This window comes from Rhagoletis zephyria, unplaced genomic scaffold (assembly GCF_001687245.7).
Source record: "Rhagoletis zephyria isolate East Lansing unplaced genomic scaffold, Rhagoletis_zephyria_1.1 Rzeph_scaffold_00064, whole genome shotgun sequence".
In the NCBI taxonomy this organism is placed as follows: domain Eukaryota; kingdom Metazoa; phylum Arthropoda; class Insecta; order Diptera; family Tephritidae; genus Rhagoletis; species Rhagoletis zephyria.
The window spans coordinates 101,661-233,222 of record NW_016157148.1 but is presented as its reverse complement, the minus strand read 5'-3'; the positions used below and the strand labels follow the sequence as shown (position 1 = coordinate 233,222).

Genomic DNA, 131,562 nt, shown 5'->3' with positions numbered 1-131,562 from the left:
TACCAAACTCGGTGTGGTTATTGTGCTTGCCACATATAAGCAAAACGTTGAAAATTATTGAAATCGGACTAAAATAACGGCCGCTTCTCATATAACGGTAAATTTCAGAAATGCTTGAAACTTCAATATTTCGAAATTGAAGGACGCTAATTTACTCAAAATTGATACACCCCGGCTTACCATCTAGCGGAAGGTTTCGGAAAGGTGAAAAAACATATTTAATACTTGCGCCGGGTATTTAATGTTCGGCTCCGCCCGAACTTAGACTTTCTTACTTGTTACATTTATCTTAATCTATTTTTCTTCGAACCAACAATACTCACCCATTTTTAACTTGCCACCTACTATACTAATTCACTAAATAGATTGAAAATAGGCAGCGAATGAAGAGAAAAAAGTTCTTACAATTTTTTTCGTTGGCAAGTCTGATATCGAAATTGATCAGCGTTGTGCAATTAACCGTGCAATACAATGTCAATTCAGTCAGCATAGAGAAAAAAATATTGCCTAAAAATTAAACACCCTAATGCATACACATTATACATGCAACGATTTTTTGCTCATTTTCTAAATATTACCCGTAAGTAGAAAAACGCTGTAATTTTTTTTAGAAAAAGAAGAACGATCTTTATTTATTGCATACATTTCAGATATAACCTTTTCCTTTATACGTGCATTTTTACATAAACTCGTACATATGAACATGCGTACATATTCGTATAAATGTCAAGTATGTATATTGGAATTGCCAGTGACTTTAATACAAAGCGTAGGTAATTTTTAATTTTACAACTAATTAATGAAATCATTGTTGTTGGTCTCTCTTCTTGAAAAGTGGTTTTTAATTTACTGTTTTTTTGTTTGTAATATACACGTACATGTAATGATGTAATGCATTGTTTATCATGTAATCTATGTTTCTATGAAATAATTTTTTTTTCGACAAAATTGTTATGTGCGTGTTGACAAGTGTTAAATAATATAAGTAAATGAATGAGAAATATGTAACCAAGTGGGTTTTAATAGAAAAATTAAGGGTGTTGGTGTCGACTGGGGTGCCTTTAGATGCGTGATAAATATTGGGTATGTCTACGTCGAGTTTCAATACCAAGGAGTTAAGCCTGCCTCAATATCCAAACCTTAGTCGTGTCAGAGTTAAATGGCAGCTGCGATGGTTACGGTATTTGCGGAAACGTCCCTTTGTTTCAGACCGACGATGTCGATATCAGCAAAATCGTTCTTTTGCTATATATAGTGCCGCTGCGATTTAGATATGCAGCTCTTATAGTGCTTTTCAGCACCAAATTGAAAAAATCGCACAGGAGTGAATCGCCTTGTCTAAAACCAAGTTTGGACTCAAACGGCACGGAGAGGTCCTTCCCAGTTTGAACGGAGCTGAACGTTACGCTCAACGTCACTGCGTCGTACAGGCAACTTCTCTTCGTGCTATCAAAAGCAGCTTTAAAGTCGACAAAAAATGATCTGTGTCGATTTGTCTTCTCCAGGATTTAACGTGCTGTGAACCTCTGGTCAATGGTGGACTTATCAGGTCATAAGCCACACCAATAAGATCCAATCAGTTGGTTTTTGAAGGCCTTCAGTCTTTCACACAGTATCGTCGGCAGGACCTTGTACACAATATTAAGAAGGCGATAGTTGGCGCAAACGGCGGGATCTGCCTTCTTGTGGATTGGATAAAGTACACTGAGATTCCAGTCTTCAGTCTTGTATCCATCAGACCAAATTCTGCTTAAAAGCTGGTACATGCGCCCTACCAACTCTGCGCCACCGGCTTTGAACAGCCCAAGCGGTGTACTGCCGGCTCCGGGAGCCTTGTTGTTCTTAAGCCGCCTTATTGCTGTTCTCACCTCGTCTTGGTCAAGTAGAGGGGCGTGAGCTTCATCCATTTACATTAGTTCGGGTTCTCCTTCATCAAACGTGCCACCTGCGTCACCATTCAAACGCGTTGAGAAGTGATCCCTCCATATCTCAAGTGCATTCTGGACATCTGTTATCAGATTTCCATTCTTATCTTTTCCGGAGGAAGGTTATCGGAATATTTTTTTGTTATGTATATTACCGCATAACCTTGGACCACATTAAACGATTTCTATAATAGTTTTTAAAGGAAAGGTGTTACCTCACAGGTGGCCACATACGAATTCGGTTTAAATCCGATAATTGGATCATCATTAAATTTTTATATGAGAATTGAACTCGGTTTTGTTTTTGCTTAAAAATTACTTGTCTTCTGATATAATTTTCGTGCCGCATTCCTGTCTGCCAGCATCTCAAGTCTTCGCACTCACGCCTTCCTGCATCTCCTTTCTTTCTCTTGAAAGTCGTCTTTCTGCCCTCCTTATTTCACGATATCGCTCAGTTGTTGCGCGTGTCGCTAATGGCTGCAGGGTAGTTTTGTATGCTGCATATTTTTCTGCAGCAACTGCGCGGTACTCTTCGTCATACCAGTTATTTCTGCGCGATTGGTAATAGCCAACAACTTCTTCCGCAGCGGTACGAAGTGATTGAAAGATGCAGTCCAACTGCTCATTTATATCCAATTACTATTCGTCGGATTGAAGAAAAACCTCACGATCGACCAAGTACATATATTCCTAACTAGAGACTCTTCCGCGTATGCGGATTTCCCAGCTGCTGAAACTGTAAGTTGAGATCCTTCTTATGGAGATCGTCGCGATCCACCTTGTGTAGTTGGTCACGTTAGAAACTTCAGCTGTGAAATACCAAGCATGCCAATTGCTCGAAATTTTTATGAGCAAACAACGAATTACTTTTTCTATGCATTCCTTAAATTTACTTTCGCTTGATTTCTGATTAGTCCATAAAAAAACAAAATTATGTATTCTTGGGACAAGATTTCTAGTCAATAGCCGACGCAAATCCGGGTGTACGATGGGGACTCATTCGAAATCAAAAACATTTTCTAACTGAAAAAAATGGTAAGTATTGGGAAAAACAGAAAAATTAAAAATATGACAAGGTGTGTTAAAAGCAAAATCATTTTTTTCGCCTATATTAACCGCAGAAAAAAGTTTTTTTTTGGTAACCACAAAAAGTACTCATACTCCATATATTGCACAGTTGCTTATCAATTCTTACATACACTAAAATTTATATACTTCTGGCCTTATTCATAAAAATAAAATAGATTTAAAGAGCTCTATAAAGTGACAATTTTATACAAATTTTCGATTTATAAAGCAGTTAAAGTCTTTCTTTATTTTTTATGAATTTGGCTGCCCCTTTTATATTTGAATTCACTCGTATTTTTGGTATACCATTAATTTTATGCTTCGTTTAGTGTTCACTTATTAATTTGAGTGCTAAATTGGAAGAAGCAATCGTTCTAATACATATGTACATATGTATTTCTCTCAACTTTCTTCTTAGCTCTAACTCCATTTGCATTCATTAATACTTTGGTTTTCCGCGTTATGTTTACAGTACTTTAAATAATTTTTGATTTTCGTTTGCACCTACAAACATACATGTATTGTATGTACGTATACATATTTCATTCAACTGCATTACATTACTTAATTTTATTTCTTAAACGTTTACAATACTCTTCTGCTTTTTCTTGTCCTTCTCCTATATAACTCGGCTGCTTGTTTTACATACATTTATACTGATTACTCATTTATTGCCCAACCACTATTTGTGCCATTCCTTTGTAATTTTTACTTCATTTGCCTTTTTTTATTTCGTACAGATCTTCTAGCATACTTCTCCTAGTCCAAGTATCGTTTGAAAAAAAAAGAACTGAAACCTAGAATTTACTAAGTATTCAATTGTGTTTCTTTTTTAACCTTAAGTCAGCCTTTAATTCTTAACGGGGGAACAAATACACATGCAAATACATATTTACTATAATTTTCAAGCACTTTTCATACGTATATTTATATAATAATTACTAGACTTACAGCTTGTAGAAAACATTTATTATACAAAAATTATTCATACTTTTACAAATATATATTTATAAATGGAGTAATTGCGTTTATAGATAATTTGGAAGTTTAATGGTTTAGTACAGAAGCCAACTTCAAGCATTATGTGGGGCTGTTTCTCTTCTGTCTTATATATTTTTTTTTTAATTTTCTTACGTAGTAAATTTAAATTATAACTGCAGCAGATGAACCAAAGCTTGGTAAACAATCTGTTGCTTATATATTTAAAATTTGTGTTTAGTTAAAATGAATTTAAAAATAACTGTACCAAACTACACTCTGCTTCACTTGAATGGGCTCAAAGAACCGGGTTCATATATTTAATTTTAGCATTGGAAAATCATATTTTTATAAGCCCATTTTGATGAACGAAGAATTTTGTAGAAAAATTGAATTTGTTGATTATTTTGAATAGGCATAGGGGCAAAAGGATAAAGGAAAGAAGAGACACAACTATTTTAAGAGAGCGGAATAAAATCCAATCAATAATTATTATAGTAAGATACAAATTTTGCGAGGCATCTATAACTATTATTTTGAAATTATGAATTAGTGTTGGAAAAAATGTTAGATAATGGTATTTTTTGTTAAATAAAAATGTACTAAAAAGTATTGAATTTTCACCCCCGAATATGACTAATGTCCTTATTTTCCATAAAAATAATATGGCATAATTTGTGTTCTATAAATAGGTTGACTGCTGCGAAAAACTAAGAATTTGTTCCGTTCTTCTCGTTTCTACAGCTACTGAGGTGAGAATTTGTGCATTATGTTGCCGGCAAGAAAAACGTCCCAAAATATGCGAAATTATGTGAAGGCCTATCGTTTATTCCATGAATTTTTAAAAGTTGAAATTTGATCTAACGTTTTATCAAAATACGAATTTGCGCTGCTGTGGAGAATTTTATTAAGTTTGCTGTGCATACGGTTTGCGCCGAATAAAATTGGCCGACATACATTTTTCCATAACTCTGCATTACATTAAATGTTTGATACGTTCAGAAGCCGCAGCAATTGGACGAAACCGTTATTAAAAAAAAAAATCAGTGATTGCTGAGCGAAATTATGTGCTTCTGAACGGGTACATTACCTGTACAATTCAACTGTTGTCTTAACCCTTAAGTACTGTTGTTAGTCTCTCAGGCCCGAGACAATTTTTAGATTAAAATTAATATTTCGTTTATGGGTCGGTAAATTTCATACTACGAATAGCTTTTACCGAGTCAGCAATTAGTTAATTAGCATAGTGATCAAACGTGTGCGTACTTGCGCGTGGCCTGTGAGACCAAACCACCATTGACGTAACTATTTTTCGATTGTTTTTTAATGTCCTACCTATCAAATGATATCTGTCGGGGAATCTGGCAGGAATTTCTAGCAGTACTAATATTTTTAATAATTTAAGTATGCTACTTGCAACAAATTTTCTTGTAAATATTGGAGATATTTTCTTCTTGTTTTTATAGCGATATAAGAAATCAATGTTGAAAAGCCAAGAAAACAAACACTACTGAACAAACATTCCATTGTGAGGTTTGCCTAATTTCTTTTTAAACAAATGAATCACTTTTTTGCTTAGATTTTGTTTTTAACATGTAGTTTGCAGATATTGCTAATAAAATTTTAATTAAATTGACTTAAATTTAAAAATGTGCGAAGGTTTTAATTTGTTGCGAAGTCAAAGGATAATATTTTCATTAAAAATAGTTAATGCGATGATAAAGTCAACCGTTGAGTTAATCAGAAGTGGACAGCAACGCATTCTGAAGGTGCAATAGCAACAGTTACTGAGCACTTGCGCCTTCTGAAAGTGCCTATTATTGAACTTTTGAAAAAGTGGCATAAAAAAGGTTGCGGAAAATAAGAAGGATCACATGATCGCAACAAGCGATCACCAAAAAAAAGAAGCAGTGCTGTAATTGCTGTTTTTTTTTTAGAAATTCATATGTATGTAGCATAATGGAGCACGAGAAGTACGGTTTAGCGGACTTTTGTCAACTTCCAGGGCCAGAATTGCTATTAAAACTGGACTAAGCGCAGGCTTCGAGCATCGATTCACACGAAAATGGGAAATTTGTTTTTATACGTGTGAAATAAGAAAATTTCCTGAGCTAAGAAAAAAAGAAAAGATAAAAGCGGGAATTTTGGATGACCCACAACAAATATAAATATTAATAAAGGTATGAAATAAAATTTGTTTCTATTTATGTCATCTGTATAAAGTCTAAAGTTAAGAGGGAATTATAGATCACTTGATCAGTGTTGTTATTCTAAATGAGATTAAAATTAAACATCTCCGATGTCCACAATTACAGCTATAAGCTGGGCCTAAAAAAAAATCAGTGCCTGTTCAAGTGAAACGGAGTGTGTTTTTAATATATTATTAACCCTCCATCTCACCTCCTCTAATATCTTATCAGCAAAACAAATTCTTTTATTTACTATAAATCCATAATAATATTAAACTTAACTTTAAAGTAAGTGCAACTAAGTATACCCTCAGCCCGATTCTAGTGACTACAAAATGAATACGATGTGCCAGGCTACAATCACTTTAGAATCGAGCTGCCAATTTATTTGCTGGCAATATCCTAAGCTTTTATTAGCACGACTCTTAAGCACATAAGTATACCGTTAATTTAAATTTACAATACAATACAATATAAGTACACATGTTTTGCATATATGTATGTGAATATGTACATATGTATGTATGTAAGTGAAAGTGCATGAGTAATATAAATTCATGTTTGTTTATGTTTATTTGTATTACATAAATATCTATATACTAAATATATGTGTATGTATGCATTAAAAAACATATTCGTTGCTTTCGTGCAAATAATACCTTAAACAATATTCAACTACTCTTACAAGGATTATAAATAAATTCGAATGATGAGAAAAGGCTCGTTAAAAAACTGAAATAAAACTATTATGTAATAAAAAATATATTCAAACATGAATTCGCAGAGAAAGATTCGAAGAAAGAGTTTACCTTAGGTTTCTTTTTTAACAAATTGTAACAAAAATTTGCTCCATCTGTTGCTGAAATGTAAATAAAAGCTCCGTGCACATTTTTAGCGCGTAATTTCAAAAATGATAAAATGGAATTGTGTCACTTTCGAAGATCGTCTGCGATATTTTGTCTTATTACTTGGAAACTTTTGACTTTATATGAGTACACATTTGTAGTTGCCTCCCCGATCCTCCCACTTAAGAGAATAATCAGCCTCATTGCGTAAGTCGTAAATTAGGCTGAATTGTACGACTCGACAACATTAGCATTGTCTACTGTCGTGCTGAAATAAGTAAACGACGAAAATTGTCGAAAACTATGCAGTGCTGCCAAGTTCTTCCGTTTTAATACACTAGTCGAGTGGAAATTTTAGGCAATGACGCTAAATTTTCGATACGATTCGACTCTCGAAAAACGACTTGCATTCGGCACGACTCTCGCAATGAGGCTGAATATTGTGGTTTGACAGTTCCAAAGGTTTTAGTCAGAAGCACAAAGGAACAGACTATTTATTTTCCGCCACTATCGATTATTTTTTTGGCACTATCGATACTCTGACAGAAAGGTCATTCAACATTTATTCATTGTCTATTGTCGTGCTGAAATAAGCAAACGACGAAAATCGTCGAAAACTATGCAGTGCTGCCAGTTTTATTCCGTTTTAATGACATCAAATTTTCGATACGATTCGACTCTCGAAAAACGACTTGCATTCGACACGACTCTCGCAATGAGACTGAATATTGATGTTCTAACGATGGTTGTGCAGCTCTACCTCCTGCAGCATTCCCCTTGGGGATTTTTTTTTGTAAGTGTAACAACATTTTTAACTGTACTGAAAAACTTGTCTCCACAATTAAAAATGCTATAATTCCCACCAAACAATTTTGTTGACGGCAATAAGAAAACGTCTCGCCCTCGGCAACAAATTTATTGTCGCTCGCCATCGTATCGATTTATTATTACCAGTCGCTCTAAAACGTCCGCCGAAGGCAACTCGCCTGGGCGAGTCGTTTTCTTATTACCTGAATGAGTCGTTTTCATATCGCTTCATTATTGCTTCAGACGATATTTTTAAAAACTTTCTTTTTAATAATTCATTTATTTTTTTTTTATACAAAATTGGGACTTGAAAACGAAATTAATTATTTCTATCGCTATCGCGCCTCATATTTTTTCACTGCTACCTTTGTACCTGTTGGGAGTAATAATGAGAACATATGTATTCCTAAAATGACATGAAAGAAATTATGTTGCCGATTTCTCATGTTTTGCATATGTGAACTTTTCAATAAGACTCGGCACCATCGCATACAGTTCGTGAAATCCAAAGCTTTTTAGAAAAAAAGCTTCAGTTCTTCGCAACAATCGCCAAATTTTCCTTATGGTCCATTCTCGAGGCCAAAAAAATGTGAAACAGCCAACGCGTTGAAGATTGTTCTTCGCCGCTACATTCGTGCAGCCTGTGAAGCACTCCCGGACAGATTGGACGATACTTTGCGAGCTAAGGGTGGCTATATTGAAGAGCAATACACTTTTCAAGATGTTTGTAAAAAAATTTACATATCTATAGCATTTTTAATTGGCAACCGCCACGTATTTCATGGTCGAATGTAATGAATGGGTGAAATGAATTTTTTCGTTTGCGTCGCCCTGCCTAGATCTGGACCCTAAATATGTACTTAAAGCGCAATTTCGCCAATTTCGTCTGGAGTGCGGCGTTGTGCAGTCTCGATCACCGCTACTAAACATACATAACTGAGGCTGCAATGAATACAAAGGAGGGACTCATCCATGCACATGAACCAGCAGCCGGGTTCCAACATTTGCAATCGCTAAATTTGATCGCCAAAAATCTTCAAAAGAACAGCAGATGCGCGCCTAACAAAATTCAACATCCAGTTACATACGGCTCATACCGTCAGCTTTAGCTGATTACACATTGCTTACGTTCCTTTTTATGTTGTATTTAGCGCAGCGATTGTCCGAACTCCACGGCTACGTCCCTGATAAAGCATATCAGATTTTACTGTCTGTATCCCAAAAGCTGCCGGCAAGTGATTTGAAGTATTTTTTCTTGTCGGATTACATTAGATTGAATCGAATTTACAATTTCAAACGCTGCGTTTTGTCGCTTTTGTTTTCAAACAAAAACCAAAGTAAATTGAAATCAAATTAAAAAAAAAGAAAGAATAAAGACTTTAAAACAATTGAAAATTCTCAAATTAAACAAAAACAATAACGTGCAATTTATGCTATTTACATACTCATTATACTCATTTTCATCTAATTGCAAATTAGTTCGAATGAACTACCTCATGCACATATTTTTTAAATATGTAAAAATACTTTTTTTCTCTACAATTCAACATTACTCATATTAAAATTCTTTCGTTTTTTGTTTTTTTGCCTTTTTCGCTTTTTACTACATGCGTACTCTTATTTTCTGTCTAATAAAGATTAATAAACTTACACTTCGCAACAACACATATATATGTCTCACTTGCTGACGGCCAGCCAAGCAACTAGCCAGCCTACAGCTTGCTTTTTTCTCAATATTTTAAGCCAATCCACAATTTACTAAATGCCAACGTTTTTTTTTTGTTTTGTTTCTTTATAAGGGGTTTTTTGCCACACACTAAATACAATCCAACTCATCCAAGTCATATTTATATAGATGGACGCAAAGTGTTTTTTGTTGTAATATAAATTTGTATAGATTTATTTTAATCGGTCAATTTGCATTCACTTTTATAATAAAAAGTAATAATAATAATAAATGTAATAGTAATAACCTAAAATTACTTAAATTATATTTTGTAAATATAAGCATTATGTATATATGTATGTAATAATTACTTTTACTAAAATTAGAATTACAAAACATTTATGCGAAACATAGAAACAAACATTTTTTAGACAAAATAAGTATGTTTGTAAGTATATAGTATTGCTATATATTTTCTATCTTCTTTGTTCCATTTAACGGTTTTGATTTCAGCTGCTGCTGATTGAATTGTTTCCTTTCTTTTTTCAGTTTGGGATTAATTGTAATGCAAAAAATGTACATTTGCTAATAAAATACTAATTTCGTGAGTTTGTGTAAATTAGACAATAACATTTGCAATTTGTGTGTGTTTTTTTTTTTTTTTGGTATTTGTTTGCCAAAAGTGTATAAAAACAAAGACAATTGAATACAAAGGCGATGAAAATTAAGATTTGTTTACATACAAAACCAAAAATGATGCACGGTAAAGGGGAAGGCACGAGTATTTGTTCAGCTCATGCATTCGTTTTGACATTTTATATAATATATGTAATGCATGTACATATAAGCGCGCGCCTAAGCATGGTGTGGTGAATCGCATAACATATTGTTTATTAAAGTAGTGGTAGATAATTCGCAATACAAAATAAAGCATTGTAAATAAACTTGCTTAAATTTTTAAAAATATTGTATGCATTTACAAATGCGTTTTGTATGCATGCGTATGTATATGTTAATGATATATATATCTATGTTGATATATTAAACTGTGACTTTTATAATGTCTAGGCCCGTAAATGTGTGTGTGTGTGTGTGTGTGTGTATGTACGTTACATTGCATTTGATTTTTACCTATTAATTTGCATATGCATTTCATCTTTACATAACTATATAAATAATATATTAAATATTTTGATTACTATTTGTTGTGTTGTAAAAAATAATATGTTAAAAATACAAAAAAAAAACACGTGACAAAGTATTTAATAAAGTGATGGAGAAAAATCGCACAAAAAAATATTCTTTACTAAATATATCTAATGCTTACTACTTTTTATATGCGTTACTACCGAAAACAAATATGTATTACCAATATTCTAGCCCATTCTTTGCGAATTATGTAAATTTCTTATACACGATAAAAAAAAAAATTTAGGCGTAAAACTTCTTGACGAATTTCCATTTTAGCTTGCATTAATTTGATTTCTAATCAGTTTGCTTCAGTCAATTTTTAACCATTAGCTTTATACTTCAATTTTTTTCGTTCTAGTCATAATTAAATGAGTGTCATGAAAAAATTTAGTCTTAATTGTCCGATTTGGGAAGATGCTTTAAATTGCTATGCTTTGTTACTTTGCTGCTGTGTCGATTGTTACTTTTGCTTGTCGTTGCATGCCGCAGCTTTGGAATCGGCTTAATTGGCGTTACTGCCGATACTGCTGCTGTGGCGGCACTTGTTGCTGTTGTTGATAGCTGCAACGACTTAGTAGCACCGTCGGCTTCAGCTTTATTGGCTAACAATGCTGTCGCTTTTGTTGTTATCTTTGCTGTTGCATTTGTTGTTGTTGCTGCTGCTGCACCAATTGGCAACATACTGCTACTGCTGCGACTCATCTTAGTACTAATGCTGTTATGTAGTATATTATTTGTGTGGATGTTGTTGTTCCTGTGGCGTTGGCAATTGCTATGCTGTTGTTGTAGTTGTATATGTTGCTTTTTCATATTATCGCTAATGTGAGACGTGCTGCTGGAAGTGTAAAGCATTTATCAGTAGGCCTGCGCCTCCTTATAATCACTCTGATCTGATGTGTAGAAGTCTTCTAGTTTCCATTGCAGCGTCTCAAAGGTCGGTCGTCGCATTGGATCCTTGTGCCAGCACTCGAGCATAATTTCATATAGGCGTGGTTCACAATTGGGTGGTGCCGGCATACGATAGCCGTGTTCGACTTGCGTCAAGACTTCGGCATTAGTCATACCTGCAAGAGAGCGATACAGGAGTGTTAATAAATGTTTTGAATAGTTCCATAGTAAATTATATATGTACATATGTATTTGAGATATTGGATAATTGAACTTTGTACGAGCACAAAATACTTGACAGCCCAAAAGCTGTTCGGTCAAGCGCTTTCATCTTTTTTTTATAAAGCATATTGTGCCTCCTAAGCATATAAAATAAAATAAAAATTGAAATATCAGCTTACCAGGATATGGTATGCGTCCGTACGTCACTAACTCGGTGAGTAAAATGCCGAAACTCCACACATCAGACTTTATGGAGAACTTGCTGTAGTTGGCAGCTTCAGGTGCTGTCCACTTGATGGGGAAACGTGCGCCTACGCGTGCCTCATACTCATCTTCTTTTATAAGTCTAAAAGGAGAAAAATAATTAAATTTCTATGACCTTAATAAAAAGCATATTTTTTTAGGATCTTGTTAAGATATAATTAATGTAGACTTAACTTAAACTTACGCAACTTAAAAGCAATCTATTAAATGGGTAACACTTAAGATATAAATTGTTAATTTACAGAAATGCATTCTACATTATATTTCAATTCACTGAAGTCTATGAAAGTTATGTCCAAAACCTCTGACTTTTGAAATCTGCACAAAAAGAATTATTGGTTGCTATGTAGTGATCATAATTCGGTTGACATTTTTTACTGTTGCTTTCTGTTTGTAGTCATTCTACCGGCATGTTTGTTGATTGGTGTCCCAAGCATTGACCCAGGACCCAATTATGGCTGGAAATGAAATTTCGCTGGACATAAATGAGGCAATAAATGCAGATGCCAGCAGAATTCTCCCTTATTACCCTATCTCTCTAGAAGTAAAATTCAACCGAAATTTTTTCGTGTAATCTAGCTTACCAAGTCCATACATATGTACTTATACATTAGTCCTAAATGGGTCAAATAAAGTTCAATTTGTTCCAAACGATTTTGAGAAACTCATTGTGGGATTATATCAGGAGTATACAATTTTTTTATTGGGACCCTGTAAAAACAGCTAAATCGGGTTTTTCTATAACCCAGTCTGAGACTTTGAGCCTGATTGTAGAGTTCACTGCGATTTCGCCTATTGTGAAATCCTATGGGTATAGATTTTTTTCCCAATGACAAATACCAATCGCGTTCCTGGATCAGCCGAGCTAATTCTACCGCATAATTGCTGATAATAGGCTTGCACAGTGGTAGAACAAATTAAAACCGCATGACATTTGGACGAGTTTTAACATATTTTTTCATTTCATTTTCATTTTTTTTTTTATAAAAATATAGTTCATTCTTTAACAAAACCTCAAAAACTCAAGTTTCAAACTCTGCGCAATATTAAAAAAAAAAACAACTAACTTTCGTAAAAATTTCGAGCTTTTATAATTAAATTTCCTAAAATTCTGAGTATGAAATTTTGCACCCTTTTGAATTTTAGTAGAATTAAGTACAAGTTTTAAATGGCTTAAAATTACCGTTGACTATTTAGAACTGTTTTTTGTCCCATTTGCATCCATATAACGAATAAACACAATTTATTTTTATTCGATAGAAAACCGGAATATCTTCCAAAGAAAAAATTCTAAAAAATAAACGGCCATTTGAAACTTGTACTTTATTCTACTAGAACCACTATATCTGCATGTAGCTTTTTATCGAGCTTATAGGGAAAATATTGCAAGACTGCCGAGATTTTTAAATATTTATTGATAAAACTAGGCGTCATACTGCCGCAGAAGGCGAAGACAACTGCTACAAGACCCATTTAGTATATAGAGTTAATCGAAGACAGAGATTGGAAGAATTTCAATCCGCCATTAGCACGGGAATTGCTTATCTTTTTGTAAATGGAAAATTTTTGGGGTCAGAGAATAACCATCGGTCTGGGAGGCATAACAATTATGACACATTTCTTATTAAATGAAAATAAAACTTTTTTTTTTTAATAATATTATCCAGCATATAATGATAAATGGCCTTATTCATAAAGCGACTCATAAAAATAAATATACTTTATAGCTAAAACCTATTTTATTTAGTAAATGGTAAGCTGAGCAAAATCCAAAATTGTAACGCTCACTTACGCTGTTATTCGCATTTACTCAATTTTCACCATTACAGCTAATTCTATGTGAACAATACACAATTGCAAAATTGCTTCTCACTAGATACGGGGTAAATATTCTATTCTACAACACTTACCTCGCCAAACCAAAATCGGCAATCTTGACAACATTATTGTCGCCCACAAGCACATTACGCGCTGCCAAGTCTCTGTGAATGTAATTCTGTTGCTCCAAATAAGCCATGCCAGCAGCAATTTGAGCGGCCATATCGATGAGTATCGCCATTTTCAGACTGCGCCCCTTGCCTGCAAGTACTATAAATTATTTTCAACTGCACATTATAAACTTCATGTAACGCAATGACAAACTACAAGCTAGCATATATGCATAAATAAAATGACTTTAATATACATACATACAAATATAGTACATAGAAAATACATATATTCTTCTATTCTAAGAAATTGACTCTATTAATATAATTATGGCATTAAATTATGAAGAGGCGAGAAGAGCAAAATATATATAAACAAAAAAATTGCATAAATTAACACTAGCGCACCTTGCAGGTACTCCAACAGTGAACCGTGTTTCATCAATTCGGTGATGATGTAGATCGGTTCCTCTACTGTGCAAACAGCATAGAGCTGTATGAGTTTTGTGTGACGCAGCTTTTTCATAATTTGAGCTTCAGCCAAAAAGTCTTTTGGATCCATTGTGCCTGTAGAATGTAAAGAAAATATGATTAGTAAAAGTACTTAATATGCTCTTAGCATTTGTTGACCAACCTGATTTCAGCGTTTTAATCGCCACCGGTGTGGTATTATTCCACAAGCCCTCCCATACTTCACCGAATTGTCCAGAGCCCAATTTGCGCACGAATTTGAGAGAAGTTCTGTCGATCTCCCATTGATCGCGTGTTCGATGCGATAGACCTTCGGTGACGGGTTTCTCGATCTGAGTGTAAAAATATTAACCAAAAAAATTTATTAGAAATATTTATATAGAAAAATATGTATAGATAGGCTTAGATAAGTAAGAAGATACGTTACATTGGATTTAAAGAGTGTTTTGTAAAATGTTATTGGGTGTATTTTGTACAATAATGCTCGAGTGTTTATTGATAAGTAGATTTTATTCAGCACAATTTATGAGGCAAGTGAGTATGTATGTACATGTAGTTTTTTGTTTTTTTTTTTGCTTGTTTGTGGTATATTTAATTTTTCACGAATAGGTGGAAGTGGTGAGATTAAAGCAGTGATTTCTGAGAAGACGAACAACACTTTGAACAGCAAATTATTTATTAAGAAAAGTGCACGGTGGTTTCTTAATCAATTTCTAAATGCGGTAGCATTAAAATACAAGTTTGAAATTTCCAGTTAAATTTGTTTGATCTTGTATGGGTTAGCCTACCATAGTTAAAACTTTATCACAATTAAAAACGAACTAAAGAACTGAGATAATCTACGTATCTTTCAAATAAATTAAAAGGCCAATATTTTTGTTTTTGTCATCAGATTTTTCAGGCAAAAAATTAGTCACATCTCAAAAATAAAACGGGAGGCTAAGTTTAACATTTAACAAAATTTGTATTTTCAATGGCATATAATGTGCGGCTTATAATGTCAGAAATATTCGAAATGACTTTTTATTCGAATATGTGAAAATAAAATATTTATCCACTTAAAAATATTTCTATTCTGTACTTCGTTGTTGTTGTTGTTGTTGTAGCGGCNTGCCCTATGGACGGACAACTTCTGAGATACTTCGCCGACCTAAACGGGGTCAGATCGCCGAAACAACAGCCCTTGGTCGGGTGAAACCCGAGTCATTCCGGTACGTAGAACCGGCTGTCGTGGGAATGTCTGTACTTCGTATTTTCCTTGGCTTTACACTACCTTGTGCTTAAACGAATTTGTATTGGATTTGTCAATTACCACGTACGCATGTACATTAGGGTGAATCACCAAAAAAAAAAAAGGTTACCCTTTTCCACCGGAATTATAAAGGTAATTATAATTTAAGACTTCCGCCAAAATATTTTGGAAAATATTAAAATCTATGTGAGTGGCTAGACCCATCTGAAAACACCGCCCAAAAATCCCATTATTTTGATTACGTTGACACAATTTTTAAACATTTTTAGCTTAACTCTTCTACCATTTGTGGTAATTTTTAAGAAAAAAAAAATATTTTTAAACACCAACTATCTTTATATAAAATTTCGCTTTTTTTGGGGGTACTTTCAAATAGGTCCAGCACACGTAAATTTTAATACAAGTATTTTTCCGAAATATTTTGGTGAAAGTCTTAGAGCAGTTTTCTTATGTAGGTTTTAAAATTTACCTACCCTTTAAATACAAATCTTGTTCTGAAAAAAGTGTTTGAAGGGCAGATAAATTTTAAAACCTACATGAGAAAACGACACTCGAAATATAACACCGTGTGACAAAACAAAATATTTGGAAACACTCGAATCAATTAGGGAGTTCACAAGGTGTTGTATACTGTCGTACTGTTGTATGTCATAAACTTTAAACGGCTAAAACTATATTTAAGGAATTCGCAAGCTAACAAAAAAGTTTTACTATGAAATTTCACACAATTAAAAAATAGTTGGTGGTGATTTCAAGTCCTCTAAACATTTATTTAGCCGTTAAAAACTTTACAACATACAACAATACGACAAGTACGACACCTTGTGAACCACCCAAATATGCTCACAAAACTATGGGCCAAATATAGTAAAACTGCGTATTTCGTTTTTCTCTCTGAAGTCAGGCTTTGTTTAAAATTATCATTTGATCTCAAAAGTATTTAAAAAATCCAGTGCAATGTGGAATATTAATTGGGTACCAAATGAAACAGAAAATTCTGTAGAATTAAAAAAAAAATCATATAAGGACGAATAGATATTGAAAAGGGCCTTTTAATTAATTTTATCTTTTAAGCTAATATAGATAGACCGCCGAAAGTTCAGAATTTGGTCGAGTGTATATTAGTCCTCAAAATATAATTTTTTTCAAAAATAAATATTTCAAATTTTCAAGAATATTGCAAAATCCAATTTTCAAAAGACACTTTCAATACCTATACACAAAAAAATTATGTGCTTTAATTCTACAAAATTTCCTCTTTAATCTTATACTCATACTGTTTTTCTACATTGCACTGATTTTTTAAAGTCCTTTCAAAAATCCTCACGCCAGAGAGAAAAACTAACAACGCAGTTTTACCGCATTCGGTCCATGGTTCCGCGAATATATTGATTTTTTGTGTGTGAAATTGATGGTCGCACGGTGTGAACAGTGTAATTATAAATTTTTTTAGCCCGAAATCGTTCACTTTTCACTTTTCGCTTATGTGTCCTACGGGCATATGAAAAAAGTCGGGGGAAACGCACGATTAGGTTGAATAAATTTTATAATTCCCATGGAAAAACAGTTCCGATTTCTTTTTTTTTTTTTTTTTGTATGGAGAGCGATTCACACTAATGTATATGGCTCTTGGTTCAGAACTACTCGCATAATCCCCATTTTTTTCATAATTAGTTATCTGTTTCACCAATAGAAAGTATTATTCCACAAAAAAAAATCATTATTGTTTTATATGAAAATGATACGAAATGTATGTAACTCAATAAAATAATATCCTAAAAAAATTTAGTCTTTTTTTTCAAAAAGAAAAATTATACAATTCGCAGTAATGAGTGAATCGGTGGGTTGATACAACAACGAAATTGTAAGAGGACTTGTGAAAACAACAACACCAATGTATGGAAGATTCTATGAAATAAGACCACACGATTTTCCACGCTTCAGAGCGCTTTAAACCATCAAAGCGGTGAGAGCGAGAAAAAAGTATGAACATTTTTTTTTGTATTATTTCTTGACACATTAATTGATGTATAAACACAGGTATTTAGGTAATAACGAAATTATTGGTGACTGCTGATAGGTGGACGCTGTGTGTGTATGGTGGTTGTGGTTTAGTTAGAAACAACTCCTACCTCGAAAACACCCGCAAATTGGTTAGCCTATTTCATTTGTTTATTTTATATTTTTTCAAGTTAAAATGTGATTTGTTTGAAGTAGTTAGTCAGTATTTTTTCCAGTATTATTTAGTATGCGAAAAAAATAATTATTTAGGAAAGTATTGTAAAATAGAATCACAAAAAAAAGAATTAAAAATTTTAATAAATAAAATTGCATATTCAACAACAAATGAAGACAAGGGTATGAAAAAATGCAATGCATGTAGGTCGGTAGGAAAAACTGAGTCGAAACAGTGAGACGAAACAGAAACAAACGCATGTACTCGTAGTATGTAATGAACCTTAAGGTAACATAAGTATTAAAGAATACAAACCGCTATCATCTAAATGTAATGATGAGTTACATGAATGAATGTGAATGTGCATGAGAATATTGAATATTGAATAGGAATAATTGAAATATTAACCTGTACACATGGCTTGCATAGATTGACACACAAACCATCGGAATCCTTGGAATAATGTTCAACAAGTTCTTGGAGTGTTCTGCGAGAGAAAAAAAAATATTCGAATGAATAATAAACGTTGATTAAACGCGTTGATTGAATTTTCACAATCACTCACCTAAAAGTTGTGCGACGCGCAATAAAGAAGCCACCCTCATCCAATTGTCGTATACGGTAATGCTTTACTGTGTCACCATCACGTACTGTCAATAGAGAAATAAAAATTAATATTCATCGTAAAGTATGTACTTATATACATACATATTCGAAAATGCAATTAGGCGTACAAAAACATTAAAACATTTGCAAATTGCATGCACGCTGCCATCAGGGTTTTTCTAATTCCATTTTTTTTTTTTTTTTGTATCAATATAATTGATTTTTTTTTTTGCTTTTACTCACCCGATAGTGAATAGTCATTGTGACGACTCTCAGAGTCGCGTATCAAATATGCGCCATGTTCATTTTCTGGCAGTAATAGTTTCTTCTCAGCCTCGATTCGTTTTATCTTACGGAAGTACCAACTGTAAAGATAGTAAAACGAAATCAAATGTAATAAGTCATAATTTTCTATTGTTAATTTAAAGAAGAAGATGCCGTCGGCTTGCAGCAGACAAGGAAATGCAATAAACAGCCAATTGATCGTTGCAAATTTGCAAATAAAAATATGTATACAAAAAAAAAAAGTATAATGAAAAAATTAGCAGCAAGATAAGCTACCGTTTGTTGCCTTGTGATGCAATAGGCCACGCTGAGTGGGGAGAGCCAACTCGTTGTTACTGAACGTGAATGATGGTCAAGAGTGGGGTAATAAAATCTGCTAGCACTGTTGTGACGGCGTTAATGAAGCGCAGTAAAAGGCGTCTTGCAATAATGACGTAATTTCGTGTGAATTGTATGCGAAAAATGAATTTCATCATAACGCGTTATACATATGTAGTATATATAAAGGCTAAGAGACAAATGTATCAAATATATATGTATGTATATTATAAAAAAGTACAAAAAAAAAAATCTAGAGGAAAAACAAAGACTATTTCGATCCAGCACTGTTTGCTCGGAGTGGGAGGCAAAGTTTATGCATTGAAATCGAATGGAATGTGTGTGGTCGGAAAAACCAAACACATTTTTTCCAAGCACTCAGGCAATATTGCCCATTGTACTTAAAGCTCTGAGAGAGGATTTAGAGAATAGGTACATGGTAATTCATTGCTCCTCTTACTGCTTACTAGACCCTTTAATGAGCGTTAACTGTTTGTCGAGGGAAAGACAATGTAACTAGATATGCCATTCAAAATATGGCGAAGGCCGGACAGCGGCAGAGTAAAGGCCAAAACACAATAGCGCAGTGGCAGTGGCAGTGACAGTTTTTAAAATCAGCTGTTACTGCTAATATTGGCAGTCAATGCCGCAGCAAACACAATACGGCGTTGTCAGTGACTGCTTTTTTTGACATTCCCTTTTGTTTGTTTACATTTTTGTTGTTGCCTTTTAGGCTTCAGTGACATCAACAGATGTTGGCTGCGTTTCATTTATGTCAAATTCAGCATGCGAAGTTTGCTGCGATGAAGGCAGTGGCAGTGAATTTAGAATTTGGGCTAAACTGAGCAGTACTGCTAGCTGCCACTGCTGTATTGTGAGTCGCTTCATTGGACACCACACTTTCTAAAAAACAGCTGATTTCGAAAAACTGCCGCTGCCACTGCCACTGCGTTATTGTATTTTGGGCTTAAATCGACGGCTCAGTGGACTGTAGCCCTATCTCAGCAAACGGTTAAAAGCTCCCTAATTCAGAATTTGGTTGAAGAATGCCGTACCTCAGCAATCGGTTCAAAAATTACCTATCTCAGCCAACGATATAGGGCGATTTCGAAGCGGCAGCTAAGATAGCGCGTTTTTTTAACCAAATTCTGACCGGGAGCCGAGATAGGCCGATCTTCCACTCAGCCGACAAAATGTTCTCTACTATCCTCATTTTCCAAACAAGATGCACATAGTAGATTGTTAATTATGCCTATAATACACATACGTATATCGTCACCATGGATTGAGCTCCGTAATCAGTCCTTTCAAGGCTCGTAGATCACTCCTTCTCTGTAAGAGATGGAATTTTGCTACTATCCGGATTAACGGCGATTGATAAAAATTGTACGGCAGTATTGCGGACTAAGTGATCCGCGAGGATGTGGGTTCGAGTGTCATGGCAGAATTTTTTAATTTTTTAACTTCTTCAATTATTACTTTTATTTAGTTTTTAACGTAATTATAGTTGTTGAAGCCTTTCTTAATAAAATTAAACTCTAAAAAATTTAATCAAAAATANCCCTATTCACTACAGATGTCGCCCTATGCACTATGCTTTTTTATAGGAACTTTTCAAAGCAAAGCTTTATGGTGTCGGACACACAACATTGAAAGTTTCTGGATCCACAACATTGAAAGTTTCTGGACACACAACATTGCAAGTTGATAAAAGCGTTGTAACGTTGTAAAAAAAGAAAAGATTTTTAAAAATCGCTCGGAGTGGGGATGGAATCTGGGTGCTGCTGGGTTGTGGTTATGGTTCGCCCTGTTTGCTCAGAGTGCGTAGTATATGTTAAAAAAAAAAGAACTTCAAAACCCATTAAATTTTCAAAATATTTTATATGGGGAAAAAACATTTTTTCCTAAAAATGGTATATAATTCTTGAAAATCAATATTTTTCGATCGGAAAACTCTCTTTCTGTTCAGTAGACTTCCAGTTATAACACCCTATTGTTTATTTTACAATCCTTTAATACTAAAGATTTTTTATGGATCCCCTCATTGTATTTTTTGTATTTTGAAAGAATTTTCCGATCGAAAAATATTGATGTTTAAGAATTCTATACCATTTCGCGAAATATTGTTCCCCATATAAAATACATGGCAAGAACTGCCATCTTAAAAAAAAAAATATGGGTATTCTTTTTTCATTAAAAAAAAATCCTAACTTTTTAGGCTTTTTTCCCTAATGCACAACCACCGCCCAGGCTGATTTGGCATGTTTCATGTATTCTACTTTCGTTTCGTTTTGGTCAGTGTTGTCATCGAAAATGCTCCTAATCCGCATAAAGTTTTAGAACTAACCCGAGATAATTCCGAATTAAGCAGTGGATCTGGATAAACGCTGCCGCATGTCTATGCCTTTACGCATGCTCTCTCACACTAGATTTTTACGGCTAATACTCTTCTAAGAAGAAAAACTAAGCTACCTAAAATGAATTTAGAGTGTCTATAGAAATTTCATGATCAGAGTATAACTTAAGACCCGAGCACTACATCGACGGCGAAGCTCCATATCATTTTGTGCATGCCACGGTCAGATCTTTAATAGCAACGCCGAATTTCAGTAGTTCAAAGGATTTCGAAGTTTATGATATAGTATCCACATTTCTCCACAATTGGTCCAACTAGTAACAAAGAAAGAATTAAGGCTAAGGAGAAGAAGCTATAAAAAGGTTGATCCTCAGCACCAGCATATGAGTCAGAAAGCAGAGGGGGGAAGAGAATTTCGGGAAGGATGTTGAAGGTGAGAGACCATCGCTCGAATTAACCGCAAAGCCGTTGTCATGCATCGTAACTGGTATTTCGTAAAATGATTGCAATATTGCATTTGCCTTTTTTAAGCATAAGGGAGCTTCAATCATAAATGTGTAAAAATGAAAATGTTGAGAAATCATGGTTGGAAGTTTTTTTTTATGAGACTTAACATTTATGTAATTGGTATTCTATTTTGGTATAACATAAATAGATTAACCTTTAATCAAGTCAACCAAATAACTCAAAATCGTTAAATTTTCACATTCATGCAAAAATAAACATTGAGGGCAAGCATGTGACAGCGCTCGCTGATTTAAGTTTTACCTAGTCAGCAGTTATACGTTTTGTTTAGTTTAATTCTTAGAATCGCTGCCAAAATGAGCTGAATAAGCAAGCACTGCTATTGCAGAACATTAACACGGGGTAATTGTATTTTTTTGTTTGTTTCATTTATTCAAACGTTTTGTTACTTAGTGTAGCTGCAATAAAAGATTTGAGGGAGAGGATAGAGGATTACTTCTGATTAAGAATGGGGCATTTAAAAGCCTTAGTTTGCTGAACGCTTTGCAATATTTGACTAATGATATATAGTCATGTGAAAAATTATACGGACACAATATTTTGACCAATTTTAAATATTTTTCTTTTATTTTTTTATTTTATTTTTAGTATTCAATATTTTTGTATAAAAATGCAGCTTATTATAGAACAAAAACCATATACATACAGATGCGTGCAACTAATTAGCAACGAAATTCAAAAAGATTATTGCCTGCAAATTATGTTTATTTATTTATTTTTAATAATTTTCATTTAAAATATAATTCAATCTATATCAGAAACCACAATAACAAAAGTTGCAAAGCTTGCACAAGTTGCAAAAAAATTAATCAAACTTAAAAAAATTGTCATCAAAAATTCAAAATTTTTAATTAGACTATTTAGGGTATGCAGTTTGGTAGCCCATTCAATTTTAAAGTGCAGTTCAAGTTGCTAAACATTACCGTTGATTTTTTAGAATTTTTTTTTTGGAGGGTGTTGCGCATTTTCTTCCATATAACACATGATCAACATTTTTTTTTACATGGAAAAAAATCCGCAACACCCTCGACAAAAAAAAATCTAAAAAATCAACGGTAATTTTTAGCGACTTGAAACTTCCACTTTATTATACTAAAATTGAATGGGCTACAAAACTGCATACACCAACATTTTCTATATATTCTAATTAAAAATTTTGAAATTTTGATGACGATTTTTTTAAGTTTGATTAATTTTTTTGCAATTTGTGCAAGCTTTGCAACTTTTGTTATTGGTGTTATTATAGATTGAATTATATTTTAAATGAAAATTATTAAAAATAAATAAATAAACATTATATGCAAGCAATATCGTTTTGAATTTCGTTGCTAATTAGTTGCACGCATCTGTAAGTCTAAATCTCAAACTTTGTAGAACAATTCAAGAAAATTGTATGACAAAAAGAAACTTATTAAGAGTTAAAAAAAATCTAAATACACAGTTTCATAGCCCATTAAATTCTAGCTTGATAAAGAGCAAGTTTCAAGTGGCGAAGAATTGGACGTTGGTTTTTGATAATTTTTTTTTTTTTTTTTTTGCTGGCATTTTCTTCCATACAAAGTATACTCTACAATTACTTTTATATGGAAGAAAATGCCTACGACCTTCTGCAAAAAAAAATATTAACAATTATTAATCTACTAAAATTTAATGGCATATAAAACTGCATACATTTTTTCTAAAAAAAACTGCACAAAAAGTTTAAGATTTTTTGGTGTAGTTGTTTAAAGTTTGTTGAACTTTTATATTTTTTTACGAAGTTTGAAATGAAGCACCAAATACAAATAAAAAAAATAATAAAAAAATAACAATAAGTAACTTTTAGCAAAAAAAAACCGACATAAAAAAAAGTATATACATATATTTCATGATCCAATGATCGGATCTAAACCAGATTAGTATGTGACCACCTCTGAGATACTACCTTTCCGATGCAAAAAGAATTTTCGAAATCGGTTGACGTGGTCCAAAGTAATACGGTAACATACATAAAAAAAAAATATTCTGACGAACTGATAACCTCCTCCTTTTTTGGAAGTCGCATCGGAAAGGTAGTGTCTCAGGGGTGGTCCCACACTAATCTGGGTAAGATCCGATCAGTGGATCATGAGGTATATATATATATATTTTTTTTTATGAGAGTGGAAGTCGGGTTTTTTTTTTGCTACAAATTACTTGTTTTAATATTCGTAATGTTTTTCGATCCAGTTTTTTCTGTGGTTTTTTTTCTATACAAATACGGTCCAAGCTTTAACCAAAACCATACAAATCACAGTTTCAAACTTAATACAAAATTAAGAAAAATTCAAGCAATTTTCAACTTTTAAATATGAATCTGTAGAACATTTTACAACTTTAGTCCAATAAAGTGCAAGTTTAAACCGGCTAAAAAATCGCGTTGATTTTCAACAATATTTTTTTTTGGACTGTTTTTACGTTTTTTTTTTATATAACAAGTGCAATTTATAAAACCGATGTTGCGCATTTTCTTGCATAAGAAGATGGAAAGTATGGAAAAAAGTGCAGAGGCGTTCAAAAAAAAACAACGGGATGTTTTAGTCTTTTGAAACTCTCACTTCATTGGACTAAAATTGTATGGGCTACAAACTGCATACCCAAAAATGTTCTAAAGATTCTGATTTAAAACTTGAAATTTTGATGAAAATTTATTGATTTTTTTCTAATTTTTTACAAAGTTTGAAACTGTGATTTATATGGTTTTGGTTAAAGCTTGGACAATATTTTTATAAAAAAAGATCTAAAAAAAAAAACAATTTAACTCGAAAAACATTCTGAATATTAAAAAACAATCAACACGTGGTGCCTTGTTTGAGTCACTGTTTTTAGTAATCGTATATGCTTGCACCGTTTTCTTGCCCTATATTATGGAAATATAAAGAAACATTACAGAATATATAAAAAAAAAAAAACATACACAACAAAAGACTCCATTACTTGCGTTCTTAAAACTGCTTTGTCATAACGCTAACATTGACCTTAATATGAAAATCTTCACAAAGTTAAAATTTTATCAGTTACAAGCCATTGTATACGCGCATGAGCAATGAAGTTTACAGCAACGCGTGATGTAAAAGAGTGTGGTATTACTAATGAATACATACATTTGTATGTATAAAACCCGTGAGATGTCAAAAAGTAGGAATAAAGTTTCGAGTCACAGTTGCATGTCACCCAAACAACAACTATAATATAACAATAACAACCTAAGTTTAACCACTTAAAGTAAAGGTATAATAAACAGGGGTAGAGGGAGCGATAGGGGCAACTAGAAAACTTATAGAAACGGTGAAACAACAAAATCGGCTACACATGTTCAACTGTATGTAACCCAATGTAGGCTACAATAAACAGCACCGGTAGCTGCATAGTTACATACATACATATGTCAAAGATATGCATGTATGTATATATGTACATACATATGTATTAGTAGTCATAGTGGCAACTGTAATTGATTGTTGATAATTTTTATTAGACATTAATTGGCAGCGTAAATTGTTGAGTGCCACTACATACTCAGAAGAAAAAAAAACCCAAAGCCAGAACTCGCATTCATGCACGCTACTAGTACCCATAATTTTTAAAAGTGCTCTAAGTCACTTCATATCTCTTGAGCTTAAATTACCGGTTACTTGTAACCGAATACATCTGTAAATCGTTCTATCTGCTTGAACTAATGACAACACATTTTACCTTTGCTTGATGAAGTTGAACGAATAACCCACGCGTTCAGATACAGGTAAATTATCATTGAAGCATAAAAGGTGTGAAGTGACTTAGACCAGTTTCAAAATTATGGGCACACACATACAAACATATACTGAAGTGAAGTAACGATTTTTGTTGCAAAAAGGTTCGTGTCATTTTGTCATCTTTTCGCTAATGTTATTAACAATTATAAATAGTTATCACTAGCTGAATATCGATAGCTGTATGTGAACGTGTGCAAGACGGTGCCAGTTAGTCAGCGATGACTTTTATTGCCTCAGACATATGCAGGTAATAGCCATGTAAGCATGCATTTAAGTAGCGTTTTAAGTACTATTCTCCGCTACTTGCTAATTTGATTTGATACGACAGATGCTTATTTGCTTTTATAGTCGGCAGTTTTTTATGGTTAGCTGTAATTTTTTTTTGAGAATTCTAAAATTTCTATATACACTTGTAAATTTAAATGGCTTTACAAGCACAAATAAAAATGCAATCTTCCATTGCATACATTGCATTTACATATTAAAAGTAAAAGTTTCACTTTTTAAAAATGTTTACACACACACATACTTTTCCGTAGAGGTTTTATAACGAAAGTTGAGTCAGATTTATTTGTTTAATTTTTTTTTTCTTTTGATACATCATTTAAAAGGGAATACCTATGTACGTGCTTACATACATAATAATACATACATATGTACATACGTTTATACCTACATACATATTAGTGGCACAGAAGACTTTCACTTAAATGCATTTGCACATATACATACATATGTATGTACATACATGCAGTGGTGGAAGAGGTAATAGAAACTTTTTATTTTGACCAGTTTTGACTAAGTATATACCTTTTGTTTATTCTATGTTTAATATTTTTTTTTTATAAAAGTCTTACTGGAATCGTTCGTCTTTTGTGTCAGAAATTGTCAAAATGTAACTAGTATGTTGTAGATATTTCAATTCAAAATATATTCTGTATCCTTATTTAAAAAAAATGTATAAGTACATATGTAAATACTTTCCTATCACAGGAAATTAAATTTCCTTCCATCATTCGCCTGAACGTATATATGTATGTACATATGTTCATCCATATATTTAGAATAAGTCATTTCTTTTTCACTAAATTGGAGCACGAATACAAAAAACTATTTCCATTCATTTCATAAAGGACTCTATATTAATGAGAAGAGAGATAGAAAACAGATATGTACAGCAGCATAGAAGAATAGCAAACATACTACATGCAATTTTCCGAATTGTGTGAATATGTCTACAAAAAAACTCTGAATAAAATGCAACAGAAAGTAGATGCCCCATGCCCCATCATGGAAACTCGAAAGTGAATGGCGTGAAAAGTATGCATATCAGATATAAGACTCAAGTTAAAGCCTAAAAGCAGCAGGACGATAAGAATTACATGCACAAAAAATTGGCCCAATATTAGGGTGCGCCTTAAAATATCAACATCTAAATTTTGTGTGGGGCATTTTGTTCTGCCTACAAAATAAAGACATAAACGAAAAATTCGAAAGTTTAAAATAATTTTTAGGTCACTACCAGGGTTTGAAAAAGTTCAAATCTGGATACTTTACATATGTACATATTATTGAAAACGGTTTATGTATATAAATTCACATTCATCGCCAATGGATTCATCATGCAATCCTTAGCTCCAAAGACAGCAATTTCTTTAACTTTTTTAGGATAAGTGCAGCACATTTTTCAAATTTTTTCCAAGTTGGATAACTTTGATTTAAAAATTATTATCTTGAAAAAAATACACAGAAACTCATGTATAAGGCAGAGTTAGTATGCACTTCCTGAGCTAAATCACATTTTTTTTACAATTTTTTTTTTTTTGTTTTTACACTTGTTGAGATAATGGTATTTTTGTGTGTTTACAAATCTGAACAATACCAATCGGCCCTTCGTTGGAAAATTTACGAGTCAAACGACATACAACTTGTTTTGATCGAACGAAAACTTGCTGAGTTATAGCCGGTTAAAGTAAACACTTTTTTGTCGAATTTTCGCGATTTCAAAAAAAAAAATCAAAAATAAAATCAAATCTCATTAGCGTCCCCTAAAATGTATTTAAATTTTATTTTTTTTTTGCGTAGAGCAAAAACAAAATTTAGGTGTGTCTATTTAAGGATCACCCTACTAAATATGTATAAATGTGTATTTTTTGTGTATGTAACTATGTGCGGAACATATGTAAGCATGTTAGAGACGCCATAGAATTATGGCTGTAGGCTTGCTTGTACATATGTAACTTCACACTAGAAATGGAACGCATTGACGCTGGGTTGATGTACCGGGTCCAGCTGGAAACACGCGCATCAAAAAATATGTATGTACATATGTATAAGAATGAATATAGCGAAGTGGAAGTTTTGAAAAATAAGTATGTATGTTCTTCAACTATATTCTATTGAGAGTGGTTGGAGAAGGGTAATTGAACACTTCTTTTTTTTTTTGTATAAAACTAAAGGATAACGCCGGAAGGGTTGACGAGTTGAAAGTCCAGCCAGTAGAACGTTGGCGCCAGCTTTCACACACTTATGGCGTCTTTAACTCGTCTTCAGTGTTTAAGGCACAAACACATGCATACATATGTACATACTATGATTATACATATGTATGTATATTTATTATGGTGCTTCGCCAAAAAAAGTTGTGGTTTTTCCCTCGGAAATTTAATATATTTTTAGCAGGGACGGTAATCATTATGAGTAAAATAATTTAAATCAGCATTTAATCATTATTTTATTAATTTTATTCTTTTCGCTCACAAATAATAATTGTTATTTGATTTTTATTTTTTCGATGACAAATACATAATGATTATTTTAAGATTTTTTTTTTCTCAGAGATAATAATTATTAATGAATCTTATTTTTCCACTACAAAATAATGATTATTTATATAATTTAAAAGGCCCTATAGACGCAACTTACTGAAATTTTGACCTGAAACTTTTAGGAATTATTCCTTTTATTAGGGTGTGGCTACCTCTGTACAGGACACGTCGGAAATCACGCTGGTATAGCTTTTGAGTGAACGATCATTATTATTATTAAATGAAAAAAATAAAAACCATAAAATAATCATTATTTTTGATCGAAAAAATAAAAATAAAGTAATAATAATTATCTTTTTGGTTAAACTCGAAAAGTAAAAATCATTGTAAATTACAGTAGGATGTACGAACACAAATACGTGAGTATAGTTAAAATTGTTTTACGGCGATTACAACCTGTTGATTTTTTTTGGTTAAAATTAAAAAAATATGTAGTGATTATTTTCCATCCCTGATTTTAAGACATCCGGGGAAATACTTCGGAAAAGTATTAAGATTTATCTCAGCTGGACCGATTTGAAAATGAGTTAAAAAATCTAATTTTGATTCGGTTGATAATTTTTTTTCAACATACTTATGCAGACTTTTGGTTCCGGTGATAAAATTTCTCAAAATTTTTATTCAAACCGTTTGAGCTTAACCTCTTCTATAACCCGAGGTTATTTTTTTTTTTTTGAAAAAAGAATTTTCTTAACTGATTTTATATATAAAAACTTGATTTTTTGGAATATTTTCAAATCGGCTCAGGGATTCTGCAATCTTAATATTTTTCCAGAATATTTTGGTTCTAGAATATAATAGCTTTTATAATTGCAACGGAAGAACAGAACGGACTTTTTTTTTTTTTATGAAGAGTGATGCACCCTAATGTACATATACATTACACATATATGTGCACGAACGGTTGAAGGTGCTTGGAGGCTAGCAGCACAAAAAATGGTGAAAGGAAATAGGGATAAACAAAAAGTAAAATAGGAAATTCTTGAAAGAACTTAAAAAAACTTGAAGGAGCCAAACCAACTAGTATTTGAGGCGGACAGCGAATGCACTCCTACTCGCTCGAATTTTGCAAAGCAGGAGTTTGAGTTTATTAAGATTTTTAATTTTTTTTGCGCTTTGCTTAGATTTGCCACATTCTAGCTTCTTATAGAGTACCTACTCCTTTACTAAGCAGAAGAGCGTGAGAAGTTTGCTGCCTTGCTGTAGCAATGAAGATGTGCAAGGAAAGCAATCAAGCATATGAGTTAATATGTAAGCATGAATGCAGTCTTTTACAAACATACAAACATATGCATGTATAAAGTTCGAGCGCTTTAACGACAAGAAGACTACAAACTCATACATGGCTGCTGTCTGTCGAGTCCAGCTGGCATGCCTATGGAATGTGCAACACTACTGCCACTGCTGCCACTTGCAACAAGTACACAATATTTCATGTTTTATTGTATTTAGACATGCCACATATCGGCTAAAAAAGGAGGTGTAAGCGCTTATGAATGCACTTACATCGTTCTAAAAATATATGTATCTATGAATAAGCGTATATTTATTTGCTGGTCGAAAGACCAAAAGAAAAGTGCAAATTAAAATGACAGAATGTTGCTTGGACGCTGATGGACTAGCAACGGATTGGAATGAATGCACGCAGAAGAGTCTCAGGCGAAAAAAAAAGAAAACTAATATTTATTTAAAGCCTGGCAAGGTAATGAATGCTGCAACGCCTTAATGAAACACATCATGCAACCAAGTACTGTAACATTTTTGATTTTTTCTTTCCTTTTCACTCCGTAATAACAAATCAACACAGCTTTGGCCAAGAGCTAATTAATGAATGCTTAGTCGCCAATGCACACAAGAGCCTACGGCTCTGATGCTTCGGGCTGCCAGGCATTTTATAAACAGTTTTAAGTTTAACTCCTCTTGGGAAATGGCACGTCAGAACGAACAGACTGACTGACGGACTGACACTCCATTTGCGGCATTAAAGCTTTTAAATTGCAACAGTATTATTAAGCGGAAACCAAATGGAAGGAGTGAATCGAAACAATTATGAAAGAAAAGTAAAACGCTTTTGAAGCCTAAATACTCATTATAAAAATATTAAAAAAAAAAATTTATAAAAAATATTTTGAAAATTTTTGTTTGCATTTCAAAATATAAATTTAACAAAAACTTGGTCGTATAAAATTTTCAAACGCCATGGCTACAAGGGAGTTCTTAGTAGTATCTCGTGCAAATGAGTATGTAAAATTAGTGCGGGTGCCGAATCACCCCAAATTGCTTAAGGAAGCAACAAATCTAGGCCAGACAGCTAAAAATTCTCAACAGACGTACATACACTAGGCGACAAATGAAAGCGTACACCGTGTTCTAATATAATTATAATTTTCATTAAAAATTTTTCTGTATTAAATATTTATTACCAAAATTTCATCCTTTATATAAAATGCTAAAAAATTCAAAAAATTTCACCAAAATTTTCAAATTTTTATTCAGAATTCCCAGAAAATTTTTAAGTATGCAATTTTGTGCGGTTCTAAAAATTAGGAATAAAAAATTCAAAATTTTTATAAAAATTTTTTGAGTTTTAGCGATCTTTATATAAATTGTGAAACTTTCATTTATATGATTTATATCATAGATTGAACTATATTTTCATAAAAATAATCGTGAATACTGTATTAGAACAATGTGTACACTTTCATTTGTCGCGTAGTGTACATATGTAACTCTCGATTACTCGATGATAACTCCTACAAAAAAAGCAATAAAAATAAAAAAGGAAAAGGTCATAAATCAGAAATCTCAGGAACGATGGCGCCCATACTGCATATCACCAAATACCTTCACCAGAAGCTATAAAATTACCATACCAACTCGACAGGGCTGGATAAATATGTATACCGATGACTCCAAACTCGACGAACAGGTCGGAGGGGAAGTCTTCATCACAGAGCCGAACATCGTTTCGGCTTCCTGACCACTGCAGTGTATACCAGGCGAGGGGTGATGGCTATTCTGCAGGCCAATCAGCGCCTAGTAAGAAGACCCAAGCAGCCCTGAAAGCTCTAGAGTTATGCGTGGACAATACAAGATCTCTCACTGAATGCCGCAGATCTCTAAATGGCCCAGTCAGAGTCTGGACACCAGGACATTGAGGGTAACTGCAAAGCTGACGAATTGGCCAAGAATGGTACGTCTGGTCTTTTATCCTGGGAAGGACCATGTTAGGTACCTATGCCAATTTCTACCTTTAAACGTTCGTTGACCTCTACACAAAATTCAACATTAAAATAAAATCGATTAAGCGATTTGTAAGAAAAAAGCAAGTATTTAATATTTATCAAGGCTTGCTAGAAATGTTATGATTCCTGAGAGGGAAAGGCAAAGGATACCAAGTTTGGTGCATTGATTGATCCAATATTGGTGGCCGGCTAGTTTGTACTAAGATTTCGGAAAAAGTGTTCCAATGAGCACATAAAAACCATATTTCTAATGAAAATTTGTGCAATTGAAATCTTTGCTCAATGAAGCGGATATGGTCCTCAATCTTATTCAATTCTCTAGGCCTTCCAAAACGTAAACAGCACAGCTTTTTAGAAGGTGGGAGGATACTTAGGCAGCAAAAGTATCTTACTTCATAAATACATAACATAAGGCTGGAGAGATTGCTTAAGGTTTAGTACTATAGAACGTGATGGGTCGTATAATAAAGATGCATCTCTTACACGGTCCTAGAACAGCTCTTACAATTGCTTAGTGCTTTAGAATGATAGTTTGATCTTTAAAAAAACAATCAGCCCACAAATTTTCAAATTTATATTTTTGATATTCTTTTCGAGCGCTAGTTATTTCAGCAAGCTATATAACTATATATTCTTTTCTTTTTATAGATGCACTATGAGGCACGATTGCACAGCTTATTTACCATACTTGCCAACGACAGCATAGAGATGTCGGTCGGTTGATCAGGATGTGGCACACAAACAGCAAATCAAATCATATCAATCACACTCAGCACTTATGTATATCCGTTTACGAGCGAGGAGCACACACATACACCACCAACTAACATGCATGCACACATATGTATGTACATAAAAGTAATGTATTTTGTGTTTTAAGTGGCAATTTACTTGGTCAGACATTGTAGTTGGCTATCGTCGCCAGTTGATTGATTTGCGGTTAGATAGTGTTGCAGCAGCATGCTAAAAAATGCATATGCAACATACATATGTATGTATGTGTGCGATTGTATGTGCATCGGTGTTGCAGCAATTATTCACAATTACCGCCACTGCTTCAGCGGAGGTGCATTGACCAGTTTTATGTTCGCTGTATGGCTATTTTTAAACTCTAAAAATAGCAACCTGATAGCCAACGAATTGCAAAGAAACTAAGAAAGTAGTAATTTTGAGAAATTTGAAGCTAAAAAAAAAAATATGTAGTAGCAAAATTGCATTGAAGAAATGGCAAAATTGGCATATTGAGTTTAACAGGAGATGGATGGCTGGTTGGCGGCGCGAAAATTGGGATAATATGTTTTTGAAATGATATTGTGGCCAACAGGAAAGAAAAGTTTAGCATTGGGAAAGTTGAAAATTTATATTTTTGTACAGTTGAGGAAATAAAAAACGCTGAAGTTAGTTTTAAATAAAATTATAGTTTAAAAAACTAAAACCTCCCTATTATAATTGACATTCGTACCGACATCAGGTATGTAACTTGAGAATAGAAATCGCTGCATCTTTTAGGTGCATCAATATTACATAGTTACATCCCGAGCTAATAAAAGGAAGGTAATAAAAAGAACGCGTGTGCTTAATCTTAACGGTAAATTGGTACTAAACGACATATTAACCATATTCATAAAATATTCATCATTTATCGCAATCGATCTATTTAGCGACAATTTTAAACAATTGATTTTTTTTGATAGATGTATAGATAAAACCACGAATGGATTTTTGTGTGCAATTATCGATACATCCTTCGAGCCTGTTATCGATATACTTACAAAATACCATTGTTGAAATATTAATCTTCTTAGATATTTAAGATACAAAAATATATTTATCGATAAATACTTTGTAACTGTTAACGAAATTTTTCGATGATTTAAGATCGAAGTGGAGGTGTCTCTATTTACATGTACATGGGCATTTATAAAAGCTGCCATTCGAATTTATATTACTTTTTTAAAATTGCAATACACTCAGAAAAAAGTCAGCTAAATATATTTCTCTTAACACGAGCTGGAAACTATAACCAAATAATGTAAATATTTACAGCCAAATCATGTGTTGAAAGAAACATATCCAGCTGACGTAACTAAACTCTCTTCTCGATATAAATTTGGTCTGCTATTCACCAGAACGTTATCCTGGGAAGGAAGCTATAGTGGGAGTGCAATGTGTCGGAGATGGGGCCTTTCTCGAAAGATATTCTACTGGCTGTATGAATGCATTATCAAGAAAAATATGCTGTGTAGGGGGTAATTGTTTGGTAAAATTAACTAGAAAAGTCCACATTAGTTGCAAAGTTAGAGCGCGTTCAAAAGTATATTCTCTTTGCAGTAAACTGGGCGCTCCGAACTACACCTTTAATCCGGCGAATCGGCGCTCGACGAATTTTGGAAGCTTCGACTTCATAACTGAGAACTCTAAACAACACTTGCCGCATCTGACAGCGAAAGGATCCCACTCAACACACATCCATCCCAGGTATGAGTAACAGAGAGAGAGGGGCAGCCACTGGGGCAGAGGTCCAGTAAACGTTGCTTAGTAGAGTTTGATGAGAGGTTTTCTGTCCGACGGTTTTCTGCAGCGCGTTTCAAGCAGATAAAGGGGCTAACGGAATGGCTAGCGTACCAGTGTAATACCAATTTGAAAGAAAAATATTGAGGCTGCTAGCCGTTTGAAAGCTAAATATCGACGCTGATAGGCAACCAGCCATCGGGCTAGTCCAGAGTCGACCTCTCTCTCTCACTCTCTCTCTCTCTCTCTCTTTCGACTCACAATACTTCCAAACTAGGAAAATTCCGATACCAGGCCATATGGACATTTCCTAGGCAGGGCAGTTATGAGGTTATCTCCTCTGGAAGTTGAACCTACGGCTTATTTCTGTACAGAATTTTGTGTGCTGTCAGGATTACTCTCGTCTTCTGTAGATGTTAGCAGTGCGACGAGGCAGGCGATATAATCTCGGCTAAACACCTAGGATCGCATTTTATTAAAACTCCCGAAAAGCTAGGGTAAACATCAGCTGCCCAGGGTACATTATCTGTGTGCATTGTGTGAAATATTCAGAGAGCGCTCCGTAAAGTATCGTTTGCCAACTTCTGCGACAAAATACTATCAAAATAAGCAATGTTTCATACTAAAATGAAGTCAAACAATCTTTTTACTCTTTTTATAACAATTTCAAATTTTTGAGTTATTGAAGTTATTTAAGAATTGAAGTCGGTTATGTTTTTTGCTTAAAAATTATTATTTTTACTTTCTTTTTGAGTTTAAGAAATCTGATACAACAAAATAAAAAGCGTTAGTGAAATTTTTAAAGAAAATATTACTGAAAATTGAAAAAAGAAAATTTAAAATGGTTTACGATTACTTTATGTAAGAAAATTGCCAGTATGTCTACTAAAAAAAAAACAAAACAAAAAAAAAACAATTCCAGAATTTGTTTTGGCAATATTACCATACAAAGAATTCTAGCACAAGAGTTAAGAATGTGCAACTATCTGCTCAGTTAAGTCACAAGTGCACCAAAATCAAGTGAACACTAAGAGGTTTAACAAACAAACAAAAAAACAGAATTAAATTGCGCCAAGTTACATCCGCAGAATTTGCACATGTTTACAAACATACATACATACATACATACATACAAGCAATTGTATCACTGCACGCATTGGTTTGTAGTTATGTGCATAATTCTTACTAGCCTTCTGCATCCAGTCAAGCAATGCGATTTGGCGTCAGTCTGCCTGCCTGTCAGCCTATGTTAGGCGCTGCCAAATACTCAAATTGGCAGCAAAGTATTTTGTTGCAGCCATGGCTTAGCTGCTAACTGGCTATGTCTGTTGGTCCAATTTGGCCGCCTCAACAATCGACAAGTCGGCCAGCCAACCAGCCAACCAGCCAACTAACCAACCAACCAACGAACGAGCATCCCAACTAAACAACCAACATTTGCGGCCAATATTTAAACTATTTTTAGTTGCTGCCAAATGTGGTTTTTCTAAAAATATAACTCGTAACTTGTCGATTTGGCAGCGTTTTTTTTTTTCTTCAGCTAGCCTACGGCTTTAATTTTACTAGCGAGGCTGCAAGTCGCGCGCATGCGCCTTCTAAACCAACCAACCACTTGCCAATGCTAATACTGGCACAAACACTTTATTCATGACTGAGTTATGAGCTCGTTGATGCTGCGCGACTGCTGGCCAGCGCGATAGTAGCAGCAAGTATGCAGCAGCAGCAGCATTGCTGACACACGAGATGGCAATTTAATTGTAATTGGAATGTACTGCAGTGTATGTGTCGAATGGACTGCCAATAAATACAAGAGCACATAAATAAATGTTAATAGAAAATAGGCGCTTATATTCATTGAGCAATTGCAGTCCAGCGCCATGGGTTAAAAATAGGAGCAGCAGAAGATGGGTAACATTAAATGTGTGCATACTTTGTTGCAAGGTGGAGATCTGTAGTTTGCTGATTATAAGGCAAAAAGTGTAATTACTTACATCCTTCGACGTGTTTTTTTATTTTTATTTTTGAGCGAATAAATTTCCGTTTATTTATTTTTTCATTGTTATCGCTGGTACGGGGGGAACTTTTAAAACATCTCTGCTTTAAGCAGACGTCAAGTTTCGAACTTGAATTGTATACAAATTTTGTCTGGCAGCATAGATATTGAAAAATGATAAGAGCTCAAAAGGAAAGATATATAAGTAAAGAGTACCAGGTTGACCGAGCTTTGCCCGGAGTGTATATACTTTTTAAACTTTATTTTCTAGATTTGGATACCTTTAATAAAATATTTTGGAAATAAACAAAAAAACAAAATAGGATTTCCATATCTATTAAGTAAATTACTTACTTTAATATTTAGGTGGCAACCCTATTCCGAAATACGCTGGAATGAATGGTACATATCTTGAGCGTATTTGTATTACAAGGAAGCGTGGCAATCCTGATGGAAAATATTTTCTGACCAAAGTTCTCAACAATACCATATTGCGATGTTTTAGACAAATTGTGTAGAAACGAAAATAAGTGGCAACCTTACACTATTATCCTAAGACATAACATTTTGCGTATAAAGGAAGTATGGTTTAAGAACCAAGAGGCTACCAAGACAAGTACCCATGAATAGTAATTTTTTTTTTGTTCTAAACAATTAATTAAATAAATATGCGATTCAAAATAGGTGGCAACCCTATTAAAAATGTCTTTAAAATACCTTCCATTTGACACCCATCTTATGATGTTTTAATTAATTTGTAACTAATTTCGAATAGGTGGCAACCCTCTTACGAGTCTTCTCGGAGATAACCTTAAAATCTAAAACATTATCTGTGTACAAAATTTTATCAAAATCGCTAGAGCCGTTTCCGAGAACTCTATGTATATATATGTACAAGAATTGCTCTTTTAATGCAATAAGATTAAAATAATGAGCAAAATCACTTTCTTCTCTCCAAAAAAAAAAATAAAAAAAAATTTGCCTAGAAGATATTTTATTTTATGCCATACGTATATAGATTGAATAAAGATATCTTAAAAGTTTGGCTCTGCCCTGGCTCGGCAGGGTGTGCTTTCACACTAATCAACTCTTGACAGCAACACTATGGTGGATATCTGGACACTGTAGGTTTGAAGGAAACGAGTTTGGCGATGAATTGGCTAGGAAAGGCTCATCGTTTGTCCTTTTGGAATCGTAATAAAAACAAAAATAAATAGTTTCCTACCTATTCCGCATTATATTCTACATATTAGAATATGATTTTTTTACTATTTTCCGCATGCTTAAAATACAAGTTCGAAATAAAATTAGCAAACAAAGAAAACAAAAGACATACATATGTAAATAAATCGCAAATTATTGCAACAAAAAATTCTCTTCGTGATGCAATTAATTTAGCACCATCTTCCATTGCCCTCATAAATAAATTGGTAATGCATGTCAGCACTTTAGCGGCTACTAACAGAGCCACAATACTTCACTTTTCATTCATTGACAAGTGGCAAATAAAGTGAAGACATGTGCAATTCAAAGCTTGTTATAATTTAAATGAAATTGATTTTTTTTTTTTTGCACAGCGTCGGCTACTTAAATTGAATGTATTGACCACACGACACGCTGAGTTTAACGACACTACCTTGAAACTGAAAATTTGTAGTGAATTACTAAATAACACGCAGGTAGCACATGAATGCAGCGCAAAACATTAATTGACAATAATACAAAAATCGCATATACATATGTACTATATACTACGCCAGGCACAGAGCGCATAAAACAATGCATACGAAAATAGTCAAAAAAATATATATATATATGTATATATACAAAAAAGAAAAAATTGGCAATCAAAATAATATCTGAATTAAAGTGAGCACAAACAAAAAACAAAGAAAAATTTAAGACTAAAAAACTTCAAAAAATGTTTAAGCAAAGCGCAAAAAAACTTGCGCATGTTTGTGCAATTGAAATGCGCACTTAAAATGCAAAATAGCACAGGCATTTGCAGCAGGCAGCGTCAACAGCGAGCACGCAACAAGGCAGACACAGCCATACGCACAATTCATGTTCGCTGTTGCGTATACGCCGTGTACGCCGTCGCGACGCTTGATGTAGGGCAAACACAAAAAAAGTGTCGTCGTAGCGTGGAGTGCAACTGTAGCGAGCACTTGCATGCTTTTTAAAAGCTATTAAAATCAATAAAACTCAAAATAAAAAACTTTGTGTTTAAGAAAAAAATAAAAATAAAGTTGTTGAGAAAATAAAGTGTCAAAGTAAATTTGCGAATCGATTGCATTTTGCATCATTAAAGCAACGGCAATAAAATGTTTGCACTTGTTTTTTATTTTTCTTTTGCATTCATTTCCTTTTGATTTGCTACAAAATCAATCATTGCTTTTTGTTTGCTGCTGCTTGCGGACGCTGGCTTGATTGACCACTTGAGATATGCGTCGTCGTCGTCGTCGTCAAGTGTGAAACAGAGCGACATGCGTTTGCGCACTGATTTAAATTTTTTCGTGTTTGGCTACTCTTTTTTGTTGGCTGTGTGGTTTGGAAAAAAAGTGCATTGCACTTGTGCATGCCAAGTACGGGGGCGGACGGACGCTTGCTTACATTTGAGTGCGGCGTGTTAAAAGTGAATGATGATAAAATTTATATGTAATGTTTTTTTTTTTATATTCACACAAGAGGCGCGTTTCGCGCGTGTGGCGTTTGATTAGGGCAAAAAATATGGTATTTAAATGGCATGAAAATGCGAAAAATATTATATAATACTAATTGATGCGAAAAAAAAACAAATTTAAGGGAAAGAAAGCGAAAAGGCATAAAAAAATTAAATACGAAACAAGAAACAATAAAACTAATATTTTTTTAAAATCTTTAAGTCATTGAGCAGTTCAAGCAGTAACAAATGAAAGCAACATAAAAAATATTACCATATTGTCATGTCCGCAATATGTGAAATTTTGAATTCGGTTAATAACCACGACCCCACCTCATACTCGGGAAAAATGTTTTTTGTTTTTTTTTTTCAAAAAAGTAAACTATGCGATACTTCAATAATTACTAAACTGGTATATGTTCATATAGAGAAATCTTTATGCAAAATATGATTTCGTTTTTAGATTTTTACGAAACCGGTAACCGGTACAAACAAACCGATTTAATTCTTAACATAACCATAATAAAAAATGGCCGTGGCCGCTTTTCCAAATTTGGTAACCGTTCGTAAAAACCCGGGTTTTCGAAATTTAGTAACCGGTACAAAAAATCGATTTTTCGAAATCACCCCGAAGTAATTCTAATAAGAGTAAAGCTTCAACAATTTATCAGTGGTTTTAGGGTGATTGACTCAGTTTTTCCAGCCCGGTTGACGATTTTTGTTTTGAAATCTTGATCTTTCGAATATCGAATAAACCGGATTTTTTTTTATCGAACAAACCGTTTTTTATTTTTTGGGTAATTTTTTGACTTTTTCGTTGGCTACGGCACTTGAAGGAGGCGGCAGCACGCGTAAAACATTTTGCGGAAATTGTTCGCCGAGTGTAATAAGCCGCACTCTTGCAAGGGCCGATAACACGCAGATAAAGTAATCAACTGTCTAGCCCGTGTGCTTGCATGTGCGGCGGAATCTATTAAAAGTTATGCCGATCCTTTTTTGTTTGTTCGTTTAGCCGTTGCACTTGATAGTTTCACGTGGGTTTAAGCAATCCACATCGGTTTGGAAGTCCTATATGATCCTGCACAGCTCTACCTCTGCTTAGCTTTCGAGTGGTAAGTGGAGAGCACCTGAATGACTGTCTGGCTATCTGAAACACCTTTTTTTGTTGATTGTTGATGTTTTCGACCAGGTAGGAGTATGATGTACCATTTCATGCTGACGAAAATAACACTGAATATGGCATAAAATACATACATCATCTTAGAAAATGTTCAAGTTGATTTATTTAGCTCATCGTCTCCTTAATTGAAAACGTTGGAAAAAGCCTGTGTGGCCTGTTAGGCGAAACGATAGCTTCAAATTGAGTTGCTCGGGGAAACAGGGAAACTCCCTGCGCCTACCCCGCATTCCCGCTTTTTGCGCTTTGTGCCAGGTCTTTGGTAAGATATAGTCGGTAGGCTGGCACCGTGTTCGAAAGGCGAGTTCTCAATCATGCGAACCACCTTGCGTTGTACAGGCTCCGTCCTTACGTCCCTTCACGGACGGCCATGAGTGTTCTTTCAATAATAAGATACTATGGAAATTCTGCTTCATCTAAGTAGAATTGAGTATGAGATAGCCATTGGCAAGATGGATGCCACGTTTGCTTACAACTGATCGAAGGACTATTGGTGTTGCTGAACCGCCATCTACCGAGGGTACTACACTGCGGAGTCCAAGCGGAAATATAAGCAGTGGGTTTTGCAGGGAAATCGGCGCTGCAGATACAAAACAGGTGCAGGTGCTGCAAAACAAGTAATCAATCACCGGCAACAACTTAAAATGTTATGCAGGCAAAACCTGGAATCGGGCTTACTGGAGGTGGTGATCTTACTATTTTATAAACAAATAAAAAAATGAAAATCACATCTACAGTTTTGTATAAACTTGGCAGAAAAGAGCACAATCGGCAACGTTTATTATTTTGTATTAAAAATAATATACAGAAACTGCAAGCAGGCAAATAAATGTTTGTCCGTTGTGAATTAATTTTTTATTTTTACAGCTGAACTAAAAACTGTCTATGCAGACAACTACCGCATTGAAAATTCAAAATGTAGCCTTAATTAACATTAAAAAGAGAAAACAAAAACACGAACACAGAAAAAAACTAAATATCTAAATAAAAAAAAAAAAGCTGAAAATGCAATCAACAGCTGTGTTGAAGGAGAAAAATATTCATGCATCGACATACGTACATACATACAAATTATGTACCCTGTAGGGAAAGCTATTAGTTGTGAACTAAATAGAAAGCTGATAGCTTTTACGTTTTAACCCAACAACTTAGCTCAGGTTCAATCCTTTATGGATGTTAGCGACAAATTTTTTATAACATGGCGGTTTCCTACGAGTTGTCAATTGTCCGCCTCTGTACCAGTAGATATACTAGTTGCATTATACCACTTTTCGTAATAGAATATGTACATATAAGGCATTCTTTGCCAACGGAAGCACCCTTTTCGCCAATATTTTTTTAGGTAGAAAAAAAATCGGGCAAGGACTTAAAATTTTAATACAAATAAATACCTTCTAATGCCGAGTGGCGTTTTTCAAAATTCAAAACGGCGGATCCAATATGGCGGTTAAATAAAAAAAAATAAAAATATTTGATTCATTCTTAAATTGTTACTCGGGCGTGTTTGGGGTCGCTGATCACAAATCCGGTGTTATTTTTTTAAATTTCAAAATTTCTGAAACTTGTTATTCGGTGGTTTTTGTAGTCGCTAATTTGAAAACCTAACAACGGATTCGTGATAAGTATTTATTTTTATGAAAATTGAAGACTTTGCCCCATTTCAGATTTTTGCCTGTTTACCGATTTCATTTTCTGATACTTTGACGAACCGTTTTTCCGCTAAATTGTGCGGCAGAAACAGTACGGAAAATGGTTGTGAGTCAGAAGTTTTTTTGACTGTTTTTTTTTTTATTGAAATTTTCGTTCGGTAAGCTTTTCTTCTGCACTTCAAAGATGGTTTTTCACAGTTGGAACAAATAGTAGCACGCTCCTCTGCACGCTCAACCACTACCAACTACGCATACAAACATAAGGCTGGTCCAAAAATTCTTGTGAGAAAAAATATACCCGTTTTGCTATTTCGAAATCAAAAAATATTCAGATGTCGCTCAAAGTGTTCCATGTATTTTGTATGGGAATAAATAATGTTTCGTAGAAATGGTAAAGAATTCTTGAAAATCAATATTTTTCGATCGGAAAACTTCCCATAATAATACCTAATTGTTAATTTTATTATTTACTAATAGATACTAACGATTTTGTATAGCTACACCATTGCATTTGGGGTTTTGTGGCCTATAAAAGAAGGTAACATTAAAAACATCATCTTTTCGAACGTTTTCCGAATAAGATTAATTAAAATTGAAGTCGTTTTTTGTACGTTTCCGGGTACGAAAACCGACAATTTTCTGAACTTTTTTGGATACGAAAATGAACGACAATTGTAGTCGTTTTTTATGCGCTTCCGGATACAAAAAAAAAATGTACGAGACCATACTGCCGTCGAAATTTACGTCGCTGCTGGCTGCATTCTGGTGCCGCCGCTTTAGCACATACTAGTTAATGAACTGGTATTTTTACTGACCGCCATTGGGTAAATACAAATTCGAGCATAACCCACTATCAATCGAAATGTAAAACAAAAAAAAATAAAAAATTGCAATAGCAACAACAATAGCATTGGAAAAAAATTAAACCACCGCCAAATCAACGCAACAGAGAAAGTTTTATTGTTATTTGGCTATATTGGCGGGCTCACCTCTTGTTGGCGCATAAATATTGCTTTCCTACTATAAGCCATTAAATTGCTTTTAAATTCGTTTTAATTAAATAAAACGCTTTAGTCTGTGCTAAGCCTTTTTATAGTTTTTATTTGCGCTTTTGAATATATTTCGAATTCGTACGAATGCAAACGGTTAGTCGGAATTTATTTATATGTACATTTAAAAAAGATTCAATATGAGCGATATTTTATTGGCAAAAACTATTATCAATGCCAGATGTTTTAGTGCGTTTAGTTATTGCTGTAGTTTAACAAAATAACCGTTGTGACCCAGAAACGAGTTTCTTTATGGCTTGTCATCTTTTTAATGACTTTCAGATTGGGTCAAATTCATCGTGTGCTAGGCGCCGTAATGCCCCTGATTGTTCTACTCTTAATGCGCAAGAAACTGAAAGGCAAGCAGCTAATGTCTAAGTTTCTAATGTATTAGGTAGAAGCGATTAGCGTTAGACTTAATATATATGTATGTACGTGCGTGTGCATTTGCAAATAAACCCGCCTGTTGGCGAAAAACAGATGGGGGTATTCACAATGTGTGAAGCTTTTAGTGCAATGCATTCTTCTAATTCATTGAGAAGAATTCACGCCGCTTGTCTAACCTACTTAGTCACTGATTCCAAATTCCATGTTAGGTTATAAGATTGAGCAGGGCTGCCAACTATCCGTAGCTCTGACGTGCCATACATAGTAAGGATAAAAAAGTGCCAAGAGAAATATAAAAAAAGCCAAAAAAGGTGCCAATATTTTTAATCGAATGAAGATTATTTATTTCCTCTCCACTTAGCAATAAAATAAGAACCACATTCAGGGTTGCCACTTTGGTAAATTATTACCAAAATTGTTAGAAAATATGTGGGTTGCTGAAAAGGTATTCTTTTTTGATTTTGGAAGTTTTTTGTTAAAGCAATTTGTTTGAAAAAAAAATAAAACTTTTATTTTCCGCTTTATTTTTCGTAGCTATCTTTATATTATGAACAACTTTACAAAAAGGGTGTAAACTACTTTATGTATGTAGGTATATCGATAAAAGGCGAACATATTGAGCTCCATTCAAAACTCATTTTACTAGAATCCTGAGGAGACAATCAAAAGTCTACATATTTTAAATATTTCTTTAAGTAAATTAACTGGTATGTAATTACACACTGTGATTGTTCGCAAAAACATTTTACAAAATCCACACAAGTTTTTATAAATGACAATTTCATGCTAAGATTCCGAAAAATTTCAAAATTTATAGGAATTTTTTGGAAATTTTTGAAATGTTGTACATATGTAGCTTGAGTGCTTGTCTTTTATGAGTTTGGTTAAAGAGCAAACAATATTTTTATACAAAAAAATTGCAAAATATGTTTACCTTAAAAACATTCTGATTAAAAAAATCTCGAAGCATTTTTTGAGTCACTGTGTATTTGTCTATAATAACTCCAGTTGAAGTTTTTTTCAAATGATGAAGTTTCGTTATTGCCTTTATTTTCATCACTTTCGCTTTTGTTTGAAGGCAACCATAACATTAGTTAAATAAAAAGTTCCTTTTTAATTTGTTGTGAAATAACTAAAAAAAAAAAAATAGAACAAAACTATAGTTTTTATTAAAATAACTTAGAAGGGTTATTGGTAGATATTTTACAAATTTGGTAGATTTTTTTAAGTGGATGGTAAGTGCTTTTTTTTCGTCAGTGGCAACCCTGGCCACATTTCTAAAACAAAATTGCAATGCCAGAATAAGAAAAAATAGTTGATGAAAAAGTATTACAAGCGCATGATTTTACAAAAATGAATGAAATGTTACGAATTTTCAAAACGGCCATTTTGGCACTTCATGCTGAATCCAAAAATTTAGCGCCAATTGAAGTAAAATAGGGCCAAAAATAGCACATTTTAGGGCAAGGTGGCAGGCCAGGCCCCATTATCAGATTTCGTTTGTGCCAAAGATGCGCCAAAAATACATCTTTAGCGAAAAGGCGCATTTTATATTTATGTTTCATATGTATGTATGTTTATGGAGCGACGCCAACCGACTTTTGGGCTGACAGCGTCATTGTTCATACTTTAACGAAAAACAAACTTTTACTGATCCAAGGCGAGAAAAGTGTGGTTCCATCACGACGACGCCCATGATGCTTGAACCATTTGAGGGATGATTATTTCTCACAGAGGCGATTTGTATTCGAGGCTTCCAAGGCCTCGTGCGAATTGAAAAGAAGAGTGAAAGAAAGGCGTGAGTGCGAAGACCTTGAGCTTACAAGACCGTTAATAGACGTCCAGAGTAGACATCGGTTCTGCAATAACACTTCTGAACGCGTCAGCTGAGCTGTTGAAATTTAACGGCAATGAGCCGTTAGAGCAAATATAGTAACTGTTAAGCGCAATTAAGTCCGATGAATACATGTCCACAACCAAGGAGATCCCGTTTAAGATTGCGTATAAGATCCTATCGACGATGCTGTGTGAAAACCTGAAGCCAGGAAAACCCGAAGATAAGCAAATCGCAGCACACCGCATTCTTGTCGATGTTGGACCAGGTTTTCACAGGCAAATATGTCTAAATTAAAATGGCTGGGTAGAGTGCGATAGAGCAAAACGATAAGTCTCTGCTAAATTGGGAAGGAGAAACAAAACAGGGTAAAGACAGGTCTAACTTCAAATCAACAGATGCCAATAAAATCACCATAACCTAGGCCATCACCCAAATTCACTTATGTACATATCTTCACTGTCACCCCATGTTTCTCAGCTTGTTTTGAGCGTGATGATTTTGTAGAGAATCGCGTATGATCGCCGAAAATGTTTCAGGGAAGGCTGTTAAGCTCTCAGTAGAACACTATTACAAACTAAGCCATGGGGCTCTCTCAATATTCTAAAGTCTATGGCTTTCATTACTCAAACTTGGGCTTATCTGTGCAGTGGCAAATTTTCAGAAAGTACAATAGACATCGAATTGCTCATGGCGTAAGGCAATTAGTCAGTTTGAATCGATAACTGTACATTTTGCAAACACTGAATGACAAAAAGTAAAATGTTTGATCAAATATTCATTTATTTTTCCTTTATTTATTTATTGGTAAGGAAAACTTGTATCATTTATTAGTAAAAAGTTCTTTTTAAATAAGAGCGACTATAATGAAAGCATAAGCAAATATGAAAAAGAATTGCCGAACGCGTTTCCTTGTTGGCGATACATACATACATATGTGGTCGAAAAAACAGCAATTGTGTACATGCTTTGGATTTGCTTGTCTCTTCCTGATGTACATAAATCTTGCAAAAGTGTTCGTATAATAGCAACGGAAACTAATGGCAAAATGTGGTCAACAGATTTATACTTTCAACTACACTTAGTCAGGCGGTAGCCATGTTAAGTTAGTCAACGTACTATTTCTATGATGACTAATTTTACACCAGACACTTAAGCAGTCCCATTTAGCTGTTTAAGTTATCTACTTAAATGATGGCGCTGCTGTTTTGTTGTGCGACGTTTTCGCTGCTGTCACTGTGCATATTTTGCGCATTAAACCCACATGCCACGCGTGCATGTACATTAGGGTACACCACTCTCTCTACAACAAAAAAAATAAAAATAAAAATCGGTACTATTGAACTGAAACTTATCATAAGACTGATAAAGATTTAGGTGAGCTGAACTAGTTTGAAAACGCATCCAAATATCGAGTTTGTTTTTTATAAACCAAATAGTTTATAAAAAAATATTTGCCCAAAAAATAACGTCACATGAAAAATAGTTCAAACTCTGCATAAAAATGTTTCAAAATAATGAGATTTTTGGAGACATTTTCAAATCGGCGCATCTCACGTAAATTTTAAAATTTTTCTGAAATATTTTCGTGGAAGTCTTAAACTGTACATATCTATAATAAAATTGTAACAGACCGATACCTGTGCATTACAGATATTAAAGAAAAACTAATATGTGGTCTCTTTATTAGAGCAACAGAAAGTCCAATCAACAATTTTTAGAATTTTTGTCGTCTGTCGCCTGTATGCTTGTTCGCGCATCACTCAAGTGATGATCAAGAGTGTTTCGCAAGAGGTCCAACTTAAAATATAGAAAGAAAAAACTAGAGTTGCCACCTGTTTGAAAATTGCAGTTTAAGTAAATTGATAAGACAAAGTAAATATTGCAATATGGCTGCCAAAAGAAATCGATGGCTGAGTGGAAGATCGACCTATCTCGGCAGCCAGTTCGAAAACGCCCTATCTCAAAAAACTTTTCAAGAACGCCCTATTTCAGAATTTAATTGAAAAACACCTTATCTCAAAATTCGGTTCAAAAACGCCCTATCTCACTTCAAAATGTATTGAAAATATGCTGATATAGGGCGTTTTTGAATCGGTAGCTGAGATATGTCGTTTTTGAAACGAATTCTGAAATAGGGCGTTCTTGAAAAGTTTTTTGAGATAGAGCGTTTTCGAACTGGCTGCCGAGATAGGTCGATCTTCCACTCAGCCATCGAAATACATTTGTAAATATTTTTGTTGAAGGTTGCCACCTGTTTGAAAATTTTAATGCACTTTAATTAATAGATACAAAGCATTTTACAATATGGGCATAAAACTAAAGAGGTTTAGCAAGTTTACTGTCGAAAATATTTTTTAAGTGGGTTGCCTCCTATTTTAAAAATTTAATGGAGTTAAATTGATAAGATTGGGTAAATATTGAATTAGTAGGCCATAATAGTTTTGGGAGAGAGTAACAACACAAAAATACTTCTAAGGTGCAGTGAAGTACGCCGGGTATTTGTTAGTATGCAATAAATTTTACAATTCCGATGGGAAACCAGCAACTTTTTTTTTTGTGTGGCACCCTAATGTACATAGATATGTATGCACATATATTTGAATGAATTGAAAATATTAGTATGCAAATATTTCTATATACATGTCCACCTGTATGTAAGTATGTTTGTATGTAAAAATGGTATGCTCTTTCAAAGCAAATATTTACCAATTTCGCATCTAAATTGCTATAGCAGTTTTAAAGCGAAAATCTTTTTAATTTCATCGGCAAATATTTGTTTACCGTTTAAGTGCTTTGAATTAACATCACTTATTGTTAAGACTTATTATAATAAAGATTATAATCAACGATTGTTAGCCATTGTTTTGAATTAAAATCACAGAATTTCCAGTAAAATCTTGGCAAATATTCAAAATGTGCTATATTCTTCATTTGACTTTGAAGTTTTTCTTGTTTTCGCATATTTGAGGAATTAATCATGGCTTTATTTAGCAAGCTGTCAGCAATGATTGAGCCAATGATGCCACATGCCTACTTATTTTTGGAATTTATCCCAATTTTTGCTGTGTACCCTATTTATTTATTGGAGTGCAGCCATAAATTTGTGCCTTTTTTCAGTTTCGCATGCCAAATTTCAGCTATGTACCTCATGTCCTAACAACAACTGTGCCAGCCAGTCAGCCATTCAACGAGCCGTCAGACAGCACAACAGTACATTACAGCTATTGACATAATTCCAAACAGGCCAGATACTCAAATCCAAAGCCAACTGTTGGAATGTAACGTTATTTTTTTTTATATAAACACATATGTAAGTACATACAAATTTGCTTGTAATTTTTTCAACAAAAGTCTGGAGCATTGCATGATTTTGGTTTCGAATGCACCTCGCACACATGTAAAGCACACGTACCCACGCGTAACAAGGTAAGCTTGTATGTATGTATGATTTTTCTCATTAAATAGGTGAGTCGCCTGCCATGCATGCATTGCCAAATTAGGGTCTGCTTGTTCTTTTTTGTCTACAAACTGTCACTCAAATAAAATGGCAGCTGCCGCTGCAGCATTTGTCACAGTTAGGGCCTGATAAGCAGAGAGAGATGTGAGTGGATGCACGCATAGGAGCTTGTTTGTGATGGGCACATTCGTCATTTTGCATACACATCAAGTAACTGCAGCGAGTCGGCACGCCAATTTATGTGACAGTTTGTAAACACTTACGCGTGAGCACGTGCTCACACATTCAATCAAATTTTAACTTCAGTTGACGTTAATGTCAATTTACGGGGCCAATGGGCTAAAGTGGAATTGGATATTGGCAACATATGGAGAGTCTCTACATACATATAGTGTAAGTGGAGAGCGGCAGATAAATATTTAGGATGCAATGAGGATGACTAACAGGGCAATTCTGGCTAAGATAGTAAAAAGTCTTTTGCAAGACATATGAAAGACAGATGGCAAGATATTAGAAAACAAGCTCTCTCATTCACCACTCGTGGTGAAAAGCTTTTTTGAGAAAAACTACTTGTATATCACCGAGTGGGCAGGGCACTATATGTATTTTTTTTTCTTTTTCATTTTTCTACTTAAGTCGCCTTTCAGGCATGCAGGGCGGTAGTGTCTTTTCTGGAGCGGTCTATTTTGTTTACGGAAGCTGATGTGAAATAAATATATATTCAGTTTCGAGCGTGAAAACTCAAAAGCTTGAATCGAATTAGATGTGAATTAGGCCATGAAAGTTAGATGTAAGAAACTTTAATTTAGACGCTCCATTTAACTATCAGTGTTTTTTTTTTGGAAACGCACTGAAACCCTTGCTTGTTTTAAAGCTACTTTGTGAAATCTATAAGCATGAAAGCCGCTAATTGCATCCGCGATATCTCCAAAGTTCATAAACATTAATGTTGAGCTCATATTTAGGATTTTGCAGAGTCAAATGATAAATATTAATGATTAAAAAATTTAATGTGAGTGAAATCACACTCTCTGTGTTTTGTCTCCAATATGTACTCATACACAATTAAAACGCTTCGTTTGATAATTGGGTTTTACCTCACAATATCTGCTGACCAGTGATACTTTTAAATAGGCAAAAAATAAAATTTAAATAAAATTAAACTTTACTATGCAAGCATGAGCGCATCCACGTTTTCTTAGAAAAATGCGAGATAATCTCGCGCACAAGCAACTGCATTTAACCGAGCAATTAACTAAATTATAATATTTTTCCACTGACTCGGCAATGCAATTAAGGAGGCTTAACAAATTGACCGTTGACAATTGCAGTCTTACAAAGTTGCTACTAGAAATTAATTCAAGCAATTAACACCTTTAACAAAGTCGACAGTTTAGTGAAATATGTATCTAAAGAATAATCATTCAACTAAAAGCCGACAGAAAAAATTCAATGTCTTCTTAGATTCAATCTATATTTTTTTTTATATATGTCACAAATTATCAAAAAAGAGCGCTTCTTTAGCACCATGAAAACCTGCTCTAAATGCAAAAAATATCTAAATATTTTGTTAGGCTATTTAAGCGCGGCTTAAAATTAATATGCATACAAAAATTATACTTATCGCTTGACGAACGCTAGGCATATGGCAAAACAGTGAATTTTTCAATGGACACTTACCTGTAAAGAGAAAGAATACATACACAAATTAAAGTTATTCGCAGCAAAGTGTAATGTGGGTAAATATATCTACATATATATTAGTTTATAGACAGTATGTTTATAGACAATAATAATCGCCTCATGTCAAATGTTATGGACATCTTTTGTTATTAAAATCAAACACCAAGGCGCTTGTTAGCAATAAATAACATTTGTATGTATACGATAGGCCCTCCTTTATGCAGATAGAATTCTCGATTTCATACCAAAACAGTTTTAGAATGTTTCAATGTGAAACTGTGTTCCTTTATAAAACACACACACATTATGTGTCACATTATTTTTTTTTAATGCTTTAACAAAAACTATACAAAACTTACACAAAAATTTAGAAAAATTCAAAATTGAACAAATTTTCATAAACATTTTATGTAAACTGTTCAATCAGAACGGTATCCTGCGCATTTTTTCGGGAAATTAATTTTATGAGAATCTTTTTCATAGCAGAAGTACACTCGCAGGATTGCCATTTCCTACCGAGAGCGACCGCTGTTAAGAAAAATCCTTTTATTATATATTTTTTACGATGTTGCATTGACCAAAGATTGAACCCAGGTCCCTCGAAACGGCAGAACGCACCTCTCGACTACAGCGGCCGCCAAGTTATCCGGTAACATATATAAAAGAAAAATATTCCGCTTAATTTATAATTTTCCCCTTTTTTTGAAAATGGGGTAATTAAACGTTTAATTCTGAAGGCAAGTTGATACTGAAAGCTGCTTTATACCCCGGAAAGATTTTTTCCTCAAAATGCTAAGAAATTGTGCCAAGATTTAGCAAACTTCCATTGATCTTGTCACAAATTTTAGTCCGTAATAAAATGTTGTAGATAAATATTTTATATTGATTATCTGACTGATTATCAAATCTTGTTTATGTATTTTTTCGTAATTATTTATATTTAGTGATCAGTCAAGTTATTCAAACCATGTATGTTGTTTTACGAGTAAGTCGTATTTGATAATAAATGATTTATGTATTACCTGACTATTCTTCATAGTCATTACTCATTTGCAGCTTATTAAATAATAAAAATATTTCGTAACAAACTATTAATAAAGTGTTACTGTACTTAATTATTTTAAATATTTTTTTGTTTTTTTCACGGAAAATACACACGAAATTATAGATGTTGGTGTGGAACTTATACATATTTTTCCAGAATAATGAGTTTATTTAATATAATTGATGTTGTTTTTAAAAATTAGTCGCGTAGATTAGCGTGAGCTTGAAAATCTCAATTCACGTAGAGCTTCGATGTACATACCACGGATGTTGCGAATATTTGCATTCGGATTCGTTATGCGCATTCGACATTCGCATTCGCATCAAATGATACAAATGTTTTGCGGATGCGAGTATTGTACATGGGCAGAGAGTCTACTCTAATATTGTTGAAATGGTTATAAGTCTGCCCAACCAGGGTGCGGACAATAACCGGCTTTTAGCTTCAGGGGCTAAACGATTAAATAGTACATATATCAAGCAAATTGATGGGCCTTCAACAAGTGCTGCTAAAAATCTTATAAGCAACCTAGAAATAATTTTAGATTCCTCCAGCAAAAGCGAAGGCTCTGATGTAGAATCTGGAGACATTAAAAAATGTGAAATTAAAGCTCAATTGAAGGCCTATCTGGGTTGGTGGAAAACAAAACTAAAATACGACAAATACGCTCCACCCGCCAGCGTTCCAAGTGAGCAATTTTTTAGTGCGACCGGCCTTATATACGAGCCTCTAAGAAATCGCCTCATGGGAGAACAGGCAGCAAAATTACTTTTTTTTTTTTAAATATAATATGCCCCTTTTGAGCTTTGACTTCTAAATTGAAACACTGCATAGGTTAAGCACTCGTTCAATGTTCTAATAATTTACAAAATTTTTAAGTAATAAAAACGATTACTTAAGTGGATTATAGCTTTTTTAATGTTATTTCTAACATTCGCATTCCGAAAATTCGTATTCGAGCATGTGAAAAATATGACATTCGAGACATCCCTAGTACATATATATAAATATATATACTACATATGTATATAGATATAGATGTGCGGTTGCATTTTTTATTTTTTACTATGTACTTAGAAAAGCAATAAAAAGATTTACAATTTCCTGCACTAATGGATCCTTTTACTTGCCTTTAAAAAAGTTTTTTTTTTTGACTTAAAGTAGTAAGTTCCATCTGAGCTAAGAATGGAAGAGATCGCTTTCCAAATATTACTTATTAAAAAGTATTGAAATTATTGTGGTGTTTTAGTATGGTATAACATTTTATTTTTTCCTAATAAAACTTCCTCATCCTTATGCTACATTAGTACTTTGTATGTTTACACACATATACGCAAGGGGCGTTCAAAGTTTTTATCATAAAAAATGCGATTTAATTTTTTAAACGTAATAACGGCAGCGAGATTCTCCGCATATGTATATATGTGCATTAAGGTGGTCCAAAATGCGAGTGAAAAGATATGTCGGAATTTTAATGCTCTCTCCCTCTGGGATTGTTCTATACCGAAAAAACTATACCCTGGGCCCAAGTTAAATCGCTGGTATCAAAGATTTTAAAATAAACAATTGTGTACAATAGCGCTGTGGCAGTGGCAGTGACAGTGCTTAAAATCAGCTGTTACTGCTAATATTGGCAGTCACTGCCGTAGCAAATACAATACGGCGTTGTCAGTGACTGCTTTTTTTGGCATTCCCTCTTGTTTGTTTACATTTTTGTTGTTGCCTTTTAGGCTTCAGTGACATCAACAGATGTTGGCTGCGTTTCGTTTATGTCAAATTCAGCATGCGAAGTTTGCTGCGATGAAGGAAGTGGCAGTGAATTTAGAATGTGGGCTAAACTGAGCAGTACTGCCTGCTGTATTGCTGCCACTGCTGTATTGTGAGTCGTTTCATTGGACACCACACTTTATAAACAACAGCTGATTTCGAAAAACTGCCACTGCGTTATTGTATTTTGGGCTTTAGTATTGGCAGTCTCCTGAAGTAAATCGAACTTTTCCGATTGGCAAAATATTGACTTTCAAAAATTCTATAGGAAAACTTTGATCGCTGTGAGTGACCTCTTAAAATTTGTTGATTTAAAAACAATAAAAAACGGGACGAGAGCATTCAAATTTCGACTTTTTGTTTGCTTTGAACCACCCTAATGTACATATTCAACGTTAATCCATATGTACTAATGTTCATGTGTGCATATCTAAAAGCACCTGCCCCAACGAAAGCTTTTGCTAAAACCATTAATCAAACTGATGAATGTTTATTTAAATTTACACTTATTTGCCAAGCTTATTTGGGGATTAATTTAATCAACAAAGATGATTCAACACTTTTTTATCAGCAATAAATCAGTTGTTTTTTCGCTTAAAAAACAAACTGAGTAAAAATATGCGAATAATTTAAAGCCGCAAAAAGTATCAACAAAAATAAGAAGACGTAATGCATTAGGCTCATCTTGAGTGCGGTACGTTTATATATTTGTACTTCTACATTTTAATACATAATATAAGACAGATTTAGATTTGCTTAATTGTTTTTATTTATTTTTTTTTTAATAATAAAACAATATTTTTTTTCAAACATACCGAGCCCGAACCGCCAAAAGGATTTAAGCGAATTTTTTTTTTTTAAATCAAAAATAAAATTTTCAAAAAGTGTCGCTTAGGCCTTTTTGGCGGTTAGAGCCCGATACATACTTTTATGAGTAAATAAGTAATTTGTATCTATAACTTCGTTTTCAAGTAGAGTTCGTATGCCACATTGGCAGAAATTTATATACATATGTAGATATGTATACCTTCTCAATTGCAAGAGGTAGAAATATTTATGCATAAAAGTCCATAGAATTTGCACACACAGAACAGCGATTAGTGACAAATTCTGTGGAAATATTTGCAGTTCTCAGAGTTTGATTCTATATAGCACAGTTATATATGATGTAGTATGTAAGCAGGTGTGAAAGAGTGCTTGGTAACTGGAATGCATTTTGGCACGTATGTAGGTTCATTTGTTGTGTATTGCATTGGTCAGCAACTCACAATAGTTTGTGATATTTGGTTTTTTTCGTAAGGAATAAAAATATGACTAGAATGGAATAAAATAAAAAAGAAGAGATTAAAAATTTAAATTGAATAAAAGAAATAAATAAATCAAACTTAGATTACATAACAATTGTACTAAATTGGGAAAATTTAAAAAATTTAGAAATAATTTAAAGATATCTAAAATAAAAAAGATTGAACTAAATTAAGAAAATTAAAAAAGAAACTAAAATTTTCAAAAAATTGTATATATTACATAAATATTTACAAAAAACCCTACCAAATAAAAAAATTAATTAATAAATAATAATTAAAAATATATAATTTGAAAAAAAAAATGATAAAAAAAAATAAAAAATCAGAAACAAACTTAAAAAAAATTAAATACAGTCATTTGTAAAATATTAGGACCACAAAAAATTTTTTGAATATTGTTTGCTATTACAGTCTGTTCCTTTTAGGCTGAATTTACCTCTACTGCAAATTATTTGGTGCAATTAAGCGATATGTGCAGTAACGCGGAAAAACAAAAAACTGTGATTTGTTTTGTTTTAGGTTTTAAAATACTGTTTTTCATGTAAATTTTTGTAAAAGTATTTAATGCGAATAAGGCCTCTTCAACACTAGTCGCTATAGGGGTTTTATTATTTTTTTCAACGGCACAACTCATTTCAGATGAGGGTTACTGTACTCATTACCCAAACTACAATTTTCAAAGCCATAAGTTAAAACTAATTTATAGCTGATTAAAAAAATCACGGCTGTGGGAGGTGCGGCTCGACTAGTGAATTAATAAAAATTTGGCAGCACTGGATAGGTTCGACGATATGCGTCACCTACTTATTTCAGCTTGACAGTAAATAGGCAATGCAAATGTTGTCGAGTCGTACAATTTAGTCTAATAAACGACTTAAGCAATGAGGCTGATAACTGTGCCATAATTTCGTTCGATTATGACCATCCTTTTAAGCTGCAGCTGGGTACATAGAGTCGCAAATATATTGTAGGTCACACTTTTGATTTATTTTTTTATTTTATTTTTTTTTTTTTTAATATTCTTACTGCAAATTTTGTGTGTTCTGGTGTTATTATATTTATGCAGTTACGCATACCGAGACACTACTTCAAATATACATATGTATTAGCTCAATTTCAAGGTATCTTTATTTCCTGCAAGCCATTTGCATAAACTCAAATTTATAATTACATAAACACTTATGTATGTACAGGGACACATTTATATATAAATGTATGTATATCACCGTAAAATAATATAAGTAATTGCTATTCGGCGCCAATAAAGTAGTTAAATTGTATCGCTTGGCAAACTATTATTTAAAAAATATGTATAAATAAATACTCGTAAAAAATATGTGAGAAAATTGCATAGACGCAAAAAAAATGCGGCGCATGCATATATACATACATACATATGCATGTATGCATGTAGTCAACAAGTGCGCAGCAAAAACATGCTTGTTTTATCTGTTAACAACGAATTTAGAAATTTAATTATACGCACGTAATGTGTGCGCGCGCATTATCAGCTACCTGGCAACCAACCGCCAATATGGGGGCGGAACTGACGCGTACGACACGCGCGTGAATGCGATCGACTGCTGGGGTAGGCAGCGCAATAAAACAAGCGCGTAGCCAAAAGTCCAACCAACCAACATGTGTAATACAAAAGAGACGCAAAACATCCATAAATACATAGCGTACATACAAACAAACAGGTGTATGCAAAAATAAATAAAAAATATGGGAAAGTGACGCTATTTGCAGCAGCCGATTCTGCGGCGACACTATGTATTGCGGATATGTCGCGCTGGCGCAGTGATGTTGGATGAGTGCATGCGTGCTTCTGTGTGACATGCAACAACAACAGATGCTTTTCATGTTGCTGAAGTAGCTGCCCGCCTACTGAAACTGTTGCTGTGACGTTTTTTTTTTGTTTACTAGCGATCTGCTTTTCTCGTTAATTACAACTGCTTTTCTGTTGTTTTGCAGCAATTGTTTTTGCGGGCTAAGTGGCTTATTAACAATCAGCCAGCAGCAACAAAAACTAGGCATAGCTGCCATAATCGGGCCGACTTATTTGGTGTATGCCACGGCCTAGTATCCATTGGCATTTGATTTGGATATTGGCAACACTTAAGTGCACCGGGGCGTATGTGGCACAATGCTATGCTGGTATAGAGTAGTTGAAAGCAGTTTTGGTACGAGTATTTGACATATAATACGTCGATTATTAATAACTCCACACAACACTAACGTACGCATCATTATTGCATCTATATTTAACAAAATTCAATTCAATTTAAGCGGTGGTGGTTTTGCTTAGAAAAATGCCATTTAAAATCATAAAAATTTGTTATAAACGGATAAATAGAGTTATTGATAAATGGCTTACATGGGACACATACAGCTATGGTCAGAGATTTAGCATAAAATTCCAAATGATATTTTCTGCAACATATGTTTATATAGAAATTAACTTTTTGATCAGAATATGTAGACGATTTTCGGATATGCAGCTTTGCAGCCTATTAAATTTTAGTGCAACTTCCAAGTCGCTAAAAAAAGTGCGGGTTCGGAATTAAATATTTAGTACCGTGCCCATCTCTAATTGGGAACACAGAAGCGTACTTTTCTTTTTCCCCATTACTCGTGGGTACAAAAATAAAAAAAGCCACTGGGCTACCTCCGGCGAAGCCGTTGTGGACGCGCAAGGTAACTCAGAGTTGTTGTCGGAAGCCATATTAAAAAAAAAAATTCAACAAACTTTCGTAAAAAGTTTTAACTTTTTTAATTAGATTTTCTAGAAAGATTCTGAGTGTGGAGTTGAACTCTGGTAGAACAAAGTACAAGTTTCTAATGGCTAAAAATTACGGTTGATTTTTTTAATTTTTTCCCCCCATTTGCTTACATATATTGAATATTTGCACACAGTTTATTTTTATATGGAAGAAAAGCGAAACATCTACTACAAAAAATATTTAAAAAAAAAATCAACGGTAATTTTTAGCCATTTGAAGCTTGCACTTCAATGGGCTACACCACTGCCTACTCACAATCTTTCTAGAAAATCTAATTAAAAAAGCTGGAAATTTTTACGAAAGTTTGTTGATTTTTTTTTAATACTGCACAAAGGCTGAAACTTGGATTTACATGGGTTTTTTAAGGAAAGAAGTATATTTTTATGAAAAAAATATCCAAAATTAAATAACAACAAAAATAACTTGTTAAAACAAGTCAAAATGTGGTGCGGCTCCAATTATTTCGATCACTGTATATGCTCCGTCGGGTTTTTGCTTTGAATTAAGACAAAATATTTTAAGGTGTGATAAAATATTAAATTTTATGGAAATCTATTTGAATTACTCGTTTAACAGATGTTTATTATTTTTTATTTGGTAAGGCGATTGGGACACACTAATGCACATTTTGCATCCGGTATTTGAATATGTAACGTTTGAGTACTTGCAAATCTGTATGTACGTACACACATACATGCATATTTATTTACATATTTATTTACATATTTATTAGCCACAGAAAGTAACTTAGGGGATTCCCTTAAACGCGAAGAGCAGAAAACTCGAAAACCTCGAAAGTTTTCGAGGCTGTTTTTGGGAATGCACCTTTTTTCAGCCTCGTAAACAATGGAGAAATTCCGAAGTTTGACAGCTCATTCAGAGTTTTTTGTATAATACATCGCATCAGCTGAAATAAATACATATAAAATCAGCATTGAAAATGCCACGAAAAAGTGAAAAATGTAAATTGTATGAATTTATTGATCAAAACGCAGTCAACAATTATAAAGGCAACACTGAAACTTACGAACGACTTTTCGAGGCTTTTTTCGCGACTAATTTGCCTCGAAAGTTTTCGAGGCACGCGAAAATCGCCACTCATACAATTTTTGACAGTTGTTTTTCGAGGCTGGAAAAGTTTCGAGGTTTCGTGGTTTTCGAGCCACTTTCGAGCTTAAGGGAATCCCCTAACTGTTTTATTTTTAACCATATTTTCGACTCAATCTAATTTTTTTGATTTTGATTTAACTGATTTTGAAACTTTACTAATTACACTGTTCGACAAAGTGAAATGAATTTTAACGGAGGATCTTTGCTACGCCATTTTAAGTACTGCTTTGAAATTATATGAATAATGTTGCCATCAGCGAAGATGTTATGCTTTGAGGAGAACTTTTTATCAATGACATATTGCGTTCTGGATAGGTATACAGTTTTTTTCATTATTCAAATTTATAATAATCGGAGTTTCGACAAAGGCACGACTTTCACCCATCTGTTTAATGGATTAAATCTGTTTTCTATGAAATCTAACGTGTTAATAAATATTTTGCAAGTGGGTTGGCTGAAAATATCCTTTACATGATATTTTTAATTAAATATTTACAAATTATTATTATTTTTTTAATTCTGTACTCATTTGTTTAATGAACAAATTATATACCAATAAAAAGTATTAAGCCTATTAAGTGTGAAAACGTTGTGTTGTCGATTTTGTTTTCCTGGCCTACCCATCGGGTTGGCAGGTATGAAAAGGTAGGTAATATTACTAATTTTCACTCATTTGTTTAACAAATTCTATAGGCTTTATGCTTTCGATTGGTATATATGTATGTAATTTGTTCATTAAACAAATGAGTGCAAAATTAAAAAAAAAATAATAATACATAATAATTTTTTAAAATTTAATTAAAAATATCCTTGCCAGGATTTTTCCAGCCAACCGACTCGCGAAATATTTGCTAACACGTTAAATTTCATTCAAAGTAAATGTCATCCATTAAATTGATGGGTGAAGGTCGTGCCTTTGTCGGATCTCCTACTAAAAATATGTACATACATTTTTCGCCTAAAAGTAATTAAATATAAATATTTTCAATTTACAGAAAACTTAAACTTAACTTAAAGGCCAATAGCTTTAAGCTAAAAAAGTAGTGGAGCGTCGATTTCAAACGGATATATTTCAATGGGAGAGCGCATAGTGAAGAGCAAAGCGCACATACACGTTTGTAATCGAAGCTTTGCTCGATTGCTAGCTCTTCGCTTTACTCGCCGCTCCACTATGATCTTACCCTTATTCATAAAAAGGTTTATAAATTGAAAAACGTATGATATCGTCAATTTATACTTTATTTTTTTATGAATAAGTCCATAAAGATTACAGAAAACTTTTAAAACCAAATGTCATAACTGTTTGTGCCCCAGTAAAAGTATTTTTTTTTTTTTTTATCTAAGCACATGCGTAAATATCGGAAAAAACTCTAGCGGCGCGTAGTGTAGTTTTTTTTCATTTTGCTTTAAATATCTTTAATTTCATAATCCTGATCAGAGAATTTAATATTTTTATGAGAAATTTACTAGATCCCTTTATTAAAGTTAAGGGAGCCACATGGACAGTTTGATTGTTTCACCAACCCCAGTTACGAAATTCTCGCGCTAGAATTTTTTCGAAATTTTTCACTGTGCGGCCTTCAATTACACACATAAATCTACGTAGATTTAATTATTCCAACTACACATTTTCTATCGAAAAAATTTTTTTAATGCAGCATGGTGTCGTACGGCAATTCAAAGGATTTGTTTAAAAGCCCTTACATTTACATACTACATGCATACATATGCACTCGTAAAAAAGCACACTCACTTACAAATTGTTGTTAATTTATTTTTACACGCATTACACTTTTTTGTGTTTTGTATTATTTTGCAATAATGTTTGTTGCTACTTTTCATTTGAGCTCCGAGAGTTCAAAGTGTCAATGCTGCTTGTACTCCGTATGTATGTTCGTCATCTTTCATTTAAGCTTCACCGAATGTGCAAAAAACTGGTTGCGCTTGCTTGCCCACCATCAGCTCGGAATTTAAAATTTATCGTTTTTAATTATTCTTGTTTGTAAGTGTTTACATTTATGCCCATATATGCATACATATGTAAGCATTTGTACGTACATAGTACATGTTAATTTATGCATTTTTATACCCGAGNATATGTATCTCGCTAACCGTTCTAGCAATTTGTACCAAGCTCGGTATGGTTATTGTGCTTGCCACATAAAAGCAAACCGTTGAAAATTGTTGAAATCGGACTAAAATTGAGGCCGCTTTTCATATAACGGTAAATTTGAGATATGCTTGGAATTTCAATATTTCGAAATTTAAGGACACTAATTTACTTAAAATGTATACACCCCGGCTTATCATGTAGCGGTAGCTTTCGGAAAGGGGGAAAACATATATTTAATACTTGCGCCGGGTATTTAATGTTCGGCTCCGCCCGAACTTAGACTTTCTTACTTGTTTAAATTTTATTTGTTATATGAGCAGATGTGTCTTATCGGTAAGCATATGTATGTATGTATGTATGTACATATAAATATATTGCCGGTTATGCTAGAAGCAGATTTGAAATTGTAATTCTTGAAATTCTAATTTTTGAAATTAGCATTTTTAAATATTTGCCAGGCGGTTAGCTGAAAGCCGCTACGGCGTTGATATATTTAAAACTGAACTTCTTCTGTGAACTAGTTGCACTGTTTCGAGCTTCACTATAAGAGCGCGCTATATTCATGCGACTCGTTGTAAACAGCGGTAAAGCGCGCTATCACCTTTAAGGGCGCGTCCGTCTAGTGGAACTCCTCAGAGAAAGGTACGATTAACGAAAAACTTGGAAATGTACTAGGGGTGACTTAGCTGCTCATATTGAGCGACACAATCTACCAAGGCCCGCGATATCGTTCTTAAACTCTTGCCAGTGGACATTTACGATAAATTACGCGAAATTTGTAGTGCATCAGTCCACCTAAATGTAAGTTTCCAGACTACATACAACATAACACTGACCTCACGCTTGCAAATGGCTTCACCACACAGAACCCCCTCGTGGAACGAATGGCAAGAAGATCCGGTTTTGGAAATTTACTCGAACTCTACTGCCATACACATACAACGGTGCCTTTAAGCTAGAACAGACGGCCAGAAGTGGTGTATACTCGCAGGAACTTTCACTCTTTGAACTTAGTCAAGAATAAGCTGAATAAAAAAGTAGGCTAACTTTTAGCTTAAGTCCAAAAAATGGCTAAACTAAGTTAACACTAGCAAGACTAGAAATTGTATTACTTTCTGGACAATCTTTCTAAAATAAGCAGCGGATACAATATCGTTGTAAAATATGCTTTTATCTACGCTTCTAACTTTGGTGTCCTGATTATGAGCAGCACATTCAGGTTATTATGGTGACTGTGTGAAGGATAAAAAGAGTGATACAGAAGGACCTACTTTTTCGAATTAGCAAGCAAAAGATGACCAGAGAATCAGTATGCGGTGCAGCATGAAGTCCCGCCCAGGCTCGACAAGAATAGGTCCAGCGCCTTCATTCTCTCCGAACGCACTTAACACTGGATAGTTGTTGGAATCATCAATGGTCACGGCCGTGGTCCGATTGTAGAAAGACGCATACTTCGGCGAGGAGAAAGTTAATAGCTAGGTTCAAAGAGAGTTGCCACCTGCTTACAAAATTAAATCGAACTTGAATTAAGGGAATAAGCGAATTGAAATATGTATCAAAACATGGGTATTAGACGAAATAAGTTAAATAACGTTGCAGATTGAAAGCATTTTGAAGAGGGTTGCCACCTGTTTAGAAAATTAAGTTTTGCCATATATTTAAAAAGTCAAATTCAAGTTAAATTAGGCGAATTAGGTAATTGCAATATGTATCACAATACGGGTCTCAGACGAAGAAGTTTTAAGAAGTGTGTAGTTTGAAAAAAAATTTGAAGACGGCGCCGCCATCTATTTGAAAAGTCGAATTTATTTAAACTAATCAAATGTTAAAATATGGTTGCCAAACGAAAGAGTGTTAAAAAGCCTTTAGTTTGAACTTCTAGAGTATTTTGGGGTTTACAAGGGTTCCCACCTATTTAGAAACTAAATTAAATTAAAATTATTTAATAAGTTAAATGAATTATTATAATATGGGTATGAATCAAAATGCTTTTGAAAAGTCTAGGAAGGTTGCCAGCTGTTTAAAAGAGTCAAATTCAAGTTGGATAAAGGGAACCAAATAAATTGAGTTTTATTGAAATAAATTACTGCACTCAGCGAAGCGGGTGAGGAAAAGCAGCAGTAGTATATAGTTATTTCCACTCTCCAGAGTTTGCGTCTCGTCATTTGATCGTGAAAAGTTGAAAATTTTTAGTCACCTCAACCGCTTTCTAAGCATGCGAAGCAGGAGTTCGTGTTCACGCTCCAACTAACTAACGTCAAAAAAGTAAGTGCAAATACAACCAAGGTCAATGATATATAGAAAACTAGCGTAATTTACATGCAATACACTAGCACAAATGTTATTTGCTTAGTGCAAACTTTGACCACTGCACACAGAACTTTTGCCATTTTCAAACGCTATGCAATTGGAATAGCCAGCAAAAACAAAAAAAAACTTGAACAATAACGCCCGCTAATTGTTTGATGTTCCACATGAAGGCATCGCTAAAGCGCCGATAAATTTAATTTAAATGACTGCTGCACCGAATAGTTAGAAGCAAAAATTGCGCTATCCAGCACTGGCGATGCACAGTGGTTCAAAATTGGCATTTGGTGTTCACAATTCACTGGAGCCTTCATTTTTCACTGAATTTGATGATTTTTTTTTTATGAAAGCTAATAAAATTAACAAAAGATGAGTTAAGTCCGATTTTAGAATTTTTGTTTGTCTGTATTAAATTTTTAGTGCAAAGTGTAGAAAGAGCAGCAATTTTGAAACTAGTTGAAAACAATTGTAGACTTCTGCCAAAACGAAAAAAAATTTAAAAAAAATGGAAATGTTATAAAAAAAATTTTACGAAAACAAATTCTTTTTTTAATAAATTGAATACAAACAAACAAAAATTCAAAAATCGGACTCAACTGGTCTCTTGAAAATTTTGTTAGCTTTCATTAAAAAAAAAATCATCAAATTAATCAAACTGAGTGAAAAATGAAAGCGCCAGTGGATTGTGAACGCGAAATGCCATTTTTGTACCACTGTGCGATGGCGCTGATGAGGCAGCTCGTCATCAACTAGGTTTGGCCATTGTTAGAAGTTTTTTCTGTGTAGCTTTCATGGCAAATAAAAGCAATTTCATATATGTAGACAAAAGTACAAAGACATAAACATAGCCCACAGTTATTCCAGGCGTTCCAACCCACAATTCGTAAACGGCTGATCGTGTAAATTACAGATTTTCAATTTAAGCTTTGCCTGGTCTCACGTGTTGGGACTTGCGCGAAAAGTTAGCTTTTTGTTTAATTATATCAAACTTAATTTGATCTGTTTGTTTTGCTGCCTGATTTTGTTGTATAACCTTAATTTATTGGCTACACTTTGGGTAACTTTATCGGCAATGAATCCATGTGATGGATGTCAGCAGGAAATGTTTGTATGGTAGTATGCATTTGCAGTAAGTTGTTGCCGTATCTTTGTCACGTTGATCGGTGGCATGCCAGTTGCCAAGGCTTATTATAAAAACACATTTACAGGTAGTTAGACCGCAAGTATATTTATGTACGTACATAAATAACTACTTGGTTACGTTCTTGAAATTGGTAATCAATCCGATTGTCGTACAATTCACATGCATATCTACATATAGATACTAAATATGTATATTAGGGTGATCCAAAAATGCACTGGAAAATTAATGTTTCGAAAGAAAGGCTGGAAAAAGTGTTGGATAACCCTAATGTATATATATATATATATATATATATATATATATATGTATATACTTATGAATGTAGGTATACAAAATATAAATTAATGTTTGCATTGACTTGTAAACTATTCAACCGATTTATTAAATTCCTGGCCAATTACGCAGTGCAACATCATTTTTGGGGCGAAATGATTCCAACTAAGAATGATATATCTATTTAATAAAACCTCCAAATCCTTCTGTATTTTATGAGGAATAATTTTTTAAAACATTTTAAGCCATTAGCTCTCTCACGAAAGGGTCGTTTTGACCCCGTTTTCGCGAAAGTCTGAATAAAGTGGTATTTGCAAGGTCGCTAGAAGGTTAAAATAATCTAGAAAATTATTCGCCGGGAAATTTCACTAGGGTTGTTCTCAAATAAAATTGAGAGTTGTGGCTTTGTATGCCAAATGAGCTGCCTTGGCTCTGAGCGAGAAATACCTTAGATGAGGCCTATTCATGCAAAACCAGTTCACAGGCAATCAGTCCATTGTATGCCCAACCATTCTGCATTCAATATCTATTTACAATTCCAAAATTACTTTTTGTAGCCAGTTTCTCACCACTGCAGTTTCCTGGCTATCAAAGTAAATATTGATCTGAATTATATAGACGTCAATCATTTGAACACTGCATTGAATGCAGTTTAGTTAATAACTTGAGTTAAAGCTACCAAATCATCCATGAACACTATGGAAACGGGAAATGTTTCCCATATCTAAACGCATTTATAGTAAAAATCTGCAACTCTGAAGTTTTAATAGGATGGCAGGGTTGAAATTTTTTAAAAAATATCCTGTGAAATTTTTATCCTTTAATATCCTTATATGTATTCACAGGATTTTTGACTGCAAGTCGACACGGGTTGCCGTGATCCGAATTGCATACAATTTTATTTGGATAGTTTTTAAGACAAAACCAATAAACTGAAGGGTTATGCGTTAATAACAAAAACAACTTAGGTTTATCGGGACAGTCTAATATGCCTATTGCTAGAAAAAAGCTGGTCTAACGAAAACCGTGATTTAATATTTTTTTGTAGGCATTTTTTCGTAAAAGTTAACATTAACAAAAAAAAAAATAGCCAGCCATTAAACTTTTAGGTGTTTTGATAACAAAGTTTTAACCATAATAATCATTATCATTGGAAGTAATTCCCAAAGTTTATTTTTTTTTCGAACCTGTCTAATTTTATACGTTCTTTAAAGTTCATAAAAGCTGAATCATACAATACAAAAATAGGCAAAGTCGTAACTTAATTTATAGCAATTTAAAATCCAACCCTCGCTTGTCATGGTATTTCCCCTCGTAATCATGTAACCTTCCGCATAATGTTTGTTTTCAAATAACTATCATAAAATGATTTTAGAGTACATACTACAAATAATATGCCCTCGTTTTTAGTATAAATAGTAGCATTTAAAATGCACGCTAATAGGCCGAAATACAAACTTATTAACATGACCTAATTTTACAGAAGCATTAAACGCCGCTACCCCACCTACATAATCGTAGCAATGTATGATTAGATGTACATATGTATACATATATATATGTATGTATGTAAGTTTGCATGTTTTTTGCTACATTTGAATTGAGAATTAATGTACGAATACAAATACATACTTATATATATGTAGGTATGTATTTTACATTGCTTGCATAGTAATTTTTATCGAATTTTAATTCATTATTAAGGGTTTTTTGTCGTCCACTACAAAACGGCCAATCATCATTGTTGCCTTACTAACGCACTCATATTTTTGCGCACACAGTCAGCGTCAAACAAATGCATACCCTGACATTTTGACGATTTTATTTATTTGAATTTTTCATGCCACACTTTTCTTACTTTTCTATAAAAATAAAGTTCATTCAACAGCCAAAAACGACAAGAATGATTTTTTTTTTTTTTTATTTCATACAGAACTCGGGAAATTGTAAAAAATGTTCATTGAAATTTTAAAATTTTCTATTCGATTTCTTTGAAAAATTTTCAGTTAATAGTTTTGCAGCCCATTAAACTTTAGTATACCTTCTTCCATTAAAAACAGAAATTGTCCAACATCCTTGGCAAAAAAAAAATTCTCTAAAATCAACGGTAATGTTTATCGACTTTACACTTGCATTTCATTACTAAAATCTAATGGGCTAAACAACTGCTTACTCAAAGTTTTTGTAAGAAATCGAACTGAAAAATTGAAAATTTCTTGGAATTTCTTGCATTTTCTTGCATTTTCCCTCCGTGTTCTGTATGAAGTTATTGATTCTTATGGTTTTTGCTGTTGAGCGAACTATATTTTTATAAAAAAAAAAATAGGCATATTCTGACATATGTATAATTTACGAAAATTGCGAATTTATTATCATTCATCTGTCTGGCGATTTCCATGTTAATGAAGATACATAGATACATTGTTATTGGAAATCGAATGCAAAAATGACGTTTGGCATTCCATTCATAGAATACAATGACTATTAGCACAGGTTTTTCACAATGATGTGTACTTTTGTGTGCCAGCGTGTGCATTATTTTAGTATTATGTACAAATATTTTTATGCTAATTTTTGCCTCGAATGCTCATTGATGAATTTTGCAATAAATGGAGGCGATGTGAATATTCAACTTAATAACATTGTTGACTTAATTTAAATATTTGGAGACTTTCGCTCGGCACTTTTTGTTTGATTTTCTTGTTCATCCGATGTCTGCAAATTCATTGATGAATATCGTTTCTCCGTAAATTTTTAGCTGTTAATTGGTTGTGTATATGTACATCATTTTTGTAAATTCTTTGAAACAATTACCGAATGGGGACTGTCTTCAAGCCAACCCGTGGGCAAGCAGGCCCGCTATTTAACAGTGGACCAGTGTGTATAGAGACATAGAGTTGCGTACTATCTAACATTACTATTGAAGAGAACATTTTACAGTAATAATATTTTCCAAGACCGAAAGCATATAAGATTGCGCTGATGGATGTGAAATTCGAGAGAGTAACGTGAATATGACGTCATCGCAGGTTTTCGGGTGGAGAGAGCTGAGAGAGATCTATTAGTATGTAGATGTTTTGCATATGTATATTACACAGGCAATACACAAAATCTCCTATGACGTTATATTTCTGTCAAAATTTTCAAGAGAGAGTTAGCGGTATCACAATCAGTGTCACCTTCTGTATTCGTTTCACCATGAATATTTTCTAACTACAGTCCATATCTAAGGCCATAATGTATAGTATAAAGTGAGTTATATAGAATAGACAGACGGCAACGTTAATCCGGATTAATGGCGCAGTTTATATAATCAAAGTTGTACCCTGACAGGCGATATTATTGTTGATTGGGCAGCTACCACGGTCACCAAACTCGTTTTCTTTGTTTGCTTACTTGTTTGCTCAGAGAGCATGGCATATAGAGTACATATATGCAAAACTAGCCTCGACCTCTACCACGTCTTTGGTAATTCAGTCACCATATTATTATTTTAGATAGTAATGCCCAAAACTCAGAGAACGTAGAATACAAAGAACATGCAATACTCGCCTCCATTAATTTTGAGTATTAACTCTGGGACCTAATCCGGATCAACTGCAGTAACTACGAATAAACGAATTGATCCGGATCAAAGCGACCGTCGGTCTATGCTATTAGACACCTAGAGAGAGTATACCGGACCCCCTTTATTGGAAACTGTGACGCGTTTTGAATCACCACACCTTATCACTAGACTGGCTCCAAGCAACAGTTGCTCTCTTCGAAGGATGAGGCCACAACTCTCTAAGTTTAGACTTCAAGGCGACTGTTGTTTGTTTTAGGCAGAGGTAGCTAAGCAGTCGATTAGTTGCTCGATTGTTAGACGTCCATAAGGCATGTAAACATTTTTAATGATAACCAATCGGCAATAAGGATTTTGGATTCTTAGCCGTTAATTATTTGAACTATTTTTCTATTGCGTTCGAATATTTCTTAGTAAGGCTTATATTTTCCAGCATTTATGTAAACTACAAGAGGGTTGATTTGGCTAGAATAGGGATCCCCGATGTGGTGTCACACAGTTCTAGCAATGCATCGTTGCTTTTCTAATGGGGTCAGCAGTACCTCTCGTGATATGATCGAATCACTTTTGATGGCTTACATTAGTGTGCCGCCCCTTCTAGGCCTTGGGCAAACTGCAAAACCTCATCTAACTTATTTTTAGAAAATTTGGGTATTTTACCAATTTAATACATACTTGCAAATTAATCGGAGAATGAGAATAAATTAGTTTTAAGTGACTGCTGTAAATTAAATACAATCAAATTTTAAACATTTCTGCACAAAACTTACGGTTTTTCGTTTAGAAATTCACCGCGCGTAAACTCCGACAAGCGGCGAGACTTGGCTTTCTTGGCCAGCAACAGCGGCGCTGAGCTACCGCCGCCGCCCTTCGTTGACGGTACTGCTGCGGACGCTACAACTTTGTTGCTATTATTCGCGTTCGCTTTGGCATTAGACGGTGCATTCAGTCTGAAGTTTTTGAAATTATCCAGTGACGCGCAAGCACAATCGGCATTACCGACACAAGACGAAGACGAAGAAAACGACAATGACGATGGCAATAGTGTAGCGGCTGATGCCTCTGTTGCTGTTGTATTCGCTTTAAAAATCAAGAAATTCGGGCACGTATTTCTATGCTGCAGTGGCTGATGATGAAGCAGCCGACTGAAATGCTGTTGCGCGCGTTCTTGTTGGCGTTGTTGTTCAGCGCGCGCTTCAATGACAGCAGCCGCGCATGTACACAAATCTTCGTTGCTACTCGCCAACGAAATCGGTGAACCTTCACGCGAATCACTGACTGGCATACATTTGCATTTGACAGGCATTTGATTGGACCAACGACGCAACGGCGAGCGATCTTTGCGCGACGTACTCGCTTCGAAGCTATCTAGCGATAGTTTCTTGACGAGTGTGGTGCGTTGCTGTGCGGCCGGTGCGTTAAGAAGATGCAGGCAATTATGTTGCTTAAGGCTGCGTCGCGGTGAGGGCGGCGAAGGTGTGTCAGGCGGTGAGACCAAAGCGGCAGCTGCCGCGGAGATGCCGTCTAGTGAACTGGATTTCATGATGGGTGCACCAGCGCCGTTTGCCAACTTGCCTGCTATGGTTGAGGTGGTGGCGCGATTTTGTGCTATAATGCGCGCGTACAACTCTTCGCTGTCCAGCGGCAACAGTTGAGACAGGCCAATGCGGCGTTTGTGTTGTGCTGGCTTCTTTGAAGCGGACGCGTCATCAACTTTTTGCGATTCAGCAGGTTCCGGTTGTTCATCGTTGCGCTCGCTGCTTGATGACTTCTCAGACTTGGTATGTTGCTTGCTATAAGACAACATATTAGACAGTCTTCTCATTTTGTTTGGCTTTGATGGCTTAGTAGACTTTTGCGAATCACAATGGGCGGCGACATCTTCGCTTTGCAGCTTATCTGCGGATGTTGTGTGCTCCGCACTGTGAACTGCAGTTTCTATGTGTTGGTGCACTCTGTGGTCGCCAACGCCGCCGCCACTGACACCTGATGGCTGCATGACAGCAGCTTCATCGATTTTGCTGACAATAAAACGATTCTTGGATTCTGGGTGCGACGTGGTTATAGCAGCTGTAGTCGTGCTGGCATCCGATTTCTCCATTTGTAAAATGTCATAAATCGTACCATATTTGCGACCGCTGCCCAAATGCGCCGACAAGGAAGGAGTATTTGTGGTCAAGGTGACCGCATTTGGTTCGCTAGCGGTGCTCCCTGTGGCAACGTGAGCATCCATCGTTTGAGCTTGCGTTTGCCGCTGTTGCTGCTTTTGTATAATATCGTAAATCATTGTTGGCATTAATGACTTGTTCTTTTCTCTGCATTCTTTGTCTTCTTTGTCCTTTTCGCTTTTGGAAGTACTAGCTTTCCTTTCACGTACAGCCAAGCCATCTTTTTCTAAAATAGCCGATAGACTTTTGCGCTGAAAGAAATCGCCCGCACTTGTGACTGACGACGCGGTGGACGATGCTTGCGATGTCTTGCGGTGCAAAATCTCATAAATGGTGCCGTATGTCATATATTTGTCATATTTATGGTAAGTAAGATTGTAAATGTCATTCTTGCGTTGTATGATGTCATAAATGGTGCCATAAACAAGCTTATCGTAGATTTTAAAGTTGCGTCTATAATTACTGCCAACGCTGCCGCCGACGACAGCTTTATTGATGCATGGCGCTGTCGCTGATGGCACAATGGCTCCGGTGTTGCTTTGTAGCTGCAAGTCAGCTGTTGCGGCAGCATCATTGCACTCTGCCAGTGGTGAGACGACGGCGTTAGAGCTTCCAGTGTTCGTAGGTTTTTGTTGTTCTTTCAGCGAGTTGCGTCGCATTAGCAAAAATGATGCGTAACTCTTGCGATGCCGCGAATTTTGACGTTTAAATGGGGTCGGTGAGCCAGTGGTTGCACTTTCTGTTGCATCACTGCACTTTTCCGCCACATCCATCGCTTCACATTCGCGCATCAAACGTTTGAACTCCTCGTATGATTTGCGGCGTATGTGTGCTTTTTCTTTCTCTTTGGCAGCGAGCAGTTTCTGGTCGAGTATTTGCGATAGAAAATCGGAATTCTTACGCAAAATTTCTGTGGTTGACCGTTGTTGTAATGCCGTCGCCACCGCGCTTGTCGCCGATGGTGGTGTCAGTGAGGCGGACACGTCAGCAGTATTCGTTTCAGCTGTGCCCACCGCAAACTTGTTTACACAATCCGGTTTCGTGTCGCTATTCACAACAGCAAATGTGTTCCACTCATTGATCGCAGCGGAGTTATTGTGATAGGCAAGTGTAGACGCGGCAACTGGCATGCCAACACCACCTCCCTCCGCAGTGGTTACAGCCGTTTCTGATATCGATTCTAATGCATTCGACATTGTTGCCATCGGTGTAGCTGCGCACATTGCAGTTGTTGTTGGCGTTGCCATTGACGTGCCATATTGTATTTCCTTTTCACAGCTGCCGCCGCTACGTACCTGCAGCGCTTTGCGACGCGCCAATATTTCCGCCGCCGCCGCCGTTGCCACCGCATTGTTTGCGCCTTCCATTTGTGCCGCTGCGGCAAACATCGCCTTGAATTCTTCGTACGATTTGCGCCGGTTGCGCGACTGTGTAAGACATTCCTTATAGTAGAGGCGCGCGATTTTCTCCGGCGCGTCGCAAGATTCGCCATTGCTCGCAGCTACATGTTTTGCAGTACCACACTCTGGTGTATTAGAATTTTCCGAACCCGTCGCACTGCAGACACCATCAAAAATTTGCGCTAATGAGGGCCGCGCATTCGCAGCGGAGGCGCACGTAGCAGCAGCTGCGGCGTGCAATATAGCACCGGCCGCACCCTGTAGTGAACTCTCCAATTTATTCTGCATCTCAATGAAACCAGAATCCATTGAACTGATGGTGCAAGTTGAATCGAAACTCGTTTTTCTACTTGAACTGTTGCTGTGCGCCTGTGCGGCCACCGCGGCAGCATCGGCCACACCAGCTGTGCCAACGTCGTCGGCGTTTGCCGTTGTCGCGGTCTCCGCTAATTTGGCTGATTCGTTGCTAATTTGCATGCAAAGCTCATCTGCTGATAGTGGAAGGTTGCAGTCGTTGGTGTCGACTTCGTGCTCGCGATCGTGATCGCATTCGCTGGCTATGACGGACGACGGCGTCAACTCTTTGTTGGGCGCACACAGCAAATCGAAGGCCTTCGTAGCACAAGCAAGGTTTTGCCACCCAACGCCGGCATTGCTAGTCGTCTTTAGCTCTGCGTTATCATCATCATCATCGAAACTAATTAGATCTCTTACTACTTCAGCAGCGGCTACCTCTTCCATTAGTGTATCACAGTTGGTTTGTTTATCATCGCCCGCTACCGCAGTGCTGGCTTCATGTGGACATGACACCTTTGCGCTTTTGTTATTTCTCTCTGATGGCACTGTCATTCCTGCACTATGCTCCTCTACTTCCAAATCACGACTGTTCGGCTGCGATGGCGCTTTTTTGTCGGTTTGTTTATTATTCAGCTTCGCATAAGTGGGTAGCGTCGATATCACCGACAATGGAATGCAGCCAATTTTATTGCTCCGACTATTGCTTACACTACTGCCTCCATTACCACCGCCAACACCACCACCACCACCACCACCACTGCTGCTGCCATTTGTGATTGCAGTGCAACGATTATGAAAGATTTTTACGCTTTGCATAGGTAATTTGCGTCGATTTTGTCGATTACGTGCGCCTAATGCTGAGGCAGGGTTAAGACCATGCTTGCGCTGATACCGGCGCGTGTACTTATTAGCAATACTGTATACAGGATCATCTAATGGCGTGGGCATTCCATTTGCTCTTGCGTTCGACGCCGCCGACATTGCGCCCCAATCGACGAGGGCGCTAGTGCGACCGGAAGTTCTGAGTAATCGTTGTAGTCGTTCTGCAGCTAAAGCGCGCCTACTTTCATTACCTTTGGGTGCAAGCGCATCCGTAGCATACTGACAGCTGCTGTAGCGTTTTCGCGCACACGCAGAGAACGCCGCAGATGCTTGACACCGGGACGCGTAGGTTTCATTCATACATTTGGCGCAGCAGAGAAATTCGTAGAGCACATCGTCGCCATAATTGGAACTAGGCGGCGTGAATGTCGAGTATTTTGGCTCGAATTCTTCGTCGCCAAATTGCTCTGCCACTTCTACTTGCTGCACTTTTTCCATCTTCAACTTCTCTTGTAGCTCCGCGCCTACATCTATTTGCGATGCGTTTTCTGATGGCTGGTGTTGTTGTTGTTGTTGTGATGCGCGCTGCTTTGTTGTTGCCACAGGCATAAGTATATAGGTGTTTTTAGTCTGCTTCTCATCTAAGCCGCTGGCATTTGTCACATTAGCTACCACATTATGCGCTGCATTCTCTTTGTTGCCATCCGCATCGACGCTGTCACCATTGCTTTTCACTATCGAACTTTCGATGCTGATGCCGCTGTCGAGCAGCACAAATGTGCCATCAGCCGGCAATATGAGTCTACCCTCGGCGGCGGCATTCACCAACTCGCGCAACGCCAATACCTGTTTCTCAGTCACATTACCCTGCAATTGAATGCCGTGAAGCGCGAAAGCTGTGGGCTGTTTATTCTCTGAATTTGGATCTGTACACCAGACGACTGGCATGGTTGCCATATTTGTTGCGCCAGCTGTTACTGCCGTTGCACACACAGCGGATGCTGTGGCAGTGGCGTATGCGGATGCGGTGCAGTTGCGTCCGCTCGAAATACTTTCAGTGCGCATGGGCGTTTATAAAATCGCTAATTGCGCTTAATTTAGGTGTAAACACGTCTTGTCATTGGCAAGTTTTTAAATCAAACAGTCTATTAGGTGCTTTGTTTAGTATTTGGTTTTTTTTTTTTTTTTTGGTTAGTAGTTTTCTAGACGTGGCGATTTCATGCGTAGTTGTCTGTCCTCGCTTTTACTTTATTTATTTAAAGTTTTTTTCATCATTTTAACGCGTGTTGCTACAATTTGCTGAGATGGAGAAAATTAATAATAAGAAAATTAGTGAAATTGTTTATTTTAGAAAAAAGTAAAATTCGTGCGCTTCTCGGTGCTGTTTCGTACCGCTTTCCGTTTGTTTGTTTGTTGCGTGTAAATTTCTTTTTGAAATTTTAGACGAAGCTGAGTATTAATAGAAATTGAAAACGATGGTGTTTCCAGATAAGAATAGTTAAAAAGGTTAGATTTAGTAGTGCATGGTTTTCGTTTTCATAGCATTAACTATATAAAAAAAGTTTACAGAAAAGATTCCAAGAAAAACACAGAACTGCAAAGAAATAGAACAAGCTTTAAGGCTACTGACTATGATGAACTCAGTGAGAGGGGAGACCAGTATGTTTGCATGTATTTATAACAAAAAAAAAAAAATAAAAAAATTGACCAAAAAGTAATGGGTAGGCACTGTGGCCATCTGTTACCACTTCTGTTGTAAGCCATCCAGAGGCCGCAAAAAGCTGCGGAAGAATTGTCCGTAGGATACATCAGACTAGGCCGAGCTTTTGTTTGAAGTGCAATCAAATTATAACTTCAGAAAGTTGTATTACATGACAGTTGAGAAGTGCATGTGCAAAAATATCATAAATTTGATAAAGGAAATTTTTGCAACACGCAGCAGTTTATATAGCATGCATTTAGGCGCTTGGAGTTAGTAGTCGCGCCTAAACAGACTTAAGTGTAACCTTAGATTTTAAACTTCATAGAAGCCCCGCTAGGTATTTACACCTCTAAGATCATGTACCATCGATACACCGAAAAGCTGCGGGGAGGCAAAACTCATGTTGATCTCAATCTCAGAAAGTCCAGCTAGATATTTGCTTTCATTGAGCAAGTGGGACTGCAGACAACATGAGGGGCCACTTCTCGTTGCATCGTTGCAAACACACCTGACTATGCTTCTACCCAGCCTTTAAAAATATTTTTTGATCATTTTTATATGTATTTTTTAAGTCTTAGTCATCGATTCTGACTAACTTTCTTAAACACTCATTACTTCGCAGCCGGAATCAGCTCATCTAGTTTTTTCTATATTCATTGCCTTAAGTTCAAGAAACGCATTGATAGGAAGGCACCTGCCCTTAACTTTCGGAAGTACTTAGGTCATTTCGAGGGCACTATGCAAACTTGAACTCAAATTGTAAGAGAAAATGGAATACATACAACAACATTTTGGAGCAATATTCGCCCCAAATTTATGCGTTTTTAATACGAGTAATAAATAATACAAATATAAATTTTTGCTTTTAAGTCTAAAACAAGGAAATATCAATGATAACGGTAATATTAATTATAGTGGAGATGATAAACAAAAATTCGGATCCCAAAGGAGATGGGCAACTCGGTACAATAGTGTAGGTGAATTTAAATGCAATAGTAGTGCCAATTCGAGATGTTGCAGCGGTAACGGCGTAAAATGGCCTTAAAAAAAATAAAATTTTTTTTCTCTTTTTGCTTGAAAACAGTATGCAATGAACTTTTTTAAAAGTTTTAAACACATAGAAACCACCACCACCAGAACCGAAAACCCCGTTTTAATTTTTGTTTAAGTTCTTTAGTTAAAGATTAGTTGAAAAGGGTGAAGGTTACTTTTCATATAATCAGTCCATTAAAGATAACATTTTATTTCTGTCTTTTTTTACATAAAACATCATGAACATCATCCGGTTCTTGCGACCATGGAAATGGATTCCTTGACGCCGGAGTAGTAAAAATAAGTGTATAAAACTTTCACTGCATACTGTTTCGGGCATAATTTTTTATAATATTTAGGTACAGATTTCACTAAATATGGCATAACTGGTTCTAAATAAACCTTATTAGACTCTAAATTCTGATAGATACAGACACGGTTCAGAAATTTTTGTTAATTAAAAGGAAAAAAAAATCAATTTAGTGTAATTTACTGAAACGGGGAATTAATGCACATAAAATTAAGGCTAAACATAATTATCGTGCAAAAAAATTGGTGTAATTTGAAGCAAGGTTCAAACCTTAATTTGTGAATTTAAACGCGCGTTCACAAAAAAAAAACTTAATCGTTCTGCCAAACCATTGTTCGCGCCCGCTAATGCATCACAATTTGTAGCAAAAACCTTAATTAAAGCATGTAAATTGACTACTGAAATAGATTTAACACATTATTTGGTTGCGCGAAAACATAGCAAAATAGCAAACGCCGGCCGAAAGAGGTAAACGACTGACTTCAATGTGAGAGAACAGAGCGTTGACAGATTAACGCAATGTTTTTTGAATTAACATTTGCAATACATACATATGTACATATATAGTATACACAGATTCATTCATATGTGAATACATATAAGATTGACATAAGTACAATAAACCGACGAGCAAAAAAATCAAACTGTATACTGAACAATGTTAAAGAGCGTGGATTGCGCAGCATTTGCCGCGCCACGCACGCGCGCGCGCTTTATTTGTCTGTCATTAATCAATATAGGCCGTATGGAAAGCAAAACTACATACATAAATACATGACTGCGTACATACTATAAGTATGTATTATACATATGTATGTATGATCTATCGCCCGCAGAGCACTTTCATTCATTCATTCATTAATTCGTTGCGCATGCGCGTCGCTTGTTACGAACAAACACTAGTAGTGCTAAAGCGGGAGGCGGGAGGCGTTCAGCGGGTGGTGTGGTCAAGCGTTCGTTCACTCACTCGCGAGATAAGACTTGTTTAGTTTCAATTATGCTATGCCTTCTTTTATTTAAAAATTATATTTTACGAGTTTTTTTATGTTTTGCTTTTTCTAACATACATACACAGAGGCAATGGCATATAGTTAATAACCTACATTAAAACGTACATACTTAAATATTTAAATCATAATTTCGCGCTGTGAATGGAACGGCAATGTAACAAATTGTTTTATGTCTGCTAGACAAAGTTGTAAATTTTTCAAACGTTAAACACTCGATGCGTTAGATAACTGGCTGCAACTCATCAATCATTGTGCCGGCGGGCGACATCGTCTTCCAAACTAATGGGGTAATTATAGTATTCAAGTGGTTTGTATTAGATCTACATATGTATGTGTAAGTAAAGTTGTTTCGTAAGTTAACTATAATACTGAGTTTGTTTTATCAAAATCGGTGGTATGGTATATTTAAGTCGCATGTTTTTTAAGTGCTTTCATATGGTATTAAGTTATTTGACTTGAAACTTAAGCAAAATTTTTAAATATTCTCTTGATAAGTACTGGAGGTTATTGTAATTCTTAGTGGTAATCCACGGGTTTATCCCAAGTATTTCGAAGCCAGTAAATAAGCTAACGACTACACGAAGTGGCCCTCAGCATGGTTTTCGAGCTCCTCTGCTATGGAACCTTGTGCTTAACGAATTTCCGCTTCGCACCACATCGAAAGCCATTAAGGTTGTTGCATATGCACATGACAAAGTAAACTTAGAGGACAATTCTAGCAATTGTCTTTCAACTTACCACAGTCTTTCGAAAGACAAAAGTCTTTTGTAAGACAATTGTCTATTCTGGCAACTATTTTGAAAGCTCTTTACTGTCTTTCGAAAGACTGATTGAAGGATCTGCTAAAGAAGAGGTCTTAGCGTTATACTGTTTGCATTTAAGCAATAAATTTTTTAAGAATTAAATTAAATTATAAAAAATTTACATATTTTTCGTTTTAGAACCATAAAAATTAATAAATAAAAGAAAATTAAATTAGAAAAAGAGTAAAATGTTACCAAAAAAGAAGGAAATAGTACTAAATAATTAAATGAGATTAAAAATATTTTTATTAAAAAGATACAAAAAAACTTTAACATTTAATAAGATCGTAAAAATTTAATGAAGTAAAAATATATATATTTTTTCTTTTTAGAACAACCAAAAATTAATAAAAAAAATTAATTAGAAAATAAAATAATATCAAAAAAGGAAATGTAATTAAAAATTAAATACAATTAAAAATATTAAAAAAATCCAAAAAAATAACATTTAAAAAATATAAGATTCTAAAAATGAAATTAAATAAAAATAAATATTTTTCCTTTTTTAAACAATAAAATCTAAAAATTTAAAAGAAAGAAATTTTCAAAAGCATAACAAAAAAATAAAAATAAAAAATAAAAAGTAAATGGTACTAAAAAAAGTTTTTCTTTTTTACACAATATTATCTAAAAATTAAGAAAAATAACTATGAAACGAAAAAAAAAGTTCCCAAAAATTTAATGAAACTAAAAAAATATTATTTTTAAAACAATAACAACCAAACCAAAAAAAAACAGAAAAAAATATTTGCCACCGTTTTCTTATGATTGGAAAAACTTTTTGGGATGTATGTTTCCGTTGGTCCTGAAAGGGGTAACAGATTCACGCGCTTCAAGTGGTGTTGATTAATTTACAGCGGTTTAGCCTTCAAGAGTTGCACTTGAGATAGTTAAGAAAAAGGCAAGAAAAATCTATTAGGAAATATAAAATTGTTTTCTCATGCTTGTACACGATACATACTTATATATAAAAGAACATACAGAGGTGGAAAAATAAATGGAGACGCGACATTTTAGAACATTTTACCTATTTTTCTAATGTTTATTTAATATTTATTATTTCTTATAAAAGTATAGCTGATTGTCTAACAAAACCCATACAAATTCATATTTCAAACTTTGCATAAAAATTATAAAAATTCTGCAAAATTTCAACTTTTTTATTAGATTTTTCTGAATTTTTTCGAGTGTGCAGTTTTATAGCCCCTTGAATTCTAGTAATAAATTGCAAGTTTTAAGTTGTTAAAAAGTCGCGTTGATTTTTGATAATTTTTTTCCGACTGTATTACGTATTTTTTCTATACGAAAAAAATATACCGAACATACTTACAAGATATAAAAGTAAAAAAAATTGCCTGCATAAAACTTACACTTTTTTTTTATAAAATTTAATGGACCAAAAAACAGCATACTCAAAAAATTAAAAAAAAAATCTGATTATGATGCTTGACATATGAATTTATATGGCTTTTGTTAGAAAATGAGCTGCACTTTTATAAAAAAAAAAAGTAGTAACCACTAAACAAACAAAAGAAAAATAGGCAAACCGTGTTAAAATGTCGCGTCCCTATTTATTTTTCCACCATTGTATATGTATTTACGTACGATAGGACCTAGTCGGAGCGACCGTTGCACGGCGATACGTAAACATTCGTCGGATGCGAAGCACTAAAAAGAGGTTAAGTAGTGACATCCTTTCATCATTGCAGTTGCGTCAATGCGCGAATTCACAAGTACTTGCATAAAAATGCACCTTTGCAAATGCACAACACAAATAAGTGCGCTGCAAATGCAATGACCATAGTAAATAATGCAAAAGGCCAAGATCTTGTTTGCTAGCTGCTATGATGGTTAAATGGCTAATCGATTGACTATAGGACAACTAAGTAAATGGCTCTTCGACTAGTTGGTCAGTTGGCTAGGGCTGGCTTTTCGGTTGGCAAAAGATGCTGACTTTTCTTTACTCTGATTTTGCGAATATTTATCTTCAATGCGATTTTTGCTTTGCATATTTTTGCTTTGTTTTGTTGAAATGCATAATGCATACAAAAATGTTATAATAACAAATATATACATATCAAAAAGCTAAAAAATGCAAAAACAACCAAAAAAGAAAAACACCGAACGCCCTGCGACTAAAGCACAACTGGAAGAGCTTGTGTAATAAATAGTAGCAAACAAAAAATCAAACTATAAGTAGCTTAACAAAGAAGCAAACAAATATAATGTAGAGTTTAAAGAGCAAAGTTAACAATAGACAGCAATACAAAAGCAAAAAAAAAAAAGCTTTATGTGCAAATGTCAATGTCAAATCATAAAGATTTGCAATGCAAAAAAATGCTGTTCAAAGTAAAGATAGAGTTGTTTCGCAACGAACAAAACTTAAAAAAAAAAAAACAAAAACAATTCTCCTTTGTTGCTAGATCGCTTGCAACAAAGTATCACGCCAGTGCAGCAAAGACCGTAAACGATGCTAACCGATGCGACCGATATAAAAGTCTGTGTATTTTCTGCAAAAAGTTTCGCTTTAAGAATTTTTCGCAGACAAGCACTTCGAAAATAACATCTGTAGATCGCAAAAAACAATAACCAAGCCGGAAAAAAATTAAAAGCGCTTCTAAACGAACGCTTCCCAGCAGGGCATTGCAGTAAGGGCTTCTCGTTGATAGCTATAATCGTAGATTAGGTGTGTTTCCATGGCAACGGAAGTCAAATAAAGAAAACCATCGCTGAACTGAGTTATGAACTTATGAGCAAGCTGATAGGCGCGGAGAAAAAAACACTGCTTTAAAGCAACTCGGTACACAAAGATATTACGGTAACGGTTATTATAATGGTAAGTGGTAATGGATATAATGTTGGTAGTGGTAATAATATAGGTGAGGGCAATGATAATGGCCATGGTAATAGTCAGGTTATATTAACCGCATGATCGAATGATTACGTTAATTTTTCTTATAACGAGTGTAGCCGTTACAAGAACGATGGATGCCAATTAATTTATTGGTATTACGGTAAAGAGAATACAAACACAGGCTTGCAAGGATTTTGAAAGAAAGATCGGGCTAAGTATAACCGAAGCATTTTAATGTCCTAAAAACGAATACGTTTTCGAAATCGTTCCATCACGTCAGAATTATGAGACATTTCGACCCAAAAGCAGGGACCTAGAACGCATTCCGGTTTCGGTTTAGTTCTGCACGAGAACAAAGTGAAATAACAAGAAGGTTCCCGCAAAAGAACTAAACGGAAATAAAAGTCTTGAGAGGAGTTTGAAGGCGAACAAAATGAGAACAAAACGCTCGGGAACGTTCTCAACAAGAACAAGATGAGAACAATTCGGGAACATTCGCAAGGAGGATCAAATAAGAACAGGAGTCTGGGGAACGTTCTGCTAGAGAACAAGAGTTGAGAACGTAACGTTGAGAATGATAGGGGCGTCTCGAAATCCTGACGTAATGGAGCAATTTTGACAACGAATTCGAAATGGAATTATAAAACAAAAGTTTAAAAAGAAAAGAAAAATAATATGCGCACATTCAAGTGAAGCGGATTGTATGTAAAGTATATATGATTTTAAGTTTTCACATAAAAAAGAAGACCCTAACTTCGTTAAGTAGGCTGATATAGCGAAGCTGCGAGAATAAGCAAATACTTACATGTGTACAAACATAACTAGTTGTGCCATGGTCATGTAAATATTTAATGCATTGCCATTAAGCAAGCCTTGAGCGCTGCATTAAAAGTTAAAATGCAGAATATGCAGTTTTAAATCCATGCATGTACTAAATAGATATACATATTTGCGTATATACATCGATATATGTGCATTAGACCGTATCACTTACATGAAAAGGAATAGCTCCATAATTTTTCCTGATAGGTGGCGCACGAGTCGAGATTTTACATAAAAGGCAAGAAATAACTCGAGAAAAAATTTGAAGATTTATCGATGTTCACGCATCGAGGAGAAAATTTTTGTGTGCCAAAATTCATTGACCTAAAGTACCCCGTTTTAGTTGCACACTTACCGGCCAGATCTTAGTTCTTATCACACTAAAGTGTTACCCTAATGTCAGTCAATTTAAGCTCACCAAAAATCTTGAAACTTTAACTGAGGAAGTATTTTGATTATCAAGTAAACTATGAAAAAAAATTTTTACTAAATGGTGTCACCGAAAAATGCAAAAAGTCGACCCCCTAGGTTTGACCAAAATAAAATTTTTTATTTTTTAAATACCTTGCAAAATTACTTTAGATTCATTGGAGTACGACGAACTTTTTTGTTTGCTTCTAAGGTGGTGCGATCTAATGTACATACATGCGTAGTTATACCTAATATGTGTACTTATGTAGTATCTAATGGGTTTGCTTTTTTGAACATTCAAATAGGAAATAAATTAACCCAATTTTTTTAAGTAGCGGCTGAATGGTATCGGAATACAGTTCAGGAACATTTCCAAAGTGCACACAGCACAAAAATTGGTCTGCTTATTGAAATTGTAAATTTTGCTGTGTCGATAATATATATGTACAGCAGGGTGGACCAAAAACTGTAAAGTGGAAATTATTGAAATTTTAATTTTTGCTGTGTCGATAATATATATGTACAGTAGGGTGGTCGGTCCAAAAACAGTAAAGTCGGAATTATAATGCTCTCACCCCCTAGGATTGTTCTATATCGAAAAAAAGTATACCCCATTTTTTTATTTTAAAATCAAAAAATATTTAGAGGTCGCTCAAGCGCTCTAAGTTTTCCATGTATTTTTATATGGGGAAAAAACAACTTTTCGTAGAAATGGTATAGAATTCTTGAAAATCAATACTTTCGACTCTGGTTCTCTTCAGGAGACTTTTAATAATAATACCCAATTGTTTATTTAACAATTTTTTTTTTGGTTAAATAACCATTTGGTTATTATTATTGGGAATCTTCTGCAGATGAAAAGAGTTTTCCGATAGATAAATATTGGTTTTTTAGAATTCTATACCATTTCTACGAAAACTTTTTTTCCATTTAAAAATACACGGAAAACTTTGGGCGCTTTGAGCGACGTCTAAAAATTTTTTGATTTCAAAATAAAAAATAGGGGTATATTTATTCGGTATAGAACAATCCTAGGGGTTGAGAGCATAAAAATTCCGACTTTATTTTTCACATGCATTTTGGACCTCCCTAATGTACAGCCTTAGCCGTCCGTTTTAGGTGCTTAATGTATGAAGATTTTTTTTTTATTTTTCTTTGGTTTATTTAATGTTTATAGTTTTTTATAACAGCCAAACTCACTGTCTAACAAAAACCACACCTATAAATTGAATTTCCAAAATCTGTGCAAAAAAAAGTTGCAAACTTTCAACAACTTTCAATTTCCAGCTTTTTATTCAGAATTTTTAGAAAAATTTACTATGCAGATTTGTAGACCATTAAACTTTAAATAATGTGCAAGTTTCAAGTCGCTAAAAAATCCCATCGATTTTTGATGATTTTTTTTCGCTGACGGCTTGTCGCAGTTTCTTCCACAAAGAATTAGATTCATATTTCGCCTCTGCTATCGAACAATGTATGCATGTTTGTACAGCTTTTAGTTTCATTCTACATTGCACGGTTGCCCTTTTAGCTCGGGTTACTTGAATCTACTCGTTCCCGCTACCTACCACTAGGATACTTTTAAAAGTGAAGGAAGTCAACAATTTCCATAATTCCAGCCACCCAAAAAAATTTATTATTTTTGCCCTTTTGCTAAACTCTCCGGCATCAGCGCATCTCTGAATATTTTTTGAAATATGCCTTTCATTTTATTGATACTCTCGAACTCATAACTGAGTTATCAAGGTTGGAAGAGACAACTGGTTTAACAAAAAAAAAAAACAGATGAATAATAAAATAAATACAAAATAAAAATGTAACAAAAAATATAAAACGAATGCCAGCGGCGATGATTCATGCACTCACTCCATTGGATACGTACGCAGATGACGACAAGCGTTGATCAACAAAAAAAAAAAAACAAAAGCAACTCCGACGAAGAGATAAAACAGCAAAGGTGTTAAATGTGAAAATGAAATGCGATTTTTCGTTATGTAGACAGATAAGCTACTGACGTGTATTTATCTCTAATAAATTCACAGGATTGAGAATTTAAAACAAAGGTAATGAAGATGTAGATATGTATATAGGATACATGCATACCAACATATGTAGGCGTAAGTGAAGGAGTGCAACAAAAAAAAAAATAAAATAAACTATATATATATATATATGCGCAAAAAATTTACGATTTAGTTGAGAAACTAAAGAAAATAAAGAAAAAATATAGGAAAAAAACAATAAAAATTATCCCTTGTAAGCCACATACAAAAACATACAGAATTGGTAATTAGAGTTAATTGCAATTTTCTCTCGTCCCATCCTAATACATATTTTCATTATTTTAAACGTGAAGAATATTAAATTAATTTATTTTCCAGGTTCAGTGTTACCCACTTTCTCCTAGGGGAAGTAAAGCTAAAACTAACTTTATAAGCATTTAAATTTTAATAATTCATAATACAGCCTTGATTACGCCATTATACGTGAAAAACAAAATCGTTGAAAGTGCCTCTACGGCACCGGGTTTTCAGGGCTTATTCCTCCACAAAATTCAAGCCATAACTCATCCACAACTTGGCGTTTCTTGGCCATCAACTGCAGCTAAATTGTAGGAATGTTCGCATAAACTCGATCTTTTTCAAAATTCCAAAGACGTAAAATCGCAAGATCTCGGTCACCAAGCCACACCCCTCAATCTGGAAACCACACATCATGGGAATTTCTAGCGCAATACAACCACATCTGGCCGCCTTATGTGGCATGTGGTTCCGTCCTGTCACCCAAATCAAAACCTTAAATTTCAGTCCAAAAATTTCGACATAGCACAGGTTATCGCAGGTCATAGTAACCGTTCTACGACTTCTTCGTCGCTCTCGAAGTATGGCCCAAAAACGCTGCCGGCTCACAATGCACACCAAACAGTCAGTTTTTCATTGGCCTCTAGCATAGGGCTGCCAGATATCTCTGTTGCAAAACCGGGACACTTAAAAACATAAAAACATGAATCATTACAACGTACACCAGCAAAACAAAACAATTTATCACAACTAAAGTACAGAGAATTTTCCACAATGCATGTACCTTTTTGTTCCTTATAAAAATACAGTTTATACTAAATACATCAGAAAACATAAAAATAAAATTTCTAAACTTTGTACAAAACTCGGGAAAATGCAATAATTTTGCATATGAAATTCGCAACTTTCTATTCAGACTTTTTTATAAAAATTTTCAAAATGAAGTTTTGCAGCCCATAAAAATTTAGTTGATTTTTGGTATTGTTTTTACTGAGAGTTTCTTCCATACAAACAATGGGTGCGTTCCAAAANAAAACTCGGAAAAATGCAATAATTTTGCATACAAATTCGCAACTTTCTATTCAGACTTTTTTATAAAAATTTTCAAAATGAAGTTTTGCAGCCCATAAAAATTTAGTTGATTTTTGGTATTGTTTTTACTGAGAGTTTCTTCCATAAAAACAATGGGTGCGTTCCAAAACGTCAAAATACAAAGCATTAGTCTCTTTTATTTCTAAACCACACTAGAAGAAAAAGCCGAACTTGCGCAACCTAGTAGAAAACTAGCATCTAACCGTGGTTGCGCACATTTGGCATTGAAATCTACTGAGGTCTAGAAATAAAAGAGACTGATGCTTTGTATTTTGACGTTTTGGAATTCACCCTATGTTCGACATTTTTTTGTATGTGGAAGACACTGTCAGCAAAAAATAAATAATTGCAAAAAATCAACGAAACTTTCTGGTAACTTCAGACTTGCACTTTACTAATTGGCTCAAAAGCTACATTTTCAAAATTTTTCGAAAAGATCTGATTAGAAATTGTGACCAGGTGAAAGAGTCTCCTAGCCAATAATTCTGTACGGCACGGTACTTATAAGTAATCTAGGTTTCACGAAAGAAAAAAAATTAAATACAAGGTAACATTAAAATATCAGTCATTTGTTTCGTTGCTGTGAGCTTGTTTCAAAACTTCTGGCTTTTGCTTAATATAATTGTAAAACTCTGTGCATGTCATTTTAACGTATTTAGGTACATACTGTGCTAAATTAAAACAAAAAAAAACGCATATGAAAGAGCACCAACCCAACTCGTAATAAATGTAAGTATACAAATTTTAGTTTTTAGTATAGAAATATTCAATTGAAATACGCCAATATTAAAATGAAGCGCTTTGCACTTAACGGATGCTTTTTCACAATTAAGGTAAAAAAATATATATTTAAATTCCATGCTGTCTGTAATGAGATTTGAACCCTGACGCTCTGGAAATTAGCAAATTGTGGCAAGCATCTTCATGCACTCAGCTACAGCCAAATTTTTTTCAAAAACAACGAAATTGCAGCCACCGAAAATTGAATAATTAATTTTGAGAAAGTCAGTTGGAAAGACTTTGTCTATTTAACATTTTTATATACCAATGGGATGCTCGTTAGCCAAGGAATATTATTAACCCTATATGGTTTAATTTTTTTTTTTGCCTTTTTTAAAAAAATTCAGCAATTAACCGTTAGGTTTTATCCGACAATTTTCAATAAAAAATTACAGTTAAACTTTAGCTTTTGTTATTGCCGTAAAAAAGGAAAGTTAAAATTTAACTTTTTTTTTTTTCAAAAATAAAAGTTAAAATATGACTATATTTTTTTAGTCAAACAATCCAATTGAAATTTGACTTTTATTTTTTCAGTCAAATATAAAAGTTCAAATCTGGTTTTTATTTATTTTTTTTTATTTAAATTAAACCCAAATGGTTTTTATGGGCATTTTTCATGATAGAAATATGTACACTTGGAGATTAACCAATGTCTGCCGAGGGGTGACCAAACTTAGAAAAACTGTCAGGATTTGAACCAGCGTCATATCGAATGGCACGACGCAACTTTAACCATTACGAATACGGCGGCTTTTTGTTTCCAACCATATAATGCAAAATACTTAAATGCCACCGCTTAGCTAAACCACAAAAAAAAAAAGAAATCAACAACGCCCAACAATATGTATTACGATTATGGCATTAGGACAGCGGCTGCCGTCGAACAATCATTAGACACCTTCCCTTTTGGCATTTTTGTAAGCATTAACGTCGCTACAAAGTACTACGACCCACTTTGAACCGGTTTTCGCGCGAATTTTTTTATCACTATTTTTTACTATTGTATTGTATTTTTTTTACTACTTTTTTATTTTTTCTATTTTTTTCTCTTTTTTGTACTTTTTTATTCAAATTTTTTTTAGCTTTTGGTTGTTGTTACTGCTTTTTCACAGCATTTTTGCGGCTTACCTACTACCTTTTATAGCTTTTCTCAACACAACCAACTATCGAAGATCGACGCTGAAGTAGCTGAGTTGAGTTTGCTCAAATGGTGTAAAGGCTATGATTTGACAACAAAGTCGACGACTCTGAAAAGTTTAAGTATGTTTGTATATGCTATAAATTACATACACCAGGCTGTCTTTTATTTAGTTGTATGACGACATTTTAATTGAGTCATTTCTTGTATGGATAATAAATAGCCGCACGTGTCAAAAGCTTTCATGTGAGAAATGTGAGAAAACCGCATTGACATAGCATAAATTGTAGATTTAAATCAACATTATACAAAATATTGTTGTAGTTTATTGTAGTATGTGCAATGAAAAAAAAAAAAAACGATGTGAAAAATAATATAAAAATGTCCGCGAAGAAGCCGATCAGCCATCTTTAAATAAAGCGGGCTTCTGGCTAAAGGCAATCTTATACAGCCAACAATTTTTGGCGGGAAACTGCAGATAAAAGAGAAACGTTAGCAGCGGCATGACGGGGGTGAAATAATTTCGCTAATTTTATGGCTCCACCACAATCAACTTAATATAACACAAGGCAAACCCGGAGTTAGTTATTGGGTTATTTCGATGTGTGGTGAGGCATATCCATAAAAGAAGCTCTGTGTAAGCTATACCGATGGATTTTAATAGAGTCGCCGCAGAAAAAAAAGAGCAAGGAATAAAGATCCAACCTTTGAAGCGTGGACTACTATCTGGGAGTCTTTGTATATCCTAAGCTGAATTGGACGATAAGCATAAAGGAGAGAGTGAAAAGCGAGCATTACCTCCAACTCTTCCTATCGACATGTGTACGTTCACTTTTATGCTGAGGCGTAGCAGCTGACGAGAACTTCGCTATTATGGCTCTGCAGCCTAGTGACGGAGAGCAAAACTCCTTTTAATAGTGTTTCTTATCAGTTCTTAGTAGACTGAGCTTGGAAAGTGGATTTCACAAGAGAGCATCGGATATCTACCCTAATCAAAATTATATGTGCATATGAGCAAATCTCACGAGTTGTTATGTTTTTCGACATAAACGTGTTTTTGGTAGAAAATGGTGGCACATATATCTAAGAAAATGTATTATCTTCAGTTTTGTATAAAGAACAAAACTCCATCGCGAAATTGTATTTAAATGAGAACTTAAAAAAGATATAATAATAATAATAGATTCGCGCTTACACATATGTTAGTGTTTGGCCGAGCTTCTCCTCCGATTTGTGGCGTGCGCCTTGATGTTTCCACACAAAGTGGAGGGACCTACAGATTTACGCCAAATCCGAACGGCGATTGTATTTTTATGAGAAGTTGTTTTTCATGGCAGAAATACACTCGGAGGTTTGCCATCATTGCCTGCCGAGGGACGACCGCTGTTAAGAAAAAACCTATATATAAAAAAGATATACACTGCCGGAACAAAGTATTGGCACAGCAAATTTATCACAATATATGCCACAATTTTTATTCTAATATTTTTCCGCCAGTTTCGTATAAAAAAAAAAACAACAAAAAAAAACCCGCGAAAATTCAGCAAATTTTCATCAAAATTTTCAATTTTTTAATCAGACTTTTTAGAATTTTTTTGAATATGCAATTTTGCAGCCCATTAAATTCTAGTAAACGACTGCAAGTTAGGAGTTAGTCAAAAATCACGTTGATTTTTGAGATTTTTTTGTTGAAGGTGTTTTGAATTTTTTCCAATTTTGGAAAAAAAAAAATTGTATGGAAGAGACTGCGTCAAAAAAATTGCCAAAAATCAACGGTAATTCCTAGCTACCTAAAACTTGCACTTTATTATAATAAAATTAATTGGGCTACAAATCTGCATACTCAAAAAAAATCTAAAAAATCTGATTGAAAAGTTGACAACTTTCATGAAAATTTGCTGAATTTTCGCGAGTTTTGCACAAAGTTTAGGAATTATATTTTACGGCTTTTTTTTTTGTAGAATGAACCATATTTTCATACGAAATCAGCGGAAAAATGTTAGAAATCAAATTGTTGCATACACTGTGAAAAATTTGCTGTGCCAATACTTTGTTCCGGCAGTGTGTGTACTAAAAAAGTAAAAATAACCACTCGGGCTCATATATCCGTAGTTGCGTATAAAACGTATACGCTCCGTAGTACCATACGCAATCATCTAACACATTTACCTCGCACGCCTTAACTTAAAAGTGGTATTACTTAAAAGTAATTAAATATTGGATTGAGTGATTTTTACACAGTATTCCTTTTGTGCATATATGTACATATCGAGCCCCAACCGCCAAAATAACGTATGCGACATTTTTTCAAAATTTTATTTTTGATGCACAACGCCGAAACCGATTTGTCTCCAAACAAAATTTAACAATGGATGACGGAAATTCGTTTCAAAATATAGCTTACAAACGGCAATTGGTCAAAGAGGAAAATGTGGCAGACTTTAATTAAAAATATGTGTTTAAGAATACTTAAAAGTTGAAACCAATTACAATGGTTGTAAAAAAAAAACGAAATCCAACAGCTGCCGACCTTTTAAAGTACGCAAACATTTACTTTCTCTTGAATAAACATAACGAAAAAGAATGCAAAAATTTTTATTAAAATGCCTCTTCCACAATCAATGCGTAAGCTACCGTAGTACAAAGACAAACTTACATTTGCCGATTGATTGCTAAGCCTAGAAAACGAACCGACAATTTGAGCAGCGAATTTTAAAATCGTAAGACCTAAAACTAACAACGAGTAACTAGCATTGCGGCTAGCCGAATGAACAAAAAAGCCACAGGAAAGCATTTGTGTGCAAATTTTCAGCAAAAGTAAAAAAAAATAAAAAATAATATGTATGTATTTGTGTATGTACGCACACAAACTATTTGTTCCATACATACAAGTGGTCAGTAAACAAAATTTCATAGTGAAAACAAAATCAGAAAATTTGTATACTCGAACCACTAACTTTTAGCGAACGTAGTGAAGCATAACTGGCAGCTCGAATCCCCGAAAAAAGGTTAAAAAAAAACAAACAAAAAACGCCATTAACTAACTAACCAGCAGACCAATGGCCATATAGCCACTAACAAATTGAGGCGCTTGTACATGTTTGTATGTAAAGCATCTCAGCTATTGGAAAACAAAAAAAAAACAAAAAACAAATGTATGCAGCTTTGAACGGGTATACTACTCGTCCATATGTAGTATGTATATCGGTATGTACATTATACTGCCTTTGATTTGGGTCATTGCACAATGGTAACGAGACCAGACTAAATTTAGCATTAGCCATTTGTTGGAATATCGACATAGAGCGCGCGGCAGAAGCTAATGGCAGGTACGGACGAGAAAACAATTGGTTGAACACGGGCTCTTTGCATGAGATGACACCTTTAGAGTGTTCAGTTTTTGCGCGCCCAAATGGGGATGTTGATGGGTAGTAGAAGCGTTTTTTTTATGGATGCGATGAGCAGCAGATTTGATGCGCATTTACGAGTTAGCATTATTTGAATGTCTTTCATTTGAATTTTGCAAATATGGAAGAGCTATTGATTGGCACAGAAAAAAATGCTAAATAAATTTCTTCAGTTTTTTGCAAGCCAACGTTTCTGCACAACAATAAAAACAAATATAGAAAAGATGCTAAAATATCTACGGTATGCAATGGCCATATCATTTGCCGCATTCGCTCTCTTATTATGCCGATTTTCGCTGGATTTTATATGTCTGTGAATTATTTGAATTCGGATAATAAAATGCAAACGCATGCAAAGTAATGCAATAGTTTTTAGAGGCAAAGTGGCGTAGTGTCGAAGTGGGCATGCGATTGTGAGTGGGTTGAGTTGCTGAAGGTAGGGGGAGAAAAAAAAACAAAGAAAACTGAAATAAAATATATAAAATCATATAAAAATGCCAATTTCTTTAAATTTATGCAGACTTTTGAAACGCTTATTTTGTTTCTTGAATTACCAGCAAGCGAATAGCGAAAAATTTGGAAACATAAAAATTCCTTCATATTGAAAATGCTTGACATATATTTCCTGAAGATTTCCTGATGATTTCTTGTAATCAATAAACAGGAAAGAAATAAAATATATATTTGCATGTATGTATGCACCACCTACTTTTTTAAACAAAAATATATACAATACATACATACATACTTGCACATAAAGCGGTCAGCACAATCAAGATAAAATTTCGTACACGCAGAAGGAAATTGAAATGATTTGTTCACAATTTAAGGGTCAAATTCTCGAATGTAAACATAATTGTGAAAGATGGCAACAACAAAACACCAGCTGTGTTTTACTGAGAATTCGAAAAAGAAGCTAACCAGGAAAATGTACATATATACAGATATTTCTTAATACTGGCATGTGTACATATGTATGCATTGAAGGTGTAACAATGTGCACCTCATTAATGATTCAAAACAGTATCAAAGTACATAGGAGTTCCTGGTATGACATAAAGAGAACTCAGTTATTCTTCTTGAAGTAATAAAATGACGACAACGATAAAGTAAATGCCTGCGTAAGCTTTTGAGCGGTGAATGTTACATACAATTTGAGGATCTTACTACAGCGATTAATTATAAATGCTTAAAAAATATAGCTAAAGAATTGACGATCTCTGGTCTGACCAACATAAAAAAATAAGTTCTTGAAAATTCTCGGCGCAAAATGTGAGACAAAAATCTGATATTTAAGGAATAAGAGCTTACAATGATAACGACAAAAAAATGTATAATTAAGCGACAACTAAGCTAAAATTAATAAACAAAATTAAAATGGATAGCAAAATTAAAATCGATAACAAACTTTAAGATCGATAACAAAATTAAAATCGAAAGTAAAATTAAAATCGATAACAAAGTTAAAATCGATAGCAAAATTAAAATTTACAACTAAATTACAATAAAATAAAAATCAATAGCAAAATTTAAATCGTTAAAAAGATTTAATTGATATCACAATTAAAATCGATTACTAAATTAGAATCTATGGCATAAGTCACTTCGCACCTCATTTACACTCTGTAAAGTGCGTGTAAAACAACTACTGAAAAGTGTTTATTTTCCAACCAGAATCTGTGTGAATACACGCACAAGATGTTCAAGATTTGATTTTGAGCATGATATGTTTAAAATATACACATAAATATACAGATGAAATGTTTAAAATTTAAAAAAAAAAATTGAAAGTAAAAATAATTTTTTTACTAATAATACACATTAAGTGCTCATATTTACTTAATTTTAAACATTTTGTGTGTAATTTTGTACTACGCGACAAATTTGGTGTGTTAATTTGCACACATTAGGAGAGGAAACTGGTTGCCGCTCTTTATATGCGTAAATTTAAACAAACATTTCTTTGAGCAAATTGTAGGCATTTTATGTGTAAACTGTGGAATTGTGAACAATAAATTCTTATGCCCTTATTTATAAAAAATAAAATAGGTTTATAGAGTTCTATAAAGTGACATTTTCATACAAATTTTCGATTTATAAAGAAGTAAAGTTTTCTTTATTTTTTATGTATTTGGATGTTAGAATTCAACAAACAAATTTTAAAATTTGTGCTACGCCACACATTGATAAGCAAAAGTAAATTAACAGTGTTTAATTTAATTAGCACGGTGTGTAAATTTGCATTCATTAAGAGAGGAAACGGGTTACCTATCTTAATATGCGCAAATTTAAACAACAATTTTTAAGAGTGCACTTAAATGACCGTTTACTTGTATTTGTTCAACTTCATCAACCAAAGGGTGAATGTTTTGTCATTAGTTTATGACGATATAAAGGTTCATACATTCATTCGGTTGCAAGTAAGCGGTCATTTAGGTACAAGAGGTATAAAGTGACTTATGCCACTTTCAAATAAACGGCTCAAATGAAAATCGATAGCTAAATTGAAATCTATAACAAAAGTACAATGATTGGCAATATTAAAATTTATAAAAATTAAAATCGATTACCAAATTAAAATCCATGACTTAATTAAGAAGACTCTGACCAATGAGTTTACGGTCCCCCAATAAGTGGTAATAAGTATTACCGGCGTTACTCGCTTAGGCCGCTGTTTCCATGCCGGTAATTTTTATAATATCGATGCCTGCCAAGTCAACTTAGACTTAATCAGACTTTGCATTCTATGGTCTGGAGGTGTCGATATGAAGTAGTATTAAAAAATACCGTTTCAAATATCTAATTAATAGCAACTTTTCGTGGGTTTTGGAGAAATATTTATTTGAAAACCAGTTACATTCTTTTCAAGCTGCAAACAAAATTAGGACCGTCTATTTTTTATAAATTATGCAAACGAGTCGGAATTGTTTTGCAAACACTGGAATAAAATACAGCAAAACCGCAAAAATTTGGTTCTTCAAAAAAATTTCACCGAATGACTTTTCGTCAATACATAGAGAATTACTGCTCATATACAAAAGTATGTACGGGGTATACATATGTACCTTTTCTGTACGACTGAATATACTTATAAGCAAACGTTAATATGAATGTGCATATTCGCATCAGTGTTGCCAGAGAAAAATTTCGTTTGAAGTCAAAACGGTTGAAAAAGAGCTAAGTAAAACTAATAGTAGCTAAAATGAAGAGCTAAGTGCTGAAAAAAATAAGGTGCATATATTTCGAGTTCATTGCTACGGCACTTATAACACTTATATGTATGTATGTATATACTTATATAAACTAGCCAATGAACTAAAAATACTTTACAATCTGCTATTTCAAGCATTTGAATTGACAATAAAACCTAGGGTTACGAATCATTTTTTCGGAAAAGTTTCATTTCCTTCTCTCCTTAAGGGAAAAATTAGTAAGGTAAAAACAAAATTCGCGCTTTCAGAGAAAAATGATTTTATTCTAGTTAATTTTTTAATTCGGTAACCTAAATCCAACAGTTTATGGTGGAGTCTGTATTTTCCCGTGGATGCAAATGTATATTTTTCCACTGCATTTTGAAATTAGTAATTTTATCAACGTTTAAGTTTTGGCTTTCCTTTTCTACCGTGGCCGCCTAAGAGAGAATATACCGTCTGAGCTCGAATTACTGTCCGGTATAGTTTGTGTGCTCCCGCGCACGTTGTAGAAACTAATCGACTTACTTGCCCATTTTCCATTTGCTTGCGCGCCATTTGCATTAGGAATGGAACGTTATGCATTAATCGAAATAGAATAACATCAAAGTATCAAGAATAGCCTGCGATCAGCAAAGTCAAATACATTTCAGTCAACTCTTGTACAATGAAATCACAGATTTTTATTTGTAATATATTGCAAATACAACTAAAACTTTCTGGAGCTAAAAAGTGCAAGATAATTTTGAAAAGAGTTAAAAAAGAGCTATAGCCCAATTTTCGGAGCTAAGTAGAAAAATAAAGGGCTAAATCTAGCTCCCTTAGCACCAAAATGGCAACACTGATTCGCATACAAACAAACATACATACATACATACTAGATATATTCAAAATATATTCATTGTTAAAACAATTTATTACGGCTGCACATACAAGGTTTTGCACTAGTGATTCATTTCAAACCTTATGCGGACTGCATTGCAATACAATTCAAAATAATAAACAGAATGCAGAGTGAAAGATATACAGTACATACCCTGCAGCAATAAGGCGGCCAATTTTCCGTAAAGAACCAGTTCTTCACTGGTTAAAATTTTACTGGTTAGAATTGGACATTTGCTGGCATCGAAAATGTCAGCCTTCGACCAGTCTCCAAGGAATCGGTCAGTTTGGCAGTGACAGAGTGGTGTTGTCTTGCAATTCAATAAAACAAATTTAAAGAACACCACCCTTTAAATGTCCCAATCGCTTGGTCTGGCCTTGATTCAAAGTGAACATTTGAACAGACATTTGCATGCGTGGCTGAAGCTCAGTGCGCAGAGATGCTTGCCACTATTTGTTAGCTTTCAGGAGAGTCCGGATTCAAATGCCGTCAGAGGCAACATGGTTATAAAATGATAACATTTATATTTTTTTGTGTTTCCGAAATATGAAAAAGCATCTGTGAAAAGCAGAACGCAATCGTACTCCAACGAAAAAAATCTCCAAAATTGGACTAGTCTAGGACTATCTTACGGTCAGTGTTAATTGGACCGGTCAATTTCCAATGACACGCCGATGCCAAAAATGGCAGTTAAAATCACTGGCAGGGGACTAGTGCTGGTAACAATAGGGACTATCTGAGGACTAACCTAGGGTGAGTCTGAATTGCTGCTCTGGGTATGTGTTGATATATATGTGCGTTAAACAATAAAAAAAAATAAATATATATTATGCAGATTTATATATTTAAAGTTGTCGGCGTCACCTTTACGTGTACAAACCCATATACATGCATATTTAGAAGCATAAAAGAAAAAGTTTTAAGAAGCTATTGTGGTTTAAATTGAAAGAACGAAAACAAATTCTCAAGAACAACAAGCGAAATGCTTTAAGAAAAAGTAAATCAATTTCAAAAAAGTTACGTATTACGAAAGCCGTTAAAGGTGCGACTTTTTACGAGCGGATAATTATTAAAATTCGCTTTTGGGCCAGTTCACGCTACAGTGGATAGATATGTAGATACACTGCAGTATTGATTTGTTTTTAATTTTCAGCGATATACATATGTATTTAGTGCGTTTGCCCGCATGAATAGTATGTGCAAATGTATGTGTCAGTGATGCCAACCGCCGGAGAATTCCCCGATTTTGGTGGAATTTGAGTTTCTCGGGGGAATCGGTTAATGGCTTTAAATTTAGGGGGAATCCAATACACAAACGATTTTTATTTAGAATAAACAACAAAATTATAACCTTTAATAAAAATTTCTGGTATTACTTAACGTAATTGCCTCATGCAACCGTGTGGATATTAAGGGAATTGCAACGGTGCATAACAACACTTTTCACTTTACCTCTATAGCTGCATTCGCGTACGCAAAGTAACATTTTATGATTCATTATTCAGCATTCACTATCATTGCGATTGCCAACGTCTGGTAAAGTTTTCAGCGTTTAATAAAAGTAGGTAGGTAAGGTTGACGTAACGTAAAAGTAAGCGACATGTAATTCTACATCAAAAACAAAATTTTGGAAAATACGTACAGTATCGGTCATATCTATAGCACGCCATTTCAAAGTGATATTGTGTGCCACTTATGTTTATTTATTTATTTTTAAGAATTTTCAATTAAAATACAGTTCTTTCTCTAACAAACCCCGTATAAACCCAAGTTTAACGATTTGTAGAAAACTTCAAAAAATGGCAAGAAATTTTCACCTAAGTTTCAAACTTTTTTCTCGGAAGCGTTAGAATTTTTTTGAGTACACAGTTTTTTAGCCACTGCAATTTTAATGATGATAATGTGCAAATTTCACGTGGCTACGAATTACCGTTAATTTTTTAGAATTTTTTTTGTCGCATTGGCTTCCATATAATGAATAAATTCAATTTATTTGTATATGGAAGAAAACCGCAACACCTTTGGCGAAAAAAATCTAAAAAATCAACGGTAACTTTCAGTCACTTTAAACTTGCACATTACCAGACTAAAATTTATTGGGCTATAAAACTGTGTATTCAGAAAAATTCTAACACTTCCGAGAAAAAAGTTTGAAATTTAGGTGAAAATTGGTTGCACTTTTTTGAAGTTTTCTACAAATAGTTAAACTTGGGTTTATATGGGGTTTGTTAGAGAAAGAACTGTATTTTAATTGCAAATTCTCAAAAATAAATAAATAAACATAAGTTGCACACAATATCACTTTGAAATGGCGTGCTATAGATATGACCGATACTGTATGTCGCTTACGCTTATTTGGCGGTTAGGGCTCGATATGTATGTATACAGCATTATCATAAGTTTCATATCCGCCCGAAATCGTTCAATTTTTGCTTCGGTGTGTTCACTTTGGGCGGATGAAAAAAACGCGGGCGAAACTCACTATATGGGGCGTAGAGATTTTTTCCAAAATTAATTTAAAAAACGGCAATCAGATATAGGCTGGGCATAGATACCTTGTAGGCAATTTTACTACAAAACAACTATTTAAAAATAAAACCTCTTTTGACTCGTAGACAATTAAAAAATTTCATTAAGGAAATATGTATATGATTATAAGGAATAATCCATCTATGCCCGATATACATATATGATAGAAGTGTTTTTCGAAATATACTCACAAGTATTAATTGCATTTATGATTTTTGTTGAAGTGACTAAATAAAAAGTTATTTTGGGGGAATACCATTGAAAATTGGGGAATTTTTTTCAGTAATTTGGGGGAATTAGCCTTAATAGAGTTGGCATCCCTGGTATGCATATTCATGAGTTACGCCAATATTGATACAGCTTTTTAAGCAGATTATCAGCAAATTAAAGCAGAACAAAGCAGAAGACAGCCCACACAACAACATTTTCGAACGAGTTGAGGCAGGCGCGCATGCAATAACATGTGAGTAAAGGGCGCACCTACATAAGTGGATTAGCCGTATTAGAATAGTGTGAATATGGTAAAAAGAAAAATATCTACAAATGTAACAAAAAAAATATACAGATAATGACACAAAGCATTGAAATGGTATTAGGAACTTGTAGAGCTAGTCTACATAGAATTATGGAATTTGAACATGTCACCTTTATTTAGAATAAAACTGTATATTTGTGCATATACGACTACATATGCTATGATATACATACTTTTGTTAAAGAACAACAGCCAGTTCGCATTTGTAATTAAAGGCCAAACGCACGCGCTAACAAAACAAACCTTCGTTAATACCAAGAATAACATCAAATACCCTATACCAGGTAGCCTAAGATTTGTGTGGCGGCTGTTGAACTTTACGTTTTTATTTTCTAGACCACTTTAGAATGAAATAATTTTAAATAAATCAACTTGAATAGATATACAGTATAGTGCAAAACTGAGTACAAGGTGTTTTTTGCTAACCCTACTTCAATGTTTGGGTCAAAATTACCCAATCTTCATGAAAAAATTCTTTAACTACAAGAGTTAACCACTTTTAAAAAAGCTGCGGCTCTGCAAAAAATAAAAGGGTTTTTTTTTATTATTTTGTCTTCAAGAAGGCAGCATAGTTTATCCATACACCCACGTGTTTCTGGGTCACTTTGACCCACATTATTATTTAGTTTTTAAGGGCAACTTTGAACCTGTAAGAATACAGCACTTGCCGTTAAAGTATTTGCATATGATAAATAAAATATTTACTGAATTCAATCTTTTTTTCTTAAAATTTACTAATTTCTATTATTAGGTAAAACTGACCCAAACATAGGAAGGGTAAATTTCGAACACTGCAGAAGTGTTAAATACTTGCAAGGTTTTTAAAGTGAATTTTTTTCATTTTTTTATAAAATTATGGTTAATGCTTTAACCAAAATCCTACCTTAAAATTGTATACAGGGATTACAAAAATTTCAGCAAAAATTTCAACTTTTAATCAGAATTTTTAGAAAAGATTTGGGTATGTAGTTTTATAACTCATACAATGATGTGCAACTTTCGGCGGCCTTTTAATATTTTTATTTTTATTTTTTTTTTTTGCTGTAGGCTTTTTACAAATAAGCATGAATTTCTTATGAAAAAAAAATGACCAAGACCATTTGCAAAGAAAAAAAAAAAAATCAACGCCGTATTTTATAAATTGCACTTGTTGTATGAAAACACCTGCAAAAGCCATCACAAAAAAAAATAATAATACAAAAATACAATATTAAACACCTTAATTACATCTTTCTTGTGTCCTGGTTCCAGCAACATCAAAGTTTTTTCTAATGGCGGTCGCTCCTTGGATGGCAAAGAAAAAAAGCTTCAGATTAAAACTGTAGGTCCCTTCGTTTTGAGTGAAAATATCAAGGCCCACACCACAAATCGGAGGAGAAGTTCGGCCAAAGACTAGCAATAGTGTAACGGCTCTATTCTGTATCAGTGACAAATTCTTCTCACATTTTTCATTACGGACAAATATATGAAAAGTTCAAATTTGTCAGTAAAAAATTTTTGTCACCGATACAGAATTGGGATATAAGTTTCAAATATTTATTTAAAATTTTTTTTTTATTTAGCCTTTTTGTGCTCCACTAGTTAATCTAACATTCCCAAGTGATGGTTGTCTTTTGATCAATAGTGCTAGTTCAGATTTCGTGGAATTTACTCCAAAATCGTGATAGCTTATTTAGTAGCCTTGCAAAGGATTAGTGAAGATTTCCAGATATTTTCATATACCCATAGTGGCAATGTCATCGGTGTCCGGCGGCTTCTTTTAATCTTTTACAGCCATCTCTCAACAGCGAAGTCTCATAATAGAGATGGGGTGTATTGCTTAATGGTACTCTTTTTAGGGAAGAGTCTTCCGTCTCTGCACTTATTTGTGTATATTCCGAGCTACTAGAGTATTGCCGACGCTAGGTTCCTGGAGCGATGAGATAATTGCATAAGCACTAAAATGTTATTGAAACCACTTTCTATGGCCAAAAAGACGAAAAAAGAATATTTCTTGTGATGCAAAGATTTTGTCAAAGATAAGGCTGCGCAAATTCGTGTCTATAGCCTTAAATAACATGTTTCCGTGTTTTCACGGGACTTAAGTTGTACATTCATTGTTATTATATTTGTGTGTTAAACACAGAGTAGCAATACGTCAGGTAACAACAGAATTAAACATTTTTTAACATCTTTGTTTTCTACTACAATGCTGTTTACCACAAAAATCTTACGTATGTATTTCGAATTACATAACTCAGAACAATGGCCATATGATGTACGCATATAATACCGTTCCCAATACGCATAATCACTAAAAAGGTGTTTAGTCACGAAATTCAAAATATTTTTGCTAATTCACAGCAGGTGAAAATAAATTGTAGGCGTATAGTATGAAAAATTACGTATTGGAACCCCATCGTACGGATTGCCTCAATAAATGTATGTATGTACGTTGGAAGAACGCGTGACTAACGGCAAATTCTGCTATATATAAAGAAAAAAGTAACAATACCTGCATTGCATACCGAAAAGTAAATATAAAAAAATAAATATAAGAGAGTGAAAAGAAAGGTAACTGAAAAAAATTAAAAATAAAAAAAGATAAATAAAAAACTTGCCACAAAAACAAGGTACATATGTACGTATGTATAAAAAAAATTTTAACAAAAAAAAACCAATTTGAATTCTACTAAAATTCAAATGAACAATGTAGGGAAAACAAAGCGCAAAAATAATAAAAGCGCAGACGAAATTCCAAAAATAAAATTGTAGATTCATAAAGTCGCCAAACTGCATTTCGAATGATCAAAATTCTAACGGTAAAACAACGTGTCTTTGACGTCGTAAAACAGAAGGTAACAAAAGTCGCAGTACAAAATACATAGTCACCAAACGTTTAAATTTTTATGCAGTTTATTTTGTTTTCTTCATTAGATACTTTGCAGCAAAAGTTGTAGAACGAGGTGAGGGTCTGCTTTTACCCCTCCCTGCCACAAATCCAGTTAAAGGAAACCAGCCTTTTAATGGATGTCTGTTGTGTGATATGCATACATACATATGTATATACACACATACACACATATATATGTCTGCATATATTGCAGTTTGCGTGTGCATGAGTTAGTGAGTGAGTGTAATAATAAAAATAAAAAATAATAATAAAATTTGCAAACAACAAACGACGAACGGCACGAAACAGCAAAGAAAATAGAAAGTTCTGTTGACAATTTTTATGTCACGATCAACTGGTAGAGTTGGGCAGGTGTAAAAAAAAAAAAAAAAAAAAAACCAATTAAAAACACACGCACGCATGCGCATATAAGCCAAAAGCTTATGCTTTAAATTCGAAGTAAATAAAAATGCGAGGATTTGTAGATAAAGGTAGTATTGATTTTTAGATTTCTTTATCATTTATCATTTGCTTCTATATACGAACTTTTTTTTAATTTGTTATGTTAACTACATACACATACATTTAATATTTTTTTGTATTAATCCCTTTTATTTTTTTTTTTTTTTTGAGTGGTTATTTTTATTTATTTTTTTTTTTTAATTTCAACATTTTATTCTAGAATATTTTTTTTTATAAATATGCATTTTTAATTTAGGCCCGTTAATTATTTTCATGTTATGCTTTTTTATTTGTATATCCTTCTTAATATTAATTTTGTATTACAACATTTAATCGAAAAAAATTGTATCGAGCTTGATGCTGTTTTAAATGAAATATATCGTGGAAACACAGCAATAATCCACATTTGGCAGCTATAACTTCTGTCAAATAGAAGTTATTATTGTTTTTCACATCATGTTTCATTTAAAACGGCCTCAAGTGCAATAAAAAAAAAATTTTTTTGACTTTTTTTGAATTGTATATTTCTTATTATTTATTTTATTTTTATTTTGTTTTCTATTTTTCTCTAATTTTTACTTATTTATATTTATTTTATATTTTCTTATGTGTTATGTAGTATTTATTTGTTTTTATATTTTGTTTTTAATTCTTGATTTTATTATCTTATGTTTTAATCTTTATTTTTTACTTTTATTTTTTGCTTACTTTTTACCTACTATGGTTTTTACTATATCGTTTACTATACTTTTTAATGTGTCATTTAATTTTTTTAATTAGGTATACCTAATTATTTATATTTCTGTTGTGATTTTGTTAAACTTTTATATTATTTATTTTCTTGAATATTTTCCTTATTAAAAATTATTTTTTTTTTGTGTTATTCTTTTGTTTTATTATTTTAGTTTTCTTTTGTATTTTTCATTTTGTCATAATTTTTTACAATATTTTTTATAACTTTTCTTTATTCTTATTTTTTATTTCTTCATTACATTAGTTTTTTGTTATATTATTTTTTATTGTATTTTTTATTTTTATTATAAAATATTTTATAATTTTTTAATTGTATTTTGACGACTGAGTGGTGGATCGACCTATCTCGCCAGTCAGTTCGAAAACACCCTATTATCTCAGAAAACTTTTCAAGAACACCCTATTTCAAAAATGGTTTGAAGAATGCCCTATCCTAGAAGGACGCCTTATTTCAGAATTCGGTTCAAAAACGCCCTATCTCAACATATTTGCAATATGTTTTCCAGTTAAGATAGAGCGTTCTTCTACCAAGGTCTGAGATAGGGTGCTGTAGCCGCTACAACAACAACCACAATAGGGTTTTCTGCTACCAAACTCTAAAATAGGGCGTTTTTCAACCAAATTATGTAGAGGGACGTTTTTGAAAAGTTTTCTGAGATACGGCGCTTTCGAACCGGCTGCCGAGATAAGTCGATTTTATAATACAATAATAATCCCAACGGGTTTCCACTCAGCCATCGATTTGAGGTTTAATTTTTTATATATATATTTTTTTATACTTTTTTTCTACTTCCTCTTTTTTAAATTTTAACTTAAGCTTTTTAAATTCTTGTATTTTTAAATTTTTTATTGTCATCGCGTGCATGCGTGCGTCTGCATTGAAAATCCGTTTTAAAAGTTTCAAAAATTGTATCTTTCTTTCAACTTTAAGAAGCGCACAGACAGCACTTGAGACGTTGCTGCTCAAGACGGCTAGCTTGTGCTACAATGAGTGCATAATAATTACCTGCAGCGTTGTTTTTGTTGTTCTGGTTTTCTGCTGTTACTGCTGTTGGCTTGCAGAGAAAAAAATTACTATTAGCAGGCTGCTGTGACATTGAATTAGTGTTCCAAAGACGATTAATGTTGCTGCAGCCTTGGAATTTGAAAAAAAAAAAAGTTTTTCACTTAAAAATTGCAATGTGGTTGTGTGACTTTTGTGTTGCGAAGTTTCTATAGTATTTTATTTTTAGAATTGCATTAACATTTTGCATTTATTTCGTTTTTAAATTTAGTTTTTTTTGGTGTTTATATTTAAAAACACACACACACTTTCGTTTTATGTAGTATTTTCACTTTTTCATTAAGTATTGCTGCAACACATTTGTTTATAAACACGTGAGGAAAATGTTGCTAAGCATTCAATTTGTTGCCATGCATGAAATGGCAAATTGCTTTTGTCTTCTGCATTTGCTCTTGCACAGTTGTGTTGAAAATGAACTGAAAAAAAAAACTAAAAATTATTATTTTATTTTTTTTGTACACACCTTTCGTGTTTTTCTATCTTTGTACTGCCTTCGCTTGGTTGTGTTTTTTGTCTTCACAACAGTTTTTTCCGCACTAATTTGCTGCACTTTTATGTTCACTTGTATTTTTAATTTATTTGTTTGTGTTAACGATTATTATTTATTGCTGTTTTTTTTTTTTATCTGCATGCTGTTTGTGGTTTAGCTTTTGCACAACTTAGCACAATCTTGAAGCCAAGCAGTGCAAAAAAGTTTAAATGAAAAAAGTTCCAATGCATGCAGATGGTTTACATACACATTGTACATACATATGTATATATATGTACTATATACATATATGCACATACATGTGTTTGCGTATGAATGTGCAAGCAGAAATGCACATTACATTAAGTATTTAAACAAAGAGTGGCGTTTGGTGCAATGGTGTGAATAACTGAGTGGCTGACTGTCTGTAAAAATAGGTGACTAACTAGTCGATTTTTATATACAGCAAATGACCCTGTGGAAAATTTTTCATAACACAATGACACATTCGTTTCCAGCTACTTACAGCTACTGAAGAATAATTATACTATGGACTTTTCTAGAACAGCTGCAGTAGAAGTTACATTTTTGCGAAAAAAAACTGCCTTGGCATGATTTTCAGTTTTGGCAGCGAGAAGTTCACTGTGCTGGGTACCATGCCTATGTGGAGTTGAAAGCCTGAAGGTCGATAACAAGTTCACACGAGGAAGATCTATAATTACTGACTGGGTATCTTCAAAACGCAGTAAGTACTTGGCGATGGTAGGGGACCTTATACAGACCAGCTTCTTTAGCTATTTAAATAGAAATAGAGTCGAAAACTTTTCAGCGCATCCAAGTTTCTCCGTTTTAATATCGATATGACTGGACTCTCGAAAGACGACTTTCACTCGATCGACACGACACTCACAATGAGGCTGATTATTTGCGACTGAACTTGTCCATGAATCTAATATGATGAATCTCCATAATATTTCGGTTAATGAATTTGTCTAGAATCTCATGTCTTTTACGTGCCAATGTTGGGCACTCGATAAGATAGTGCGAGACGGACTACCTACTTTATTCGAGATTACGACTACGGCAAGGAGGGTTGTACGCAAGGCCTAACTGCATGTTTACGAACGAGCCTGTTTTCCAAAATCCTGGCGGTAACTTCTTTAGAAATTTTTTGATAGTGCAGCCAAACATTCCTAGTACTTTTGCAAACTTTTAGGTTGTTCCATCGTGTTTCAGCCATTCGTGCGATTCGCAAGTCTATTTTTTGCTCCAGAATACTGCGAACGCATAACTTATTGTCTCGACTTTGGACTTTTCCACAGCCAATTCGTCGTAAGCACATGTTCCTACGGCCGCGAACTCAGACGAGTGAGATATCTTTCGAAGTAGTCTCTGGCTACTGGAATCACTTTCTGCAACAACACGCTGCATTGAGCATTTTTTTACAGCCTTAAACTAGGCAAAGTTATTAAGGTCCCTATAGCCTTTAGCTTATCGTTAATCTCAAACTTATCTTTTTTCAAAATAATTTTAATTAATCTCTTGATAATTGCACTGGCATGTAAAGAACAGCATTAATTTCCTTTTTGGTAGTTGTTGTTTTCGACAGGGTGGGTAAATGATGCGTTTTGGAACGAATTTCCGTCATCGCGTGTCAAATTTGGTTTGGAGACAAACCGGTTTCGGCGTTGTGCCATCTTCAGTGCCATTTTTCGTTCTGACGAGCCACAACCAATTTTGACAAGGGATGACGGAACACATCTGTTATTATTTTTTTTTTTTTTCATTTTTTAAAAGCGACTAGCCACTTTTTGTAACCAGTGGGTATAAGGGGAACAGTTAGTCTCTTCATATTAGGACAAAAGGGAATAGTTTATTCCATAGAAAGAGATCAAAAGTGGTATTAGTCGCATATTCCTTTGCGACTACGTCCGGAGTCATCCCGGATTAGTCTCACTTTCTACAGGGTATTTACAACTTTAAAATTGTACACATACACATATATGTATGTATATGCAAACCTAGTTGTTGTGATTCGCGTACACTTTGGCAACAATTCTGCAATTCTTGTTGAGCTCGGGTTCAATTGTTAGCTAACACTAAGCTGGCAAATACTGTTTGGCTGGTTGGTTGGTTGCACTGCGGGCTGATCTCTCCATATACATACATACATACATATGTATGTATAAACGACGGAGCTTTGCAACGGGAGAAAGAGGACGGGTGCACAGCATGACACAATAGCGATATTTGTGTGCAGGCAAAGGCGACACAATAGGGCTATTCGCGATTCGGTGCATAAGAGCTGACAAATTTATGCAATTGCAGAAATATGCCATGGATTGTGAGCGACCTTTATTAAACTGTCATGGTAAAGCTTTTGCAAAACAATTTTTGTGCATCAGCTTTGGTTTTGTTTATGAATGCAATGCATAGCATTTTTATGCTATGGATTTTCGGTATTGCAAATTTGCCAAGCCATGACAAATGCAAATGCGTGTATTTTGTTTGTGTATTGCAAATAATTTGCAATACAAATTTGCAATGCAATGATGCTAGGCCATTTGCACCGGATCGCGAATAGCCCTAATGGTTTTGAGAGTGTAGCTTTGCGTGAGGGAGCCACCAGGTTTGCAAATCGCGAACACACAACATAAACAAGGCAAAAAGCCATTTAAAACATGCTATATAGCATGGCCCTTGGTAACAATGTGCAACAAACGAATGTGCAAAAAATGTTTGTTGTTTCTTTTTGTTCCTGCTTTTAACCAACTTTGTTTGCCGCTTTGCATGAAAATGTTGTTTGCAAAAAAACCACTTGCATGTGGAAAAATACAGTAGGGCAAAGGTATACATGCCAAGCGTACTCAATTGCATTGCATATGAATTTTTGCAACGACAAAAATGTGCAAAAAAAAACAATAAAAGTTAAAACAAAATTAAAACTTGTTTAGTTTGCCTTTGCTGCTACGATCAGTCTCTCATGCGCTTCGCTCATTTGCTCGATCTTGAGTTCCACAAATGAGCAAAAAGAAAAAACAATAATTTAAACAAAAAAAAAATTGTCAAAATTTCATATACATATGTATGTATGAACATATGAATGTAAAGCAGAACAGCTAATAAGTAAGCATGTAAGCAAAGAAGGACGAGGAAGCCATATGCATTGAGTAAAGAGGCGATTTGAATGAAGTGTCCAAGGGATATGCATTTACGTATATATGTAGCGAAATATGCGAAATACCAAGTTATGAATGAATAAGCGCAAAGGTAAAACAAGGAAAACAAAAACAAAGTTGCAAAAATATTATAAAAACACTAAAATATAATGAAAATTTAAAAAGAATAAAAATAGTTGAAGACATTTAAAATGGGCAAATCAAAAAATATATATATATATTCAAAATGAAGTTAAAAAAAAATAATAATAAAGAATATTTTAGAAATAAAGAATATTTAAAAAAAACACAATATACAAATAAACACTTTTTTAAAAATAAAGAGAATTTTTAATTAGACAATTTTGCAAAGTAAAATGAAAAACTTAAGAAAATTTTTAATTAAGTAAATTTCAAAAGTAAAACAGAAAACTTAAAGAGAATTAAAAAAATATTTTAATATTTAAATATAGAGAAAAATTAAAATGTGAGTTAATTTTTAAAATAAAGAAAATAAAAAGCTTTAAAAAGTAAAATAATAAAATTTAAAAAATTAATGATCGACTGCGTCAATCAATTTTAAATTTATTTAGTTCGGAAAATTTGTCATTTTAAATTTTTACACTCTGATAAAATTTAAAATTAATCGGTGCAACCGGGGATAAGAAAATAATAAAAAAAAATCAATTTTAAGAACTAGGAAGCATTAAAAGCAACGAAAATTTTAAAAATAGAAGATTTTCACAATATTGAAAATAAAATTTTAAATACAATAAAACATTTTAAAACTATAGACGATTAATTTAGAAAAACAAAAATTCCTTCAGCAAAATTTAAAAATAGAAAGAAAATTAAAAAAACAAAGAAAATTAAAAATAAAGAAAATTTAAAAAATTTAGTTGTGTAATTCGCCTTTGCAACACCCGGTTTACGCAAAAACTCTGTTCGCGCAATAGAAGAAAAATTAGTTTCATTAGAGTGTCTATATGCGTAGTGTGCTATCAAAAAACCCCGATTAGGAAGTTCAGTATAAAGTACCACTAATTGAGTTAAGGAATCGATTCGGAGTAAAATCTGCTAACAGAAATTAACACAAGTAGACTTCTTGCCGGAGGAATTTCTAAAACTATATATTTAGTTCTTAAGTGGTAAGCGATACCAGCTATACAGTAATTTTTCCTACTCTGGATGGTCACAACTTTTCGATTTGTACAAGACCCAGTGACATTAATTAGTTGCGTAAACCGAGACAATACTGTTAATTTTAAATACATATAAAGAAATTTCAGAAATCAAAGATATTGTAAAATTAAAGAAAATTATTAAAATAAAGAAAATAGGAAAAAATAAACAAAGAAAAGTTTAACACAGGAAATTAAAAAAAAAATGTATTTAAAAAATTTTTAAAATGCATAATTATAAAAAATAGATACAAAAAATTAAATTAAATAAAAAGTTTTAATTTCTATTTCGTAATAAAATTAAAAAACAAACACAACCAAAAGCAAAAACAAAACATTACCGAAAACTGACAACCAAAAAATAAAATTTGAATTAAATTTAAAAAAAATTTTATGAAATGAAAAATTTTTCAATTAAGTAAAACAATTAAAAACGTAAAAACTTAAAAAATTAAAAAAAGCTAAATATATATTCAACCCCAGTGTAAATAAAAACAGCATCAATAGAAAATTCAAAAATTAAATACAAAATTAGCAAAAAACTTAATTTACAAAAATTAATAAAAAATAAATAAAATTAAGGTTATACCTTTTTTCATACCGAAACAATAAAATTAAAAATTTCAGTGGTCGGAATACGTGAAGTTTAATAACTCTTCCCTCGTTTTCTTAGATTCAAATAATCGTTAACTTTCAAAATTAGTTTGGCGTTATTTCTTACATTTTGCAAGAAAAGGCTAAATTTTATAAAAAATTAACTGTTACTTATGAACAAAAAAAATTATTCTGCGTCTGAATGTAGACGAAAACTTAATACATACATAAGTAGTAGTTTATTTTTTCAAGATTCTTTGCAGTTCTGCACCTAACGAGAAGTATATACATATGTATATACAGTATCGGTCATATCTATAGCACGCCATTTCGAAGTGATAATGTGTGCAACTTATGTTTATTTGTTTATTTTTGAGAATTTTCAATTAAAATACAGTTCTTTCTCTAACAAACCCCATATAAACCCAAGTTTAACAATTTGTAGAAAACTTCAAAAAAGTGCAACAAATTTTCACCTATGTTTCAAACTTTTTTCTCGGAAGTGTTTGAATTTTTCTGAATACACAGTTTTTTAGCCCAATCAATTTTAGTCTGATAATGTGCAAGTTTCAAGTGACTGAAAGTTACCGTTGATTTTTTAGAGTTTTTTTCGCCAAAGGTGTTGCGGTTTTCATCCATATACAAATAAATTGAGTTTATTCATTATATGGAAGCCAATGCGACAAAAAAAATTCTAAAAAATTAACGGTAATTCGTAGCCACTTGAATTTTGCACGTTATCAGACTAAAATTGCAGTGGCTAAAAAACTGTGTACTCGAAAAAATTCTAACACTTCCGAGAAAAAAGTTTGAAACTTAGGTGAAAATTTGTTGCACTTTTTTGAAGTTTTCTACAAATTGTTAAACTTGGGTTTATATGGGGTTTGTTAGAGAAAGAACTGTATTTTAATTGAAAATTCTTAAAAATAAATAAATAAACATAAGTGGCACACAATATCACTTTGAAATGGCGTGCTATAGATATGACCGATACTGTACATATATTAGAATATGCAAGAATGTGGCTAACTAAAGGCAAATGAAAATGAAAACGAGAACTAACTAATACACAACTGTAATAAATGGAAAAGAAAATCATAAAGAGTACCTACTAACAAAGCTTACACTCATTAAAAACGCTGGCCTGCATTAAAGCAGCAATGCAGCTCAACGCTGCCAGCTATCTTACACTGAGTTAATCGGCAAAGAAAAAAATCAGCCAACCGTGTAGCAAAGTTAGCCAGTAGGCAAGTGTTAAATGATGTTAGTGCTGGCAATAATCAGTTCATTTTTTAGCCATAACATTTTTATATGCGCTCATTAAATTTTTTTTCAAAATACACGACTAGTCAGCCAACAAAGCCACTAAAACAAAAAGCCGTTCAAACACACACACACACACACACACACAGGCACACAGAATAACGGAAATGGTCAATTGCCAAGCGGGTAAAAGAAATAATACATAGAAACGATCAGGTGAAACACTGTTGCATTGCACTGCTGCACATTTCCGCTCGCTGGCAGAAGCACAGCACATTAAATCGAAGACCAGAAGTTAGCAAAGTTTGTTGTAGTTTCTTCAAATCGATTGTATTTATTTTTTTTTAATATTTTAAACGATCACTTTTTATTTGGTATGTACCTTGAGTCATAATTTGCTTCTCGTTTGACAACTAAATTTCAACTACTAACCACTAGAGCGCCGCGTAGTTATTACAGACACTTTTTTTTATAGAATTTATATCTTTCTTGTATAAAGAATTGCCTTCTATTTGATTAGGTTTATTTTAAGTTACAATAATTTTGCTTGTCATTTGAATTTTATAATAAAAAATTGCTTCTCGCAAAGCAAATATTATAAATATCTAAAAGATATACACATGTATATAAGTACACGATTGCTTCGAAGTTTGCGTTTATTACATTTGTTGCTATTCGCACAACCGTTTTCCTCACCGTTTAGCCGACAACTGATTCGCTTCAGGCTAAACATGAGAGATTTAACCATTTCCTCTCGACCATTTCGATATTTGCTAATACGCACACCTGTAACAAAATTGAGCAGTTCGAACCGTTGCCAAACACACTGTTCATGCTCAATTTGTGTTGCAGAGCACGGCTTATGAGCTGCAAGCTGTGTGTTTTAAGGTAGTGGGTTAAAACCGGGTTTTGTATGCATTCGTTTGACGCGTACCGATTTCGAAAAAATGCACAGTAAAAAAAATTACAACTTTTGAATTTAAATAAGCAATGAAGATTTTGAAATCGTCGGATTGTAAAGATCGCCTCAGTTTGGGAAAAAGCGCTTGTTTTAGTGAACCAAAATTTCATTGAGGAACGAACAGGCGACGCCCTATGGCGCCTCTGTCGCAAAAACGTTGCAAAACTAAAAAATGTCACGAAAGTGCTCGATAAAGCGAATATATGTACATACGTATCTAAGAAGGGTTTATTACGAAAATATAACAAGAGTTAGTAGCTTAGGAGGTAGAGCCGCCTAAAGTTGACAATTTTTCCACAAGAAGAAAAATGTCTATTTATTGTTCTTTTTCGTCATATTTAAGATATGTCTGCAAATAAAGCGACCAGTTGCTATTTTTTGTACTTTAGCGAAAGGTACTGCGACTCTAGGAGTCAGCAAAAAAAAAAAGTTCATTTTTTTCCTAAAAGTTGTTAGATATTTTCGACAGTTTTCCCAAATTTGGTAGAAGATAAATAAAAATAAAAGATTCCAAAAATGTCCTCTTTAAAATAAAGAGTGGTGATTTGCTAAGTATTTACTTACCCGAGTCAAAATTTTCTCCTGCGGCTGGTTGAGACTTTACTTTCTATATCAATTAAAGTGAAACCTTGGACGAAAAAACGCGCCTAAGCAAGTATAAGGCGTGGGAGGTTGTTTGTAGCAGCCAAAATGAATCAAAATAGATATAGACAATTGTATACATAAAAGCTCGGAATTAAAGAAATCGATTAAGCGGCCACTGCCTGTCCGTCTGTCCGTTCGTTCGTGCGCACGATAACTCGAGTATAAATTTAGATATCTTAACGAAACTTGGTACGTGTACTTCTTTGAGCGTAGGATGGATGTTATTGAAAATGGGAACAATCGGACAATAACCACGCCTACCTTCCATATAACGGTAGTTTTCAGATATAAGAAAACTGCCATATTTAAGTAACTACTGAAGCTTATTCACTCAAAATGGACATTTCCAATGATTTTAAGGCGAAAAATAAGAATGTTATAAATTTTTGGGGAAATGCGCGTAGCTACGCCCACTTATGATTACATATAACGGTAATTTAGTGAAATACGAAATCTTCAATAAATCAATAAATACTGAACCTAATTTATTTAAAATTTATGTTTGCCATACTTCTTTAGAAAAAATACGTTTGTAACAAAATTTTAGAAAATGGGCGTGGCACCGCACACTTATGACCACATACATATGTTTATCTCAGTAACCGTTCGATCAATTTGTACCAAACTCGGTATAGTTAATGAAGGAGTGTAATGTAAGGAGTGGAGTTATGCCACTTGGGGTTATGTCATGGTACCCTTCTGGCGTCGCGTGCGTACCACCTGCACAAATGCGTCAGGGAGTATAACAAAATGCTCAGCAAGCAGTTTCTGATGGGATGCCACAGACGTGAGCACCCCAACAGACCCTTGCTAGAGAAGGAGCCTCCGCCCAAGAACGTCAAAGGGCACCTATTCGAATACATGGACGCGGTCCAGACATACATTAACCAACCACTGGACCTGACGACGTACCGACGAGTGATCAACGGCATTCATGCCACCCATTTTAGAATCGTCTTAATAAAAATCTGAAAAATATACCACTGATAAAATATTAATAAGCTAAAAAAGGTTTGCAATGAAATTTATGTAAATGTTTTTGACGTGCATCTGGAAAATTCAGCTTGACTACGGTTGAGTTGAAAAAAAATTAGCGAAAAGTAAACGCACAAAAACTTATTTTCCACTCACCAATACATAAGCTTTTATCGACTCAGTAAGCCCATAATCGAGAGGAGAACTTAGGGAGAACTCTCAAAAAACATTAGGCAAGTATGTATGTAGTTATGTACGGACATATGACTCAAAGTCGGCTTGCAATAGTTCAAACTGTTGGTTTGATGCGCCACTTACTAACACTGAGCCAATGGTTAAGAGACAAAGCCAGGTAAATTGCTACATAACAAGCAAATGAAATATGAACATACATATGAATGGTTGTATACATACTTACATATATGCCAATATGACTCGTCTCAGTAAGTTTGGTTTTAACGTTTGTTTTCGTATTCTCAAAGAGACAATCAGCTGTTTACATACAAATGAATTACAAAACATCTACGTAAGCCAAGCTTCTCTTGTGAGAAAAGTTAACACTCTTTGGACGCTTTAAGTAAGGTTGCCAAATAGATGTGAAATAATCTCTTTGCTTATTGACAAGTGAATTATTTAAGATGTAGACTGCGAAAAAGATGTTCAGTAAAACAGTAAAGTAATTTTACTAAATCGACCGCTTTATGCAAAATTATCGAAAATACGTATGTGGGTGGTCCAAAAATGCATGTGAAAAAATAAAGTCGGAATTTTTATGCTCTCACCCCCTAGGATTGTTCTATACTGAAAAAAAATATACCCTTATTTTTTTATTTCAAAAATATTTAGAGGTCGCACAAAGCGCCTAAAGTTTTCCATGAATTTTATGTGGCGAAAAAAAAAAACTTTTCGCAGAAATGGTATAGAATAGTTAAAAATTCACAATTGGGTATTATTATTGAAAGTCTCCTGAAGAGAACCAGAGTTTTCCGATCCAAAAATATTGACTTTCAAGAATTCTATACCATTTCTATGAAAAAATTAATTTTTCCCATATAAAAATACATGGAAAACTTTGAGCGCTTTGAGCGACCTCTAAATATTTTTTGATTTCAAAATAAAAAAAACAGTGGTCGGAGAAGCCATGTTTTACGCGAAAGGCAAAAAAGGCTGTTCCGATTATAATCAATCTGCAGGATCGTAGTATTTTTGTAATGCTAAATCCATATATGCCATACAATTCTTGTTGGACTGTGATTTTTTCTAAAAATAAGACAATCTTTTTAAAAATGTCACTGATTAACATGCTGATCACGGATTTTATGTCAAATTAAAACTGTGAGAGTTGACAACTGTCAAATGTTCATTTTTCTAAAAATTAGGAAATATATTTTAAAATGATACTGATAAGGGTTTTAGATATTTACGCCAGTCACGAATATTGCATGAAATACCCTAAATAAGGAAAATTTCCCAAGAATTAAACGGGCTGGGTTTTAAGGCTCACTGACCTCGAGTTCTATATCACATTCAAACTTTGTGAATTGACAACTGCCAAACAAACAGCCATTTTTAGTTCAGTAACACAATACATTTCTTTAACAAAATTAATGATTTATTGTATTCAGGGAACATATTTAAAATTAATTTATAATTAAATTATGAAATATTAACAGTAATTATATTTATAAATGGGGGATAGTTGGGGCTGTCTGCTATATGTTCAGCCCAAATAATTTTACCTAGGTCCCCATAGTTTTTTTAAGATTTCTAAATTTTATACACAATTCGTCATTTCCAAAACTTTAGTTTTCTCATTGTAACTACCAAATTTCACGAAAATTCAAAAACTAATTTGAAATTTGTAATGAAGTAATGAGCGAACTTATGTATGAACTTCGAAATACAAAATTGCATGAAAATTTAGTATTTTTTTTTTTAATTCTTGGCCGCCATATTGGATTTTTGAAAATTTACTTCAGGTTGGTTAAGAGGCATCTTATAAATGATATGATGCTAAATATAGAATAAATTACATTAATTCTTAATGTTTTAATACACTTTATATTTTGTGGACAAACTGCCGGCACTCTTTTTGGCGCCAGTATGCGAGGCTTTTTAGTTACACCTTTTGAAAAAAAAAAAATATTCCTTGAAACATAAGCCGTATTATGAATGTATTATGCAACATTTCATATAAAACCTCATTTTACATGTGTAAAAAATAACAACAAACCAGCAATTAATGTTATAATTGAAAGTTTCCATTAAAAAAATATTAAGAAGGCTATCCACTCACAACTGTTAGAACGTGTCCGGATCGAATTCGTCGAATTAACGGTTTCAACGGCTTGCTAAGCAGATATTATTGAAAACATTTATCAGTTTTGAGTTCGTTGGACATTCCCAAATAGGAATAGCTTTATTCCGGTTAATTTATCATATGCCTTTTCCGCCTAAAACATGGCCTCTCCGATCGTTGTGCTACGTACAAAATATTTTTGTATGGCACATACGATAATTTCGCGCGCAAGAAAAAACGCATTGTTACAAAGGATAAAATATACAGTAAATTTTTGGAATAGAGGATTTCAAACATTAAACATCAAAAACACAATTTCGAAAAAAGTGTACATCCGATAATCTCGCGCAAAGCCGTAGATATCATTGAAGATATCATTGAATTTTGAAGCAGTTTCATGACGACTTTGGAACATTTTTTATCATTCTTTTCTCGCTTTATTTACTTGTTTGGCTATGCGTCCACTTTAAAGTACCGCTTTGATCTAGTACATAGTCTTAGAGATACAATAAAAGCGATTTAGAACCTATAACAAAATCATTCCCTTCATTTCTGAGTCGATCATTAAGCAAAAATAAGCCAGCTACTATTACGTCAATATAGACTAATTACAACTTAATACAAATCGTAGTATGACGTATATTTTGTCGACAAATTGTCTAGCAGTGCTAAAAATTTTCAGCGCCCTTGAATCTGATACTCTCGCTAAACTTTTTTTTATAATTTCTCATACCAGAAATCAATGTGGTACAAATCACAAAAAAAAAAAAAATGCGGCCATTACTTATGGCCGACAATGCGTAAAGTCAGGAAAATAGTACTTTGCGCCTAATTAGTCAGCTTTTAAGACGTCATCCGATTGATTTAATTAATGTCAAGTCAATTAAATGACATTAAGTCGCGCGACAAAAACTGATTAATCGTAACTTACAAGTTTTTGTGCAATTTTAAAACTTGCGTATGACGTACATTAGGGTGGTCCAAAGTAAATAAAGTCGGAATTTAAATTTTTTATTTTTTCTTTTTTAATCAAAAAAGTTTTCAATGTATTTTATATGGGGGAAAACCACTTTTCGTAGAAATGGTATGGAATTTTTGAAAATCAATATTTTCGGTCAGAAAACTCTGGTTCTCTTCAGAAGACTTCCAAATCAATACCCAATTGTTTATTTAACCACTTTTAATACTAAAGATTTTTTATTTATTTCTCCATTGCATTTTCTGGCGGTTTTGGCGGACCAATAAAATATTGTTGTTCAAGAAGTCTATACGAAAACCGTTTTTTCCCATATAAGATACATAAAGATTCCAACTTTACTTTTTCACATGCATTTTTGAACCATCCTAATGTACATACATATATAAGAAGCATACATGTGCACTGCTACATAACATTGTTATACTTTTATACAAGAACGTTGAGTGGTGATGCATCAGAGCAAACAACAATAATGTCAACTAAATTAACCGCACATCTCAGCGTCAAACAATATAAACAACAGCAAAATATGCACCTATGTATCTATATACAGTGGCGGTCAAAAATGGATGAATGGTGTTTCGTTTTTAATATTTACAGTTTCAAGCAAAATTTTTTTTTATATATTATATTTTTATAAAAATATGGTTCATGCTTAAAGCTATATAAATCACACTTTCAAACTTAAAACAGAACTTAGAGAAATTCCTCAAATTTTTATCCAAATTTCGAGCTTTTTAACGAGAATTTGGGAAAATTGCACAAATTTGTATCTAAATTTGAGCTTTTTAACCAAAATTTTTAGAATTTTTTGGCTATGCAGTTAACAGGCTTATAAAATTCTAGTAAAATAAGTGCAAGTTTTGAGCGGCTAAAAAATCGCCTTGATTTTTAATATATGCACATATTTTTTTGTTTTGTTGACCGCATTTGGCACTTCTTCCGTATAATGAAATGAATTTCTTGTGGAAGAATATGTGCAAGACTTTTTGCGAAAAAAAATAAAAAGAAGTCAACGCCATTTTTCCTAAATTACTCTATTTAAACTTACACTTATTTTACTAAAATTTTATAAGCCTGGTAACTGCATACCTAAAAAAATTCTAAAAATTTTGGTTAAAAAGCTCAAATTTAGATACAAATTTGTGCAGTTTTCCCAAATCCTGTATAAAGTTTGAAAGTGTGATTTATATAGTTTTTGTTAAATCATGAACCATATTTTTATAATATTTAAAAAAATTTAGCTGGAAAAACATTGTAAATATTAAAAAGGAAACGCCATTCATCCATTTTTGACCACCACTGTACATATGTGTATGATGGAACAGTTAATGTTCCAAAAGCATTATTACTACTGACATCGTTATAAACATTGTGGCTATGATTAGCTTAAACAATCGCAGCAAGTGACTAAAAGTAAACTGACTCACGAACATATTGTTCATACATAATAAATACGTATGTACATATGTAAATGCGTGCAGATTAGTATTGTCTTAAAATATCAAGATCTAATTTTTTTAGGGTCAACCCCTTAATTTTGTTTTACGTTCGAGTTCTTTCAACTTATCGAGTTATCAATATTTATTGATTTACTGAAAATCATCGATTCATCGTATCGAAGTTTTTGGAATTTACGAAATATATGGAGTTATCGAAATTTAAAGGTTATCTAAGTTTATGGAGTAATCACTGCTTATCGAATTTAATCGTATTACCAGAGTGTAACGAGTTATCGAAATTTGTTAATTTCTTTCGAAAACTACGGAGCTCTTAAAATTAACCGAGTTATCGAAGTTTATAGAGGTATCAAAAATTTATTGAGTTATCGATTTGTATCGAGATATATACATTTTTGAGGAATCGAAAAGCACGGTAATCGAAAATTTATCGAACTATCGATTTTTGTTTAGTTATCGGAATTAAAGGATTTTAAAGTTAATCGAATTATCGATATGTATCAAATCGAAATGTATCGACAAAATGGAATGCATCGGGTCAATCCGAAGTCCCCCAAAGACCTTCAAAGTATAAGCAATTGTTTTACTTCCATAGCAGGAGTAAGTAATTTTGTACCTTATAAGCTCTCCAAAGCTCTTAAAATACTAAAAACACGATCGAATTTCCTAGTTCATATAATTACATTCATAAGCTCGCTGCGATATAATAGCTGGTCAATGCCAGAGTTTGGCGAATTTTTGCGATTTTTTAAATAAAATTTAAGTTCTTTTAAACTCTGGAAGTGAAACCTAAATTTGTTTCTGTAACTTTTGAAATTTTCGTTAATGTCTTTGTTTTGCATGTAGACCAAAATAAAGGGTTTGCCCTATGATGTTGAATTTCTTTAAAGACTACCCTAGTGTATAAGCACTTGTTTGACTAAAAATCGCCAGGCATTTGTTTGAACAGAATGTTCGTTAATGAACTTATGATTTTCAACAAATTTACTCTGCCGGTTAAATTAGCGCCCAGTGATTCGGTTACTAAATATGTATGTATGTATTTGCAAACATCATTTTTTGTGTGAGTTGAAGATGATTTTGACACTTTATCTTCATTGATGGTGATATGTTAGTGTGGGATTTTCCCCTCTATCAAATTTCTGTGTGTTGCAATGAATGAGCTGTCAAGCTACTGGTTTTGCTCGTACATACATAGACTCAAGTGGGGCAGACCTGTTAGTCAATCAACTTAAGAGTTAATTCCTGTTATGCTGAAGATTAATTGAATACATACTTTTTATTTGTTGAGGTAACAGTAATTGATAGAGTAGCTGGTGTTCTGTTTTTCGAGCTTTTAATGCCTTGAAATATGGATGAGGAATAGGTATATAAATATGTACATAAGACCGTAGCTGCCCACAAGCAAACAAAAACAGTTCGCCTACACCCCTGCCTGCTTTGAGTAGTCAAGTATTTTTACAAAGGAAATTTTTGCCGAACCTAGGGGTTACGTTATTACTTTTTTCGGTGACATATATATTCAAAAATACCTTTTTTTTAATAGTTTGACTGGAATAATCAAAATACGTCCGGAGCAAAAGTTTAATAATTCTTGTTGAGCTTTAATTTACTGCCATTAGGGTCATACGTTAGGGTGATAATAACTGAGATCTGGCGGGTAAGTACTAGAACGGGGTACTTGAGGTCAATGAATTTTGGAACAAAAAAATTTTCTCCTCAATACAAGAATATCGATATGTCGTACTTTAAGAATGCCGGACGAAATGCATGACGAAAAATGTAAAAAAGGCGAAAGTACCTTGAAAAAATTTTGAAAGACTCAGGGGGTTACAGCGCACCTTTTTTGCCTGCACTGCACTGTGAGCCCTAGTTAAGGGCTTGCTTATATTTTATCAACAAATTACTCTTACATTTTTAACCGACTTCCAAAAAAGGAAGAGGTTATCATTTCGTCGGTATATTTTTTTTTGGGCCATGTCAACCGATTACGATAATTCTTTTTCTATCGGAAAGGTGTGGCCGCAAGGGTGGTCCTATACTAATTTGGTTTAGATACATCAATTGGTCATGAAGAAATTAACGTTTTTATTAAATTTTTATTTGAGAATTGAAGTCGGTTTTGTTTTTTGCTTAAAATTTGCTTGTTAACTTTACATGTTAGTACGAATAACGTAGACAAGTTATATTCATTAAATTTCGACGTTTATTCGTTTTAATTGAGATTAACCTTACCAGCGAAAGTTTCTGTTTGAACTGAAATGGTTTTTTAATCTTGATACATGATTGGGTAGTGTTATACAATTTTGGGATTACATATACGTCATTCCACGGTAATCGTGGGAACAAGCCAATTTTATACATATTGCATTTCACTTATTGACCTTGAAGTATGGGATTTTTTCGTAACACTAGCCAGGAAACTCCACTTGGAAACGCCAAGTGAAGACAAGTCCTTCTACACCTGGTATTTCCATCGCAGAGGATGCCTTCCTCTGCTACCAACAGCGGAATCCACATTGTATACTTTCAGAGCTGGAGCGTATGTGTCCATTCGAAGTACATGGTCAAGCCAGAAAAGCCGCTCTATTTGTATCCGCTGCACTATATCTATATCGTTCAGCTTATCCTTCTCCATAATTAGATGTAGCCTCTAAGTCATATACCAGCATGGCTATGATATGATAGGTATCTTATAGAGGGTTTTTCGGCAACGAGAAAATTATTGGTTCCTAATTAAACGAAGTCGTCTACTTTGTCGCTTCGCTTGCATATTCAACTTGGAAAATGCAGATTGATTATGTGGTATTTGGCGCATGTTGTAGGCTTGCCTTTCTCACCAAGGATGCCCGACACACCATATTCCAATCAACCAACCGACTTGAATAGCTCAACTGCTGAGTCGGCAGCTTCAGCAGCCGTGTTATTTTTCTGCTAAAAAATTGCTATTCATACTTCGTCATAGTCGAGCGGAGGGACATCCATTTCGTCGTCCTCGTATATACGTTCAACACACTGGCAGCATGCCTTCCGTCTATCACAACATGATCAATTTAGTTTCTCGTTTTTCGATCCGCATACAGCCATGTTGCTTGATACATAGATCTTTATATCCCAATCTGTGTCAGTTACGAAACGTTTCGTCGTAAAGGCTGAATTTTCTAATAGTTGAACCACAGATCGCTTATTTCCCTACCCTGTAAATAAAATCGCCTACCGCAATTTTGATATCACGAAGGGGGCAGCGCTAGTAGATGATCTTCAAGCGCTCAAAGTCCGGGTTAAACGCTGGATGCAATAAATCTTCCCCACCGATGTCTGTCAATTTGTTCCGAATCATATGCGTGTGGCCTGTTAGTGCTCTTTTCTGTTGGCTAATCCTGGTCGTTGATCGCTTCGCAACGTTGCAGCAGTGGGCAGATGGATAATGCCCTTCCAATCCCATACCAAAAACTTAACATAACCTTGTTTGCCGTCAATGCAGGCTTTGAAGTCGTTTGTCGAAAATTAAATTATCAAGAAACCTGCTGAGACCGATTTTTTAATTTTTATTTGTTCATATTAAATTTTTAGTGAAAAGTGTAGACAAAATAGTAGCAGTTTTGAAAAAAAATCGGTTCTGATCTTCCAGTTAATAAATGTTACATAATAAAAACTAATTGAAAACAATTGTAGGGTTTCCCCAAATTGAAAAAAATATTCAAAACAAATATTTTAAATGTTATAAAAAATCAACGCGAACTCTGAGCCACTTGCAACGTGCACTTTATTGTACTAAAATTTCTTGGTCTATAAAACTGCACACCCAAAATTTAAAAAAAAATTAAAAAAAAAATTTTTTGGTGGACATTTTTTGATAACAGTCCCTTTTTTTTTTTTGTTGAATTTGTTTCATTTTAGGGGAACCCTACAATTGTTTTCAACTAGTTTTTGTTATCTAACATTTATTAACTGGAACAGAAGAATCGAGTTTCTTCAAAATTGCTACTTGTTTAGCACTTTGAATTCAAAAATCGGACCCAAATAGCTCCTTGCAAAATTGTATAAGCTTTCATTAAAAAAAAAATAATAATAATCAAATTGAGTGAAAATTTAGGACTCCAGGGAGCATCGTTGGCAGCAAAATTCCCGCAATGGAATCGAGCAAACCACTCCTGGATCCGGCGTTCACTCACAGCATTCTTTGCATACACTTCACAAATTTTTCGGCATATTTTTAACAGCGTTTTCGCCTTTTTTATAGCAAAAAAGCAGCGCATAGCGTATTTCTTCAGATATTTCACCCAATTTCAAATCAATATTACTGTATGCACGATCAACGAATCACAGAATTATCTTCACTAAAAAGGTAGCCTGAAATGTCTCCTTCCAAGCGTGCGTCAGTACGAGTTTGGCCCAATTGAATTAGTGTTGCCAGATGTATGGGCATCAACGACACATAGTTACAAAAATACGTGTACACTTTTCATATAACCCAATATTAAAATGGAATAAGTAAGTGAATACATATAAATCATACGTAGGTACTTTAAAATTGTTGTTTAAAAAGTCTACATTAGAAGAACAAAAAACTCAAGTATTTTACCTGTGTCCGATGGAATCAGCTTAATAAGGTCAGCATTAAATTTTTTAATGGGACTGTGTTAAAATACAATGTACTCAATCAAGATATTAATGCTTTCGGCTTCAGCAAAGCTAATTTGTGATCACTTTCATAAAACATTGTCTGCTCAGTGCACAGCATCCAGTCACAAGAGTGTGGCATGTGCCGGGCCATTAACTGCACCAAAGCAGCTGCATTCTTATGACCTAATTTTCAATATTCCACATTATAGCCTTGCACGCACTTACCTGCTAGTAAGCGCTAAAAAAGTTCTTACTTAAAAATGATTCTAAGCTTAATAAAGCAAGTCACTACTGTTGCCACTTGTTTTTTTTTTTGAACACATACACATGTATTCATTCACATACATACATACATACATATCACGTGACGATGTCAGTTAACGTAGTAGTTCAAGGCATAGTTGTGTATGTACTTACCTGTAAGAAAAGAGAAAAATAAAAACAAAATCAATGTTTAGTTACAAATGTTATAAAAATGCATAAATGTTTAAAAATTACAATGCAATACAATTACAATACAAGTTTGGGATTTCTACGAAAATCAGAGTGTTGAAATCACGCATGCAGCACATGATACAGCACAAATACTGGATCATCCAACGATTAATTACGAAAAGCTTTGAGAAATTACACAGTCAGCTTATAGCAGTGAAAAAATACATACGTAGCCGAAATTCAAATTAATGTAGCGGCGACCTACACAAAAATGCACGGAATGTGTTTATCTTCTTATTTTCGACAGCAAGTAACAGTAAAAATTCAAAAAAAAAAAAAAAATATACAAAAAATAAAAATACCCTGATATAAATAACATCGAAAAAGGCGGCAGAAGAAGAAAATAATACAATATGCATGTATGTATAAAAGTGAGAAACGACTGGACAAAGGAAAATTGCTCGACATCAATGCTGATGCTGCTGAAAAGGGCCGAAATTGTAGAGTGGGTCAAACGATGGTATGTATGGCATCTGGTGTTGTGCATCCGCATGCGCAGAGCATGGATGCCACTGGCATATTTCTTAGGAGAAAAGGGCAGAAAAATTTATAGAAACAGATTCGGCAGCACACGACTCGGTGCACAGTTAATAACATGTCAATAATTTATCAAGCAGCATTTCTACAAGCAAACTCAAAACGCAGTTGGCGACGAGAAGACGCTGGCGTTGCATTGGCGGAAATGCAGCAGACGAAATACAAAGCAAAGCAAAACATACACACAAATATGGAGAAAAAGTCTGCTGTAGTTTACACACTTACATTGTTGCATAAATTAAATTTGATTAACTAATTTGCTATTTTCAGTTTTCTAAACTATTTATACTTATATGTATACTTTGTTGCGTTCGTGTTTCTTAATGATCTGGTGCGCATGCGCAATACGCAAAATTTAAATTAATGAAATACAAGTTTCGCATTTTATGCATCCGACTAATTGTGACAGTGATATGTATGCGTATACAAAACGGATGCAAAATGAGTTTTTATGCATTTATACTGCAGTGGTTGCCAATGAAAATCGTACACTCTATTAACATATATTTCTCAACACACTAAATACCTAGTATATCACAGCGTGTATTACCCTGACGTTTTAACGATTTATTTATATTTTCCATAAGAAATTTTTCTTTTTTTTCTAAAAAAAAAAAATAGTTCAGTCAACAGCAAAAACCACAATACAAAAAAATGCTCATCGAAAATTTCAATTTTTAATTGTATTTTTAGAAAAACGCAGTGGCTACAAAACTGCATACTCAAAATATTTCTAAGAAGTGTAACGGCTCGAAATTTTTACGAAAGTATGGTGATTTCTTTTAATTGCACAAACATTGAAACTTGGATTTATTCGGTTCTTGTAAAAAATAAAAAATAATGAGAATTATAAAATTATAAAAAATAGCCAAATCTTGGCAATATGTGAGTGTCGTATAGCTATGATAAGCACTATATATGGACTGCGGGAGTGCACGATAACTGTGGTTCTTTTGCGGGCGATCACAAGAACATAGCTTGAAAGAGTACACGGATTTCGTATTGAAAAAAGCGACTGCCACCCGAACGTTTTCAGTGGACTTTACTATCAAAAACGTCGACTATTTTCTTAATGAAATAAATAAATAAACAGGCTGTATGTAGGAGTATTTGATTGCAAGCATAAAGCTTAATTTTCCCAGAAAAGGAAGGAAAAGAAACTAAAGTAGGTAGCCGACATCCGTCCTGATGCTTGCTCTATCTAACAAACGAACAATGTCAAAGAAGGAAAAATCTAAGGCACTCAAAAGGGTGATCTTTTCATCGCTAGGCAGGAGTTGATGCGGCAAACCTAACACAACATTTGTGTCGACTAGAGAAAGTGAGATGTAGGAAGAAGACGGCCTCGCGAAATTGGCTTCTGCTGACCCGTCAATTGTGGTTCCAATGTTTCGAAGTGGGTGCATTGAGATCCTTGTCTAGTAAATATTTAGTATGCCGAACTGGTTATGTGCTAAAAGAACCCAGTTGAAATTCACTCATTCATTAATATAAATAGTAATTATATATATACCATATGTACTTTTGACTACAAGTAGGCGAATCAATGAAGTTCGTCATAACATAAAGAAGACTACGGAAACCCACTTCATTTCCAATGTCCTTCTCAGTAGTTAAGGCAGCATTAGAACTATAGATACTTATAAACTTTTTAACCGACTTAAAAAAAAAGGAGGAAGGTTACCAATCCTAGCGGGTGAGGGATTAACATTTTAAACTTCATGTAACATAATGTAGATACACGTGTTACTGGACCACGTCAAATGTTTTCGACACTCTTTTTTCGGAAGTGGTCCCTTACGAATTTGGTTTAGTTCCGATCATTGTGTTATTAACGGTACTCCTAAAATTTTATATGAGCACTGAAGTTGGGTTTATTCTTTGCTTAGAAACTACTTGTTTGCTTAAAACTTAAAAAAAAAAGTCTTAAGCTTCAAGCAACCTTCATGACCTTATCCGGTACCTGATATTAGAATACATTGTAGCTTAAGACATTTTGTTTTTTTTGGAGAACTATTTAAATATTAATTTATACTAATTTATCGTCGTTTAAAGTGCAAAACCGCGTATCAACAAAATGCAAAACCGCGTATCAGCAAAATGTAAAACCGCGTATGTGAAGTTGTAGAAATTCTTTTCTAAAGCGTAAAAACAATCATATTTCAAGATGGTTCTCTTTTTTATAAAGCAATCGCATTTCTGGCTAGTATATTTCGGGAAGAATGGATAAGGATTGAGCCCAGAGCTTGTGTGAGCAAATCCAATTTTTGGCAGCCAATGTCAGCTACGCGGTTTTGCAGGATGACGATACGAGGTTTTGTACTTTAAACGACGATATGTTTTAATAACTAAATGTCAGAGTAGTCCGTTACTTTTTCGAACACACTGTGTAAATAGAAGCGCACACCCGTAATCAATTACTTAGATATTACCTGTTGGCAGTCAAATTAAAATTAGCAGTAAATAACGGCAGCGAGCCCATAAATGCAAAAGCTCTATTTACCTTTTTTGTGGATGGCGAAAAGTGTACGAAAGTGCTTCCGAGTACGAACAACTTTTGTCAAATCTACAGCCCGCGACAAAACGATAGCACCACAACATTTTGAACAGATTTGACTATTTATCTTTTATTTGTTCAATGTTTATTATTTTTATATAAAAGTATATGTAGCTTTTTATCTAATAAATACCATATAAATCCAAATTTGGACAAGTATTATAAAAATTCCACAAACTTTTCATCCCAATTCCAAACATTTTAATTTCTGGAATAATTTTTGGTATGCAGTTTTATATGTAGCTTATTATTTTTTTATATGGAAAAGAATGCATAACACCGTAAAAAAACGTATCAAAAATCAATGCGATTTTTCAGCAGCTTCAAGCTGTCACTTTATTATAGTAGATTTTTTAATAATCTATAAAACTGCATACCAAAAATTAATTTAGAAATTGTAATTAACATACTTGAAATTGGGATACAAAGTTTGTGCAGTTCTTTAAATTTTTATACAAAGTTTGAAATTTGCACTTATATGGTTTTTGTTAGATAAGGAGCTGAACTTAATTAAATTAATGAACCTTAAACAAGCAAAAGATAAGTAGTCAAAACATACAGTGGTCGAAATAATTATAGCCGGACCATATTTTGACAAGTTTTAATATATTATTTTTGTTGTTATTAAATTTTGTTTATTTTTTTTATAAAAATATAGATATTCTTTAACAAAACCCATGTAAATCCAAGTTTCAAGCTTTGTGAAATATTAAAAGAAATCATCAAACTCTCCTAAAAACTAATAGCTTTTTTAATTAGATTTCCTAGAAAGATTTTGAGTTTACAGTGTGTAGGTTTTAAATGGCAAAAAAAAAATTTTAGTTTTTTTATCCCATTTGACCCATATAACGAATACACACAATTTTATTTTTATATGGAAGAAAACTGTAGGATACTCGACAAATAAAAAATTCTATAAAATCAATCAAAATTCTCTCTGAAAATCTGATGGAACTTATACTACATCGCTGCTAGACACATACAAACCTCTCTTGGAAACTAATGTTCCGGCTAGCAGGATACTTACTGACGCAGGCAGAGATATGGTGGAGGACAGCGCGACGGGAAGAGCCCTCAGTCTAAAATGGTATAGAGCATAACTGATGGTGACAGAGGAGTCAATAAGGTTTTCTTTAGCCTCTTTTGACGACTTTAAGTCACTGGGCGCAGATGGTGTGTATCCAAAAATGCAGGCTTAGAGGGGCTGTAATAAGACTTTTTAGGGCCTGTTCCCCCTGGAAACCGCTTGCACATCTTTAAAGATAGTCCAGGAACGTAAGTTGGGGCTGAACTTCGTTACAAAGTAGGATGTTGAAGGCAACGAGCTGGCTGATAAATTGGCGAACTGCGGTTCTCTGGAGCATCCAATTGGACCGCAGCCAATTTTGGGGCCAAGCTTAGCGGGAACTTTCGGGTACATCAAGGATCTCACAAGCAAAACTCGAGAAAGTCGTTGGTGTAGTATTGACGCCTGCAAAACAGCTAAGTGTTTCCTGCAAAATCCGGACAGAATGGAAGTAAAAGTCCTTCTCAGGCAGACTCGTTCTCTACGAGCCTTGATAGGATTGACTAGGGGGCACATTCCATGGGGGCGACATATGGTCACCATAGGTATCAAGGACGATCCACTGTATACATCTTGTTTGGAAGATGATGATAGTATAGAACATTTTCTCTGCCTATTCGCTACACTTGGATGGGACATTTTTGGGTCGGATGTACTGCGAATGGACGAGATACAATCTCTTTCCCTCAACAAAGTGCTAAGATTCATAAAGGAGTCTGCCATGTACATGCTCAAAAGCTTGCAACATCGACAGTTGCGCAAATAAATAAATTCTTACTTTTCTTCCTTATTTGGTAACTACTGTTTATTATTTGTCAATTAATCTGTTAACAAAACACGACGCCGCCAACAAATGATAAAAAAAAAAAACAAGCTGTACAGATATCTAAAAGCAAACAAGTGGTGAGGAGCCAACATAGAAAATAGTGAAAACAAATTTGTCGCCACGGGTCACTGACATTTTTACTAGAATTCAATGACACATTTAATTGGCATTTCTAGTCAGCTATTCCAATTATGTATACAAAACAAAAAAGTAAACAAAGAAAATACAAAATATGCAAATAATTGCAAAAATACTACATACATACATATGTATTCATGTACTAATATGTACTATGTATGTTTTGGAAATAAATAAATAAGATTATGAAACGTGAGGAAAACAATCTGTCATTCGAAAAGTTGTAACCGTTTACAATAAGGTGCAAATACTTTGAGTAAATAACCGAAATTATGAAATTTTCAAAAAGGCATGCTGATTTTATGAATGAATTATTAACTGAAATTGTGTGAAATCGCGGATGTTTATCGCATCAGCCAGCTGTGTGCTGACAAACAGGTCTCACAATCGATTGCAGTGAAAGTGATAAGAACCGCAAAGTTGCTAATTATACTTGCATTTCCATAAGTAGGAGGTCAGTTACATGTCAATAAAATATATATTTTAATTAAATCAATTTGCGTGCAGCATTTATCAAACACTGATGATTAAAAATATGTTAAATTTTACAAACATGCTAATCAGAAATGCACGAACAAAAATTTATCGAAACTTATCTAAATTTTGAGTTATCACATTTGGTATTTTGCAAATGTTCCACAAGCCTGTCTCATACACGTTTATTGGGTTTAATTGCAATAAGAATAAATTGGTATTATGAAAAATATTTCACCAGCTACATACACATTTGCCAGTAGTAAAGGTGCACGTAGGGGTATTTAAATTTTCTATGCGGCCAGGCTGTAAAAGGCCCTAGCCATAGCCTTTGAAAAATCCACAGCAGCCAGCATCCTTAAGAAAAAATTCCCTCAATACTGGACGGGGGAGCTTAGGGAGTACAGGTCGAATCTCAAGTAAATCTACAATGAATGCTAGAGAACAAAACTGTGGCAACCACACAAAGATGGATTAGAGCAGTACAAAAAAATTGCTAAAGAAAGCTAAAACTCACTATTGGCAGTCATATTGCACATAAATAGAGAACTGTAGGAATTCCACCAGGCTAAGAAAAGTGTTATCTAATTAACACACCAACCCAGCCTGATTAGGGGGAGGATGGTGTATGGACAGAGACAGCGGAGGAGCCACTTGAAACCCTCATCAATACAAAACTTTCCTGGCTGCCATCAGAGACCTAAAACATGGCCTCAAACAAACAGTTAGGAACTCTCAAAAGAGTTGCTCGACTCAATCGTAGACAAAGAAAAAATTAAATTCGCTAGAAATAAATTCTCGTCGTACAAGCCTTCTGGCCCAAACGGTATCGTACCGAAGATGCTCGAGAAGCGACAGGAGTCCTCGGTATTCTGGCTGGAAAGGGTCTTCAAAGCCAGAATCAGCTTGACATACATTCTGAAAATCGAGTCAAAGTTGTCTTTATTTCCAAACGAAATCACGAAAATGCTAAAGACTTCAGACTAATAAGTCTAACATCTTCCCAGCTAAAGGTATTGGAAAGACTGTTATGGTCTGATTATGCATACTTCGCATAACTTCGCACAACCATTTGTACCAGTGCACTAAAAGTGTAACTTAAGAAAATGTGAAGCAAAATCTAAACTCAACAGATCGCTAAGTTTTTAAAAGTTCTGCTAATTTCTGGGTAATGGAATACACACAAAATGCATACAAAGTACATACGTAATTACAGTTTGAAGTTTATGCGAAGTTGTGCGAAGTTATGCAAAGTATGCATAATCAGACCATTAGACTTACACATAAGGCATTTTCTGGGAAACGCCAAATTTTCCAAAGTTCAACATGCATATGGTCACCATAGGTATCAAGGACGATCGTGGGCAGCATAGAAAAATCACTCGATTAGAAGCAATACACGTTGGCGGCCTGCACAATTAAGAGTTCCTGAGGATGACCTCGGATTGAGGTCGAAATATCGACAATAAAAATTAATAAAACTAAAACTGGAGTTTTATGTATTTGCTTGGTCTCGAGCTTAATAAATAAAAATTATCATAGTTTATCATTCAAAGGCCAATAACCAAAAACAAACAAATTAAATGAAAATTAAATTTAAAAAAGAAAATAAAATCGCTGCCCGAGGTTTCGAACACGGATCTCTCGACATGCACATCGGTGCTTTACCCACTCGGCCATTGTGTCTGATCGAGCGAGGCCAGCTAAATGATACAAGTGCTTTCTCTCAAAACTTCTCTCTCTGACGAACGACTTTTTACTATCTAAAGGTCTGATTATGCATACTTCGCATAACTTCGGACAACTTCTTAAACGTAACACAACTTTACAAAACTTAAGACTGATTATGCTTCGCATGCAACCAAATTTATCAGTACTACCAACCTTATGCATCGACGAAATAGGGCTATTCACGGTGTGTGAACAAAAACAGCAGATTTTTGGTTTCTTTAGGTAAACTGATCTGTTTACAGAAAAATTCATTTAAGTGGTTTTAATGGTTAATATTTGTAGTCCAAATTAAGTAGAAACTAAAGTTCTTTACAGATACACTAAAGTTCTTTGATATAATTTTCCATACAATATCTGTCAAAATATGTAAATAAAATATGTACGTATATTTTTATTAATATAGTTAATTACGTTTTTTTTTTTTTAATAATAATTTTTATTTTAATAATAAATCAAAAGACTGAATTACCTTTTCAACTTTGAAAATTGGTTCAAAACTTTTCAAAATAAAACTTTTTGAAAATATTGATAATTCCACGTTTACCCTCCCTAGTACCGTTCCTATGAATTTGCACAAAAAAAAAAACTTTATTCCATTGAAATCATGGCCCGCCGGCCATGCTCACTCTTTCTTTTTTTTTAGCTCAACGTGCCCTATTCTTTACTTGCTCCCAAAATTACATTAATAGAGTCGTGAATTCCCCTAATATGCTTTCCATGCACCTCTGTAAAAATATTGCTATTGGTACCATTGCAATTGAAATGTCACTTAAGAAAACATTAGGCAAAATCTAAACTCAACAGATCGCTAATTTTTTACAAGTTCTGCTAATTTCTGCGTAATGGAATATATATGTAAAAAACGTATTCAAGAGATTTTCACCTGACAGTTTGAAATTTATGCGAAGTTCTGCGAAGTATGCATAATCAGGCCATTAGTCAGAATTGCCCTGTATGTATGAAAAGATAATATCAGTGCTGGGCAATTGCTCCTTTATTTACAAACAGTGTGTGCGCTTTTTTGGGTCAACTTAAGTTGATGCAATCAAATTACGTACGCGAATTCGTTCGGGCAATGTCACTTCATCCTGCTATATCCACTATCTTTCGACCAAATTTATTGTTTACAAGTAATAATCTGTTTTGAGCTTAATGCAAAGCAGATCTCCAAAGTGCCTTACTGAGATAAAAGACAGAATGAAAAGCTACGACATAAACAATGGAGTCAAAAATAAATTAGCTGAAAATAAAATATTGCAAATTGAAAACATTTTTTATAGCTTTCGCTACCTCAACATTAACAATTTCGCAGTGCTGGACCCAGAAATGCAAACAAGTTAACTTGAAATCTGATAAATTAGCAATGCAAGCTGCATTTTGCCATAAATCATTTGGAATCGTCACTTGTCATCATAAAAATCTAATATAGTTTTTTATGTCACACCCAGACGAATGACTACTAATTGACGAAACCCAAAGTGCGGCATGCGTGGTAGCGTGGGCGGCGATCATAAAAGTGGAAAATTTTCACAATCGTATATATTTAAATTGTCAAACAATGAACTTATGCGACCTCAGCGTTAACGCAATCAGTTTGTTTTTTTTTTTTGTTCTTGTTTTTCTTCAATGGTTCTGTAGAATTGCGCAATTTGTTTGAAACGCTGCATTGCATTAAAATTTGCAAATATTCAATAATTTATACATAGTGTGTAGGTATTTCACATAAAATATATGTACATAAATAAGTGTAGGTGATTCGCCGTTTTCATTGTCAAGCAAACCTAATGCGCTTGCCTAAAGCTTTGAAAATTCGCGAATTAATTTCGTTTTCTGGTTTTCTACGCGACGTGGCGAATACTTAATATTTTTCAACTATGCCTAGAAACCAAACAAGCCCGCACACATCTGCTATTAATTTCAATTATTATTAAAAACTTTATTATATTACTTTTCTACATGCTTTCGGCTAATACATATAATTTTGCGTATCATCGCCCGCAAGCGATTTATTTGCACATTTGTTCGCAAGCTTGATCGTCTGCGCTAGTATAAATAGAAAAGCACTACATATTTATATGCATGTGTGTTTATGTACGCGCCTGGTATCTTCCGGTGCGGAAGAAATATGAGAATTCAAATTTTCGCATAAAAAAAAAAATTTGTTTATCACCCACACTACTACAACGGGAGCATGGCGTAATATTATGGAGAAGTGCTGTCACGCATCAATTAAATTTTATTTATATACTCGTAGATTCCCATTTGGATGTTGTTGTTTTCTTTCGTATTGTTATTGCTGTCATTTGCAAAAAAAATAAATAAAATAAAAAATTCAATGTCAATTAAACGAGATCACCATTTGCATAATAACACATTTACTGTGAGTCCATAAAAACGCACTTTTGTCACACCATTTCACAATAATGCGCAAAAAATTGTTTGTTTCAGTACTGGAAAAATGGTGTAATCTCTCCAAAGTGATCTAACAAACAAGGCTATGAAAATCGCCATTGGTATTTGCATGTTTTGTAAAAAATTATCGTAATTAAATTAGGCAAAGATGAATGAGTGGGAGAGGTTAAATTTTTAATTATTATTTTCGTCAATAAGATCCATCAGATTATTCCAAAAGGGATAAGGTGCTGACTGGGCCCTCCCAAACAGAAGGACCCTCTTCTTCAACTACATACATACATAATTCAAGTGCGAAATCAGCAATGAGAGATTTACAGAGCAATTCTGGCAACTTTCTATCACCACAGTCTTTCAAAGAGAAAAGTATTTCGTAAGACAATTGTCAATTCTGGCAACTATTTGAAAGCTCTTTACTGTCTTTCGAAAGACTAATTGAAAAATCTGCTAACAAG

At 34.0% G+C, this 131,562-nt stretch overlaps 1 protein-coding gene across 4 annotated transcripts; it reads right to left on the bottom strand.

The window, feature by feature from the left end:
* Window positions 1–10,686: 10,686 nt before the first annotated feature.
* LOC108370808 (uncharacterized) lies at window positions 10,687–109,628 on the bottom strand. Of its 4 annotated transcripts, none has more exons than XM_017626233.1 (11): window positions 109,590–109,628; window positions 102,205–102,677; window positions 68,396–73,611; window positions 18,720–18,841; window positions 18,436–18,520; window positions 18,279–18,357; window positions 14,606–14,774; window positions 14,380–14,538; window positions 13,954–14,131; window positions 11,959–12,125; window positions 10,687–11,733 (listed from the first exon to the last, which is right to left on the bottom strand). In XM_017626233.1, exons 3-11 carry the CDS (start codon window positions 73,375–73,377, stop codon window positions 11,525–11,527), a joined length of 6,150 nt encoding a protein of 2,049 aa, XP_017481722.1. In that variant the 5' UTR covers window positions 73,378–73,611; window positions 102,205–102,677; window positions 109,590–109,628; the 3' UTR covers window positions 10,687–11,524. The 4 variants fall into 4 exon arrangements, with proteins under 4 accessions (XP_017481722.1, XP_017481709.1, XP_017481728.1 ...); XM_017626220.1 differs by lacking the exon at window positions 109,590–109,628 and adding an exon at window positions 109,309–109,473; XM_017626239.1 differs by lacking the exon at window positions 109,590–109,628 and adding an exon at window positions 109,309–109,473 and having other exon boundaries at window positions 13,954–14,122.
* Window positions 109,629–131,562: the final 21,934 nt, after the last annotated feature.

What these genes read in the sequence shown, in the direction of transcription:
- LOC108370808 (XM_017626233.1), bottom strand. Translation starts at nt 73,377, where the DNA reads ATGCGCACTGAAAGTATTTCGAGCGGACGCAACTGCACCGCATCCGCA. An exon ending in GATTAAAACGCTGAAATCAG is followed by an intron (nt 14,539 to 14,605) that starts GTTGGTCAACAA and finishes TACATTCTACAG; the next exon opens with GCACAATGGATCCAAAAGAC. An exon ending in GCCGATTTTGGTTTGGCGAG is followed by an intron (nt 12,126 to 13,953) that starts GTAAGTGTTGTA and finishes TTCTCCTTTTAG; the next exon opens with ACTTATAAAAGAAGATGAGT.